Genomic DNA, 144179 nt, shown 5'->3' on the forward strand with positions numbered 1-144179 from the left:
GCATCCACCTGTCCAAAGGTAGGTTTTAAACTTAAATAACATTTCATGTTCCGGAATGGACTGGCGGTTTATAGGGAACCGAAATGGTTATTTTACTCTTCCACAATATATACAGAACAAGACCAACCTGACGAAATCGACCAAACGTGATATGATTCCACCTGTAAACCCTTTTTGTTTTCATGTGCATTTTTTCGTCAGTAGGATTAATAAGGGAGATATCATGAATGGTCACCTTTGCATGTTAAGTCCAGCGCACATAGCCCGAAGGGTGTTTTACATGGAGCAGATTCCTTATCTATATAAATCAAATCGTAACGACTATGTGTCTCTACACTGACTATTTTGGCGAAATTTTCGTACAGCTTTCCGTTTAAGGGGTAATAATGATCATCTCCATAATTTTTGGTTTAGTTACCTGGAAGTCCTAATATTTACCCGCCTCGCCCAAAATCCAGATTGTGGCATAATCTGCCAGAAGAAAAAGAAGATAATTGAAATTTGACAAAATTATACGTTTTAGCCTGTAACGAACGGAAAACATCCTAGATCATTAAATTTTTCACTTTTTATCCCCGAAGAATATCGAAATATGCAGGCAATTTTAATGATGGTGCAGACCTTCGGAAATTCCTATCACATAACGGATTGAACAATCTCCGTTCAATTTGGAATGATCTACAACCTTGGTCTTATGACTTTTTGCCGTATCTCTATCCCTTTTACGTTTGATTTTTCTCTGTTAATCGATGTTAAGTCAATTTGGAATTTTCACATGCATAATTCATTCTTTCAATTACTTATATCAAATACAGAATCATCAAACTCTTGGCCCACTCAGTAGCCATATGTGAGCCAAATGCTATGTATGTAGCTGTCACATAATTATCCGAAAAGTAATGTAATGTGAGATAATCTTACAAAACCTTTACCCTGTTCCACGTTTCTAACTCAATCTTACCCAAGAATAGATGACATATCATAGGACCAGCCATTTAGGCCACTACATCCGGCGTGTCTTATGGTATAATCCTTTGTCGATATGACGTACGTTTAGTAGCAGTTAATCTGTAAATGAAGGTCTTCAATATTGTAAACACGCATATACCTACTTTCGTATGTCGATCTATTCACTGATGTCGATTTGTAGCGATCGAGAAAGGGTGGGTCTGCTATTGTAATCAGTACTCCCCACACCGACTTTGACTGGCAGTAGGAAAGGGTTCCTTCTCCAACTCCTGTGTAAGGAAGGCCTACAATTGTAATGAATAATTCCCTTCTCGATGTGACTTGCAGAAGGCAAGTGAGCATGCAGTTTTGTTTAAAACTCCTTTACCCGATTGTGTTTGGCAGTAGGCAAGGGTGCCCGCCATTATAAATAAATGTCCTCATCTAAAATGTGACTGGCATTAAGCATAGTGGCCTGCTATTTTGATGGAAACTCACCAACTTGGCGTGACTGGCAGTAAGCTGGCTGGCAGTAGGAAAATGGGCCTGGCATTATAATGATAACTGCACAACTCAATTTCTAGTGATAGTAGGGTAATTGCCTGCCATTATAATAGAAACTCCTCAACTGTAATCTGTCTGGAAGTAGGAAAGGGGGGCTGCCATTTTAACGGAAACTCCCCAAATCGATTCTGTCCGCGTAGTAGGCAATGGGGCCTGCAATTATAATGTAAACTTCCCAACTCGATTGTGAATGGCAGTAGGCAAGTGAGCCTGCCGTTATATCACAAATCCGTAACAAACACTTTGCATTGGAAACAACGTACGGGGTCCTCCCCATACTCTTTCTCGGATAACGCTAAGAGACATGCAATTTTGAAACAATCTTATTTACTGCATGTACACTATTTACTTCGATATTCGAATACAATGTAGAATACCGTAGCGAAGCACGGGTACATTCGCTAGTAATAAATAATTAACATTAAACAATAAATAGCGTTACTCACGGGGATGTAATACGATCATGTTGAGGTGTAACCTAGCCTAGGTCCCGTTTGTTTTAAAGGATTTCGGTCGTAAATACTCATTTATGTCCGCGGTTTTTATTGCAATTTACGGTTAATCACAGCAGCCAAGCCGGGCACCTCCCATGTTGTGATTTCTTGGCCTTTTCGAATGTCACTGTTTGAGAATTCTCCTTATACCCTCACAGATCCTAATTCGTAACACCGATTAGCTGATCGTGATGTTGGCTTCACGCTGCGACATGCACTCTGTGTATTAATGCTCTAAGAGAAGCATTGAAGTGTAATTGTAGGTGATTCGTTGCTGATTGAAGTTTAACAAAAATACTGCCCTGTCTACAATAGATCTCTCTTTTATTAGAAATGTCTAATAATGTTCCATTTAAAATAGCCTTTACTAAAAGGTATCAATATAGCGTTTTTGGTATAACATGCAGCTAAGGCATTCTTCTTCGAACGAATATTTGGAGGTTATTAGTAGCAATGACTTGATAGTCTTTCATTAATGCTGTAACACTTATGTGCAAGTAATAGTAATCATTATAATGTGCCTTGTGATTTATGAAGATTGAGATTATTACCTGTTGCAAGTATATTCGTAATTCCTTTTGTCTCATGGCTAGATATCATGTGATGTGTAGCAACGGCGCAATCTATGTCTTATGCCTGATGGTCACCTGAAATTAACAGCCGTTGATGTTTAGCTGCACTGTGCTTGGAAAGAAACGCAGATTTTTTCAAAGATTATCACATCAATTGAACTTGGTCATGACCTCTCCGTTTGAGGAAGCTATTATTTTCTAATTCCTTAAGCGTATTACAACTCTTTTAATTGTTTAAAATCATTTTTTTTAGTTTTCTACGTTCTTACGAGTAACAAACAGTACTTCTTATCACATACTGTACTGCATTGCATTACGTACCGCCTTTCCCTTTTTGCTCACCGGCATGATCAATCTGTTGTCAGTCTGCTGATCTACATGGAGAATTTATTCACGTCAGAGTTGTAGGTGCAAATAAGATAATGCAATGTAGGTTTATTGTGACGCCACAGAGGTTTCCACTTCTAATATACGTTAAAGTACTTTTCTGGGCCTTTTCAGGCCTGATTTTGTGTCCATTACGTATGGCCCGATTACAGAACAATGCCGGTCCAGAATTGAGTTCTAGTACGGTCTGCGAGATGTTACAACGGTCAGAGTGCTCGTGAACCTCCAGATAGACGGTATAAATACAGTTACTGGAAGGCTGCTGATAATAACTATCTATATAAATAAAATTGCAGGTGGCCCTTTCCTGTAATTTCGTTTAATTTGTCAATTTTTGAGATATGTTTCCGTTTTAGATATATAAAAGACCTCATCAATCATTACTTTCGTGTCTGTTTGTCTGTTCTTCTGTTTGTTGTACTATGGTGGCGAAACTGCCGGATACATCTCGACCGAACTTCATATTTAGAGTCTACTCATCCAGGAACAGGTTTTGATATTTATGTGATTTGCAAATCACTTAATTGACTGGGGGTTTGTACGAAGGCCAGAGAATGATTCTTTTACCGATTAAGTTGGCCGTGCGGTTAGGGGCGCGCGGCTGTGAGTTTGCATCCGGGAGATAGTGGGTTCAAATCCGTCTGTCGGCAGCCCTGAAGATGGTTATCCGTGGTTTACCATTTCACACCAGGCAAATGCTGGGACTGTACCTTAATTAAAGACACGGCCGCTACCTTCCAACTCCTAGACCTTTCCTATACCCTTGTCGCCGAAAGACCTGTGTCGATGAGACGTAAAGCCACTAGCAAAAAAGCAAAAAAGGGGAATATTTTTTTCCAATTTTCTCTAAATCTTTTATATCCTACAAAATCTGCAGATTATATGTGAAATGTCCGTTCAATTCAAAGATGGATACAGTACTTTTGTGTCTATCTCTTGGAACAGGCCGGAGTAAAGTGTAGCTTTCATCGAAGTCCCAGTCTCATCCATGGCTGTGACAATATGGAAGCTGCTGGGGTATGGGTGGTGCTGAGTAATGACATTCAGAGCACGACTAGTGCATCTGAGTGTTAGGAAAGGTGTTGCTCATAGGGTCAGTCGTACTGCGATGGCACTTTCTGACCCAGTGAGGAAATCAATGGCAAACTACCTCACTCCTCATCTTGCCTAGTACGCCTCATTTTGGTACTGCCATTGGTTTTTGCGGTTTCCTTATAACCGCATAACCTTTCGTGGTGCTATTTGAGGATCCAACCAGCCTCTGGGCTGATGACCTAACAGAGAGACATAATTTCGCTTCCTTTTGGAATGAAATAGAAACTTACGTTTTTCTGCTGGCTTCGTGCTCTGCAGCCAGTGACGGAGGCTCTAGCAGATCGACAGCGAATCTGCTCTTTGCGATATCCAGCAGGTAACCTGCACTACACCAACGTTCTGTGTCCTGCTCCTTGCAATATCCAACAGGCAAACTGCACTACACCAACTTTCTGTATCCTGCTCCTTACAATAGCCATCAGACAACGTGCACTGCAGCAACGTTCTGTGTCCAGCTCCTTGCGATATCCGGCAGGCAACGTGCGCTGCACCAACGTTCTGTGTCCTGCTCCTTGCGATATCCGGCAGGCAACGTGCGCTGCACCAACTTTCTGTGTCCTGCTCCTTGCGATATCCGGCAGGCAACGTGTGGTGCACCAACGTTCTGTGTCCTGCTCCTTGCGATATATAGCAGACAACCTGCACTATACCAACGTTCTGTGTCCTGCTTCTTGCGATATCCAGCAGGCAGCCTGCACTACACCAGCGTACTGTGTCCTGCTCCTTGCGATATCCAGCAGGCAGCCTGCACTACACCAGCGTACTCTGTTCTGCTCCTTGCGACATCCAGCAGGCAACGTGCACTGCACCAACGTTCTGTGTCCTGCTCCTTGCGATATATAGCAGACAACCTGCACTATACCAACGTTCTGTGCCCTGCTCCTTGCGACATCCAGCAGATAACGTGCACTACACCAACGTTCTGTATCCTGCTCCTTGCGATATCCAGCAGGCAACGTGCACTGCACCAACGTTCTGTGTCCTGCTCCTTGCAATATCCAGCAGACAACCTGCACTGCACCAACGTCCTGTGTCCTGCTCCTTGCGATATCCAGCAGGCAACGTGCACTGCACCAACGTCCTGTGTCCTGCTCCTTGCGATATCCAACAGGCAACGTGCACTACACCAACGTTCTGTGTCCTGCTTCTTGCGATATCCAGCAGGCAGCCTGCACTACACCAGCGTACTGTGTCCTGCTCCTTGCGATATCCAGCAGGCAGCCTGCACTACACCAGCGTACTCTGTTCTGCTCCTTGCGACATCCAGCAGGCAACGTGCACTGCACCAACGTTCTGTGTCCTGCTCCTTGCGATATCCAGCAGGCAACGTGCACTGCACCAACGTCCTGTGTCCTGCTCCTTGGCATATCCAGTAAGCAACGTACACTACACCAGCGTACTGTGTCCTGCTCCTTGCAGTATCCAGCAGGCAGCCTGCACTACACCAGCCTACTCTGGTCTGCTCCTTGCGATATCCAGCAGGCAGCCTGCACTACACCATCGTACTGTGTCCTACTCCAAGCGATATCCAGCAGGCAGCCTGCACTACACCAGCGTACTGTATCCTGCTCCTTGCGATATCCAGCAGGCAAAGTGTAAAAGACCAACGTCCTCTGTATTGCTGTTTGGCTGAATGCTCACCGTTGTGGCATTGGTACTCGGGGAATAGGCACTTCTCTCGAGTATAGTGTGATATAGTGACAGGGGGCTGGCCCGCCTGAATGTCTGAAGGTGAAATGCTAAGACGGATAATATCAGGAGTTTGAAACATTTGAAGAGGATACTCGCTTGCATTCCAAGAACGCTACGATTAGGCATGATGACCATGACTGCCTGGTCATGTGATGTCAGCAATATCCTTGAACGCAGCTGCCAGTAATACAAGCCTGGTGAGGAAGATTATTATTACATTGCATGCCGTTACAATTAACAAGAATGACATCTCCCACCCGATCGGGCTTCGACTCAATGTATTGTGGACTTCGAACACAACAGAATCGTTCGGCACAAAGGGGTCTATAGCTGAGTCTAGCATTACCACCACTTATCCCCATCTCCAATATTCCCTTATTAACCATCTCTGAATTTGTAAATAGTTTGTTCAATTCCCGGCTGGGGAACTTCTAACTCGAGGGCTGGGGTGTTGGAGAAGATGGCTACCGCGCGTAACTGAACTTTCCTCTGGGACCTTACAATAGATCGTAAAAGGGATGAATTACTTTGGAATCGAACACAAAGTCAGTGCCAGAAACAACAGCCTGAAAAAGCTGAGAGGTGCAAAGCCACATGTGCTTAGAACCACTGCAATGGCTCTGTATTACTCTGCTGCATCCCCTGTGTGCTATAGATCATCCCACGCCAAGACTGTGGACTCTGCCCTGAATGTAGATTAACACTAGGATTCCCACACATTCTTTCTACCTACTTTTACCGAAGGGGTCATTTTGACCGATAGTGGCAGGTATTCGTTTCTTGGGGATATTGATGCCTGAAAAAGGTTCGAATTTGAACGTCATAGACCATAATTTAATTATTACCATGCACGACTTGTAGACACTATTATAAATAAATAAATAAATAAATAAATAAATAAATAAATAAATAAATAAATAAATAAATAAATAAATAAATAAATAAATAAATAAATAAATAAATAAATAAATAAATAAATAAATAAATAAATAAATAAATAAATAAATAAATAAATAAATAAATAAATAAATAAATAAATAAATAAACAAATAAACAAATAAATAAAGAAATACATACATACATACATACATGCATACATACATACATACATACATACATACATACATACATACATACATACATACATACATACATACATACATAAATAAATAAATAAATAAACTAACTAACTTTGCTTGGCCACCTTTGAAGTGAACTTAACAACAGATCAGGTTTTTATTTTTTTATTTTTTACAGATTGCACACCGTTCAATTGTCTTGTTCCCTTTGCACACTTCTTCCGTGATTGATGAAAAACTTAACAAGACGCAATACCACGTGTTCACTTAGGGTCTGATAGGTGGGTCGCGTTTCATCTTTTCCAAGATAGAAAACCCGTTTACAACATACTAGTCTTCCACCTCCACAGCTAACCAAAATTTCATACCAGACTTTTCTGGTTTATTGGCCATATACTGCATAAATGGGCATCTAGCTTTCGATGGAAAGAGCTGTTCATCCACGGTAATGTTCTCACTTGGCCTGAAGCAAATGAATTTGTCCCGCACAACAGGTACAAGCACTAATCTATCAATTTTCAGGTGATCCCTGATGGTAGATTTGTCATCGAATCGAAGAAACCTCATGATATCCAAGAAACGGTTTCGTGCCACAGTTTGGGAGAAAATTCCAGGACCTCACTTCTGTGACCACAGATCGAGAACGTTCGTGTCAGCTCCACAAGGTCCGCGTGCGTATAAAATACCAATGACAGCGTCCAATATTCTTCCAAAGAAAGTGTCCGTTCAAGAATGTTCAGAACTTCGAGGGCTCCAACCTCAGTATATCATTCGATGTGGCGCAGCTTGGATTCCTCAATAAAGTACGACTCCATGACTAAATGGTTAGCGTGCTGGCCTTTGGTCACAGGGGTCCTGGGTTCGATTCCCGGCAGGGTCGGGAATTTTAACCTTAATTCGTTAATTTGGCTGGCACGGGGGCTGGGTGTGTGTATCGTGTCTCATCACGACGCGCCCTGCATCTGGCGAGCCGAACTTGTCCTCGGACACTCCCGGCCATTTCATTTTTACTCAATAAAAAGACGACGAGCTGTAGCAGCACAAGTTCCTTCAATGTGGCCTTTTTGCATGTCCTGTGGGAACTTGGACTTCCCTCAGTATATTTTACTGTCCTTAACTGCCTGGCAGGCTTTGTAGATCGACAAGAGTCCGCACTTTTCCATCCAAAGCGACTTCGTCCTTGCCGACCATCATGTGCTGACCACACCCATATATTGACATACTACAGCGTATGCTCGGCCTTTTGTAGTTGATATCGTGCTCCTTGCTAGTAATTTAATTATCTTACTTAGTGTTTTCATCACCTGAAAAATGTAATACCAAACCTACTTATACTGTGCACAAAATTACGTAAATACAAAATGACAGACTTCAAATAGTCTTACCTTTGTCATCAGCTGCTTTGCTAGTGTGCGTGCATCGCCATCTGGCGGGTAGTTCCCTAACCTTTGAGGTCGAAGGCTGCTGTGTGATTTCATGTTCACATGGAAATTCTGCAGGCTCGACGCAACTAGAATCACTATCCGAACTATTTCCGTTTGTCAAGTTATACACGTCTTCGCAATTATCGAGGTGTAAATCAGTCCCAGCTTCATCGCTTGATTGTGATGGGGAAATTATATGCTTATGCTTCAGAATTTCGGCATTCGTTTGCAGACTACGCGAGAACATGTTCCTTCGGGGGAATTACGATCGGGAAATCTTGTTCGAATATTTGTAATGCTTGAACACGACAATTGACTGCTCGTTACGAATGCTCACCTTTCATTACTGAACAAATACTGACTATATTTTCCTGCCAGTGTATTTTATATTTATTAAATGAAAAGCGCACAATGTGCAAAAACAGTTTTTGTACAGATGGTCAACTATGCTAATGCCATTCTTATTATTGAGGTTGTCCTCATTTTGCAGTTTTGTGCATGGTATCTTTCACAATGATCGTTGTACAGGTTACATATACAGTCTTCGTTCGGCTGGTGGAAGTTTTTGGTTTGGCAGAATCTGTGGTGAAATCCATGAGTGGCGTAACGTGTAATTACGTGCCATAGCTCGTAATTTGCTTGCTTCCATTCTTCCGTCATTATAGCGTCCGTGGAATAGAAGTCGGACCAAATAGCATTCCCTTTCTCGTTTAAAATTTGGCGTGCATTCTCGTAGGGCTTGGTGTTTGGTAGACAAAACTGTGTTTTGATATCGTCAATGAAGTAGTCCTCCTTGGTTAGAACATACGTTAACCTTGAAGGGGCTGACTTCCCAATGCCTAGTATTCTCTTGGGATATCGGGCCTTTACTTTTTCTATTGTCATCAGGTCGCTGAGTGTGAGTTTTTCCCAGGTGATGCTAATCCCATAGGTTGCTATTAGTGATATGGCTGTCCTGAACAGTAGCATTGCTGTACCCAATGATATTTGTTGAGGTTGTTGAATGTTGTAGATGGCTTTTATTGCTGCGGCTGCTCCTTCTTTGACGTGGATATTGTAGGATGTTAGAGTAGTTTGGAGGGTGACTACAAGGTACTTGAATTTCGGCACTACTTCCTGAGGTTTGTTGTGCATGGTTATTGTATTTTTAGGTGCATGTTTTCCTCCTTTCCTAAAGGTCATTTGTTTAGTTTTGTTGTGGTTTATTTGCAAACCGTTTCTTTCTGCCCATGATGTGAGCCTATGGAGGACCTCTTGGAGTTCTTCTATGTTTTATGAGCCTATTGCCATATCATCTGCGTAAAGTATAAGCAATGCTGAGGTATCTGTGATTATTTCTGTGATGTCTGCTGTCATGATGTTGAATAAAATTGGGCTGATTGGGTCACCTTGTAGGACTCCGTTTGTTTGGGTTACGTTTTTGGATAGGGTTATGTTGTCTGATATTTGGACATAGTTATATTTGAGGATATTCGAGATTATGATTGCTATCGGATGTGTAGCTCCTATTAGGTAATTGAGTTTCCGGATGAGTGTTGCTCTATCAACAAGGTCAAAAGCCTTACGATAGTCCACGAAGACTACAAAATATTTCTTTCCTGGATGCCTCAATGTATCTTGGACCTGTTCTATTAGATATTTTACGGCATGTAGTGTGCTTCTTCCCTTTCGGAAGCCGAATTGATTTTCTGGTATCTGGGAGTCTATTTCTTCTGCAAGACTGATTGTTAAGATTTTCATGAAGATTTTGAATGATGTATTTTCGAGGGCTATACCTCGATATGAATCAGGAATGCCAGTTTCTCCTTTCTTAAACATCATTTTCATTGTTGACATTCTCCATTGCTCTGGAATTTCCCCAGTGTGCATGCATGTATTGAATAGTTCTACCCAGTAGTCTAGCATGACAGGTAGAGAGTCTTTGAGGTGTTCTGTGCAAATGCTGCCTTTCCATTTTTTGATGCTGTTATTGTATTATATATTTCCTGCCTCGTTATGGGGATGTGATTTCCCGTCATTGTTACTGGAGTTAATTCAAAAGCTGTTGATCGGTGTTGGAGGTTGAGAATGCTTTTGAAGTGGTTTTCCCATGACTCCATTGAGATATTATTTGTTACTGAAGCTTTTGGTTTCCTAAGCACTAGGAATGGGTCATTTTGGGCGTTTGCAGCACGTCTCCTGGAGTCTTCCTCAATGTAATCCGTTCTTGTTTTCTTGATTAGTGATTTATATTTCCTTCTTTGTTCAGCTGGGCCAGGTGACTCGGGTTCGATGTGTTCTTCGCTCGATGTAGTGCCAGGAGGGTCTTTTTCCGTTCATTGTAATAGTCTTTATTGAACCATGGTTGTGATCTCCTTACTTTCGTGTGAGTTTGGCATGATTGAAGGGTTCTTGTACACATTTCCACTGCTTCAGTTAGTTCGTGTCGTTGAACTAATTGCCTTCCTTTATCTATCTCATCACCGATATGTCTTAGTTTCTCTGGGTCTAATTTTCTGGATATTTTCTTACTTGGTTGTATTGGCAATTGATCTTTATGAGTAATTTCAAAGACTGTCGAGATTGGTATATGTTTCCTAATCGGAGCTATGGCTGAAGTCCATAATGCTTTTTGACTGAATATTTTAATGTCTGCACCTCTGTAAAAGACTAAATCTATGGCGCTGCTTCCATTCGAGGCTATGTACGTTTTCATGTAGGGGCTGTTAACAAGGACATAGCCGGCTTCTTCCAGTGCCTCTTTAATCAATTCTCTTCTGACGGTTGGTTTGTCTATTCTTGCATTTAGGTCGCCTGCGAAGATTACTCTATCATCTGTTTGCTTTTGTGACAAGGCCTCTGTTATTCTTTCGATTGTGTCCTCTGTTGACATATGTGGTTGAACATACATGCCAATGATTGATAGTAGGCTGGTCTTTACGGTAATTGTGTTTTCTTCTTTTATTATTTGTTTTATTTTCCCTAAGTTTGGTTTGAGAAAGATGGAGACCCCTCCTGATGGTCTTCCTGTGGTCTGACGAGCGAATGAATGAATTCCGTAATATCCTTGAATGTTGAAATCCTGCGTTAAGAATGTTTCTGTCAGTATAATGGCGTTGTAGTTGCTTAATGTCTCTATTGGAAAGAGAGGCAGAGCGTTTTTTATGCCTTCAATGTTCCATAGGGGCATATGTGTATGTTTATTGTAGTTCTCCTCCTTCAGCACGGTTTGCTTTCCGAAAACGAAATCTTCTTACGATTGTTCTATTTGGCCAGAATTCCGGTCGTACAGCATCTTCAAGGAATTTGAAAGGGAAACCTATTTTGAAGGCCTTGTTTTCACTTCGTGTGTGAAGTTCTTCGCAATGGATATTATCTTTAATTCCATTTTTCTCTAGGTACTTCTTAACCTTCCCTTCTGTTGCGTTTCCTTTCAGATTGCCTAGGTAAAGCCATGCCATTTTGTCAGCAGCTTGTAGATCATCTTCTTGAACCGTTGTCCCTCTGATGGTTTGTGTGTTTCTTTTATTTATTACAGTTGTCCATTCTGTTTCTCCTCTATAGTTATGATCGTTATCCCTTCCGTCTGTTTTGTTATTGAGTACTTCATTATCCTTGTGAGTAAGGACTGCATTCCTATTCAGGGTCTGCGTAACTTTTTCTTCAATAATTATATTTATTTTATTCGTTATGAAGTCCATCATATATCTTACGGTTCCTTTTAAATCCGCTAGATCCGTAGTTTCATTGTTCACGGCTTTCTTTTGCTGAATGAGCTGGGTTGTCCGTTCAAGTAAATGCGAGCTTTGCATTCCGCCGTCAGATGGTTGAAGTTGCTTGTTGTTGCTGTTTGTAGGTTCTTGGTTGTGGCCGGGAGATGAAGCTATTTGTTCCGAGGTCGAGCTACCTTTTCCTGCTTGGGTGTGGCCGCTAGATGGACGTAGCTGCCAGTTGTAGTTACTTGCAGGTTCTTGGTTGTGGTCATCAGATGGCGCTAGTTGTCTCGGAATCAAACTGTCTTTTCCCTCTGATACGTCTTCTCTCTGGTATTCCATAACCTCGCTTTCAGAAACGATCATTTCGTTGTTCTTGTCTTTCACTACATTAGTTAATATATCAAAGCAGTTTCTCAGATCACTTACCGCTTTTAGTAATCTCTTCTTTCTTCTCATTCTTAAGGTAACCACCTGTTTCTGTAATATTAACTATCGTTTTGAGAGCGTTCTCAATCCGTGTTTTCATCTGTCCCATTGCAGCTCAACAATAAGTTCTATCCTATACTACGATAAAAAACAAGTACACTGTAACAGCTTGTTAGAGTGATATCCCGTTCTAAATTAATGCCACGAAAGTCTGATGGGGTAGCTACTGCAATACCGGTCAAAATGACCGCCCAGTAAAGGTAGGTATATGACCTCATAGCGCTAACTAGAAGGGTGTTACGGATTTTTGAAGCTATGTGCCGAAAAGTACACTAAATATCGTTAAAAGCCACCGAAGGGTTTGTATATTCTAACCGTATAACGAGAGTGATAGAGAAAACAAAGCTGAAAACGGTCATTTAGACCGCTGCGGTAAACCTTCCGTTCTGCACCTGGGTAAGGGAAAAGAGTTGCGGGAAGGAACATGAACTGGTAGCAACTGGAGTAAATATGGACAGTCAAGGAAATTAGTGATACATTTGTGTATGAAACATGCCTAGTTCTAAGAGACTAAATACACATGTTTGTACAAAGCAGATCATAATCTGTCGATGAAAGCTTGATACCCAAACACTTTTTACTGACCCATTTCCAGAATCTCATCTGTACACGCCCCAAGGCATTAAATATGTATTGCTGTGAGGCGATCCACACTTCAGAGCAGTATTCCACACTAGATCGTATAAGCGAGAAATGCAGGTCTTTCAATGATAAAATAGATTTAAAACTCTTGCAATTTATTTTGAGGAGGCCTAACTTTTTAAATGCCTTGTTAAGGATATTTAACACATGCTCATTGAAAGATCACCAAAGATCACTAAAAATAATACCAGGATCGTTAATTTTATTAACACGCTTCACTTCGTGATCCTTTATATGATAATTGAATACATTATCTTGCGATTTTCTCGTGAAGGATATTGCATTACACTTTGAAGTATTTAGGGTTAAATGCCACTTTTTGCACCATTCACTAATTGTATTTATATCAGACTGTAACAATTCACAGTCACTCATCTTTTCAATTACAGTGTAGAGTTTAAGGCCATCAGCATAGAGCTGGTAGTTGCTCGAATGGATTTGTGATGGAAGATCATTAACAAATAGAAGGAAACACAAAGGTCCCAGTAGTGAACCTTTTGGAACGCAAGACATAGGCTGATAAGGACGAGAAATGATACCCTCGTATTTTACTGAATACATCTTGTCGTAATTAAAGCATTTAAACCATTTAAGCAAGCTTTCATGAATGCCATATGCTGACAACTTAGTCAGAAGAGCATTTTGCTGCACAGAGTAGAAAGCCTTGGAAAAGTCCGTGTACACGGCAACAAACTGCTTGCAATTGTCCAGTGGGAGTACACTGTAAGATTGGTGTTAGTTGAGCGTTTCTGGACAAAACCCTGCTGGTTAATATTAAATAAACCACTGACTGCACTGTACAAAGCTTTGTACACGACTCTTTCCGCTACTTTGGAAATGAGTGAAAGAAGATCTACTGGTCTGTAATTGACAAATAAAGATCTGTCACCATTCTTAAAGACTGTAATAACATATCGTTTCTTCCATTCGGATGGGAAATTGCCTGTACGAAGGGACCAGTTGATTATCGTGGCTAGTGGGGTTGCCAGCTCCTTAGCACTCTCACGTAACACAATTCCTGGAAAGTGATCTGGACCACTGAAGTTTTCGTATCCATAGACTTTAAGAAGTTGGAGATTTCCGATGAAATTAATGATATTAACTGTAACAGGGGTAAACAAGTACCCATACTACGTGGCCTTTGATAAAAGCAAAAGGTTAAAGTTACTGGTCAAAAATCAAAATGTCGATGAGGCGAAAACTTACACTTCTTGAAATGTACATGAAATTCTTAAAACCCTATTTTGGGCTCACGGCCCGACGTTACAGAGGCTAAGCCTATACTACGGAGGTGACTAGGTGGAGAGAAATATTCAGGTTAAAAAAATACTAGATGTATTTTAACGGTTACAAAATCATAGTCACCTCAATATCAAGTTGAGAGGAAATACGGGAGGGTTACTCACTCTCTATTCCTTGACTTGGATAAGTTTTTTGACTTGTTTGAAATTTACATTTGAGAAAATAAAAGTTACATTACTAAAGATTTGAAACATCCCCTCGAGCTTGCTCTCAAAGGCCTTAAGTTGGCGGGAAGAGATAGGAGTATTGAGAAATTTTGAAAATCAAAAACAAACACTAAATATTGCAGTTTAGGAAAACTTAACAAACAAAATTGATTCGAATTTCAATAGTTCATCCTCACCCCAGAGGGCGCAACGTAAGTCTATAGTAGTGGCATCTGTCGGCAAATGTTCACACTATTTCCAAATGAGGTTAAGATTTCATGATCTAGATATCCTTCTACAAGGCGCTAGTTTTAAATGCATGGGGCGGGTGTACCTCCGGTACAGTTAACGCGGCATGGATCTGTTACGTTCTACCTCACCAGTGGGTGCGAGATGTGTCGCACATGTGGATTTGACTCTGTTTTACGAACTGATGCTCTTCCCGGCGCCAAGCCTACGTGATAGGATGTAATCGTTATTGCGTGTTGGTTGTGTTGGAACAAACACAAACACCCAGTCCCCGAGAGTGAACCAAGACCAATTACAATATTATCAGACCTGAATTCATACAGTGGCGGCTCGTGATCAATTCTGCCAGTGGGGCCCGATATAGAGATTTTGGCCATGAATATTTGATTGAGGCAGGCATTTTTAAAACATGGGCTTCTATACTGTAAGGTAGCACAAAAACTCCAAAGGAGAGTACATATGGCAAAATATATCGGCCTAAATATACACACTAAATAGTTAATAATGGAGAAATAGACGTGAACTCACCAAATGGCACATTACTTATACAGCGGTTGAGCACGCCTGTTCTTCTGACTGGCAAACATTTCAATGACTCTGTTATTGAAGTTGGGCATTTCACCAGTTTCCTCCTTGTGAACTGAACAAACAGTGAGTGAATTCAGTCTGTTTTGACTCATATTATTCATTATTGACTCTTCTTAATGTGCTGAGACTTCGCTCTGCTTTCGCTGCTGAAACTGGGGTAGTTAGTGAAATTTGTAGAGCTCTGTGTACCTCAGAGAACGATTCTTCGGAGGAATGCTTCATGGAGAATGTGTACAAATCACAGACAGGAGAAATATATTTAAGTTATCATTGCGATAAATCTCTCAAAGTTCATTTCTCAATTTCTCTTGGTAAATAAATCGACTGAAACTTAATGAAAAATTATTGGCTAAATCCTTGGGAAAATTTCTCTCAACGTAGGAAACATTTTGGAACAAAATTTCGAAACTACTAAATATATGAGACTGTTGGAATCGCTCTTTCATTTGGTTGATCACTTTATCCCACACTTCTTTTGCATCTACAATCAGATTTACGCCAGAACTGTATTTACAGCTTTTTGTTTCTGGAGTAGAACATTCATCTTCATCTACCTGATACCTTTCCTTATTCTCTCTTATTTCAGAAACAGCTGATTCAGAACGTTGTAATCCTTTGGATATGATAACTGCATTGGCACTCTGCGTCGAAAACGTGTTATACAAAATATTATGTTTCATCATCTCATAGAAGACTTCCATAAAAACCAAAAATTCTGAATTGTTAAATAATTTTTAAAACCAAAACATTCCCTAATTGTTACATCATCCCATCCATCTTCGTTCTCACTCTTCTCAGAACACTCCAATAAGTGTGATTTCTTTTAAGCCCATACGGAATGTAGTTAAATTGAAATAGTCCAAAAGGTGTGATTGCGGCTGAGTTTTCTTTATCTTCATCTGCTAAGCATATCTGGCAGAAGGCTTGTCACATGTCTAATTTAAAAAGCACTGTTCTACTTTGAAGAATGTAACTGAAGTCATCAGTGTGATGTATGGTACACTCGCTGAGTCTGTGATAGTTACCACACACACACACACACACACACACACACACACACACACACACACACACACACACCAGGTTAACCCATCAAAGCCCAAACGCAATGTACGAATACATCTATGTATTTCCTTTTGGATTACGTTAGCTACATTACGAAAAAAATACAAAACAAAAATGCTTTTTTTTGCTATTTTCTTTACGTCGCACCGACACAGATTGGTCTTATGGCGACGATGGGACAGGAAAGGGCTAGGAGTGGGAAGGAAGCGGCCGTGGCCTTAATTAAGGTACAGCCCTGGTGTGAAAATGGGAAACCACGGGAAACCATTTTCAGGGCTGCCGACAGTGGGGTTCGAACCTACTGTCTCCCGAATACTGTATACTGGCCGCACTTAATCGACTGCAGCTATCGAGCTCGGTAAAAAAATGTATAGGAAAAGTGTTCCACAAAAAATACAGGGGTGCCACCTGTAGGTGACGTTGGTCAGTATAGTTAGAGTATGCAGCCTGCTGGTAGCCTACTTTCAAGTGCGAAGAAAACTGCTGCTCCTAACGCATATTGGACTGTCGCGGATGCTGGGCCGATTTAGATCCTTGGTACGGCTCAAAGGTTACGAGGTAACCAGATCATGCAGGAATTGTCCAAAGTTTAAGGCCGAAACGTAGAGGTTTCCCCATGCTTGGTGCTGTGACGGCTGTAATAGGAAGCCATTGCTTCATCCACTGCAAGATCACGTAAACACATTTCCTCAAATTACTGCCCACAGTTTTGATTTAGAATTTTAAAGTATTTTTGTACCATGCCAAGTTCGTTATTGAGGGGGAGATTTATATTTTCTGAATGAAACGAATACTGATGAATTTCTGTAAGTGTATTTCTTCTCATGCTGTTAGAAACTAAGTTATTGCAAACATCTGATTTTATTCCAAATACATTCTTATGTTTTCTAGATCGTGTTGCCAGTCAACAATAGTACAGTGATATAAACCCTTATGTCGTCTGAATTTATGTGTAACATGTGGTTCCTGTGCACAACATATAACTTTGACATTTTCACAATGAGAGTTTTCTTCTTCAATGAACAGTTACTCAAAATACTGAACTGCAGACAGTTGCGCTCCGCCTAATTCAGAAGGTTCCTAATGCACGTCACCTCACCCAATCGGAAAACGAAATTCTCCTCTGTAGCTGCTCACAGTTTATTGTATTTTTTTTAGAAAATGCTGGTTTATTTATCCCACAAAAACAATTTGCCTGCTGCATTTCATTCAAGGTACCGGCGTACCATCATCTGCTGATATCACACTGTCAACCTCAACATTCTACCGGGAAGGGGATTAAAGTCGTCAGAATTAGTTGTATCATCGCACTTTCCTCATCCGTAAAATATCTGTCATTTGGTAGAAACCTTTCAATATCATCTATAGATCTATATATCTTCCAAAATTCCCAGTACCTCATCCAATGTCAGACTGAAAAGGGAGAGAAAACATGACATGAAGATAAGATACTATTCATAATTGAAACTGGGCAAAAAGGCCTACTTTATCTGACCAATGTCAGCTACAGGTGGCATCGTACATTTTCATGTCAATAACACATGCTTAAATTATAATATTATGCTTAAGAATGTATCACCTTCATTTCTGACACTTTATGCAATATACAAGCATAAACTGCAAAATACAATTACTTTTCATCACGCGCTTTCCACGCCATAATAACGCGCAGTTGCTTCTTCACTTCAATCCAGTCTGTTTTCTCTTTTACTTTAGCGTGAGTTGACTGACCAGTGCAGGCTGCGAATTAAAAAATGGTTCATTTCAAATTATAAAACCTTCCTTTGAGTACTTCCAACAGGCAGAGAAGTTCAAGCAGGAAATTTGATTAATATTAGGTGTCACCTGTAGGTGACATTTGGCTTTTACAGGTTAACCCTAGAACACTAACCCTTCGTAAATTTTACAACGCTACCGTTAGCAGAATGGCATAGTTTATTGCCTTCTGCGCATGCGTGCGTGCCGCTATTTTGTGTAGCTGATTTTTTCGAGCAGTTATTGGCTGTGGCATGTGCGATTGTTGATATCTTTGCTCATTCTTGTAATAATTGGGTGGGTGTCGTCATATTGACGGACGGTTAGTGATAGTGTGAACTTATAAGTATAATGTTTCTTCATGCCTTTTTTACATTTATATTTATTTTCTAGGTACTTTTGGTTTCTTTGCGATGTAAATAACCCACATTCATAATTTTAAGGGTTTATTTGAATGTGTTGTGTTATAAAATTCATTTCTTATAAAACGTGTTCATTACTTTTTGTGCGTCAAGTTTTCTATATTTAATAAATAATCACATAAAATTATTTAATATCTACGTATTTTGATTCATGTTAAGTTTACGACACTATAGGAACTCTAAATAACCAAAGTCTTGCCAAATATAAGCTGTTACGTAGAAAATATTACAATTATAAAATGCAGTAGTCAAATTTACGAAGGGTTAGTAATAGTGTGTGGCGAAATAGGGTTAGTGTTCTAGGGTTAAGAAAGGATTTCAGCTTTGTCATTCCACAAAGAGAAATGCCTCTTCCTGAATGTATTTGTTGATAGCTCATTGAGATCTTGCTACATAATTTGTTACTCTAAATGCAATATAGTGAAATAGACAGCCTCAAGCTTGATACGCAGTGTAGCTTTTTTCTTAACGTTTGAAGGGAATTTGATGATGCAGACTTTATGGTCAACGGGATGGGTATTAGACGGTGATAAGAATTATGAAATAAGAAATCGTGACTGAAGACTCAAACAACAACAATAGCAACAATAAATATAGAATGGCATGGCACTCTTGTTGGCACATACGTTGAAAGATAAAGGTGAACATTTTCAGAAATTATGGAGGACTCCAGCCGAATGGTTTTGTGACTACCAGGACCCAACTTATCCAGCTCTAACAGTATATTACGTCATTGAAGTTATGTTTGATTTTTCCAGAGACAACAAAATTGATCCAGTTAGTTTTAACTATTCCTGCCACAAGTGCCTCTGCAGAAAGCTCATTTTCATGCATTACGGGAATAAAAAATTTTGTTCGTAACTCACAAGGTCAAGGTAGGCTTTCTGCTCTTGCGCTGATGAAAAATAAAATGGACTCCTATAAAGACTGCGATCAATCCCCAGTTTCAGGAACAGGCGATAGAAGTGTTTATCAGGAAAACTAGAAGAACTGATCTACAATTCAAGAAATAAGGTATGATAGAATTACATAATATGATGATGTTAATATACGTTGTTTTTCAACATTTGAATTTATAAATGTGTTTATTTAGTTAATAAATAGTTATAAGGTGCTTTTTTCTTTAATCGGCCTGTTTGCGCTGATATTTGCAATTTTTTCGGTTAAATCCCCTAAACCAAATTCAGGAGTCGCCACTTCAATTCAGTAAAAGTGGTTGTTAACATACTGAATTTGCGTTCTCAGTAAAAATATTAAAATCATAGGATCATTTTTCATGCATCATTCCAAAATTTATATTAAATTATTGTGAATTCTGAAAGTAGATTCAGTTTATTCAGAACGGTAGTTTGGAAAAAAATATTCCTTGATCTTGCGTGTATGCTTGATTTTATTTGTAAACATTGTTTTCAGAGTGCGTTCTCACAATTTCTGATGCTTATTCTGAAGGTATAATGGAGGTGGTTTCATAAAAAATAATAGAGCGCTGTCAATGTTGATGATTCTGCCTGTAAGCAAAGCATAGTATTTTATATATGGCTAAGGTTGTGTGTAATTTGTTCTGCAAGATCCGACGACCAAATGATAATTTTTGTACAAGAAATTTAGGTCCACTCTTTTGGAATTTTAATATGTAGTGTATAATAATTGTGAATTTTTATACTATGTTTAGACTGTTTTCAGCTCAGTTCAATACAAGCTCTACCTCAAACGTCCATAAAGAGGATTCTAAACATGCCCGTTCATTTAAGTGACCTTAACATGAATTTTTATCCCCGTCAGGAGGTTGAATAAGGTCTTGCATAGGAGGAGAAACTAAGGCTTATCCTTTGCACAATTCCGCATTGTCAATACGAATTTTGAAGTTTATACAGTTTAGCTCAGAATATTTTGAAATATTTACAGTAGAGACTCAAGATAATGTAGTTTACGTTAATTAATTTTGTATTCACGTTTTAGTTTAGTAATAGAGAAGGAAACTTCCACATTTGTACGGAATGAAAGTGACCTAGTATTTGCAGTGAAAACTAGGGCAATCGTTCTCTTGGGTCTTTGAGTGGAAAATCCGCCAACAATACTTCAAATATTTATTTAGCACAAATCCCAAGGTAATGGGTCGATTAGTTCATGAGAATGAGGACCTATATTTTGGCGTGTTTTGTCATCCATTTCTTGGCCGTGCGCACCATTCCCTCCCATTTCTTATGTTAATACGCCCATTCTCGCTTCACTCAGTTTAGCCTGGTGTATTTCTGTTATCGTCTGATTTATTAAAACTTAATTACTTCTCCTTCAAACTTCACTGTGCCATCCTTCTGTGCCACACAATGTCATATTTCAAACTGACACGAAGTCACTTCATTGCGATTACAAGTAATCAGCTCGTATTGGTCCTTAATGACTTTGTATTTGATTGGGTGGCTAATCTATATTTTTTCTCAAGTAATTACGAGTCCTAGGAGATGTCAAGGCGTTGAAATAATTGTAGGAATTCTCGCCAGATGGTGTCAACATTCATATCAGTGAAGAGATGGCAATTAACACTATCCATCTACATGAGGAAATATCCCATAATGAAACGTACATCTGCTAGAATGCAGCAAAAATGTAAGCCTACGTGCTCTCAAGCGGAATGTGGTCAGAATATTTGAAGCACTTCATAGAGAAAAACATAAATACTGATTTTGACTGATTCATACATACAAGGAATGTAGGGATATTTATCATTTCCATCTCGACAACATTTATTATTTTAGAAGCTACAACAAAATGAAGTTAGGGCTGCAGCGGTCTATACCACGCATGGAGATCGGCGGCTTGTAAAAGAAAGGAGTCCTTTATGATGTCAAGTGGTTAATGTGGGGCTGTTGTCAGTTGCCTCAACAGGGGAGATTAAGGTACAGTAATTGAGGTACAAGAGTGCAGGAAGTGTGACTTACCTGTTGTTCTAGTTCACATAATGAACTGATTATGATTTTCATTTAATTTCTGTAGCTATTAAACATAACCTTTCCTGAAATGTCACAAATGTAACTGAAATAAGGAAATGGGTATAAACCCATGTACAGTAAATTTTTGTGACGTACATGGTAAGACTTTAGAACTCAACTCAATAAAACTCGTACAAAAATAAAAATTCTTTAAGTTTATTAAGTTACTCTTGCCACCTCCTGGTCTGTAAATTCACTGCCACAACGAGGACTGGTCATGAAAGTATGTAATATTTATGTTACATATCGTACCTCCTTTGGCAAAATAACGAATGTGCAAATTGTCAAAAAATTAGGAGAGCTGAAGGAAGTAGTGATTACTCATGTCAAATAAATGTTTATATTTAATGATTGGTTTCATGTGGTGGCCATACAGAATGAGCTGCAGATGTTAGACTTTGTCAGAGGGTAGGGATTACATAAATAATATACAGCCTGGACCGAAACTTTTAGAACTACAGTTTCCCTGCTTCGTCACTTTTCCTAGTTTGCCATAGTGGCGATGATATATCAGCCAAATATTCTCCTTGTCCATATCGTGCTAATGTTATGTATTATTTACTTGTGAGCATAGTTAGTATTTTTATGTTCCGGTTTATATCTAAACACTCTCCCTTAAGCATAACTGGTGCAAGTGTGCATCATTCATAATGATAATTGTAGAGATTTTGTCAAGAAGTTACGCTTGTTATGAAGTGAAATGAGTCTCCCCAATAGCTGGAAATAGTTGCCCTATACAATACAGCTTACATGGGAAAACAAATGGCGCACTGTGGATCACAGTTACCCATGGGCCCTTATCTCTCCATGCCTCCTAATGTCCCGTAAGAATCACATGATTTCATTGGTACAAATTGAAGCCTACAATGCTCAGCCTTTCCCTGGCATGGAGTAGCCGGTATGAGTGCAATCGCTGCTGCTGTATGAAGATTGACAGCAACGCTGAGATGCATGGTAATTAGCAAAATGGAGTTGAGATCCTCGCTACGAGAGCTTTCCATTAAAGACATGCAGAGAATTGTAAAAACGCCCTTAAATGTTCCTTTGGTAACTGGCTGATGTCACCTTCGCTTATTCCGTTTCCTCATATGTTTGCGTAGGCAGTGTGTAATGTGTTCATTTTGAAGCACTGGCACGAACTGGTATGCACTTTGCTGTGCAAGTCTGTCAAAAGTGTGGCCTAATGCGTCATGCATTGATCATAAGATTCCTGTAGATTGTCAAACATATTTGTGAATACTGGCTGCAGCAGACAGTTTTCTCTAATAATTCATGTTAATTTCTAGATAGAGTCGTCTTGACTGGAAAATAAATTATTTCAGTATGCCCCACACCATCTATAGGTGTGACGTCCGGAGAACTGAACAATCTCCAAGGGTGCATAGATATGTGACTCCGTGGTCACCTTTCATGTCACAGTGACGAATCTTGATGTTCATAGCTTGTTTGTAATTTCAGTATTGTTTATTTTACCCAAGATTCTATATGTTATTTTTTTCCTGATCTGTGCAGACCATCGTTTCTGGGTAGATGGTGGCTGTACGGTAAGGCGTATTACAAAACAGATAGCACAATCGCCGTTCAATTTGGAGAGATCTAGAACTTTGATCAGATGATTTATTGTCATGTCTCGATTATTTGTACGTTAGCGTTAAGCATTAATGCCGACACAATTCCGTTACTCCACTGACTGTTCGCGTCTACCCTCCTTTTATGTCCTGGTCTTCGGGACTGGGCTAGTGATGGGCCATTCTCGTTGCACCTTCGGGAAGGCGCACGGACAAACCAGATGAACAGAACAATAGAGAAGAGGCTGCGGCATGTCCTCGGGTCAGCTGGAAGGTCACCGGCCTGGCTTAGTCACCCCTTATAGGAAACCCCGAACGGGCTACGACAGGGCTGTCACGTAACAGTACGTTTACTCTCTTCACAGGGTCTGCCTTACTAGAACTGCAATAACTACACAAGGCTATTATTATTATTATTATTCTTTAAATACGAGTAGTGTGGCCGGCATATTCTACGGACATGAACTTCTCTCCAACTCGATTGTGACTGGCATTAGGGAAAAAGGTCTGTCTTTATAATGAAAACTCTCCTTCTCTACTGTGAAAGGCAGTTTCCAACTGAGCCTGTCATTATAGTTTATTTATTTAATTAATAGATACAGCATGTGTAGGGCCATTTTACACTAATAATAATAATAATAATAAGTTTAAACACGTATAAATGATAACAAAGGTATAAACAACAATATTAAGTAACAACAATAAATTAACAATTTTAACAGTAACAATGTAACAACAATGACAACGGTACCTGGCAAATGTCGGTTACTGAAATTAGGAAGAAGAAAGGTCGAGGGTTGGAGGGACGAAAGAAAGTGAAAACCTGGGGAGGACTTAGAGGAATCTTTTAATTTTTTGTTTGAAGGATGCGAAATGTGTGAATATGTCAATATCGGGTAGTGAGTTACCAAGAGTAGGGAGACGGTGGAAGATATAGTGTTGTTGTAAAGTTAGGCGCGGATGGGACACATGATGAGTGCGCCGGTTGCGTGTAGGGCGGGGAGGAGCGTGTATAGGGAAGTACGCCGGAAGAGAATTACATTTGGTGTAGCCATTGATTATTTTGTGAAGGTAACATAGATCAGAGAACTGTAAACGGCTTCTCAGGTCAAGTATACCCAGGTAGATCATAATGTCAGATTTAGTTTTGTTCTTAAAAACAGGATTGCGAGTCTTAACAATGAAAGTGAAAAAGTTAAAGATACTATTTATTTGAGATACGTTTGTGATAGCAGATGAGGACCAAATAGGGGAACAAAAGTCAATAATGGGGAGAACATACGAGACAAAGTATAATTTTAAGGCGTTAATATAATTAATTTCAGTAAACCTGTAAAGAAAGCCTAGAGTACGCATAGCACGGGATTTTATAGAGTGAATGTTAGCAGAAAAGGTTAGTTTACAGTCTATTATAACACCTAGGTCTCTTACCTGAGAAGTTCAGACATAGCACGTGAGGGAGCATGGCAACGTTTCGTCCTTTCACTCGAAGAGACAGGGTCATGGCGAAGCACAGGGAGATCAGAGACGAACAAAGCAGAGAAAATATAATACCGTTCAGCGAAGCACCATTGGAGTACTGAATCACACGACACTTGACTTGCTTCAGGGATGGTTGTAGATATGAAAACACTTCTATACACAAGAAAGACTAAGAAAAGAAACGCGCCCGTTCCCAGTTACCGCCATCTTGAAACTACCGAACTCGATTGTGATTGGCAGTAGGAAATGTGCCCTGCCATTATCAACAAAACTTCCCCAATTTCTACCTCACATCTGAAGCAACGTATTGAACCGTTGCCATGCACCAAACATAAATATGCCAGGCTAAGCCGGTGAGCGCGTGGTACGTTCGGTCAAAAATGGGCGTAAAACCAAACTAACTTCCTAAGAAGCAAATACCAATGGTATATGAATGGTAAATAGTATTATTTAGTGTGAATAAGAGCAAATGCCGGAGTAAAATAGATTTATTAACTAAGCACATGATAGAAATTAAACGAAATCAAATACATAAAATAATAAAAATGTGACTCAAATTGACATTCAAAATAACGAATTGCAAATTACAAATTACAAAATTAAAAATTACAAATTACGAAATCACAAGCATATGCCGAGCACATCAGAAATAATTACAAGTCATTACACAAAAGTTTATCGGAACAAATGCCGAACAAATGAAAAACTCATGAATAAAATTTAAATCTTGGCATGATCTGCACCTTTCATTAGACCGACGCCGTTAAGTGAGAATGCCGATATCCCCTAAGGGGTTGTAATTACGATCGTCCAATAAGCTGTTCCTAGGCAAAAGGAAATCACGCCAGTTTCAATCCATTATATACACATATTTACACATACAATAAATTAATTACAAACGGTCCATCTATTATATACACATATTTATATATACAATTAATTACAAATGGTACATCTAGTGGTACTAATCTTATATACTACACTGCATCTAATTACAGACCGTTCTGTCGCAAGTGGATCAGCACTAAGGCTGGCTTCCCTTGAAAATATTAACTTCGGGGTAAATTTAAAATACAAATCATTTACTAAACGCTGGCCTAACACATGGACAACAAGCAAGAACATAACACATGACAAAATAAAACAAACAATAATTCTTAAAAATTATATAGACAAAATCACAGGATCGCTGTAAATAAAGCATACAGGGTAAACAATTCTTTATAATGGAAGTCACGAAATGCATGACTTAGTCCAGGCTTTTGCTGCATAAATATCTGTATTGAGAATGTTCTCGTCTAGTGAAATGGTACATTTCTCCCAATTAGCCTTCCTAAAATGATATCTTCTTCGAAAAGGAACTCAGATTCTAACGATTTAAAATAAGGCGTACAGAACTGAAAAGAGGCCACAGAACTAGTTGCAAATAGAGGATTGTGTTGGCGGTTAGTAAATTCACAGAGGGTCACAGACTGAATAGTGAAAGGCATAAAAGTCTGTAATGAAAATGTATGTATTAAAAGGAACTGTTTGCCGTCAGATTGCTGCATATATCTGGCATTTAACAGAACGATGAGGGATTGCTTACCCCACTAATTTCGCTAATAACTGCGATATGTCTCAGATACTGTAAGGTAATATCTGGATTGTATCCATGCCTCCATTTCACACTGTTGAATTATGCTGGAAGTTTGTTATCATCCAGTAGAATTAGATCACACGAATATGCCCATTCTACCCTAACCTCTCCGCTTTTGTCGGTACCTGGGTAGCCCCATGTGGTATTATGACTGTTGAAATTACCAAACACAAAGTTCACATATTTATGCTGGAAGACTCCACAAATCTAAATACAGTACTTGGTGGCTTATTAATTGAGCTCTACTCTGAGAGTGTCAATATCATCACAGGAGAGGATCTCGATGTCAGATGGCACTGAGGGTGTTCAACCACTAAACGCATGCCCTTGATTTTTGAACGGCGAAGATTCTAGTCTCGGTGAGTTCCCTGAATGCATATTAATAGAGTGTGGAGAAAATTGCGGAGGTATTTCATTTAGGTTCTCTTTCAGATTCTTAGAGTTAAGTCTCTAACAGAAATAAAATAATAACAATGCAAAATATTATGCAAACTTACGTAAAATAAACCAGTAAATCCATACAAACGGAGGACGACGATGAGCAGAAAATGGGAGTTGATAAGATTAAAATAAGATCCGTGTATTTCACTAACTTCTACAACGTAGTCCGGTGTATTATGCTATGTGTACGGCTGAATTGACTTTTTATTATTTTAGTAGAAATTTATCACAGCTTCAACTACTAAAGTTTGTGCTGAGAAGACATGAGCCGAAATTTTACGATGCTTGCGAGTGTTACATGTGTCACTGTGTTATAACAGAAGTTTCGTCATCTTTTTCTTGAGGATGGGTGGTTAAATTTAGTGCAATTCTCATCTAATTTGTTCAGACGTAATGAAGAATACGTTTGTAGTAGAGCAGTGAAATTTAGAGGAACTGTAAATACGTCAATATGAATGTCAATAATTATAATATTATTTATTTATTTATTTATTTATTTGGCGTATGGCTACATCACGAAAAACAATTAATATTTAAAATAATTATCTCATACTAATAACAATAATAATAACAATAATAACTGAATCCATCATGCTAGTAAACTGAAGACAGGGGAGAGTTCGATTTAATCTCTCTCTGCAGTATAACTAACGTATTTAGCATTAAAGATTGCCTCAAGACATTTTCTGACAAGCCAGTTATTGATGAAATTCATATAAAATATTTGGCTTTCGCATATGGTCTAGTTATTCTATCCAACAATAGGCAAGAATGAATTCAGTCCCTGGAAAAACTCAATACTCAATCACTTTGGCAAAATTCCTCGGGTAATTAATTTCAAATACCGTATTTACGCGAATAATCCCCACCGTCGTATAATACTCGCACCCCAATTTTGGGAAGGATCATTTTGATAAAAATGAAGTGAAATAAAGTTCTTTCATCAAACCGGTAACGTAGACATAAACAAACATTTCGTATCACTCCTTAAATTTAACCTGGTTGTTACGTAAATATGAACATGACGGATAGTAGCTACTTTGCCTGAACATACTTGAGATGATAAACATGCATTATCCATGTTATAAAATATATTTGACATGGCAATTAGCAAGTAGGCTTTTTTATGTGACAGGTATTTCATTAATCTGAACTTGCAATAGGCTCGATTCGCTGTAGATCGAAGATTCTTTTTCTCTTGCATCACTAGAATCCTCTCCAAAATAACTTAAAAGTACCTCACACTCCACGTCAAAAACACTTCTCACACGCGCATTCCTTTTAGTCCGACAGTAACACGACCAGTGGGAGATACTTCTTTTCGTGCTGTGTGAACACTAGATACAGACACCGAATTCGTTTGCTACTTTTGCGATACAGTAAAACATCGTTGATTCGAAGTCGTAGGGACGCAAACATGTTACTTCGAATTACGTGACTTCGAATTAACCGCTAACTCGTAATTCAGAAATGCCAACACTTGCCGCGTCACAAAGTATTTTAAAACCCGTTACTGCAAGCAATTAACAATGATTTACAGTTTAAAACTTTCAAATGCCATGGAAAAACTATTTCCAAAATGAATCCAACAAGTCGCATTTACAGTATTCAAATAATCCACTTGGAAAACTCAATGGTAAACATAACCTCGTGGCACGAAGGAAAAAATATTCAAGGACGAGAAGAAATCTACGCTGGCTCACCTCCGCCCTCAGTATGTGCTTTATTCTTTGGATTACTGTACTGAGGACCTTTTTGATGCCCTGTACTTGCACGGAAAGTACCCGATGCCCTTAAAACATCATGGCATATCGAACATACCTATGCCGACGGGAGGAAGTAGGAAGCATCTCGTTTCCGTCTGCATTGCAACACAGGACAGTGACTCTCTGTCCTTGTACGATTTCCCGCCATGGCACTTCTGTCGTAATGTCAACACTTTCCGCGTCACAAAGTATTCTATGACCCATTAATGAATGCAATCACCTTCATTCACAGTTTGAACCTCTTAAATGCCATGAAAAGAGCTATTTCCGAAAAGTATCCAACGAAGTGCTTTTACATTATTCAAGTAAAGGACTTGGATAAATCACTGGCAAACATAATCACATACAACGAAAAAAACTGAAAGACGAGGACAAAATTATACTGATACCCTGTGCAAATGCCTTATTTTTTGGATAACAGTACTGTTTGCATTGTAGATGTGTGTTACTTGCACGAAAACATCGTGAGGAAGTCTCTCCCTTCCGTACGCATTGCAATACAATACAGTGACCCCATCTCGTTTAAAACCGTAAGTCCGTTTGATCTCGGCATTTAAAAAGTGCAGTTTTATCGGCATTGACAATATTGTTCGGTGCGTTCGAATTGATTATAATTATGAGCCACGCTTTTTCGCCAACTGTCGGCATCGCTAGTCTTCGCAGATTCTGTATCTCTGCACACTGCCTGTTACATGATATTGTAGGCGTTCCTAAAACGCTGAATACAAACGAATTACATTTTCACTCAAACCTAGCAACTATGAAACACACTACAGACACACTGAAGCGAGTCAATGTGCGGTAAGCCACCTTAACACGTTTCGTAAGACGTCCTATCGTGACGACAACGAGAAAATTTCAATTTAAATTACGATACATAGGAAAATACTACTTTAAAACTATAAAGGCAGTTTTAAATTAAATGTCTGAATGTTTTCTATTTAAATATACGGACAGTTTTCTTCCATCTGCGGTTACAAAAAGCATAACGACACCCAACATTACGTGAACAGGAGCGTTTTGCCAACCTTGACGCAAATAAAACCCATACCCCAATTTCGTGCAATATTTTAAAAAATTTGTAAGGATTATTCGCGTAAATACGGTACTTGGAGAAATAATCCAACCATCTGCATTAAACAGAGGGAGATTTCTACATTAAATGTAGGCCATAGAATCACGTGGATAATGTAAAACAATAAATCAATATCCCGGGATGATAAATTAAAATATAACAGCGTAATTAAGCGTGAAGCATTACACACGTCAGAAATCATGATCATTAGAGAAAGATCACTGTCTAAAATAATCGAAAAATAAGAAAGAGAAATCCTCAGGGAAATCTTTGGCCCAGTATGCATAGGAGTGTGGATGAATTGGAGGTCTCCGGAATTATAGTAACATACTGAGAAAATATCAGATACAATTGGAAAATGGCGATTGAAATTTAATGGCTATATTTAAAATGGATGATGAAAGACTCACTAAAAAGGTATTTAAGTACGCCTCCTCACTAAAAGTCGAGAATAACTGGATAATCTAAAATGAAATGTCCTTCAAGAAATCAGCATACCAGATGACATTATATGGGACACGCCTAGCTTTAGAACGTTGGTGAACAAACAATTTTGTTAAACACCCAAGATGAGAACACCTCTGCATGGACGGAAGAACGGATGAAAAACACAGCGAGGGAAGAGAAGATAGCACACTCATCTGCAAAATAGGTACAGTCGCGCTCCTTAGTTGGGCTCAACATTTTGAAATAATAACAATAAGTGATGGAATGAGTAATAGTTACTATCGGTGTTGTATGCTTTGTTTGGAGGTGATAGCACGGGGTTCGGAATAGTGAGGTTTGGGGTCGATGTTGAAGTCGGTGTCACATGTGTCTGGAGTATTGTATTTCCAAGTGAAGTGAGAAAATTCGTAACTGTCCACAACTGTCGGTGGTTGATATGTTCTATTTGTCCATGTAGCTATGAAACCATGCGACTCAGTTAGTGAGACATGTTCCTAGTAGATACTCCGAGAAAATAGTGTATAATGACGAGATTTCTTTGTAAAGAAAGGCCCGAGGGGAAAATCGCCAGGACTGAATGTTTTTAAATATGGCAAGATCCATGGTTTCAACATTGAATAGGATCCTATATCCGGAGGGATCCTTTGTTCACCTAATAACTCCATTAATACCAGTGAAACACATATCACATTCCACAGATCCCTTTAGATTTGAATTCATTCGTGATGGCAATAATGTTGATCGATAAATTGTCTGATAATACAAGGATCTGGACGAAAATCTGTGCTGTAGTAAAATGCCATCCGTGGCGAGAGTTGTTTGCTCACTTGTATTTCAGTGGAGAGCAGCAGGTATAAACGTTTTTGACGAGATAACAGGTGTTCACCTTTATATGGGGGGACCCGGTTCAGAAATAGGACGTGTTACAATATTATTGATGTTAAATGGGGAGTTATATGAATTTCAATACTATTAAACAGGCAAATAATAGAGTACATTCTCAGTAACAGTTCCGGGCATTTGACTTTGTATTCCAGTTTCGATATTTCCATAACACAAGTCATATTTCATATTCCCACTGAGCATTTAAATAATTATTTTGGTATCAGAAGAATATCCTCGGATTTTTAGGATTTCCATTTCTTGATATATTCGTAATGCAGTTAGGTGTTAAGGATTGCCGATTGCGTGTCCTCCAGTGGAACGTAGGATGGTGGTTAAAGTGCATGGAAGGGATACTTGTCATTCCTGGGTCATGTTAGGACTATTAAAGGATGTAGCTTGCCAACTGCTCCTAGATGAGAGGCGAATATTCTAGTTTAACACAAAGAGTTGGTACCACATGGTACACCATAAGTTCTAGTAGCACTTTGCAATTAGTCATTGGGCTACCAATGATTTATGGCCATCTTGTTCATAAAGGAGCTGTAACATTTTGTGTGTTTATATTTTAGTAGGACTACATAAGTGGATGTGGTTGAACTCCGTGACCAATAATATTTCAGGGTTATCCATGAGTCGAGTTATTTTTGAGTTTGACTGAACGTTATAATAATATGAAAACAGGATTTGTTTTCACAGCTTTTCATGGATTTATTCCAATCACAGACTTCAACCTGTTGTCTTCGTTTGTGAAATAACTTCATGTATTTAATATAAATAATACTATTTTATGTTGTGTAATATTACGCTATTCATTCACTGGCACTTGAAGTCCTTTTGTTTTGGATTGTCACTTTGGTCATGAGACACGTTTCCTTAACCTTAAACATGAATTTTATTGGATGACCATGATAGCTCAGTGATGTTAGTAGGAGGTTACTCAGATTCAATTGAGGGTCCAGGTAACTCGTCCTATGCCGATGGTCAGATAGTGAACAGCCTAAATTAAGAAAGGACTGGAGATCACTTACTCATATTTAGACGTTCGAGAAATCGGAACCGTAACGCACAGTTGATTTATGGAGCAAAGCAGTTTTCTAGTTAACCACAAAATGGTTTTCTATTAATAGTCCTTCAGGCATTCTTATGTGGTGGATATTAGTTTCATCCTGAAATTCGGTCAGCCACAACGTTATATTAATGTCACTGACCGCAGACCACTGTTTATGGCCATATTTGTAAACACACTAGCCATCATATTTCATGGTTTTCAATTGAATTATCATAGTCGGATTATGTAAGCTTTTAACTTAAGTAAGCAGGCCTTCCCTGATACACGACAGTCATATCTGGAAGTGAAGAAGAGCCGTTACTAGCTCCTGAGACACAAGAGCTAACAATTCATGCTGAGGACCTGGCAAAGCCAAATATCATTTTGACATGACGAAAAGGATTCAGTACTCACTATGTCTTTTCAACACTTGCAACGTTGCGATATAGGAGATGTTTAGTGAATTATTTGAGGTTTCATTAGAGAAGAGCGAGTTGCCAATTCTCTGCCACCCGGTAAATAAAAACGGAGAAACTTTAGCACGAGTATACCGCAGCTCTCGACATACGATTCCTTACCTACAGACGCCTCCTCGAGAACTACGTGATCTTCATGAATAGCAACGGGCACTGAAGTTGAACTTTCAATTTGCATTCAGAACAGGTTGACAGACGCAATATTACCGTACATGAACTGAGGGAGCAGGTACAGTTTTGAGCTACTGATCTACTCATAATTAAAGGAACACACTAGTGACATCTAGGAAGGAGAGTACAGGTATGCTCAGCCTTCAGCAGCAATTTCTTCAATTACATACCCTATAACTTCATTTGGCACTTATTTATTCCCTTGAATTGTATATTCAAACGTTTGAATATTATTTTCCTAATCTTCCAGTCTTTTACCACTTGTCTCTGTCACATGATTCTTCTGTGTTCATACCGATTCCTTCTTCTCGTACCACTTGTCTTTGTCATATGATTCTTCTGTGTTCATCCGGATTACTTCTCCTATCATCTGGACGGCTCCACAATGAGTGTTATTGAGCACACTTCTTCCGAAGGTCCGAAAACAGAAAAAGGACGTCTATGGCAGAGAGCAAGTGGGTGCCGTATATAAGTAATTGACGAGGAGATAACTAATGAAATGTCCTTTACTCCTTTCGCACATGGACCTGGCATTATGTTACCTGAAGTCTGTATATCAGCGAAAATGGCACAATGGGATGGAGCGCTCTCTGATGTACATCATAAGGTGCGCCGAGAAAGTGCCGTTCTGGCTGAAGAACTTATTACTTCTCCGCTGTGTGCGAACGCATGTGCCTGGCTATATCTCCAGAATTGGAGAGGGACTTGTAGAACACTCGTGCAGTAGTTAGTGGGCCGTAAAGCAAACTAACATTATTATTAGATCTCTTGGGGCTTCATACCGGCGTGGCGTGAAGCCCGTGTGCCAAAACACGCAGCAGTGCACCATATCTCTAGTGTGGTTCGCATGTTCATGGTTAAGTTAGACGATTCTCTGAACACTTTATCGCGTTACTGCGAGTGTGCGTTAACTCCCGTGTTCATTCGGATATGAAATTTTTGATAAAGTTTTTGGCTGATGATTTGCCACCGGCATTTCACCAGTGTGGCTTCTTGTCTTTATGCGTTTGCATCCGTATGGAGAGTGCAGTTCTCCCGAAGAAGGGCTTAATACAAATACTGCATTTATGTGGCTTCTTGCCCGTGTGAGTGCGCATGTGACCTGCTAGGTATCCTTTCAGATTGAAGGATAAGCCGGAGACACTGCAACAGTTCTGCTTGTGGCCCGTGTGAGTCCGCATGTGACGTGTTTGGTGGGATTAACTGCTGAGTGACTTGTCACAGAAATTTCACCACGAATCTTATCTCCCGTGAGAGATCGCATGTGATCTGTTAGCACTTTCGGGCTGATGAATTCGCCACAGACAATACCGTAATGCGGCTTGGCGCACCTGTGAGTCCACATGTGATGTGCTAGGTGAAAATTCCTAGTGAATGAGTTGCCACAGACATTGAAGCTGCACGGCGTCTCCCTGTGTGAGTCCGCATGTGAGCGGCTATGCTGCACCTCTGGCTGAAGGATTTGCCGCAGACATTGCAAGAATATTGCTTCCTGTCTGTGTGAGTCGACATATGTTTCGAGAGCGTACTTTTATCGGTGAAACACTTATTACATATATTGCAACAGAATGGCCTCTCGCCAGTGTGAATCCGCATATGACTTGTTAGAATGTCTTTCCTATTAAAGGATACGCCACAGACATTACACACATGTGGTCTGGTGTCTGTGTGGATAGGCAAATGTTTCGAGAGGGTACTTCTGTCGCTGAAACTCCTACCACAGATGATACAGCTGAAAGGCTTCTCGCCAGTGTGAGTCCGCATGTGATTACTTAAAATACCATTCCGCCTGAAAAATTTTCCACAGACATAACAGCAGTATGGCTTCTCGCCTGTGTGAGTTCTAATGTGCTTACAGAGTGCACCTTTTTCAATGAAAAGCTTACCACAGTTATTGCAACAGAAATTCTTCTCGCTAGTATGAATGCACATATGATTTGTTAGACTGACTTTAACGCTGAAGGATTTGCCACAAACATTGCACCAGTATGGTTTCTCGCCTGTGTGAGAACGCAAATGAACTGCTAGTATAGCTTTGGTGCTTAAGGACTTGCCACAGATGTTGCAATAGTAGTGCTCAGTCAGCATTTTCCTCTTTGTAAAGCACTTATGGCAAAATTCGCACACTATGGGCAGGTGTTCCGACAAGCTGCTTCCGCTGTCGACGAGCTTTCCACAGTGATCGCAATTGAAGGGACGATCACCTTTGTGTCTCTTCAGATGTCGCAGGAGGCCCAACTTCCCAGCCTGGACTTCACTGCACACATTGGACTTAAAACAACGGGCTCCGCCTTCTGGAGATAGATGATCTGCGGTGCTCACCTCGGGTCTCAATCTACAGTGACAAATGAAATCCATGTTACCAAAATTTCAACAGCCAACTCCAGTACATCCTTCACACAAGGGAATTGCTACTGTACATTCCATTCACTGATATCCCATTCGGAGAGGTTGTTACTCATGAACATCACATTTCTGAGGTTAATCACCATCTGAGGTCAAATTCGGAGGGTAGTCTAAAACGTCAGAAGCCCTTTTCTCTCGAATCACGATATCACGCGCAAAAAACTTCTGATGATTTAAAAATGTACAAGCTCATAGACAACCTCATTTAAAGAATGCATGAGAAGTGGTCCAGCCTAAAAGGAGAAATACAAGCTCTTTAATGCGGCACACATTTATCTATTGAAATCCGCATTATCTGATCTCCTACATAAAAGAAGGCATATACTTTGGAGTTTTGATCTTGTTCAACCACTCTGCGCTTTGTGGCAGACACGTAACAATTTTTGGAAAAGCCCTTGTTATTGAAGTTGCTTGAGAGAGTCTCAGTGTTGTCGCTAATAATAAAGTTGAGAACACTGTTTGCCGACAGTCAGCAAAATCGGCTGAACTGTGGCTGATCTTTTGTTAATTTTATTTACTTCGCTGCATACATATTGTATTTGTACATTGTTGTCATATCAGTGTAGCATTCTCTTACATCACAGTGTGGTTATTTCTAATTACATAGCTTTGTTGCGCAGTCAGACAGAGCTGATCTGCATAAAGGACCGTAGTTTTATACAAGGAACTCCATACTTACTACCATGTATTATATCACTCTATGTCTCAATTCCTGTCTTTAACAGAGGCCATATGCAACATGGAAACCACTAATCCTGATCAAATCCTTGAAAGGCAGGAATATAACAAGTAGATTATGGCTCATTCCCGAATAATGACACTTTCTTTTCTGCTCCAGATACTGCTGTCATAGACAATATGAAAGGGGCAAAGGATATGGCTTTGGTAGTGTTTTATTACAATGTTCCGATATCCTGAATTTGAACCCAAATGCAAGCTACTATGTATTTGAATATTCTTACAAGTGTTCACCTAACACTACAGCAAGAAGGAGCATCAAAATCAAGGCATGAGCCAAAATTCGAGACGACAGGACATTCAATTTCACTGTAGTGAATATTGTTGCTATGTAAAAGCAGGAATAAGATTCGTTTTGTTTTAGAAGATTATGGACAAAGTGATTATTTTTAGTGGAATGATAACATCGTTGGATACCATCCAAGTCTGTGCCTGTCTCTCCACCGCAGAGTAGTACTACATATTCTAGGAAATAAGAGCGAGAACTAAAAATATCTTGGTTAAAGTTGAGATACGCTTACAACAGGCACATGCGAAAAGTCGATCACGCAGGCCAAATTACATCGCAACATGAAGTGGCACCTCCCAATTCATGCTGCATGCACTGAATTCATATGGCCCAGTCGAATGCATGACTTCCTCACAAGCAATGTAGTGGGCGGCTGCAGCACGTGTTTCTTCTGCACGCTTAGGAGAAAATAACTGGACAAATAAAAGGGCGACAATGATTCCGGATACGACAGACTAAACCTCTTGATCATCACACAAGATACTGATGTTGACACTACTGGACAACAGGAGGGGGGGGGCAGAAAATACGACACTGGATTGTATGTCATACGTTTTGTGGCATATCACGCCAAGCAAATGGTGCAAAATTCCGCGACCATTATTCTTTACGTGATTACATGATTTTTGAGACAAAATATTTATCAGGTTCACAATTAGTATTTCTGAAAAATGGTATTTCATTTTTCACTGATAAATATTCTCCACGAACCAGCTACATTGCTGTAAGATGCGGCACGTCCCAGGTAACAGATACCAGTTCCCCACTAGCCTGCTGGCAGACTTGAGCGAAACATAATAGCTCCCGCGGACCATATAACTACAGTCATTAATGACAATTTTTGCGGAGATGGAGACGTTCGGTACGGAGCAGTTGGCAGAAGAGGTACTCTACCTTTCTGGAAGTTAATGCAGAAAGGAGCGTAGCGTTTTTTCACTAGATGAGCGGCTGCAAATATCGTCTGTTCCCCACGTTCGGAGCGGCAAAACTACTTGCTGTGATTAGTTCTAAGATGCTTCAAGACAAGCAGGCTGTAAAATAACACCGTCACATGGTTGCGGAAATACGTTCCATGGAAACGGAACCAAGGTTAGGTTGTCCTCCGGAAGGGATGCGCGTTGCCAGGGCATAATTTGCATGAAAAGTATGCAAGGTTTAATATCGCACGGGCTGCGACTGCTAAGCAACACTGAACTATTTCTGGATGAAGTAGCAAATTAGCCACAACAACTGAGAGATGGCATATAGGCATCTGTGAGGTGCAGCACAAAGATGGAGTGGAGAAAAGTTATGCGGAATGGAGTGCGGTTACTGACTTATGTACAACGTAAGCCGATGGTGTTGGTACTGTTATGTAAGAAAAATATGACGGTTCACACTCCGAGGTGCAAAAGTACGTATGAAAATCGCTTGATGTAAGTCGTGTACATTGGGAGGAAAAGGAAATTCTAATTTTTCAGTGGAACGCTCTACAAACTGGCCAGGGCACGGAAACCAAAGTTGCCTACTGGGCACTGCCTGATAAGAAGACCGCTGACTATCTTACTATTGTCGGTGATCTGAATGGACGTGTCGGACGGAGGACAGAACACACAGTTCATAGCGTTCATGGATATGGACAGAAGAACGACGATGGCCAAAAAATTCCCGATTATGCAGAAAATGATCATCGCGAAAACACGGTTCAAAAAGCGTGATATTCAACTAGTCATGTACTACAGTGGCTCCCATCCAACTCGCATTGTCTACGTCCTTGTAAGACGAAGGAATCTCAAAGATGGTCTAGAAACAACAGTTGTTCCTTACAAAACCACTGCGATGCAACGTCGAACAGTCATCTGTAAGCTGCGGATAAAGTCACAGAAAGAACTCAATAATTTTCAGGAAATGGACCAAAAGGAGTCAAATGGTGGCGACCGAAGGAGTCCAAGGTTGAAAAAGTTACAGTGCCACACAAATCACCATAGTTGAAGTGAGCCGGACTAAACTGAAAGACGCCGCACGCTCCATTCTTCTATTATTGCTGAAGGAAATGAAACCAGGTAAAGCCACCTGTCCTGATTATCTTCCGACAGAGTTTTGTTTCTCTCAATGGGGGGATGCAGCAGTGTGGCTAAAGCTAGGTTTTCAACAACTTCATCCAAGAGGGTCAAAAACCAAGAAATTGGCGACGGGGTATCCATTCAAAAATAAGGAAGGCCCTACCGATTTTTTCTAATTACCGCCGGATCATACTTCAGAGCAACAGAATGACAGATTTCGAACAAATCTTCGAAAAAGGAATAGCGAGTTAGCCAACCATACAACAAGCTGGATATGAGCAAACTTGTGGCGCAAACAAAGCAACCCACCCTGCAGGGCTGTTACTGTGAGAGGCACAGTGAAAAGAATAAGAGGGTTCATCACGACTTTCTGGACCCTGGAAAGGACTTCCATCGGGTAACTTATAACCTAATCAGTCAGCGCAACAAGAACATGGCATTCCAGAGCACCATGTTATGAGGGTACAATTGCTCTACGAAGAACCAAGGAGTTATGTTCAAGCTGCCGCAGAACCGTCTGATGAATTCCGCATATCTGTAGGAGTCCACCAAGGCCCTGCCTTATCACCACTGCTGTTCATTTTTGTGATGGACACCGTTACATCAGACCTGCACAATCCAATTTCATGGACACCTATCTATGCAAATGACGTCATTTTGGCTGCAGAGAATAAGCTTGATTTCCAGCGTCAAACAGAAGTCTGGAACAATCGACTAGCGCATTATGTCCTCCGCCTCAACAAAAGAAGGCAGAATACATGACATTACAACGTTGAGAGGTTGGAAGGATGCATGTTGGCGGTGAAGATTTAGCACGAGCAGAGAACTATAAGTATCTTGTTTCCACAATCTCCGATGATGGCCGACTTACTGATGAAGTCAACTTAAGGATATACAACGCCTGACTGAAGTGAAGAGCGACAACGGGCGCCCTTGCGACCATCGGATGAAGGCCCATCTGAAATATAAGATCTACCGAAGTGTTATCAGTCCTGTCGTTTTCTACGGCAACGAATGCTGGCCAGCTAAACTAAGCAGCATGGATACGAAGATGCTCAGGTGGAAGGCTGGCATAACAAGAGTGGATCACATTTCAAATGATGTTACAGTAAACCTTATGACGGAACTAACATAAATACGCTCCCTTCATAAACATTTTTGAACCTGGATTTCATTCAGGTAGAAACACTTTTTCGCATACCTTTCATCAAGACGTGGACTAATGTTATTTTCAATGAGGTTTAAAATCACGAAATAATCTCATTTTCTACATTTGATTTCGTGGTGCTGCTCATCTGAATCTTACATATGCGCCAGCTATAAAGTATGTTTGCCGGGCTGAGTGGCTCAGACGGTTAAGGCGCTGGCCTTCTAACCCCAACTTGGCAGGTTCGATCCTGGCTCAGTCCGGTGGTATTTGAAGGTGCTCAAATACGACAGCTCCGTGTCGGTAGATTTACTGGCACGTAAAAGAACTCCTGCGGGACTAAATTCCGGCACCTCGGCGTCTCCGAAGACCTTAAAATTGTAGTTAGTGGGACGTAAAGCAAATAACATTATTATTATTATTATTATTATTATTATTATTATTATTATTATTATTATTATTATTATTATTATAAAGTATGTTTTGGCTGAGAGCCTCTGTCTGCCGCTACCCTCTCTCGAAGGAAACTTGAAACTCCCTGCTTTTCCCCAACCTATTGCGCAGACCACTAGCGCACCTACCTGGCGTGATTAGCCAGCTTGTTCTGGTTGAAGCGAGCGGTGTGTTGAGTCGACTACCAGCATGCAGGCCTCATGGACGCATTATTCACGCCTCGTCGTCACTCTATCTGACCCCATGGATCCGGGTTGAAGATCAATATTTCTGCGGGGTTATACCCAAAGGAGTCTCCTCAAGTTTTTTCTGGCTTGGTAGTTCTGAAACACCTTTGCCTGCCCTTTTTTAATTGTATGGAGTGAGTATCTTCGGTTGTGGTGGTAGTTGGTTTCGTACTGGTTGATGACTTACATTTGAAAGAGTTCAATTTGATATTATTATTATTATTATTATTATTATTATTATTATTATTATCATTAATTTTAATATTATAAATTCGCTTCTGTAATATATATATATGTAAATCGACGTTCCCGCTGGTGTAATTGCCTTGTTGGGCGACTAACTCTTCTATGTTGGTATGTTAACCATTTTAATATCATTACGGTGATTGTAAATAGTCTAGCCCTGTTGGGTAGGGCTATATACGGGTATTTGAAATCTTTTGATCGCGGCAGTTTTCACAAGATTTAAGCTTTAAAGTGTCATTCCCCTCCTTGTTATATTGTGAGTTATTAACTCAGCTGAACTTTCACTTTCATATTTTTGGGACTTGCGTTTGTGTTTTCCATTTGTCCCTAAACTTACATTGTTGCGTCCCTAGTTGGGATTGGCACAACTCCTTCCGAGGTGGGCGTGTTTGTTGCGCTTGCTATAGTGTTGATTATCATTAATGTTGTGGTGGTAGTTGGTTTCGTACTGGTTGATGACCTTGTCTATTAATTTGAAAGTGTTCAATTTGATTGCGCCCAATCGCAGTTGCTTTCTGCATATTTTACTGCTATCATACGTTTTATTCCTATTCCAAATAATTGATTAATTTTATTGACTTCATACTACAGGGAAATGTGTGTCTAGGACTTTAAATTTCTGTTCAAAAGATATTCTTTAGAATACGAAACTATTATATTACACCAAAATCTCGAGGAAGAAGCTTATCTAAAACTGGTGTTAGGACTAAATTAGTAGAAATCTGAGGTACCAAGGTTACATGCTATGTGATTTTTGTTTAACCTCACTAAACTGTATCTATAGGTTAAGTGAATTAATGGCGATTAATAGGAATTGTTAATTCGGATGGATCCGTCGTTTTTTACAGTTAGTTTGCTTTATATTTTATTCCTTTCATTTTCTGAAGGTGTTATGCTTTTATCATCCAAAGACTATTTTAAATTAAATTAAAATTTTTAAAAATTTCAAATCAAAGGTGTCTTTCTTGTTAAGATTTTAAAATCCATACAGTGACAAGTTTTTTTTTCTCTCCACGGTTATTAGCCACTTGCTCTATTCGAGGTAAGTAATTTCTGTTTTCCATGTCTGTTGTGTTTTGTAAGGGTGACGTTGGCTCTCAGTTGTTTCTTTTTCTTGTGAGATTAATTTTGTTGTTGCTACCAGTGTGCGCATTTGGGGATGGTGTCGCCCTGTGCAAGTACATTATACATTGAATTACTGCAGTGTATGCATTTTAGATGTCCTGTACTTGCACGGGAAATGCGTACCCGATATACTCAAAACATCACGGCTTATCGAACTTTCCTATGACGAGGGGAGAACGTCTCTCGCTTCAGTCTGCATTACAAGTTTACAACACAGTACAGTGACTCTATCCTTGTACGATTCACCACTATGGAACTTCCCTCGAAATTCTTCTCGTAATGGACGCGTCACAAAGTATTCTAAGACCCATTAATGAATGCAATGACCTTGATTTACAGTTTAAACCTTTCAAAAGCCATGGAAAAAGCCATTTCCAAGAAGTATCCAACCAGGTGGATTTACATTATTCAAATAATGCACTTGGATAAATCACTGGCGAACATAACCTCACAAAACGAAAGAAAAACACATACGATTCAAAGACGAGGAAAAATTATGCTGGCATCGATGTGCAAATGCTTTCTTTTTTAGTTTGCTGTACTGTTTGCATTTTTAGATGCATGTACTGGCACGGAAAATGCCAGACACCCTTAACATCGTCGCTTATCGAACTTTGCTATGACGAGGAAAGAAAGTCTCTCGCTTCCACGTGCGTTAATGAACCCATCCATGTACGATTTCCCGGCCGGCACTCTCTTCTTTAAAACCAAGTCCGCCTTGGCTCGGCATTAAATAATGCAGTTTCATTTGCATTTACAATATTGTTCGGTGCGTACGAACTGATTATATGCACATTTTTTCGCCAACCGTCAGCATCGGCAGTGTTCGCAAATACTACTTCTCCGCACACTGCCGTCTACGTGATGCTCTGGCGTTCCTGAAAACGCTGAATACAAATGAATTACGATTTTAATCGAACTTAGCAAGTATGAAGCACACTGTAGACGCAACGAAGTGAGTGAAAGTACGGAAAACTACCACCGCAAGTTCCGAAAGACACATTCCATCATGACCCGGATAAATTCGGAATTTAAATTACTCTGAAAAATTGTAACTTTATAAAATATTGAAGCAGTTTTGAATTAAAAGTCAGAATTTTGGTAATAGGGACCAACACTGTTCTTCGAATTACGAATTATCCGTATTTCGAATTAAACATTTTAAATAACATGCAAAACCGTACCTCATGTTTCCGGGAACGGGAGCTGCTTCGAATTAAGCGGGATTTTGAATTAATCGATTTCGGCTTATCGAGGTTCTACTGTATTAGAAAACGTGTTTGGCATTGCACCAGCGACGAACAAGACAGCATAGGACAGATAAAGTGCACAACGACCTGAAAGCTGTGAGACTACATAGACATTGCCCGAGACCGAACTGGAGACCATGAATCACAACACCGGACCCTGCCACCAGGGAGGACTAACACTAAAGAAGCAGAATAACAAGAAGCAGATTGATGAATATTCTGTTATAAAAATGGGATACAGTGAATATTTTACACATCATATCATTGAACTTCGTATGTTCGAATTCCCTCCCCTAAAGCCTATGTCCAATACCTAAAAAAGACTTATTTTCACAAAATAGTGTTTGAATGACAGAATGCTTCTAGATTTCGTGCTTAAGTGACTCCTATAAATGCATCATAACGAAAAATATATTACTCAACAAAATAAACATTTCAGGATTATCTGTGTTAATCGGTACTAACAGTTTGAATATCCGGTGAAATTTTATGAGCACCAGCAAGAGGACAGTCCGTCGGTGTATTCAAGCCGGAATGGAATTTTGCACCTCATATTTCTGCTTACATCCAGTATATATAGCAGATGATCAGAATTATCAATTTGTTATTTAAACCCCAATCAAGTCTACAAATATGAAGACCATTGAGGAGTGGCACAAAGTTAGCCTCATCACTAATTATTTAGCTCAGGGTGGTGTGTCTCTCCACAAATGGAAGGGAATCTCATCACTGATTGGTAAGCAAAGAAATATGTGTCTTTCTACAAGTCAGCAATTAAGAAATCTTATGAACCTTAAAACCTGTTCTTATATAACTCAGTACAAAACCGACAAGACAAATCTCTTAGACATATTAGAAGAAGTCATTTAAATTGCTGCATGATAACTGTAGACTGCTGAAATGAAAGTCAAGATAACATAGCACCTGAGGTGAGATATAAAACAAAGTGGGAAGCAGTAGATAATACCCAGTCGACTGAATCCTTCAGAAGAATCTAAAATCAAAGATATACAATGGACAAAGCTACATAGAGAATGAACTGTCCTCTGCCTTATATACCAAGGAAAAAGAAAACACACAAAGGCTTGTTGCTTTGCCGGTTCCAGAGTGCCTCTGCACACGATATGTTTAGGAAGAAGAAAGCTAATTTAAACTCAATCCAAAAAAAGAAATATGGATTTTGTGTGCGAAAAGTATTCATAAGCAATATTTTTATTCGTGGTCTTAATACAAGATAGTTCTCTGACATAGCCTATTGTACCGTGTTACACAAGAATTTTTGAACCTCAAAGTGTTGACGTATTTGGGCAATCTTCAGTTGTGTGCATGGTTCTACTCTGACTGATGAGAGAGTGTAAGCTGGTACAGGGCAGTTCTGAGGACTAAAATGAATACTTCTTACCAATAGTTGTGAATGTACAACAGGAATAAGTCAATGCGTCACATAACAGTCGAGAAGACTCTAACCACCCACAAAATCAAAGATGCCTTTCAGAATTTGTAGTTTCCATCACTAATCTGGTTGAAGTCAAACCCTAGGCTAACTAACCATTGCGTGGCCTGCTGATACAAGGAATCGGTTGAGAGCACCGATTCGAGATTATACAATCATTTCCCAGTGATTATTAAAGATCGTTTCACACAGTAACCAACAAAGGTATGACAACATTTAATGTTTGAGAACAGGATATACACTTGTGCTAATTTGTAATGTCAGGGACAAAAATTACAATTTTGAAATAATATTATATCATTACATTATTACATACATACTTTTATGAGATATTAATTGACTTACTTGAAGAATTCTAAGAATTTTTTAAGGCAACCTGAACAAATTTAAAACTTCACTTGTAGCAGTCCACTTAATTAGTTAATCCTAATTGTGTAAATGTGTTTGCAATCAACACGCTACAAGCACTTAACTGACAATGAGCACTAAAATGAATAGTGGGAATTAGCAACAATCAGCAAGTGTGACCACAACACTGGAACAAACATAAATTCAATACCACAATATTTTTTAATGCTTACAAAAATGTGGAACATTTATTTGAAAACTATGATATGTAAGATGTAGCACTACTGATCTGAACATATCATTTCTACAACACATTATCTGCTTTGGCGTCCACAAATGGAGGAATCTGACTTAACACACATAAGAACAGAAAAGATACTTAAGAAAAAAAAAAAGAATCTAACCAAATAAATAATTTAAATATGACATTCTTTGAGTTATCACACTATTGAACTCAGCCATTATTATACTGATCAGTGAACCTAATTATGTTAGTTTGAAATTATTATATTGTTTACAATGTACATAATACCTAACATTTTTGTATTTGTAGATTTAGTATATAATATATATACACGGCTTTTTCTGTGTGTCACTGTTGGTATGAACATACAAAATTACTGAGAATATCTGGAGTTAATATTTGCAGACAGCATTTCAGATGATAATAATGTGATGAACAAATGATGCAGTGACAGTGAAAGAAAGAACAAATTTTAATGGTTGCTTAAAGGTATTGTAAACCAATACACTTCAAAAATATCTAGCTTTACCAAAGATTCTTTTTGCAGATATATATTTAATAAAACTACATGATGGAACATTAAATATGAACTTCAAGTTCCTGAATATTTTAGATAATTTTACCCATAGAATTTTAAGATATTAATCTTCCTTGTAAAAAAGGATTAAACTGATTAATATGGCCACTTTTTGGAGATAAACCAACCACCAATGAACACTACTATGAATAGGTACAACTTATTCCATACTGTATAGGATTTGTTGTGTACGTACTTTGTTTCTTCTTTGATGTATGGCAACAGCTGATCAAGAGTATGTTCTTCTATGAATATTTCCTCCTTAATATCTTCAGAAGGCTATAAGTCAGAATAAAGAAGGGAATAAAAATATATAGGCCTAAACATGAAACAGTTGAGTATAATTAATTTATCTCCCATTTTAAAAATATAATAATGGAAAGAAACAATCAAATCAAAATTACTTTAAATGCAAAGGAGGTGTATACCTTGGTGGCAAATGGCACACAAAAATACATTATTATCAAGCACAAAATAGTAAATGAACAGAGAAGATGACAATTTCCCAAAATAGAGTATTAAACAATAAACACTAATGTTTTTCTACAAAACACACAGCTCATTCTTTATGAATTTATATTATTTACAAAATTCTACTCATAATATCTTCTGTATTTACAAACATAATCAACTCATATACAACATGCGGAATTACTTCAAATAATATTATATAATTGCTATTAGATTAAAATTTGCATTGCATTTTTAATTATATTTTTACCCTTTTTGGAACCTAACTTGTATAATGATCTGCTGCATCTTAACACGAGTCCCTTTACCCACTGCTTTTCAGACAACTGATAACAGAGATAAGAATGTGAAAAGGAACACACTGTAGGATAGCAGTAGACAAGGTAACAATAGAAAAGGAGGAACCTTTGTAAATATGAAAACTAAAAATTGCCTACATATTTGTGAATATTCAGCAGAGTATATGTACACATACATACACATGTATGTGTACATGTACAATTGAAAGAAAATAAATAATAATAAACAGTATCTCCAAATATTACCCAATACTATTCCTTGCTTTTGTTTCTCTTTCTGTGATCCCTATTTCCACAAAGACTAGCTATTTTCTTCATCCTCTTATATTCACATTCCCCTGTTGCCATCTTTCTATACATGTCTTGATTTGTCACCTCTTTGCTCATTTCCATTTTCCTATATGCTTTCTTTCCCAAAACACTTCAAAGTAATATCAAATAATCCCACATTATTCCTAGCACCTTCCCAAAAAGTAGAAAATGTTTATATCATTGACCACAGAAATACCGATCATCCCTCTCTGTACATCACATTAAGACCAAAAAAACATAAATCAATCAACGTCTTAATGAATGAATGAATGAATGAATGAATGAATGAATGAATGAATCAATCAATCAATCAATCAATCAATCAAACAACAGCATTTAGGTCTGTCGGTTGTTTATGGTGAAAAGGATTGTGGAAATGTATCAAACAACTCCCTTGGCAAATTATTTCAATCACTAAATCATCTTTGAATAAGTGAATATTTACCAAAATTTTTCCCCTTGAATTCCAACTTATCTTCATGTTGTGAACATTCCAACATTGAATACAGAACATGACGTAAATTTATTCATCAACTATTGTCATTCCAAGCCATCTCTCCAATGACATCACAGAATATACTGCTTAATCGAACAGCTTGTCTCCTTTCTCCAAGTCTTCCCAGGCGAAACTTTGCAACATCTCTATAACACAACTTTTTCGTCTTTCCTGTTCTCTAATCAAGTAATACTGGTGACGGTCTCATATTCTCATTGTGGCCTTGCTGGATATTTATATGCCCTCTCCTTTACAACACGTAAATAACCTCATAATCATATTAAGAGATCTGAAACTTTTATTTTCAATCCTGTTTATGTGATTACCACAGTGAAGATCTATCCTTATTATGAGTACCTAGATACTTATAGAGATCCGCATGTGGAACATTCACCCCATCAACACGATAATTAAACTAAAGAGGACTCTTCCTATTTGTGAAAGACACAACCTGGCTTTTCACCCCGTTTACCATCAAAACATTGCCTGATATCCATATTACAATATTGTCAAGGTCTTTTTGCAGTCACTCACAATCCTGAAACTTATTTTTTACAAAGAGCCTTATCTCTGATTGCAGTTCATTATTCATACACACTATGTGATCAAAAGTATCCGGACACCTGGTTGAACATGGCGTACAAGTTCGTTGCGCCGTCCATCGGTAATGCTGGAATTCAATAAGGTGTTGGCCCACTCTTAGCCTTAATGACAGCTTCCACTCTCGCAGGCATATGTTCAATCAGGTGCTGGAAGATTGCTTGGGGAATGGCAGCCCATTCTTCACGGAGCGCTGCAGTGAAGAGAGGTAGCGATGTCGGTCGGTGAGGCCTGGCACGAAGTCTTCGTTCCAAACCATCCCAAAGGTGTTCTATAGGATTCAGATCGTGAATTTGTGCAGGCCAGTCCATGACAGGGATGTGGATGTTATTGTCGTGTAACCACTCCGCCACAGGCCGTGCATTATGAACAGGTGCTCGAACGTGTTGAAAGATGCAATCGGGATCCCTGAAGTGCTCTTCAAAAGTGGGAAGCAAGAAGGTGCTTAAAACATCAATGTAGGCCTGTGCTGTGATAGTGCCACGCAAAACAACAAGGGGTGCAAGCCCTCTCCATGAAAAGCACGACCACACCATAACATCACCGCCTCCGAATTTTACTGCTGGTACTACACATCCCTGCAGATGGCGTTCACCGGGCATTCGCCATACCCACACCCTGCCATCGGATCGCCACATTGTGTACCGTGATTCGCCACTCCACACAACGTTTTTCCACTGTTTAATTGTACAATGTTTACGCTCCTTACACCAACCGAGGCGTCGTTTGGCACTGACCTACGTGATGTGTGGCTTATGGGCAGCCGCTCGACTATGATCTAAGTTTTCGCACCTCTCGCCGAACTGTCATAGTACTTGGAGTGGATCCTGATGCAGTTTGGAACTCCTGCGTAAGGGTCTGGATAGATGCCTGCCTATTACACTTTACGACCCTCTTCAACTCTTGGCGGTCTCTGTCAGTCAACAGATGAGGTCGGCCTGTACGCTTTCGTGCTGTACGTGCCCCTTCACGTTTCCACTTCACTATCACATCAGAAACAGTGGACCTAGGGATGTTTAGGAGTGTGGAAATCTCGCGTACAGACTTCTGACACAAGTGACACGTTCCAAGTTCGTGAGTTCCGCGGAGCGCCCTATTCTGCTCTCTCACGATGTCTAATGGCTACTGAGGTCGCTGCTATGGAGTACCTGGCAGTAGGTGGGAGCACAATGCACCTAAGATGAAAAAGTATAGTTTTGGGAATGTCCGGATACTTTTCAATACATAGTGTATATCAGAAAATAAAGGTCTTATAATACTGTCCACTTGGACCCAATCCATAATTGTTACAGTATCAAGTAAAGTTTCAACTCCTCTAATGCTCTGAGTTCTATTTTCTAGAAATATACCAGATGTGGAAAAATTAGGGTAAAAAATATATTTCTCCCTTTATGTAAATTATCGACCTTTACAGCCTAATCCTTCAACATGTTTGGTCGTAAAGTTACCCCGTGGGATATCCCTGTCCTGACTAATGTATTTTTCACAATGTAATTTCATTATTCAGATGTTTTTTTCGTGTCATTTTTGTTAGTGCTCATGTTCTGTTGTGTACTGTCTATATCTGCATATTGTTGCTGTATGGAAGTAAATAATGTGACGTATTGTTAAGACTGTGCATTCTGTAACTTACATGCATTATTGATACTATTTAGAAGTTCAGGTGATATTTTTTAAGAGTGGTTCTAGAGAACTGTCAAATTTTGATGTTACGGGGAGACGAAAGGCCTTTCCGCCAGAGAGCTACTTGTTGAGAAATGTTATTCCCAGCAAGAGATAATAGATTGCAAATATCACAGCAGTCTGTTAGTAGAATTTAAAAAATGTGAAGACAAGAGGAGGACAAACTGTCAACAACGTGTTGTAAGCTGTGGGCAAAAGAAGAAACTAACCCCAAGTAGTAAGCAAAAACTGATTAATTTGTCAGTAAATAATCGCAAGGCTACTAATTTGGATGTACGTAAGAAATTAGAAGAGTATTGGTCAATCGTATCAGCCAGGACTGTGAGACGAGGGCTGTATAGTGCTGGAATGAAAGCAAGGCAACCTTGAATAAAAGCAAAGATTATTCCTGCTATGGCTGCAAAGAGGTTTCAGTGGGCCAAGAATCTCCAGAATCGGTCATCTGGTGACTGGAAAAAGGCAAGTGCATGACAAGAATGTTAATTCATAAATTATCATTCATTAATCCATTTTAACCCAATCTAACTGATGAAACCATACAGTATGATATAAGTACAATTTTATTTCTTTGAAACTCTACAGCTTATTGCTTATAATGCAGGGCTTATTTCTTTTATTTATTTCAGGCTTGTGTTGGTGACGAATCGGTATTTACTGTCGCAGAAGAGACAAGTCAATATGTAAGAAGAATAGAAGGAGAAGCATTCCATCCAGATTGTGTGAAGCAGAGAGTGAAGCATCCAACAATATACTGTCGAAGGAATTATGAAACGTGAACAGTATAGTATTAAGAACCCGTCTGCTACCTCAGGTGCAACAGTGGTTTGGCCAAAGTGAATTCATTTTGTCACAAAGGAAAAAAGTAATGGAATGTTTAAAGGATAACTATGGCCTAGTAACAGTCCCGTCATGAACCCCATATAATATACTTGGACGACAGCAAATAAAAAAACAAATATAACGACAAAATTTGGCTTGATTGAGAACCTCGTTCAGATCTGGTTTCATGATGACGATTTTAAGAGTCAGTGTAGAATACGAATCAAGTCACTCATGAAAGCTAAGGGGATGCATACCAAGTACTAAAGTCATAAACTTAAAAATTGTTAACATATTGTGTTCCATTCTCAATTTCTTAGAGTTTAGTCTAATAATTTGGCCGCAACTTTATAGCCAGTCATCTAGTCGCTATTTTATCTAGCCCAACTGCACAAAATTTTGTCAGTAGTAATCGTGATACATTTGACCTCCTGAATCTAATATATCTGCTATATCTTGCTGGAATCTACAAGATGAGCTTCAGTGGAATAATGATTCCTAAAACTGAACTACCTTCTATCAAACCAGTTGGTAATTTCGTATGTGTGTGTAATATAATCAGAAAGAATGTATTCCAAGAGCTGGCATGCAACACCAGTCAAGATGTCTAGTGTGTAATTATTGGCTTTATGTTTATCACATTTTCTTTCTACACAGGGTGCTAGTTCACTAATCCTTCATTCATCTGCTATAGCTGCTTCATACATACACTAATCAATTAAGCACTACAGATCTGGTTCTATATCTCAACGAATTGACTTTCGTATATGCCCAAAAATTTTACCAATCCCAGCAGCATTTCTAGTTTTAAATTTTTATATCTTATTTTCAATGTCTATTTTTTATTGTAGGTACATGTGGATATTGCGAAATACTCGTAATTTCAAAAGATTAGGTGAAACTGTCAACTGCGTCAGGTACTGCAGAAGGACATGACCATACCATTTGTGACATACCTTATGCCTCATGAGTGATGGGTGCGATGCTCATTTGCTTGTGAACCGTGTCTTCCTTATGTGATGCAGGACTGCGATGCCCATCGACTAAGGGAGTATACACATTCCCATGTTGTATAATTGCTACTCCATACATTTCTTAGTCTGTCAACATTCAACACCGTACACAGCAACAACACATAATACCATGCCGTATATTCTGGACTTCAGATGTAGTGTTATACTTCAGTCACAGAGTGTGCCTGTGAATTCCCTTCATCTCATCCTCGCTGCTATTATCATATTTCGCACTTCAACAACTACCCCACTGTCAGTCTGTGGGCAAGATCCTAGATACCTGAATCAACGTGGATGGAGCCATTAGATGGTTCGGATGACTCCAGGTATTCACTCTTCTCTTTGTTCCTGCTAAGGTTGTATTGTGAGAAACAGGTATACCAATCTTCATTTTGATGCCGCATCCCATTCTTGGTCTATCAGCAACTGCAACATCATCTGCATATAAGAAAATCTTAGGAACACTCCTTTGCAGGTCCCATGTGGTGGTATCCATGCTGAGGACAGAGGGCAATGGGGACAGAGTGGAACATTGGTGTACACGGGAACTTTCACTGAGAAGCTCTCCGAGGTGTTGACAACGCAACATGCACAACTTCTGCTGTTCGTGCATAACCTTGATCAAAATTATAAGCATTTCTGATACGCCATGGTCATGAGTGGTCGAATGACATTTCAACATCAAGGAAGGCAATGTACACTGCCTGCTGGTGCTCTCAGTCCTTTTCAGTTAGCATTCTGGCTCAATGAAGATGCACTTGTTAGCAATAATGCCGACGATTTCACCCGGTCAATAATGAAGGATACTTTCAAAGATCTTCTCATGTACAATTGGGGGCAAATTGGACGGTAATTTGTACATTCTTCTGGATCGTCATTTTGCTTAAAATAGGCACAAAGGTGTTTGTAGCCCAATGACTGGGAACAGACCCAGAGTCTACTTTGGCACTGAACAAGCTTGTCAGCCAGTTGATAGTGAGCTCTTTAAATTGCTATAATTTCCAGAAGTTTGTTGGAAGGTCATCTGGTCCTGTCGCTTTTTGGTTCTTCATACAAATAGTGGCACCGTCGACTTCCCTTGATGTGTTGCATGAGATGGGACTTACCATCTGGAATAGGGTGATAAGGGAATTCAATGCAGGAAATATCTACAAATTTATATTGCCAATGTTAGAGAATTTCTTGTTCGTCCTGTAATCACTGGTCATCTTTGTCTCTAATGCACACAGAGTGCTCAATACTTAAGTCAAGTTTGGTCAGTTAGAAAATAGTTATTTTCTCCTTCCTTTGAGTTCAGTGGTGAACAGTGTTTATCAGAACTATACCGACAAAAACAAGTTTGCTCTTCGTATTATGTTAAGAACAATGGTTCAATCAGACTGGAGGGAAAAATTGTTCTTTTTGAGAAAATAAGGTTAAATTGTTACTTGCGGGTGCGCGATTCAAATGAGCTGCTGCCGTGTTTCAGAGAAGACAAGTGTAGGGAGGAGTTGTGGAGTGCATGATGCAGTTTTCTCATACGACTTCGATAGAATTGTCTCTGACAGTATATTTGTTTTTTGCTAGTTGCTTTATGTCGCACCGACATAGGTAGGTCTTATAGCGACGATGGGACACGAAAGGGCTAGGAGTGGGAGGGAAGCGGCCGTGGCCTTCATTAAGGTACAGTCCCAGCATTTGCCTGGTGTGTAAATGGGAAACCACGGAAAACCATTTTCAGGGCTGCCGACAGTGCGTCTCGAACCTACTATCTCCCGAATACTGGATACTGGCCGCACTTAAGCGACTATAGCTATCGAGCTCGGTCTCTAACAGGCAATATCCACAGTCCATTTATTAAATAGCCGTAACTGCACACACAGTCAAAGAACACACTGTATTTAGGACACACTTGTCAGTCAAGGAACGCACCAGATTGTTTCTCTTCTCATCTGTTTGTCGCAGTAATATTCTATATTAATTAACATGCTCGAAGATGCAACAATGACGCGTCGCGATTGTGTATTCCTTCACTCACAACATTTTCTTTAAATAATGATATTTTTTGTGGCGCCGACCTCTAGTGATCTTTTGCCACTACTTGCACCATATGATATGAACCTGCGTGTAATTGGAATCGCGGAACTGTAGAGTGTTGAATGTGAGGAAAGAAACGTTCAGGACGACACAAACACCCAGTCCTCAGGCCTGGGTTATTAATCATGTACAATTAAAAATTCCTGAACCAGCCGGGAATCGAACGCGGGGCCGCCGGGTGACAGGCGGACGCGTTGCACCCTACAGCGCAGGCCCGGTCTTCACTCACAACATTGTAAATTCAATGAAATACTGAACGAAGGAATGAATACGCCCAGTGGTTTGATTACAGCAGATGTTCAATACGGCCCCCTCCTACTTTGGTGCATAGTTCACAGTGGTGTAGTAGTGAGTGACTTTGGACTCTGTCCAGGACGTGTAATGTGTGGCGAACGGCTTGGAAAGCTGCCTGTGTTCTTGGTACAAGTATGCCTTCTCTTCCTATGGGGTTCACATAATAGTCAATTTGCGTAGAACAAACTGTACACTCCCACCGGAGCCCGGAAGCGACTATGTGAAATGAACGTGTGCATTTGAATCGAACATTACCTCTGCCTCCCACTTTTCATTTCCCCTCCCTTCCCTCTTCTGACGCACACCGGCTGGCTCTCTGGCATAGGAAATCAGGGCGTGCAGATCAAATTGACGAACTTGCTGTAACAAGGTCACTTCATTTCCCTAAAAAAAAAAACATTTCCTCGGCAATCTGACTGCACCATCATTCTCAACATCACACGAAGAGCATGTTTGATTCCTTGTCAGTATAGTTCTGATACATCTAGTACGCAGGTCATTACAGTGAGTGCGCCTCGATTCAACGACAGATTTCTTAGCCACATGTTCGGCAAAGACAATTCATTCCCTGTTTTCTGGAGTCTTTTGTTAAACCCAGTTTATATACCGTATGTCTTTATCTTTTCCTACACCTTTTCTTGGTCTGGAATCATCCATAGAAAGTTTGAATTTCAATACAGTAATAACTAGATTATGTCGTACCCAAGTTTATTGTGAAGGTTGCAGTGAATGATATGTAGAATGTGACCACATGTTGTCAATTGCATTCAGGTCAACGATAGGAAAATTTATGCTGTCCGCTACGGTCTTCTTTTAGTATTTAAACTTCCACCACTTGATATTCTCGGGGGCATTTTTCCCCTCCACCTCTATGATACATTCAATCCGCTATGACTACCTTATGCTGAGGTGGTATTCAGTCATATGATATGACATTCACATGCTTTCTTAGTCGGAGATCACGGTGCCGAACGATAAGGTCAATTTAGTTGCTGCAGTCACCACAAGTGTAGGTGATGAGGTGATTTATGCACTTTTGAAGAACGTATTACCAGAAACCAAGTCATTTGCTTCGGTAAAATCTAAAAATAAGAGTTCCATCATCATATCAGATACCGTAGGTATTACCACCATGGCAGCTATAACAATTTTTAATGTGACTAACATGCGCATTAATATCACCACAAAGAAATGGGAACTCATCCTTAGGACACGCTGAAACGTGATCTCCTAGCTCCTGCCAATGCTGTTCCTTATCTACGTCATCACAGCTAGACTGTTACTGAGAAAACACACCTTCGAGAGTATGCAATGTCGACTGTAATTGACATAAGGCTGTCTGAATAGCGCTGAACCTCAGCAACTCAATCTTGCAGACTTGTGCAAACAATTAATTCAACACCATTCCTGCTGGATGTACCCTGGTAGCTAAATTCATAGACATCTCTGATGTCATGAGATTTCTGTCCTTTCCAAAGCAAGCAACTTACTATCTAATTTACATAGCTACTCTTCAAATCTAAACCGCACTTACATTATCCTAATTACAATAGGTTAAATGAAACAATACAATCTTTTGTGAGAACAAAATATCTAGGGAGATATCTCCCCTACAATTAAAAGATTATGTAATAATAAATCAAGCATAACATTTACTAATAAAATAATTACACAACAATAATTCTAAGCCACATTTAGATGTAACCAAATTACAATAGTTTAACTGTAACAACAAATATTCTTAAACTAAGAATCTATGTAACTTATGGGCCTGTAAATTTTCATTGACTATGAACATAACATTTAGTTTCCTTCGATTATGAAAGAGACAAAAGGTGAAAAGTATGAATGCAATTATCAGCCAAAGAACAGCGGCTTTACGCTTTACTAACGAAAGTTAATTAAACATAACCTACGACATATTTTTTATGAATTTTGCTATTTCTCTTTCACCAAAGAACTGTTGTTTACTATTGTTTTACATCACACCGACATAGATATGTCGTATGGTGATGATGAGCAAAAAATGGCTAGGAGTGGGAAAGAAGCAACTGTGGCTTTTATTAATGGACAGCCCCACCATTTGCTTGGTGTGAAAATATGAAACCATGGAAAACATGCACTTCAGGGCTGTCGACGGTGGGTTCGAACCCAGCATCTCCCAAATGCAGGTTGATAGCTACACGGCCAGTCCTTCAGTACCATAAAAAAGCAATTGCTTGAATTCCTCCTCTTCCAATACTTACTGTTAAAGTATCTTAATACGTAATTTCAGACAAGATGTTCAGAAGTAAGTTTTTAATTTAACCCTTTGTTCCTGAATAGTGAAAACTAATAAGTATACTTGATTTTTTCGCCTTATTCCAATGGAATATGTTCAAATAGTAAATGGTAATACTTTCAAATCATAATTTTAATTTTTGGTACGTTTTTGTAGCCTGGTACTTTTAAGTACCGTCAGGCATATAGGAGGCTTCATATTCGGGTAGATACGAATGTTCACATTTTGGAATTATATCGCATTTATTGTGTCAAAATATTAGTAGAACATGTTTTTCATACGTAAAACTATTATAAAAATGTAAAAGTAAAATTCAAAGCAAATATGTGTAATAAGAGTGAAGTTTCATAATATTATTGTTCATATGTAGAACGGTCTTTTACAAAAACAACAAAATGATTTCCACGATTACTTAGTCTGACATCACTGGGCACAGAATATTCTGTTTTCCTCCTTTTTGGTAGACAAGTTTGCTCTGGTGACTTTGGTGATCTCATATCACGTGAAAGTTTTCCTGGAAGAGGAATTTCTTTCTGGTTCATTACGCCGGAATGCCATTAGAGGGACTTTATCATGCAGATTACAGTATATGATGTAGGCATTGACAAATGCTATCTCAATCAATCCCCAAAATAATCTATGCCACCATTTTTTGGATCGACGGTCTAAACCATACACGCCTCGAAGTCTGTCAGCATTGTCCACTCCACCTATGTGTGCATTGTAGTCTTGCACAACAACCGGGCAATCAACAGTAACATCACTTCCATCCTTCTGTTTCCTACAAACAGTTGTGGCTTCCGTTCCATGGAAATTAGATGCTAAGCATACACCTTTACTGTCTTAACACTGATGTCCATCGGAGAAATTCTATCGTCAGAACACCCCTTTTTCATTTCTTTTTCAGGAATAAAATTCTGTGGGATTCCCTTTCTAGTCATTCTAATGGTTCCACATGCTAGATTATTTTCCTCTTTCAACCTTTCAAGAAGTGGGAGAGAAGTAAAATAGTTATCACAGTACAATATTCTGTGTTGTCCCCAGAATGGCTTTTATAGGCTCAGCACAACTCTTTCCCCAAGCCCATAATTCTAGAATTCTTGTTTTCGGGACTGATTCTTCCCTTGATTGATGTCAAATTTCAGAATATACCCCCTCTGATCTGCAATGCACCACAGTTTATAACCCCTTTCTATTGGTTCCATAGGATTGTACTGCTTGATACTACTCCTTCCCTTGAACAAAATCATTGACTCATCGATGATCTCATCATCAGTCAACCTGGCTGCTTCGTCACACATATTGTAAACCTGTAATGTAATAGATGCTAGTACTTTTATTTGAGATGCGGTATGTCTTAATATTTGGAGAAATATTCTTAAATTATTGAAGAAAACTTCATAAATGCTGAATATTTTACATCAGTAGAGCATTACTTTCGGTTTTGGGTATGACTAACATGAGACCCTCCATATGGCCTGACGGTACTTCTAAGTACCTCGCCATTTACTAGATATATATCCACAACAATTGCAAATTTCATCAATTTGAGTATTTTACTCCATTACAGAAGCATACTTGCATGCACTAAGATCACTTGCAGGTCGAATGTAACAAAAGGAGCTAAGAAATAATCAAAATGTCATGTGTTTACAGTGGAAACACTATGACTACACTCCTAAGAATAAAACGATCTCCCGCGTTTTTCATCAATACCAACCTCAAAAATGAAATATCTCTGTTTCAAGAATTAGTTACATGAAAGTACCATGAGGAAAATACAAGGGTAGGGTTTACTGAATAATTCCAAAGCCATGAAATATGAGGTGGTACTTTAAAGTACCGTCAGGCAACAAAGGGTTAAAAATTCAGCGTTCACACTTACCCAGATTTAAATGCACCTTTGACATAGGTTTTCATATACATGTCCAAAATTTTACGATGCATGGGGTTACTTTGGAAAAGTAAAGAGTAAAATAGAACTCCAAATGCACATCATTCAAAATTGCATGCAGAGCATGCTTTCCTCCCTTGAAGTCAACATGGGCTGCCTACCTATGCTCTTCGGTTCTAGGATCGAGGTAGCCCTTCCTTCTTCGCAGCTTCTCCGTATGTCTTTCACCAAGAATCCTTTTAAGAGATTTATGCTTTTTTGCTAGTTGCTTTACGTCGCACCGACACAGATACGTCTTATGGCGATGATGGGACAGGAAAGGACTTGGAGTGGGAAGGAAGCGTACGTGGCTTTAATTAAGGTACAACCCCAGTATTTGCTTGGCGTGTAAATGGGAAACCACGGAAAACCATCTTCAGGGCTGCCGACAGAGGGGTTCGAATCCACTATCTCCGGAATGCTGGATACTGGCCGCACTTAAGCAACTGCAGCTATCGAGCTCAGTTAGGGATTTATCAAGCATATCGGCATTGCAATTACGATAGACCAAGCTTCAAAGTTTATAATTATATTCTTGCAGCACAGTCTGAAGTAACCGCATGAAAGCACCCCACTCAGAAAAACTGCCAATACATGACTCTGGAGGTGATCAAGCTGACGCAAGTTGATCCTAACAGAACTTCCGTTGGTGTAAAACACTAAAATATAATTCACTCCAACTAACATTTGTTGACAATGTGAATATTCAGTACCTCATGATACAGCAAACAAATTGTCCCACTGAGGGAAAGGGAAAAAGAGACAACAATCAATAAATAGGCTTATCAAATAGTTCTGTGAACTTTGACTGTCCTATATCAACGCAGATCTATCCATATTAAGAAACAAAGTGTACACTTGTTTGAAGATAAACCGACGTCCAGAATTATCCCATAGAATATTGGGAAGCCGCTCAGTGAAATGTAAGAAAACACTAGCAAATTGCAGGGTATATGCTGTAAAAAGGGAATCGTGGATCAAAGGTGTCTGGGCACAGAGAAGCGCTCATGGGTCTGTTTATCTCCAAAGGGAAGAGACTGGGTTGGATCAAACACATTTCAATGACACTTGGGTGAATTATCAATTAACAAAGAGTAAATTTAATGATTGTAATTTTTTACCATAAAACCAATTATAGTATTAAAATTAACAGCTATAAGATAGCTGGTCATCTCAGAAAAGCTAAATGATATTTTCACACCACACACAAGATTTCTACAAACTCATTTTACTAATACAATAACACATCAGATATAACTTATTTGTGTGATCTATTTGACATTTCTTAATCCAGTTTTAAAGTTGCCTTATTTGTATATTTTCCCTGACACTTTCTAGTTAGATGTTACTGTTGCCACTGAATTTGTTTATGCACCAGTTGGTCGTCGTAAGATTAATAAAACCTTATAAAAGTTACATGTTCATTCACTTCAATTTATTAAACTTAAGAAAGCAAGATAATGGAAAAATTACTTCGTCCGGAACGTTTAAGCATTGATCAAGAATCCAGTAACGCTCAACAAGAATGGAAACATTGGTACAGCACGCTCAAGAACTTCATTTTGGCGTATCAAGTAAGTGATGCTGACAAATTACGCATATTGATCAACCATGTTTCACCTACCGTTTACGAATATATGTAGGAAGCAGAAACTTATAATGACGTATCTTGGTTAGTATTTTTTCCAAACCTGTGAACGAGATATTTGCCCGAAACAAATTGGCAACTAGGAAGCTATCTGGCAAAACTGTATCGATATATATACAACCTTTAAAGCTTCTGAGTACAATCCTTTAAAGCTGTGATGGCGGAAGTGAAGAGGGACGATTGTATTCGGTATGCTTTTATTTCCGGCCTGATCTTACTATCGAGGAGGCTTTGATTAAAGAAAGGCTTTAGAGTCGGCACTGGGACAATCTATTCAACACCAAGGACCTGCTTTAGTCAATACCGCCCGGGAGCATGGTTTCTCTAGTTCATCTCACTCAATCGGCGAAAGACATTAATGTAGCTCGGCGGGTAGTGAAATATCAGGTGAGGCTGTCGCTGCAACAACAAAGAAATGTTACTTCTGTGGACTTAATTACACTAGCCAACATGATTTTGCGGTAAAATAGAAAATATGTAATTCTTATGGAAATCGCTGCCCTGATTCCGAAAATGATGATATTTTTTCCTATCACGTCTATTTCTGACGCAATTCTGTTTTTTTTAGAATCTGCATGAATTCGTAAGATGTAATGCTGAGAGATGTTCTCGCACAACTATTTTTAGAAAACAATTATGTGATTTGATTTGTTATTGTTTGCATTTTATTACAGGTTTATTGCTGTCTAAATTTCATTTTGTAGTTTGGGGGTTTTCTGGTAAATTCATAGCAAACTCCCCCAGATACGCAATAGACCGCGAGGTATGTAGGATTGAAAATAAGACAGTTGAGAGTTTGTCTTTCATCTTAGACCCCTTGAATAAACAGACGTGTTAAAAGCCCCAGCCCTTACGCAATGTTTATGATGGACTGATAAAGCAGTTCCTTTCAAAGATAACAGCCCGAAAGTATTATACTCAAGAAGATGAACTTGTACTTTGTACGGATGTTTCAAATCATCTACGTCAATTGGGAGAGAAAGAGTATGATCCTAGTAACTGGCGTGTTTTTATTGACTCTTCCAGAATAAGTTTAGAGGCTGTTTTGCTTCATAATACAAATGTTCTGGCATCCGTCCACTTGCACACCCCACAAAAATATCTGAACCATGCGAGACCTTAAAGTTGGTGCTAGAGAAATTTACATATGAGCATGGGTGGCAAATTTGCGGTGATTTGAAGATCATTGGATTGTTGCTAGGACAACAAAAAGGCTACACAAAATTTCTCTGTTTCCTATGCGAATGGGAGAACAGGGCACGGGATAAACATTGGGATACAGTGAATTGCCCAGAAAGGAAACAACTACAACAGGACCCAAAAATGTCTTGAATGTAAGTCTTATTGAACGTGAAAAAATTCTACTTCAGCCCTTGCACATCAAACTAGGGTTGACAAGGCATTAGATAAAAGTAGCCTATGCTTCCAATATTTATCCACTAAATCTCCCCCATTATCAGATGAAAAAATCAAAGATTCGTAAACTGATGAAGGATAAAAATTTCGCAGACACGATGACCAGAATTGAGAAAGAGGCATGGAACGCATTCAAAGATGTTGTGACTAAATTCCTTGGCAACATTAAGGACCCTCAAAACAGAGAAATTGTAAGGAAAATGTTGGTAAATTTTAAGGAACTCGGTTGTAATATGAACCTTAAGCTTCATTTCTTAGCTTCGCATCTGGATTATTTTCCTCCAAATTTAGGAACTGTCAGTGAAGATAAAGGTGAATGGTTTCACCGGGAACTCAAAGATGCAGAACGACGCTATCAGGGACGTTGGGATGTGAATATGATGGCCGATTACTGCTGGTCGATTGCACGAGACGACCCTTCTAGAGATCATTCAAGAACTTCAAAAACCCGGAAATTCCACGGAAAACGGGAAAATATGAAGGTGTGAATCTAACCTGCATATAATGTAAGTAACAAAACTATGTATGATTAACCATGTAATTTTTATTCAAGGTAAGGTTATATTAATTTAAAAGCAACTGTACAGCCGAAACTAAATAGGCGTTTTATGCTTTAGTTTCACGAATTTCAATATACATTAAAATGTAATACAAACCATCTAGTTGCTTACAAAGCAGCATTTATGTGTATTCAAAGCATGCAAAATATTACTACGTTTTGCTAGCTGAAATTTATATTAATACATCAAATTTAATCAATACTAAGCATCAACAATTTTACGTAAGAACAAAATAATATTTAGTAAAATTGCCACTAAACCAGACGTGATACGCCAAAAATAATTTTTCTCTCGAATTCTGCGTTATGAAATTCATAAAACCCACCTATTTTCGTTTTTACCGCACAAAAAAAGTTTCATTGCAGGCTAGTGTTATCACAACAGGAACTCTTGTCCAGCAAGGAAGACCACTTACCGTGCCTGCTCAAAAATCGGCCACTACGCAAAAGATGTTTAAGAGCTCAAAATCTTCAAGCTCTACCAAATCTTGCCACTGCCATACTTTTAACTTCTATTCCTCCAAAGGTTTGTTTATCTAAAGCTATAATACCCATCCGTTTGAATGGAATGAAGACCAACGCTCTTGTTGATACGGACAGTTCAACAAGTTTTATTTCTGAGAAGCTGGTCCGAAAGCTCAAAGTACCTATTTCTCCTAGTGCCCTCACTGTCACTATGGCTTCCACGTCGCTTAGCTCTTTAGTGAAAGGAACCTGTTCCGTAGATATAAAAATTAAACTATATTTACAAAGATGTTGAACTAAACATCTTGACAGACCTTTGCTCTGACGTCATTTTAGGACATGATACCCTTGGCCGTCATTCATCTGTAGAGATTAAGTTTGGGGGTCGAGAGAACCTCTGTGTATCTGCAGACTGACAGTCGCGAAGGTCGAACCTGTTCGACTTTTCCGAAATATACCTCCAGGTTGCAAGCCAATCGCCATAAATCCCCGATGCCACACAACTGATACAAAATTCACTGAACAAGAAGCTCAGCGAGTTTTGAATGAGGATGTTATAGAAGAAAGCTTCTCTCCATGGCGCGCACAGGTTCTTGTTACCCAATCAGAAAGCCACAAGCGCCGTATGGTAGTTGACTATTCACGAACAATAAATCAGTATACCGAGCTAGATGCTTACCCACTCCCACCTATCGAATATATAGTCAACAAGGTAGCAAATTATGCAGTGTTCAGTTCAGTTGGTTTTAAATACGCCTACCACCAGATCCCCATCTGTGAGGAGGATCGCCCTTACACAGCATTCGAGGCATGCGGTAAACTTATGCAGTACACACGGATTCCATTTGGCCCCACAAATGGAGTACCTTGTTTCCAAAGAATAAATACGATCATCAAAAATGAAAGACTTAATGGGGTTACCCCTTACCTAGACGATATCACTGTTGGTGGGAAGAACAAGGAAGAACATGGCTTCAATTTGAAGAAGATCGTGAAAGCCATGGTAAAGTATGAATTCACGATAAACGAGGAGAAGAGTGTTTATCCGGTCAAAAAATAAAGCTACTGGGTTATGTCATCTCCAATCATGAAATTCGCCCAGATCCCGACCGACTGACACCTTTACAAGAGCTCCCATTATCAACTGACACTGCTTCTCTTCGAAGATCGATGGGCATTCGCTCATTTTGCCAACTTCATCCCAAGATTCTCCCAGAAAATACACAACCTTTCAAGTGGTAGTTTTCCATTAAATGACAAAGCTATTGAAGCATTCAAAGCGCTGAACGATGATATGAAAAATGCACTAGTTTCAGCTATAGATGATAAAGCTATGTTTACTGTAGAGACTGATGCTTCAGAACACACCACTGGAGCAACACTATCACAAAATGGACGCCCCATTGCTTTCTTCTCTCGCACACTCAATCGACATTCATCTGTGGTGAATGAAGCGCAGGCTATCATTGAATCCGTGAAAGGATGGAGACATTATCTGATAGGAAGATATTTTCGACTCATCACTGACCAGAAGTCAGTAGCCTTTATGTTTGATGCTAGACATCTTGATAAGGTGAAGAATGAGAAGATACTGCGCTGGAGACTTGAACTCTCGTGTTTTGATTATGAAATAGTTTACAGACCAGGATAATATAATTAAGCTGTAGATGCCTTCTCCAGCATCTGGCTATTCAGTGTTGCGGTCCTAAACTGAAGATCCTCCATGAAGCATTAAGTCACCCCGGTATAACACGGCTTAATCACTTTATTAAGTCGAAGAACTTGCCTTATTCACTAGAAGATATGTAAAGAAGGTCATATCAGTTTGTAAAATTTGTGCTGAATTGAAACCTAGGTTCATAAGGCATGAGGATAATCTCGTCAAAGCTATCCGTCTCTTTGAGCGCATCAGCATGGAATTCAAGCGACCTCTACCATCCAAATCTAGAAACCGTTATCTCCTCATATTAGTTGATGAATATTCCAGATTTCCCTTCGCCCTTACTTGTCCATATGTCACCTCGCCCACTGTATTTCTAAACTTAAGCAACTTTTCTCCAAATTTGGATTACCTTCAAATGTTCACTCCGATCGAGGCTCAGAACTGAAGACATTCTTCATAGCTTCTGGTGTGGCGACGAGCAGGACGGCTCCATACAATCCAAGAGGCAATGGACACGCAGAAAAATATGTTGGAGTTGTGTGGAAAAATATACAACTCACGTAGAAAACAAGGGGAATGGATATCCAACAATGGGAGGAAGTTGTACATGATGCCCTCCATGCCATCAGATCACTGCTATGTACTACTACTAATGAAACTCCTAAGGAAGTATGTCAGGCAATCTAAGTAGGGCTCACTCGTGGAAGTAGTTACTCTTCTTGAAGCAAATCCCGAGTATGCTCATGTACAACACCAAGATGAAAGGGAAACTACTGTTTCGACTAGAAACCGGGCACCATTGCCTTCTCCTTCTGAAATAGACATTTATGAAGAAAGGGGGGAAGAAGATGCCGGAGAAGTAATAGATGGACAACATTCCCATGGAAGCCCAGAACATTGCCACACGCTGCTTCATCGCCCAGATCTTCAGATCCAGTTCCATGCGAGACGGAATCCCCTGAATCATCAAGGTCAGAACAGAGGGTTCCAACCGCCTCTCCCACTCCAGACAGGGCTACCGAGACGGAGCACAAGAATCCGTCGCCGTCCTGCCCACGTTAAAGACTATTATCTAGGTGGGGGTGAATGATATAACTCATTTGTGTGATCCAGATTTCTTAATCCAGTTTTAAAGTTGCCTTATTTGTATATTTTCCCTGACACTGTCTTGTCGGATGTTAATGTTGCCACTGAATTTGTTTATGCATCAGTTGGTCATCTTAAGTTTAATAAAACCTTACAAAAGGTAATTACATGTTCATTCACTTCAACAACAATATATCCAAATATTACATTTTTAATACTTCTGTATCATTCATACAGTAGTGTATACTCTTGAAAGATATCTATCATCTACAACACATTGTACCTGTACATTTTGGCATAATTGGAGCTAAAATTGAGATTGCCTCAAAGCAAAGACTAATTTAATTCGGTCAGTGGGTCATTTATAGCAGCTGTGATGAAATCCAGGATCAGATAACCTTAGAGCAAGTCGCCTTTAAGCTCATAGCTGCATGGCCATGTGGGAATCTGTTCCTTTTCTCTTATTCGTCAGGAGCCTAGCATGCGACAGATTTGAATAGTTAATATTTTCAAGGCTAGCACCGCCTGGCAAGTTTTCACAACTCTTCACAAGACCTGTTTCGAACCATGATATTTTAAGACGTAAAGAAAATTTATGATTGGTTTCCAAATAATCACACCTTCTAGGCTGAGAACTGATAAAGGCAGTGTGTAATCGACGCTCCACTTACTCAGCTCTTAATCTACTGCTTTCATACTGCTCTACTTTAGAGCACAACTTCACTTCGCTTTCCCACTAAAATTCTACAAGATATTCTACGCCAAGCGACGTTTATTTGCCGTAATGTGTTACAAAGGGAACACTTTATTTTGTCTTCCGCAAGACATAACCACTACAGTATTAATTCCAGAACACGTGTGGTATGCATAAATCATCTCAAGACGCAAGTTAAGTGTCGACTGACATTTAAATAGGCATGGTTGGTGCACATATTAATGTGCAGTTTTAGTTTCAGTGTGTGTGTGTGGGTGTGTGTGTGAGAGAGAGAGAGAGAGAGAGACAGAGGAAGCCTACAGTTACAAGAAGCCTGCAAGACAAGGAACCAGGGGAACCATTATGCTGCTTGCAAGAGGAATCTTAACTTTCATCATGGTGCACCTTGCACAGGATATTCCTTCCGGAATGGGCTACTAAAAGGGGAGAACCCACCACACCCTAAAAGGGTTCTAAAGGAACCAATCGTGAGACATTGCCAGCTAGGCCTTTTTCAACTTCCATCTTAAAAATGGTAAGTACTTTTTTTAAATATTAATTTCCTTTTCAGAAGGAAAATTAATTAAAATATTCATGCACTAATATTTTATATTATTTTGTGTTGTTACAGATTATTATGCATTCTGATCTACTTATTGATATAACGCCCCCTTGGTGAATCGATGATATCATATATTATGATTCACCATAAAACAGAACTTCATACATAACCCTATAATAGCATAACTGAACACATAATTTACTGTAATAATGATATATACGTTGCGTCTACTGCATTGTATTCGCACACACGAAATACAATTTGTCCAAACAATAATAATAATAATAATATGGCTATATACACACAACTCTGATTGTTTCATATAGCATTAAACACAATCCCTTCTTGCTACTGTACACATACATTAAAATTGATAATATATACATCCAAGGTGCAGATCCTATCTCTTATATCTGCGAAGGCTATAGATATTAAATGTTCCAAGGACCTTATTTTCAGCGGTTCGGAGCCTATAAGCACACTTGCCTATTCTACTGTCCACAGTATACGGACCCTAATATAAATGAAAAAACTATACATAAACTTAACATTGGCATCGGTAGACGAGAAATGCGTACCGCAATAAAATCTAACTACGTCTAGAATCCACTCTATCTCACACACAAGCATTCATCCCATCCAGTCACACAAGAATCATACAAACTTTAATTCGGAACATTCATAAAAAGGAAATCCCTCTTTCTGAAATGCGCAGGAATCTCACAACGTTTACTCTTCCACCAAACCATAATTAATGCAAGCAAACAGATCACACACTTATTCACACATTCCACATCGCTATCACTCAGCACGTCATTCAAATCATTCACACAAGTCTCAGCCTTAAATAAAACATAACACACTCGCTTGGATAGACTTTCCTTCATCTCACGCACACTTCCATTCTCACTCACGCTCACTCTATTATTGTAATTCTTACCATAATTCACTATAATGTTGCTATCATTACCACTTAATGACCCAACAATTAAATCATCTTCACCACATTCCATATCAGCTCCTACTCGCACCACTTTCATGCCAAAAACACTGCTACTGTCGACTCTCCTATCAGAAGTTTCATTAATCTTAAAGTCACCATTTTCACACATAATGGACCTAACTTTACTCTCCTCACGTACACTTAAATCAACAAAAACATCCTCATGATGTATACTCCGTAAACACTCTTCACTCACAAAACAACCTTCATCAACTTCACAAAAAACTTCACTTTCAATTTCAGAAACTTCCACAAGATTATCGATCGCAACATGGCTATTACCATCACCACTAGCACAAAGTAAGACATCCGACACATCTTTCTTACCTTCATCACGCCCCCTATTCTCAAAATCTCCCTGAACACAAAACACATGGTCATACAATAATTCCTTTTTCACGTCTACCTCGTAACTTACCTGTTTCATCGCGTGAATAGGAATTTCGGTATCGGACTGCCTATCTGACCCAACTAAGAAGTCCGATTCCGGTTTAAATTACTTGACGTGGACTGTTCACTATTATCATGTCTCTGCACTTGATCTGGAGGTCTTTGATCCGTACGCCCCCTACTTTCTGATTCCCCTTGATTAGGTCTTCTGCCATAATATTCCTGGTGATTACCTCCTTGGTTAGAGTGTCTGTTTCCCCTTCCGGAATTACCACCCTGATTCCCTTGCCTAGAATGACTGAAATTCTGATTATTCCTATCTCCCGCTACCTGATTACCTTGTCTCCCATTATCCCCGTAATTTCTACCTTCACTTTGCCTAGTCCTCCCCTGCCCTTCCAAAGCATCAAACCTCTCTAACAGCTGCTCTAATTCCTTAATCGTAATAATATTCTGCATACATGCAGCTAATCCGACCTTCTCAGGAAAATGCCTCAACATCTGGCGGACTGTATCTCTCTCCGATGCTAGACCTTCAATATTCTGGCTGATCAGAACATGCGCCAAGAAATATTCCGTCATAGACACACCTTCCTGAGGTCTATATTTGCCAAATAGCACGCGATCTCTTTCCCTTCCCTGAATAGCATCACTCCAAAATTTAGAACTAAATTTCTCTCTAAATTCCTCCAAACTCGAAATACACTGTCTATAAACTTGAAACCAGGATCTCGCTTCTCCATCAAATGCAATATCCAACATCTCATCAACCATACTCCACTCGATCAAACTATCGTCAAGATTCTTGGAAAACCGTTTCTCCACCGTTTTCAAGAATTCCATCGGATTAAACTGCCGACCATTAAACTTTGGTAATTCAGAGTCCTTCGTACAAGATACGTACCTATTATATATGCTGCTACCTAATTTAATTTGACTGATCTCCTGCCTTAATTTCACATGACATGATTTAATTCCTTCTTCCACTACCATTCTGGCATTTCCTTCTACTGACTTGAGGTCATCTTTCACCGACTTAAGGTCTTTCTCCAATTTCTCATCCTTCTCATCTATACGCTTCGCTAAAACGTTCTAATTGGATTTAATTCTATCTATTTCTTCGACTTTATCTTCCACTATTTTTATTCTCTTATCATATTCCTTGCTGTTTTCAACAAATTCTTTCCTAACTACATTAAATCGGCATTCAATTTTCTCAGTCAATTCCAAGCATTGAGCTTCTACCTTATTACTGACTTCCTGAATTTCCCTGCTTTGATGATCAAATTTCTGGTTCAATTCATCTATTCTACCATTCACAGCACTACTTAAACTATCAATTTTACTAGACAATTCAAACTCACTAAATTTAACTCCTTACTTTGATCCTCAATCTTACTGGACAATTCCGTACTAACTGAATTTAATTCACTATTAATACTGTATATTTCATTACTTAAAAAACTCAATTCACTCTTCAACTCTTTACTCTGACTATCAATTTTACTGGACAATTCAATATTATTATTATCGATTTTACTGGACAGCTCAACATTATTATTATCGATTTTACTGGACAATACATCACTTTTAATGTTAACAACATTTAATTCAAGAGTCACTGAATTTAATTCCTTACTCTGACTATCAATCTTACTGGACAATTCATTAAATAGTGATTTAATCATACTAAACGTTAAAGCCTCCCCTTGATCCCCTACATTCTGAATTTGAGACGGGTTACTCGGTTCCTCACCCATCGTTGTCAATAGATCCTTCCTACTATCAGCCATTTTGCTACTCTTACTTAAATTAGATAAACTCAATGTGGTGGAATTCTTTTGCCTTCTCTTCTCCTGATTCATAGTACCAGCAACTTTAAAAACCTCTCTATTTCTTAATTTTATAATACTCGACTCGCTACAACATTTCTTCATACTCCAACATACATATCACGTACATATAAAACACTTCACTGACATAGTTTGCATAATTCCAACCACACCTGACAAGTGCACCTACGCTTATAAGCCTAACAGATGTACCAACCATTCAGCCACACGTTGGGAAGCCAATTGTAACTTTTTTTGATGATAATAAATAAATAAAATCATAAATAATAAAATCATGAATAAAAATATATAAATAAAATTACTCAAAAACTTAATAAAATTAATAAGCATAATTAACCGAAATGTCCGTAGTATGGGCGCCAGAGTTCACCAGAATGGATCCCTCGAATTTAGATAAGAGCATGATAGACTTTATATCCCAGGGCGTGTACATAATGCTGCGTACTGGTACATCTGCTGCAGGCCTTACCTAACCTCCTGAAAACGACAAATTAGGTAGGAACTGCACCTAGGTTCATCAATAACACTGATTCTAAAACAGCTACCTATATTCTTAACAAATTCCGTGCATGAGCACCTCATCAACATACAACATTATACATATAATACACACATAAAATATTGCTGGAAGACTCCATATTTACAACAACAATAATAATAATGAAAACAGTCGGAAAACGAAAGCGAGAACTAAGTTAGCATTTGTAAATAGTCCGATGAACAATGTACATGTATGAAGATAAATACCCTTCACTGTCTCTATATCAATTCGACTTACCGATTCTCATAATCGGCAGTTATCACATCACACAGATACTGTACCTTGTACTACTGTGTTCACATATTTTAACACTTGTAAAGATATATACACACGTCTGTCGATCCTCAACATAAATTATGGAAAGTCTGAGATAGCTTTCACCAACATATAATGCTAGGCCGCCACAAGTGCTACAATACTCCATGCGCAAGCACTCTCCACAATCAGCCACTTTCCACGAACATAACTCGACTACGCTCCACGAACGTATGAAGTCCAGTCCATTGCAGCTGTGTCACTCCAGTACCGTGTATCAGCACCACTTCCTTCCCGTACAGTGCGTCAGTTGTAGTTGTAGTTATCTTCCTTCTCCTTCCTTTACAATCACCTCTACAATCACCTTTACAATGTCCCTTACAATGTCCCTCGTTGCCGCCGTATCATCAACCTTTATAGACATCAACATCCCCCTCCTCTCAGATGATACGTCTGGATTGGTGCTTGCCAGCCAATCATGAGTGAACCTCTTCTTTCTCCCAAGGTATAAACAAACACTTGGGAGTTTTACATGAATCATCAAATTTCCCTGGTACAACAACAAGCTCATCTCATCAGGCTGGGATATATACATGACTAATGGAATTTCCTGACACAAGTACATCACAACAGACACTGGGGTAGCCATATGACTCATTCAAATTACCAGAGTTATTACAGCAATGTTTTCCCACTCGTGCAAAACAAATTACTCATACCTACATATGTGGATATCTTCCAGCTTACCAATATAAATGGCAAAGTATACAAATGAAATAATAATAATAATAATAATAAAAATAGAATACTGACAATAATATCTCTAACTTCTACATATAATTCTGGGGTGTGATATATGTACTATCACAGTGTTGGTAAATTTTATGAATGATTGAAATACACTCACGTCCATAAAATCCAGAACACCTTGAAAGACTAGGAATAGGAAGTTCATATTCACAGGACATGTGCACTAGTATGTTCTGAAGAAATGATTAGCATTTTAACCATGTCGACCCTCAGGTTCAAGGTCCACATTAATATCTCTGCGCACAACCACCGACTGTTATTTTGTGCCTGCAGCTCTCGTTGTCACTATTAACCGAAGGTAATGGATCAGTGTGACTTGAGCAGACATGCAGGGTGCCTTGCAGATGTGTGCAAGAAAAGTACTGTCAAATGAGTGAGTTTGAAAGAGGGCGCATTATTGGCATGAGAGAACGTGAGCCGGGCTGAGTGGCTCAGAAGGTTAAGGCGCTGGCCTTCTAACCCCAACTTGGCAGGTTCGATCCTGGCTCAGTCAGGTGGTATTTGAAGGTGCTCAAATACGACAGCCCCGTGTCGGTAGATTTACCGGAACGTAAAAGAACTCCTGCGGGACTAAATTCCGGCACCTCGGCGTCTCCGAAGACCTTAAAAAGTAGTTAGTGGGACGTAAAACAAATAACATTATTATTATTATTATTATTATTATTATTATTATTATTATTATTGAGAGAACGTGATACATCTATCCGGGAAATTGCTGCTCGTGTGCGGGGAAGTGTGTCGGCAGTTCAACGGGTATGTACAGAACGCTCACAGACGGCCGCAGAACACGACGAGATGGGTCTGGTCCATTGAACTCTAGGTAATACGGGAATGCTGACTGCAGTGGTAGCTCTCGCAGCAAACTGCTTCCTGTTCCTTGGCTAGTCACGCCCCCTTGTGTACGGTAGAGCTGACAAGGTACAGAGCCTCGAAGTTAGCTAATGTGTTGTGCTTGATGGACTCTTTTGGTAATATCTGACCGTACGTCAAATTTGTGATACAATCAAGATGCCTAATTCTTGTGTAGCATACGGTTGCGCTAACAGGCAGCAGTAGAAAACAGATGTGAACTCACAAACGCTTCATTTCCACAGGTAAACAGTCTAAGCACTATCTCACTGCAAACTTATAAATATGGTATTTTAAAACAATAATTACTATTTTCTTCCGGTTTGGCTCTTGTCATGAAGTATTCTATGTTTATGAAGATATCTTACATGTTATTTTGGCATATTAAATGCCGTACGTTACGTGTTATAGGTTATAGTCAGAATGATATTGTTACAGAATGTATAACTTTAATTGCAGATTTCCGTGGAAACGTCCGGAAATATTAAAAATGTGGGTCATAACTGTGAGAAGGTAACACTGGAGCCAAACAAAATGGAAGATGTTTGATACATTTTCAAATTCTTTGAAATCATTTCAGAAAAGACTAAAGAAACAACTGATAGGGAATCTGCCACCTGAGTTGGTGCCCTAGATGCAGATCAATGGCGACTGATTATTTTGTAAAATGTATATATATTTTGTTTATTAACTGTGAAGTTGTGTATGTATATATACACGCATACGTATGCTTCCTTTGTCCTGATAATAAATATGGTTCAAAAACTGATTACAATCTATTTTCAATTAACCATCATTAGCAGATATTTCCCATCTAAACTCACCAGGCTATAATTTGTTATGCACATGTTTCGTTGGTATGACGTCTATTTTATTGCCATTCTAGTGTAGGTATCGGTCTCGAAAGCCAAGAATAACGGCCGAGAGGATTCGTCGTGCTGACCACACGCCACCTCATAATCTGCAGGCCCTCGGGCCTGCAGCGGTCGCTTGGTAGGCCCTGGTCCTTCGAGGCTGTTACGCCATGGGCTTTGGTACTTTTTGCTAGTGTAGGTTTACGCGTTTACTGTCTTGTGATCTCTTAAAGAAAACATGTTTGAGAATAATCAGGCCTATAATACATTTTCATTTTATCCAATATTCCTAACCATTTTCAGTTTCTAATTGCTATTAATCCTCTGAATTATATAAATTTCAGCGTAAATCAAGTGAAATTTGCAAGAGACATTCCGCCTAAATGTTTAAAATTCGCTAAGATACCTGTGTTTAGTCGCATGTACGGATACGTCAGTCATGCCTCCATGCCGTACAGCTAGTCGCCCCGGAAGCCGCACTTCGCTCCCACACAGTCAGCCTTCCAGTATTACCTACAGTTCAATGGTCTGGTCGCACCACCCAGACCACACCCCCCGAGTAGTTTGACACCTCACCCGAATGGCATTGCAGGACAGATCTGCGTCCTCCTTGGCTCTGGTACAACAGTAGAACAGAGTAACACATCGTACACTATCAGGAATGACAGTCCGTCCCTGTTTATTACGATCTGCGTTACCGGCGCGTCGTCCACTTCTCCGCCTACCTTTGACTAATGTGCATAAACGTGCTAGACTGCAATGGTGTACGGAACGACATTACTGGGGACTGGGGACACGAATGGCAGCAGATAATGTTTTCGGACGAATCCAGGTTCTGTTTGTTTGAAAAAGATGGCCGCATTTTGGTTTGCCGCAGCGAGGGGAGAGGCATCACACTGACTGCATTCGCACAAGACATACAGCACCTACTCAAGGCTTTATGGTGTGGAGTGCTATTGGGTACAACCACAAACCACAGTTGGTGAATATCCAGGTCACTGTTTCCAGTATGATGCATGTAAATGACAACCTGCGACCAGTAACCATACCCTTTCTGCACGAAATCCCAGACGCCATACTTCATCAGAACAATGCGCGACACCATGTTGCTGCACGAATACATGCCTTCTTGCTGTCACATGATGTCAGACTGTTGCCCTGCCCCACCTGATCACCCGACATGTAGCCAATTGAAAATGTGTGGGTTATGGTGAAAGGACGGGTGCGGCGCTGTGACACAATGACAACCACCAAAGATGAACTGTGGAACCAGGTGAATGCAGCATGGATGGCTATACCCCAGGACACCACTCGCGCCTTATACTTGTCGATGCCATCACACATGGAATAAGTTATCAGTGCCCCTGGAAGACCCAGTGCCTACTAGACAATAGGGCACATGCCGAACCTGGTTAACTGAAATTCTAATCGTTTCTGCAGAACATAGCCTACTAATGAACATGACTTGTGAATATGAACTTCCTATCTCTAGTCTTCCAAGGTGTTCTCTTTTAATGAATATGAGTGTAGTTCTATAGGTTGAAATGTGTTCATATTGTAAGTCTTCAATTATTGGAAATTCGTTAACAGCGTAGTTTACTAACAATCATGTGTTTAAAACCACAGACCAATTTATTTAACTTCGAACCTAAAATAATATAACTGGGATGGATACGGTGCATTCTCTTGTGAATTTTCATAGAATATAACACCTCATCTTGCTTAATTTCATCAATGAAGTATAAACTGTCACCTAAATGTTATTCATGTACATTAGGGACTACACTTATTATATAAAAATAGCTTATATTAAAAGTAGTGAACGTCGATGTAAATGATTGACTGTTAATAATAGGTTTTAATGATCTAGGGTGCTCTATGTAAGAAGGCAGATAGCGCTCAATGGAAACAGCCTAGCCTTGTTAAGTGACAGAATGGGATGAAAGTTCATATTTATGAACACTGAGGAAGTAGCAACGAATATTGCATTATGGAGAGTATAGTACCGAGCACATGAGGCGACCAGTTCAGTTTAAGATAATAATCACTCTCTGTGCTCACTCGACAGCCCCAAGCTTGTCTAATTAAAGAAACGTACCTAATTGATGGAAATTTTACACCATTATTAGTCGGTCTTCTATAATGTGCGAAGATAGAATGACAAATCTTCTTAATGTCCTAAAGTGATCATTATTTTAGTTATTCGATCATGATTCTTATTGGGGGGATTTGAAAAGTAGGGACTGGCCATGAGTGCAAGCTTAACCTAACAGGCATGGATTCGACTCGAGACCTATCATCACAGGCCCTGGATTCAACCCTAGACATAACCTTACAAGGTCATTAGCTTTACAGACTCATGTTTGACATCCAAAAGTGCTGGCTTAAGCTGACAGGCACAGATTTGTTGCCCAGCTCAACCTTACAAGGGCATTACACACTCGAGTTTGAGATTCGATCCCAGGCTTAACCTAACTAGACAATCAAGTTTAAGAACTTCATTTTAAATCCGTATTGAACCGATAATAAAATGGGAACAAAATAGTAGGGTCCACCTATTCAATACAACACAATGTTATAAGATTAACTACAGTATTTTATTATTATTAATGAGACCGGTTTCGATGCATGTATGCATAATCTTCAGCCATGAACTTGAAAAGAGACAATAACCTACTTAAAGTCACAAAACAATGCGTAATGAATATGAGAGTACACTAACCTTATGGATAATTGGTAGAAATTGATGTGATTAAAACATGATCCTGAAACAATGTCTTATAACACTACCTTAAAAGTTTTCTTTGCAGAAAATATAACACCATTTCCTTATACAAAGTGAAAGTACTCTTGATGAAAGTTCACCGAGTCTTGAAATGAGGGGTAAAACTGTTAGGAGCATCAATCCAAAACCTCTTTCAAAGCACTGAGTGGAATACTGGCCATTGAAATTATATGTGATGTTCTTTCTTAAATGAACTCTTAAATTATGTAGCAAGTTTTTAAATCTTTCTAGATTTCTAACTATTGACAGCAATATTATAAACAACTGTAAATCCTTAGAGTTCTAATTGTTAGAATGTAAAATTTAGAGTTCCAAACACTGAAAACAAACAGCATGTTATGCTTCAGCTCATGTGCTAGCGTCTGTGACTCTGCAACCGCTCGGCTTCTCAAGACCTTGAAGTAGCTTTATACAGGTATTCCCCTATGAATAATGCACATATATTAAACCCTTCACCATCTCCCTAGCCCCATAACACCACCTTGCTTCAAGTTTAGCTCTGAGCCCTACATCATAGCTCATTCCATTTAGCCCTCCTGCCCTTAAGCCATTTAGCCCTTTTGTCCTACAGCCATTTAATCCTTTTGCCCTTTAGTCCTTTGGCCTCTTTGGCAATTTCTCAGCTCCATGACCTAAGGCCACCTTTTAAAGTTATGGCCCTATGAATAAAGCAGATGTATTAAGCATTCTACCATTTCCCTAGTCCTATTAAAACAATGTGTGTAGCCGCTATCTTGTTCCAAGAACAGATCCAAAAGCCCCTGGGCCATGTCTCATCTTGTCTAGTTAGCTTATGCCTGAAATTGAATCTGAAACTCGAGTCTGTAATGCCTTTGTAAGGTTAAGCTGGACATCAAATTCGTGCTTGCTAGCTTAAGCTAGCACCCATGTCCCTGATCACATTGGCAGTTGGGTTCAGCTAGCACTCTTGGCATCAAACTTGAGTCTGTAAAGAAAACACCCTTGTAAGGTAATGCTTACAGTTGAATCCAGTGCCTGTGAGGATAGGCCTAAAGTCGAATCTGTGCCTGTTAGGTTAAGCTTTAACTCTTTGCCAAGCCCTATGTTTCAAATCTCCATCCAGGTAAGGTTGTGAGTTTAAGTATGCACTCTTATACAGCGCATTCCGTGTGGTGGAGGCCTTTCCCAGGGACATGTGGTAACAGTGGACGGCAAACATGTGAATAGCACCTACTAATATCTTCTTCTTTCAGTGTTACTTAAACCACGTTCCATACCTTCCACGGACAGTGAAGAATATCTTCAAAGGTATTAAATACTTATACTGCAGAAATTTGTGAGTGTTGATTTTCAATTCAAAAAGACTTTAATATTGCACAACATCAGGAAGACTTAATTTTTGTAATTCTTGTGATTTTTGAGCAGTTACGTTTTAAAATAAATGTAGTCTCCTGTTGTACATTGTTTCATTTGCTGGACGTGTTCCAAGTCCCACCACATCTAAAAATGCCTGAAATATTTAAGCGTTGCCAAGACAAATGGTCCACCTCTGGATTCCCTGTGTTCAGCAATTGGGTGCAGAGTAGTTTGGGGGCAATATATAAACATGCAAGCTATTAAGATAACATTTCATTACTACAAATAACACAAGTAGTGTTCAAAATCTTTCATTTTGTGCTGCTGTGGACAATGCAACAATTACAGGAGTTAGGTGATATCTTGATGTGTCCACTGAGTATGTTACCAAGTTTTAATACAATCAGTATCTTTGATACTCCAGGTTACAGTTAAAAGTCATTCATATTAAGTACTTCCAGGATTACTCTCTTCAGTGATAATCCTAACAGTTTCCATTGCATTCGGTCTGGTACAACCCAAGCAGTTCCTTGTCAGATGACCACATGATAGGGAAGTCCGCGTATGTACTGAGTAGTACAAGGAATTTTATATAGTGAAGATTACTCCCTCAATTTATAACAGCAAAGCCAGAAAGAACAACTTGTACAAAATTCACACTACTGTCCTAACAACAAGCCACTGTTTGAAATGGATAATTCCTGCAATATACTGCAAGTAACAATGATACCAACTGCCACAGGATGTATATTGCAAAGAATTTTGGAAGAGTATCAGCTGTTGTAAGGCCTTGGAACAAAGCCAGATGTCACACAACACCTAGCAGTGCATTACAGTACTCTGTGGAAGACATAGGAACTACCTGAATAAAATGAGAATATTCGTATAACAACTACAACATTTCTAAGGAACTTCAGACTTAATGCTTTAAAATAAGGGGTGTGGTAGTAGTAGTGAATGATTTTAAAGAGGAAGTACAACTACAAAAGCACCCTCTAAAAGAAGGCGTGTCTCACTGACATTGACATGACTATATTAAAAATGCTCTGAAGATCTTTAAGACTTACTGGAAGAAAAAATGGTAACCTCCATAAATCCAGTACCTAATAATAAAGGAACTGAAGCAGAGAATTATTTAAATCAACAGCATAAGTGAATATGACAAAGGTCTGGCTTCCAAAAATGAAATTATCAAGTTTCGATGGAGACATAATGTTGTGACTATATTTCAAGGGCTCTTTTGAAAATATGATCACTAAAATTTAAGGTCTAATTGGAATAAAAAATTTCAATATATCACTTTGTCCCTGAAAGTTTAGACAAAGAAAACCATACAAACACATTGCTACAATCAAACCCAATGTCACCATACTATACAACTTAATTCATAACTGCTACCACTGCCCTAAGCTAATTGCATCGGAGTATGTGAAGCATATCCTTGAATCCACAAATGAGCTGTGCTCCACCTGTAGTCAGGAAATATTATCTTCATCTGGACATGTTCACTAGGGTTTGTCTCTGCCCCGTTTACCCCTTCTACACATAATGGGCTAATCGGCCCAGATTTAATTTTCAATTGCTTTAACTGATAAAATATGGATGTATATGCCCAAAACCTTGTGTATTTGTTCATCTCATTTAGTAGTTACTGACAAGATTTAAAAATATTTTTTGCTTGCTGACTACCTGCACAATAAATTACATATATGATGAATGTGTCGAATTTCAATGTTGCCCTACCTGCCAGTCATTAAAGAAACAATGTTCAGCTACCTCCATGACTAGGGAGTGCTGCAGTAAGGAATGTAATAATTTGTTCATTATTTCCATGTTCAAATATTGCTGGTCATTAGCAGTTATGTGAGAAACCTATACGAAATACATTGTATGAAATTAGTGAGAGTGAACATAATAGGCAGCTGATGACACATTAACTGACCCTTATTTTGTGTTTCCCAAAAAATCTGATGACGAGGATCATGCTTCTCTGTATAGAAAGGAAAACGACAAGCTCTAACTACAAGTAACAACTCTCATTATTGTTCCATGTTGAAGATGACGTTAGGCATAGATATCAAGGATAATTTAATAAAAAACCACCTATTCAATACTTTCCACGTTTAATGTGGTTATTATCTACATGATTTTATGTAGACTTATTTGGTCAGGTACATGTTTCACCCATTATTTTGGGCATCTTCAGCCTGTAAACAACCTTTAGGTCAAGGTTTGGGACCTTTTTAACCAATATAAACATACCAATATATACAACATATACATTATATACAATATATACAAACATAAGTCAATACAGTTAAGTTTTTTGGTCCTAATCTATCTAATATGGAAAATGTCCAAAACTAAAATGGATCTTCTTTTCGGTGAAGAGGATTGCATATCGGGGTTTATGTGACCCCTATATCATATTAAGTTCTTGACGTATCGTGTCTGGTGACAGGATGTGTTGTCAACAATAAGTGGAGATTTGAACTGATTGTAGGTTGGTCAAGATTGAAAATATAAATTTAAATTAAATGTGTTTTAACTTGGCAGTTCTATTCTGGTTAACTTAAAATGTTCAAAACTAAAAATAAAATGAAACGGATCTTCTTATTTCTTGAGAAGGGGTGATTTAAAACTGGAGTTTGTTTGACCCACGATTTTCATTTTCATGTTCTTGACGTAACTAATATTTAAATGTGTTGTCAGCACAGGTGGAGATTTGAAAGCCGATTGTTGTAGGTAGACTGGTCAAAAACGTTGTGAATGAAACTGTTAGCGTCTTGACTTTGGGTCTCATGTAACGTCAAGGAATTGACAAGAGTACAATATTTAGCTGTTTCATAGTTTTAGGCTGCTGCTTAATTGGGAAGAAACATCCTAGACACTTGATACAGTCTTGTGTGAAAATTGTTCCCGTTGATGTGTTGCTTGGTCTTTGGGAGGGATCTTAAGAATATCTGTAATGAAGTAGAAAATAATTTTGAATTAAAAATTTTGAGCACGCGTTGTGATAAAATGTATTAAATTAACACCTCTTAACTGTAAAATGACTTACTTGTTCAGGTAATACTAGTGGACCTGTCTGCTCCAGCAGCGCCTGTCTTATCACCATTTCTACTCCTGGTGTTGTACTGGTGCGGTAATGGAGGGGCGGGGCATGGAGGGAGAGTGGGGGTAGGCTGGTCTACGGGCGTGTGTGCTGTTGCTGGAGGGGAGTTTCTAGGAGCAATATGGGCGGGTTTAACTTTTGGCATGATGGATGAAGCATTTGAGTGTGGAGATTTAAATAATTGAGGGATTTTGTTTTGATCTGAATTCACGATATTAATTAATCTAGGTGTTAATTCGTACAAAGGATTTTTAATTTCATTGACGTCGTTGAGATTTTTATTTTTATTGTAGGTTTGGTCTAAAAAGATGTGTAGGTTTTCCAGTTCATTCATTAATTTCCCTTTACCTATGCTTCTAATGATGGTAAGATCTTTCTCTATGGATGTAAAGTGATGGCCCGTTTCTCTCATATGCTGGCTCATCGCTGAGTACTTATTGTGTTTTTGAGCGTTATAATGTTCCAGTGTCTCGTGTTAAAGCTGCGGCCAGTCTGTCCGATATAAGAAAAATCACATTGTGTACATGTTAGTTTATATATGCCGGACCTTGAATAATGGTTGCTATTGTGATTGACCTTGTTGTGGTTAAAAAATATGTTTCGATTAGTGATAACTGTCCTGAAGGCTATATTGATATTGTGCTTCTTTAAAGTATTTGCGATCTGATGGACGGCTGGGTTGTTATATGTAAATGTGGCGAAACTAGTTTTTTTAGGTTTTTCTGGGATGAGGTTAGTGGACAATTTAATTTTGATTTTATTAATCAAACGGTTGACCATATCTATTTTAAACCCGTTGAGTTGAGCAAGATTCCTTATGTACTTCAGTTCAATTTTTAAATTGTTGGGAGAAAGAGGAATTTTTAAAGCTCTATAAATTAAATTATAGAAAGAGGCTTGTTTTTGGGACTTGGGGTGTACGGATGTAGTATTAACTGAACAAGTAAGTCATTTTACAGTTAAGAGGTGTTAATTTAATACATTTTATCACAACGCGTGCTCAAAATTTTTAATTCAAATTTATTTTCTACTTCATTACAGATATTCTTAAGATCCCTCCCAAAGACCAAGCAACACATCAACGGGAACAATTTTCACACAAGACTGTATCAAGTGTCTAGGATGTTTCTTCCCAATTAAGCAGCAGCCTAAAACTATGAAACAGCTAAATATTGTACTCTTGTCAATTCCTTGACGTTACATGAGACCCGAAGTCAAGACGCTAACAGTTTCATTCACAACGTTTTTGACCAGTCTACCTACAACAATCGCCTTTCAAATCTCCACCTGTGCTGACAACACATTTAAATATTAGTTACGTCAAGAACATGAAAATGAAAATCGTGGGTCAAACAAACTCCAGTTTTAAATCACCCCTTCTCAAGAAATAAGAAGATCCGTTTCATTTTATTTTTAGTTTTGAACATTTTAAGTTAACCAGAATAGAACTGCCAAGTTAAAACACATTTAATTTAAATTTATATTTTCAATCTTGACCAACCTACAATCAGTTCAAATCTCCACTTATTGTTGACAACACATCCTGTCACCAGACACGATACGTCAAGAACTTAATATGATATAGGGGTCACATAAACCCCGATATGCAATCCTCTTCACCGAAAAGAAGATCCATTTTAGTTTTGGACATTTTCCATATTAGATAGATTAGGACCAAAAAACTTAACTGTATTGACTTATGTTTGTATATATTGTATATAATGTATATGTTGTATATATTGGTATGTTTATATTGGTTAAAAAGGTCCCAAACCTTGACCTAAAGGTTGTTTACAGGCTGAAGATGCCCAAAATAATGGGTGAAACATGTACCTGACCAAATAAGTCTACATAAAATCATGTAGATAATAACCACATTAAACGTGGAAAATATTGAATAGGTGGTTTTTTATTAAATTATCCTTGATATCTATGCCTAAGCTCTAACTATCCGATAATGAACTACACGATGAGATATTCTCTGTACAATAAGAAGTGTACATATCTCCAAATGGAAGGAATGGAGAAAACAACCCTACTGACAATCACATGTAAGGTATGTTCAACATAAACAGTAGAACTCGTATGTAACGTTTTTACAGGGACCTGATTTTTTAACCTCAAATGAGGATTTACTCGAAATCGAGGTTTCAGTAGAAAGCACACACTTTCCAGAGATCCTTGCCTGTATTAACATAAAATGTACCATCATAAATTACTTACACAATGACAGCAATAAGAGAAGAAGATATCTACCCCACACACTCTACCATAGTCAGAGTTTTGTTCTTCATTTTGACATATTTATGACAGTGAATGCAAACCACTTCAGTTTAAGGTTTTGCTTATAATGTTTTACATGATTTTCCATAAAAGTCGGGAAAAATAACAAACTTACACAAAAACACTTTTCAAATTGGTATTTCTGCAGATGTTTTCCAAAAAAATTGCCTTTTTCATTAGAACTATTTTTGAATTCCTCTAATCTGAAAATGCATATTCCGTTTCATTCTGAAGAACTATAAAAGCATCAATTCAGAGGATTGTGGCAAATATTTCTATTTTCTTATTTCAAACGGCGTCTCCTAACCTAGGTTTATGCGCACGTATTATGAAAACATATTTCAAGCTCCCTATAGAATAATGATAATTTTACCATAAATGTACACGGGAACAGCCTTTCCATAGTTTAACAAAACGTCAAAGTACATAACCTAACCTCTGAAATTAGTTATGCACACCACTGTATTTTGAAAGGGAGAAGTATCACATTCCTATTTCAGTACATAGTATTAACATTAAGCAATCATTTACTTCAGCTTTTATTTCTAAGTAGTTAACAACTGCTGTCTTTGCACTTATTGCAAAAACATGTTATTCAAATGTTTAGTACACCAGTCAGAGTTGTGAGAAGACCTCAGGCTAGCTCAACATTGATACGCTTGTGCATAGCGAGGAATCGATACCTACGATGATAGATCGCATTCAATATAAATGCTGAAGTAGTGTATGAATAGTTTCTACAGATAAAAACTATCATAACACCAATATAAATGGTCCATTATTGGACATAAATTTTCCAACTAATTCATTCCTGGTTGCCAGCCTTTCGCCCCCGTGCTCATCAGTTGGTACCTAGCACACCTACCAAGACACATCCTGTGGAAATCAATTGTGTTTGATCTTCAGGTTCTCAGGTTTTGAAATTTAAAATTGCCAAGCATGAAAGAGTTGTTGGCTTACTGACAGTACTGTTTAAACCTCCGTACGGGAGGAAGAAATCTTCAAAAACTGTTTATGTTTTTAACTTTTCAGCGAGATGTGTCTTCGTACTAAATGTTATTTCTGTTTCAGATCAAGAAAAAGGTTTAAGTGTTGAGAACATTATTTTAATGATATGTTATTAATAATGGATGTCACAGTATTGATAATGTAAAGTCATCCACTAAAAAACTTGAGACCATGAGATTTTCTCCGGGAATTGGAATCCCTTTATTCCTTTAAATTTTCTTTCTCCGATTTTTCTTTTCCGTAATGTAATTTTTTCTTCTTTTATGCTCTTGTACATGTCTCCATGGCAAACATCGTCCATGGGGATGACTGTTTGGATTATTGAAAAAATTCTTAGTTGACTTGGGCGTGCCCTTAAGTTTTGAGCTAATTTGCTCTTACTTCTCCGTGTTTATTAACTGATTTGAAGTGGGCGTGGCCTTTGTGATTGCAGTGCATTTGCTCTGTATTATTGATATATAATTGATCTGAAGTGGGCATGGCCCTTGTGTTTGAGTGGATATACTCCTAAATCTTGGTGTTTGATGATTAATTTGTGTGGGCTTGTCCCCTATGTTTTGAGCTGCTTGGTTCTTTTAGTGAAGTGTTGTGAATTTTTGGGTCGTGTTGGTGACGTATTTCATGTTAACCATATGTCCCATTTCTGCTTTTGGACTGGTGTTCGGTCTAAGTTAACTTCCTGTAGTCACCTCTCAGATCTGGTTCCGTCGAAAGAATCTCATGGCTTATCATTACTAAATTTTGTAATCAACTAAAAGAAGGAAATCCTGCAAAAAATTTTGCACTTAATTATCATTTCAGGTGTAACTATCTGCAGGAAGAACTGTTAATTAGTGGGCCTTCAGCCAGTGTTAATTTATTAATTCATTAATTTTTATTGTCATTTTCATTTGGAGGATGTCCCTCATTTCAGTGGAAACTGTTTCTGACTTTATTTCTTAATTTATTAAATTTATTATTTTCTTAGTTTATTTAATTTTCCTTAAAAGGTGCACCATAGGTTTTTAAAAATAGTAGGTTCTTCTGCCAATCAAATGTAACGTTCTTTCAAATGAATTATTAATTAAATTATTATAGGTTTAAAGGAGATATACTTGTGTTGTTCATTCAAAACTTCAGTTTATTTCTTACTGTGCCAAAACATTTCTTTCGATCCAAGTTCTCTCCAGATTGTGCCCAGTGCGTTTCACAAGTTTGGTGAGTATTTTGCTATTAATTTTTTCATGATTTTTAAGGGTATTTGCTATCTCTTGTTAATGTGTTACTTGTACCAGAAATCGATTGTATGGCTGGTACAGTAGAAAAATATGTACAACTAAGTAGTATTGTAGTGTAGTAGTAGCTTATATTAATTACCTTGTTGTTTTGTGATTTTTGTGAACTATCCTTGACAATATTCCTCTCCTTTCATTTGTATACACAATATTCTTCCCTTTCATTTTTATTTTGCACAGAATAAGTTATTTTATTTTTCCTCTTCTTCTCATTATTCTGTAAATAATGGGTAAGGAGTGCAAGTGTAGGAACTGTGGGTATGGCCAGGCATTAAGGGGTATGAGTGAGGAGTTGGAGAGTTTGAGGGAGATAATTAGGATTCTCTCACAGGACAGGAAGGAAAGTAGGCCTCCCTCAAAAAATGTACAGGATACAGTAGGTGTAAAAGAGGGACAGGAAGGAAAAGGGGGAATTGTAGAAGACAGGTGGACTAATGTTTTAAAGGAAAGGAGACTGCAGGCTAAGGGCTCTATTCAGGATCAGAATTCAGGACAGGTGTCTGTGAGAAATCGGTATAAGTCACTGCAGGTAGAACAACCGAGGGAAGATGAGGAACAGGGAACTGCTGCCGAGAAGTATGGCAGTAGCAGGAAGGGAAAAGGTAGGAAAGGAAAAGTGGAGAGGAAAAGACAGGTGGAGCAGGTTCATGAGAGGGAGAAAAGGGAGGAGGCAGTAGCTTCTGAAGCAGTGAGAGAAGATAGTGCTGACTGGGAGGGGAGGGGATCAAATGAGATGGGTAGGGTTGAGGCTCTGGTCATGGGGGACAGCATGGTTAGACATGTGGGGAAAGTGTGTGGAGGAAAGGGAACCAGGATAGAGCATTATGCAGAAATTAGGTTGAAGCAGATGTTGAGGAAAGTAGAAGAGAAGGAAAAGGGAAAGGAGGTACTAACAACGTAAGATAAGCAGGTGTAAGTACCAACATAGTTGGGGATGTGTGGAATCTGGTACATGCAGCATGGGTGAAGTTAAAGGGAGCAGAGATTGTTATCAGTGGAATACTGTGTATGAGGGATACAGACTGAAAGGTGACTGGGGATTTAAATGAGACTATGGAGAAGGGTAAATGGGAAATTGGGAGTGATATTTCTAAATCCTAATGGGTGGGTAGGAGGTAGGGATCTGCACTCAGGTGGCCTTCACTTAAATCACAGTGGTACATATAAGTTAGGAAATTTGTTTAGAAGTGCTATAGACAGGTACATTCAGGGAAATGGGTTGGCCTAGGGAGCGGTGATAAGGGTACAGGAAAAGGGATGTGCAGTAGGGATGACAAAAAGTGTTAGTGATCAACTGTAGAAGTATTTAAACATAAAATTTTTATAGTGTTCCATATTGAACTGCATCACAATTAAATTGAAAAAAGAAATGAAGTGGTTCAACCACACAAGAACGAACCCTGCAGCTCATACCCATGATACCCACAGCCACAGAACATGAACGGCAGCAGATAGCCGGGTATCTGTCTTGGTTGGCATATGTAATGAAATTGCCATATTTTTTACTGAAGCATGCACTCTCAGATGAGAACTTTTGGATACGGCGACTGCTGACTCCAGAATTCATTGCAATGCCACGTACAATGGCACATCCACTGTATTCCATCGTCATTTACTCCGATGCAAATCCCAACTCCATTGCAGCGGTAGCACCAGCCTACCAGATGGGGTGGGCCCAGGCCTTCGAATGTCCAGGCCCAATCCACACGGCGGAGACTTCAGCAGCAGTAATGGCAGCAACCTGGGCAGTGCACGACATCCCTCATGGACCCAACCATGTTGACATCTATACAGACAGCTCCGTGGTGTTATGGACATTAAGATCAGGCCGGGGCCCTGTGCTCCACCGCTTTTTGTATTTATTGACAATGTACATACAACTAATAAAGATAGCAACTGAGAGGCATATTACCCTCTCGTGATGTCCCATCTCCTCTGCAGCCAACCCTGCTGATGCCCCCTCCAGGGACGTGCTTCAACATATAAACACACACCCGGACCTACTATAAAGGCCGGGGCGACCCTGGAGGGGACGTCAGTATGAAGAGAGCAGCAGAGGTGATGGGACATCACAACTAACGAGGTGTGTAGCTTTCGTCCAACACACCGTCGCTGTCCGTGGTTCAACCGATTCAATACAGGTAAATAAGAAAAGTAGTGTTACATTCTTATTTGGTTAAAAGCGGTACCGGTTTCGACCACCAATCTGGGTCATCATCAGCCGATTAAAAATACAAAAACAATGCATAGGAAAACAAAAAATTAAAGGATAAGCCTTTCATAAAAGCAGCTCAAGAAGCAATATAAGACAATAGGGATTAGCACTGCACGATTTTAAATAATAAAAACAACAAGAATTCAAAGATCAGTCACTTATATGTAGCAAGGCGCATCTCCCTAAAGAGTAGCACAACACAAGCATGTCCAGCACTGTGCCTTAAAATGTTTACTAGAAGAGGTGAACAGTTCTTTGAACAAACCCGCAAACACTGCCAGGCGTGAAGTCACAACATGACTTAATAAAGTTAAGTCCCAAAATTGTGTAGAAGTCGAAGACAAGTCGCTTAAATAAAGTAAGATGCTAGCTCCTGAAGATCAGTGCAACATATGCAGTGTCCGGCACTGTGCTTATTAATGCCGACGAAACACAGTGAATAGCTTAAAGAACAAGCCTGTAAAAGCTTCAGTCGTGAAAATATACAATACAAGTTAATATAATTGAAGTGTATATGAATGTTAATAAGATCTTGTAGATTCATTAGAGATGCAGAAAAGTTGACATAACAATTGTTTTTTACTTTGTAATTTAGGAAGAGACAAAGAATCTTCCAATCTACAGCAAATTAACCCCATTGCAAGTTCAGATTAATTAAATACTTGTCACATAAGAAGCCCTACATGCTAATTTTCATGACATATACATTTTATAGCAGTGATTATGCATTTTTATCACCTGTAATATGTTCAGGCAAAGTAGTTACAACCGTCATGTTCATATTTGCACAAAGACCATGTGGAACTCGAGGAGTGATATAAAATTTTGTTTTTGCCTATGTTACTCTTTCAATCCAAGGAATTTTAGTTCATTTAATTTTTTCAAAATGATTCTTCCTAAAGTTAGGGTGCAGGGATTTTTGCATAAATATGGTATGTTCGTTACCTGACAATGGGTTATCACATTATGCACATTACCTCAAGAGAGCTTTCCTGTGTTGGCCCTGGCTCTGTTAACACTGATTTGGCTTCTTTCTTCAGAGCTATCACTCCTGATACATGTTCAATATTTTCCTGTTGAAAGTTAGATGTATTAGGTATGCACATAACAGACATCTACAAATCTAGTCACCAACAAATGAGTATGATAAAGTATTACCTGACAGTTACTTTCTAAATTTCAGTAATGTTTAAGGAAGGTTTTTACCAGCAAAGGATTGTTAAAACCAAGGGCTGTACTGAGAATGGTGTTATTATCCTTGATCACTCCTTATGTCAGAAAAAAGGATGAGACAGAGAACCAAATATAAAATGAGAAACATTTCCTAGCCATACCAGAAGATATCCTACTGGCCATGGAATTGAGGCCATCTTGCACAGAATTTGGAGGTAAGCTGCCACAGACATAAACACTAAATCGTATGAACTGTTGTCATATGTCCAATCATATCAATCAAATCTTAGAGGTTGTGTGAACCACTTCCACGTGTTAAAACTGTTCTAAATCATTTTTTCTTCTCAGCATTGAGTCTGTTTACATAAAGATTTTAAAAATCTGAAATTTTTCAATCACATTCTCTACTCTGGTTTTGCCGACCTCACACGGGCTACACAAAGCATTGAGACAGTTCTGTTTCAAACAGCACATTTCAATGCTTCCAAGTGTACAAAGAAGAAAACAAACATGAAAGAAGCAAGCTTATCACAGTCATATACCAGGGAAAGATGTAGCCCAAGCTCAATGCATCTACTAATAAAATGTTGTACTACTAAGGGGATGGTATGTTGTGCTCCGTGATGAACTGTGGGGATGAGAACACCATCAGTAGAGAGTCAGCAATGTTGGAGTGTACTTCTGCAGTTTCAGGAGCTCTTTCATGATCTACAATGAGACCTTGAAATTTCTCACTTAGATTCATCAAACCTCGTCGGCAATAAAGGTGTGGGTGAGGGACTGTGATCAAAAGCTTATGTTCTTATATAAGTTCATTTACAAATTGAATCAAAGTAAGTTACGCAATTCTAGAATATACCAACTTAACCCATTCAATATAGAAGAAAGAGAACAGGAGCTCAACTAAGGAAAGGAAGAAAAATGATGCACAAAATGACAAAATGAAATAATGACAAAGAGGAGAGAATAGTTAATTTTTTATGTGTGTTACGTCCTCAAAGTGTTAGAGCCCCCTAAGAAGAGGCATATTAAAGAAAATTTTCTCAAAAAATCATGTATTCTAGAGTTATGCAGCGTTCTATAAGTAACATAGACACAGACCTGTATGTGAGAAATAAAATAAGCAAATCCCTATTCCGCCTTTCTAAATGAATTCAAAGTCTGAAGAAAATACTTATTATCAGGGAAAATACATTCAGATTTTCAGCTATTTTATCTCTCATATGCCATAGGCAAATCTGCTCTTTCCTTAACACACATATCTTAGCAAATTGTGGATGTGGGAGTAACCTAGAGTAATTACTCCTGTGTTGACATTCTGTTTAAGAGACTGGTTTCATGATGATGATGATGATGCTTGTTGTTTAAAGGTCATCTAGGTCATCGGCCCCTAATGGTACGAAATGAGACGAAATGAAATTATAATTTAAAAGTACAATAATCACCCACTGACCAGAATTCAAAACGTAATGATGAACGAATGGATGAATATGAATTTAAAACAACCAGTGGATCCGACCCGCAATGCCTCATCTTCCCATAAACTATATTACCGACCAAGGGACTGCTTTCAAAGCACAATCCTGAAACAATGATGCTTGTTGTCTAAAGGGGTTCTATATCCAGGTCAACAGTCCCACATAATGGCATTTAATGCTAGTAAAGTAGAACCATGGCATTTCTCAAGTTGCAGTGCTAATCGAAGGTAGCTTAAACTCACGGTCTTCCAAAGAATTACGGTACTACTTACAAGTAATGTACATCGTACAGGTAAAATAGAAGCACGGTGTTTCTCACATAATGGCGCCACTCATAGGCAAGGCAAACCCATGGTGCACCTCACATAGGTGTACTAATCACAGGGACTAGTACTATCCTGTGGTGTTCCTCAAATAATGGGTACAAATCACAGCAATGTTGACCAAGGGTGATGCTCATAAAGTGGTACTAATCATAGGCGATGCCCAGACCCGCGGTGTTTCCCACATAATGCTACAAATCACAGGCAACGTAAGCCTGTTATGTTTCGCATATAGTGGTACTAATCACAGGCACTGGAAACCCACAGTGAACTGCTCTCTGCTACTAATCACAAACCTACTGTGTACCTAACATAGTGGTAGTAATTGCAAGTAAAGGAGACCCATGGCTTTCCCCAGGTGATGGTACTAATCACAAGTAGTTTCATGGTTCTGATTCAATCATCCCTTGGTTGCCCCTTTTAGTCACCTCTTACGACATGCAGGGGATACCGTGGATGTATTCTCCATCTGCGTCCCAACCCAAAGGTGATAGAGAGAGAAAAAGAAGAACTCAACAAGCACACATTTATTCTGAGAGCAACGTGCATTAATTGCAGAATTTTAGCTTTAAGCAACTCTTGGGCAATATCTCAACTATAAATTAACAGTTCACACTGTTTGCAATAGATTATTACTGTCAAGTCACAGTTATTCACTGAACATCTCTCTTCCAACATTCAAGGTTTTCAAAGACTCTGAGGTGTCACAATGATGTGCAGGAATTCACTTTCATGCCAATATAACTACATACACGTGCTGGGATAATTCAACTTCTTCAAATACCTCTAGACCGAACGCGAATCACACTCACCAACATGAAATTAGTATGCATCAGTTAACCCTCAGAACTATCAGATGAAGAGCCACTGAACTGAAAGTCACACACTCAGAAGATTGCAATGGACTGAGATTAGAGTAGCAACAGACTGAGCAAGAAAAGATGATGAAAAATCATGCTTCTTCTCAAAAAATTTCACTGCATCTCCTCCTTCATCAGGGTGTCTGCTTTCGACAAGCTATACTGACAGTAATCTGCCAAGGCAGAATTTTAATACGTGCTCACCCGACATTAGTGACAATATAAAGAAGTTTAAATGATGCAAGTCTTACCTGGAATTCCTTTTGGAGTAAAAATATGTTCACCATGAGAGCCATGGACCTAATGGCCATAACCTAATTCAATCTAGCACCCACCATTTTCCATCACTTCAGCAACTACTAGCACAGCAAATGGCTAACATATGATAGGAAATTATGTCAATCCCAGAAAGATTCCATTACCAAACCAAGCAGAATAAAGACATCACCACACACCCTCCATAAATCCATTTAAATAACCAACAGAGGTAATCAGTTTACAATAGACAGTCAGTCAAAGGGTACTTAACACATGAAATACTAGATGGACATAACCATGGTTCCTTCACTATCAAGCCCACAAAATTAATTCAGCTTTATGCCACTATTAAACATAGAGTGCACTGCCATCTCCCTAGTAAATGCTAGAGGCCAATTGTCCACTCGGCAGCCCTTTTCTGGGAACTTATGCCACCAGAAGCCCTTTCCTTCTCTCACGAACAATGCTTTTGTAGCTAGGTGGAGCCATAGATGTACATCAATACTGTTGTTTCTAGTTCCTACGAGTTGGCAGCATTGTGTAGCACACTGTGGCATACTCTCAGACAAAGAAACAAAACAGAGACATACCAAGCTTAGATGCCCAAGCAGCAAAACGTGACTGCTGGTGTTAATATTGGGGAAGCACATAGTAAATTATGCCCCTGACAAACTTATTCAGCTGGGAAGGGTTAAATTCTGACCTCTATAAAGTTATGAGGAATGAGACTTACAAGTGATGCATTTGTTGTTCCTTCAAGCCAGGCTGGTTCCTCCTTGATCTTTATTTGCAGGTCCATTTCACACTGCAACTGAAGTAGTTAGAAGGTACTGGGGTTTATGATTACTTCCGATGTTGTTACACTGAAACACAGGCCAGAAAAATGTATTACCTTAATGTTACTTAGGTTATTTGTCAACAGACTAAGCAACAAGCTTGTAATTTTTCATGAATGTCAATATTATGATCATACCGAACGGCCCCAAAATTTAACATGCGTGTGGACTTCGTTAACATACCTATAGGACCTCAAGTTTTCTATGACTGATACTATGATTATACCTACGGACCTCCAGTTTTACATGATGTCAAATACAGTGATCACTTCCATAGGAAATATAAGTTAACATAGCTGTCAATATCGAGATCATAGCCAAAGGATCCCTAATTTTACATGACACCTTATATCGTATTCATAGCTATATAACATGCAGTTTTATATGGAACTGAAACCACAGCGAGATGGGTTTTCTTGTTAAAAATCGTACGTACAATGATTGTGATCAAAATGCACAAAACTTCTTCAAAATTCAGTGACTATTCAATTTGCATATCACTCTGATCACCTGGGTCCATATCTTGGAATATTCCTACCATTGTTATCTTCTTCACTTCACTTCAAAACTAACTGAACAAGATCAGAGTGCCTTGAGATCTGTTCTATCAAAATTTTCCTTCTTAGGACCAAATTCTCCCAAACCGTTCTCCTCTCATCAAGCTGATTCACTATCTTTTTATTCCTAACATGTTCTATTCATATGATTTTCAATAACTTCTGATAACACGGCATTTGAAAGGCTTCAACTCTGTTTTTCTCGGCACCAGTTATTATCCATGTTTCAATTCCATAGAGTGCCTTACTCGACACTCAGTGTAACATCAGTTTTAAGTTCTTCAATGCATTGAATCTAAAGAACATGATAGAGAAAAGATGGGAGTTTAGGTAGGATTTAGTGATGACATTTATAGACATTGAGAAGGCATATGACAGTGTACCAGGGCAAGCAGTCTTCAATAGATTGATAAAAAAGAAGGGAGGGAGAGGAGGAGAATCAATTATAAAAGCCATACACGAAAAGTGAGTAAGTAGTATGAAGACTATGATAGGACAAACAAACTGGTTCGAAGTAGAAACAGGACTTCAACAAGGATGTGTATCATCCCCTCTACTCTACATTACAACCATGGATGAAATCCGCAAGAGTATAGGCTACAACAAAAAATGGAAAGCAAAGGGACAAAGGCCGTACTCTTTGCAGATGACATTGTAGTATGGAGAGAAGATGAAATGGAAGTACAAGAACAAGATATAGTATAGAATTAGGAGCTAGAGGTATATGGAATGCACACAAGTGTGGAGAGGTATATAACAGCAGTAGTGATGAGAGATAAAAGAAAAGGAAGTGGAAATACTGAAGTAAATGGAGGACCGTTAGAAGTTGTGGAAAGCTTCAAGTATTTTGGGAGAGTAATTGCAGAAGATGGGAAAATAAATTAAGAAATTGGAAAAAGAATTGAACAAGCCAATGAGTTCTATCAATGTGTGAGATCTATAGTCTGGAACTGGGACGTCCCAAAGGAATGAAAGAATATTTTGCACCCAATGTATTATACACCGATTTTGACATATGCATCAGGCACATGGACAACTGCAAACTATGATGAAAGCTGAATCCAAGAGGCCAAGATGAAATTCTTAGAGAAATAATAGGGAGGATATGAAGGGATAAAGTCAGAAACATAGAAATCAGGGAAAGAATTGGATTCCCTAAACTGCAAGACAAGATGGAGACCAATAAGCTGAAATGGTATGGACACATGATGAGAATGGGACAGGGTACAGTTCCAGAGAGTGATAACAGAGAAAATAATAGGAGAAAGACACAGGGGAATGCCCAGAAAGAGGTGGGTGGATACGGGGAAAGAGAGTACACAGAAGAGAGGGGTAAAAGTAGAAAAACATATTGGAAGAAAGAAGGGAGTTGTGGAGAGATAGAAAACTGAGAAGGTCCTTAATTCACAACTTGACCCAAAAGACTGGAAATGGAAAATGAAGAAGAATCTGTTGAACTGAAGACAAAAATTTATTCAACACTTCTACCAGCTCATTTCATAGAACCCTTAATTAAGTGCACTTTCTTTATTTGTCTGTGCATGTCATGTCTTATGACACAACCGAGGGTTGCTTAACACAGCACCCCTTGAAGGGAGTTCTGTGTCAAACAACTGGTTTAAATGTTTAGCAGTTTATTCCCCACATGGTACGAAACTAGTCTGAGTTGAATACGTTGAGTGGTACGTAACTGAATTCATTTCAGCCAATAACAGTGCTTGTTATTCACTTTGTGATATTTTACTGTGAAAGTAAACATAATGTACACATGTAACACGAGCTCTGTTCCTGTGGCCAATTGCGTTGATTCTTACTCATTGCCAGGTAACAGATTTCTATGGAAACACATATCTATTCAGGAAACTATGATCAATTGTATTTTGTATATTGCAACGTAGGGGACACTAGGCCTACTTGTTTTGGCCTTCACTGGTTATTCTATTAATATATTCTTGATTTCACTTTCAAGTAACTACCTTTTACAGTTTTCAGAGCCACAATATATTCTTGAAGATTTTTCTTCCATTCCTGCTACTGGTTTAATATTGCCGTAACAAGTCGAAGCGAAAGTGGGATTAAGAAGGTAGCGGCGTTAATTAAGGTTAATTAACGAGAACATGGGGAAACCACGGAAAAGATTTTCAGGGCTGCCTATCCTGGGATTCGAACCCATGCAAACTCACCGCCACACGCCCATGAAAAAAAACTTTTACACAGCAATAAATAAGGAAATATCTTACGAAAGAGAGGCATACTACTGTTAACTAAAACATCAGGAGTAAATACCGGATATAGCTGTTGTGGGGTAAGGATGGGATACAGAAGAATCTCCATAAGAACACTGATATACCAAGAAATCTACATATGCAGATATTTTCACAGATATCCTACATGGTACAACTCTCAAGATTTCGAACACTACCGGTACTAAAACCATTCGCAGCCTACAATGTAAGAACAACCAAACATTCATAACGTCAATTTTAAATCGCACACAGAGGCAAATAACACATCAACACAATAATTAAAATTATACCTACACACTATCTCGTAACTTCTTTCTGAAACTAATATCCGCAATTCTTCACCTCATTCCTCATTCCAATAAATTTAGATATCCGATATATTGCTACAACACACGAATTGCCGGTACTTGTAACGCAAAGGCCAGGAGGTTTCAAAAAGAAAGCTAGTTATATGCTTACACATTTTTAATGCTTAAGCAAAAATAAAATTAAGAAAATTAAAAATATGTAGAATGCCGAAACTGAGAAACATTAGCATTGACCTTTTACGGTTCTCAATTGAGATCTATAAGTATGGAAAAAGTAAATTACTTAAACTTGAACATTACCGACAATATGTGTAAAGTGATAGAAGTCACAATTCCTCAATGAAGAAATTCTGAAACACAATAAGCGGCATAAGCTGTACAACTGGTTAATACGCGCCTGATACAACAACTTACCTCACACTTCGAGACAAAACCTGACATTTTAATGTAGTCTACAGTTTGTCTGTTAGGTCATTAGCATAGAGGCTGGTTAGATCCTCAAATAGCACTACCAAAAGCTATGCAGTTATAGGGAAACCACAAAAACCAATGGCAGAGCCTAAATGAGGCGTACTAGGCAGGATGAGGAGTGAGATAGTTCGCCATTGCTAATCACTTAGAACAAACTCTTGAAGAATGGATTTGATTTGTATCAGTCAGTAGAAGAGGCTGAATTTAGGAAAGGATGTATTACCAGTGACAACTCCAGAGTATATGACACCTATTGAAAAGTTCACTGTGCGCCATAGAGAATGAGTATGAGGCCACTCTGAACGTCATTTTTCACTTCTGTACGCAACGGCTGCCACAAAGATTGCTGGGAATTGCACGCTAGCGCCTCTGACCGTCGTAGGCTTGAACTAAAATTACAGTGGGTGGGGGGGGTGGGGGGGCGATTTAAATCGTTTAGCGCGCCAGGTCACCAGGATCTCATTCTCCCCCCTTCCCTTAAATATATTCATTTCTTTCATATCGTTTTCCTTTTCTTTCTTTTTGTTACCATTTTCTGAAATACTTTATTCTGAACATTAATACACCTTGAGGATTGCCTGTGCGTCATTATTATTTTACTGCAGAAAAGAAGTTTACCAGCCTGTGCTGCTTATTATAATTTTACTTTTACTAATTTACAAAGCCATGAAGGAAGGGCGTGACCGGTCTGGCCTGTGCAGCTCTTCTTTGTGCTGAGGGAAAAAGAAGCTAACTCACAAAGGGAGGAAGGAAGAAAAGAAGTGACCAGAAGGTGAATGGGATTGGCAATCCTTATCTCAATCAATCAATCAATACTTATCTGCATTTAGGGCAGTCGCCCAGGTGGCAGACTCCCTATCTGTTGTCTTCCCAGCTTTTTCCTAAATGATTTCAAAGAAATTGGAAATTTATTGAACGTCTCCCATGGTAAGTTATTCCAATCCCTAACTCCATTTCCTATAAATGAATATTTGCCCCAGTTTGTCCTCTTGAATTCCAACTTTAACTTCATATTTTGATCTTTCCTACTTTTATAAACGTCACTCAAACTTATTTGTCTACTAATGTCATTCCACGCCATCTCTCCGCTGACAGCTCGGAACATACCACTTAGTCGAGTCGTCTTCTTTCTCTCAATTCCTCCCTATCCAAACTTTGCAACATCCATGTAACGCTACTCTTTTGTCGGAAATCACCCAGAACAAATCGAGCTGCTTTTTTTTAAAAAAAATTTTCGAGTTCTTGAATCAGGTAATCCCAGCGAGGGTCCCATACATGGAACCATACTCTAGTTGGGGTCTTACGAGAGACTTATATGCCCTCTCCTTTACAACCTTACTACAACCCCTAAACCCGCTCATAACCATGTGCAGAGATTTGTACCCTTTATATACAATCCCATTTATGTGATTACCCCAATGAAGATCTTTCCTTATATTAACACCTAGATACTTACAATGATCCCCAAAAGGAACTTTCACCCCATCAACATTTTCGAGGTCATGTTGCAGTTGCTCACAGTCTTGTAACTTATTTATCACTCTGTAGAGAATAACATCATCTGAAAAAAGCCTTACATCCGATTCCACTCCTTTACTCAAATCATTTATACATATAAGAATACATAAAGATCCGATAATACTGCCTTGAGGAATTCCCCTCTTAATTATTACAGGGTCAGTTGAAGCTTCACTTACTCTAATTCTCTGAGATCTACTTTCTACAAATATAGCAACCCATTCAGTCACACTTTTGTCTAGTCCAATTGCACTCATTTTTGCCAGTAGTCTCCCATGATCCACCCTATAAAGTGCTTTAAAAAGGTCAACCGCGATACAGTCCATTTGACCTCCAGAATTCAAGATGTCTGCTATATCTTGCTGGAATCCAACAATTTGCGCTTCAGTGGAATAACCTTTCCTAAAACCGAACTGCCTTCTATCGAACCAGTTATTAATTTCACAAACATGTCTAATATAATCAGAAAGAATGCCTTCCCAAAGCTTACATACAATGCATGTCAAACTTACTGACCTGTAATTTTCAGCTTTATGTCTATCACACTTTCCTTTATACACAGGGGCTACGATACCAACTCTCCATTCATCTGGTAGAGCTCCTCCGACGAAATAATAATCAGATAAGTACTTCAGATATGTTACTATATCCCAACCCATTGTCTTTAGTATATCCCCAGAAATCTGATCAATTGCAGCTGCTTTCCTAGTTTTCAACTTTTGTATCTTATTGTAAATGTCATTGTTATCATATGTAAATTTTAATACTTCTTTGGCCTTAGTCTCCTCCTCTATCTCGACATTATCCTTGTAACCAACGATCTTTACATAGAGCTGACTGAATACTTCTGCCTTTTGAAGGTCCTCACATACACACTCCCCTTGTTCATTAATTATTACTAAAATTTCCTTCTTGGAACCTGTTTCTGCCTTAAAATACCTATATAAATACCCTTCCATTTTTCACTAAAATTTGTATGACTGCCAATTATGCTTGCCATTATATTATCCTCATCTGCCTTCTTTGCTAGATTCAATTTTTTAGTAAGTTCCTTAAATTTCTCCTTACTTCCTAGGCCATTTTTAACTCTATTTCATTCCACCCTGCACCTCCTTCTTAGTCTCTTTATTTCTCTATTATAATAAGTTGGATCTTTACCATTCCTTACCACCCTTAAAGGTAAAAACCTGTTTTCGCATTCCTCAACAATTTCTTTAAACCCATCACAGAGTCTGTTTACATTTTTATTTACCGTTTTCCACCGATCATAGTTACTTTCTAGAAACTGTCTCATGCCTTCTTTATCAGCCATATGGTATTGCCTAATAGTCCTACTTTTAAGACCTTCCTTTCTATCACATTTATTTTTAACTACGACAAAAACAGCTTCATGATCACTAATACAATCTATTACTTCATTTTCCTATAGAAATTATCTGGTTTTATCAGCACCACATCCAGGATATTTTTCCCTCTGGTTGGTTCCATCACATTCTGAATCAGCTGTCCTTCCCATATTAACTTATTTGCCATTTGCTGATCATGCTTCCTGTCGTTGGCATTTCCTTCCCAATTGACATCTGGCAAATTCACATCTCCCGCTACAATCACATTTCTTTCCATGTCGTTTCCCACATAGCCGACTATCCTATCAAATAATTCCGAATCCGCGTCAGTGCTACGTTTTCCCGGTCTGTACACTCCAAATATATCAAGTTGCCTATAATCTTTAGAAATGATCCTTTCACCTAGAATTTCACGTGTATCATCTTTAAATTTTTCGTAGCTTACAAATTCTGCTTTCACCAGAATGAATGCTCCCCCTCTCGCTATTCCTATCCTATCTCTACGATACACACTCCAGTGTTGTGAGAAAATTTCTGCATCCATTATATCATTTCTCAGCCATGATTCAACTCCTATTACAATATCTGGTAAATATATATCTATTAAGTTACTTAATTATATTCCTTTCTTTACAATACTTCTACAATTCAACACTAACAATTTTATGTCATCCCTACTTGATTTCCAGTTTCCTGTTCCCTTATCACCGATCCCTAGGCCACCCCGTTTCCCAGAATGTACCTCCCTATTACCCTTCCAAACAAATTTCCTAACTTATACGTACCACTGCGGTTTAAATGAAGGCCTCTTAGCACAGATCCCTATCTCCTACCCACCCATTAGGATCTAGAAATTTCACTCCCAGTTTCCCACATACCCACTCCATAGTCTCATTTAAATCCCCAATCACCCTCCAGTCAGTATCTCTCCTACACAGTATTCCACTAATAACTATCTCCGCTTTCTTACACTTCACCCGTGCTGCATTTACCTGATCCCACACATCTCCAACTATGTTGGTACTTATATCAGCTTGTCTTACGTTGTTGGTACCAACGTAAAACACTACCACCTTCTCCTTCCCCTCCTACCTCTCTTCTACTTTCCTCAACATCAGCCTCAACCTATTTCCTGGATAACATTCTACCCTGGTTCCCTTTCCTTCACACACTTTCCCGACGTGTCTAACGATGGAATCCCCCATGACCAGAGCCTCAACCCTCCCCTCAGGTCAGCCCTATCTTTCCTGATAGCTGCAGAAGCTACTTCCTCCTCCCTTTTCTCCTTCCCATGACCCTGTTCCACCTGTCTTTTCCTATCCACTGCTCCATAATTTCCTTTCCTACCTTTTCCCTTCCTGCTACTGCCATACTTCTCAGCAGCAGTTCCCTGTTCCTCATCTTCCCTCGGTTGTTCTACCTGCAGTGACTTGTACCGATTTCTCACAGACATCTGTCCTGAATTCTGATCCTGAATAGATCCCTTAGCCTGCAATCTCCATCCCCTTAGAACATTACACCACCTGTCTTCTACAACTCCCCCCTTTCCTTCCACTCCCTCTTGTACACCTACTGTAACCTGTACATTGTTTGAGGGAGTCCTATCTTCCTTCCTGTCTTCTGTGAGAATCCTAATTATCTCCCTCAAAACATTCCAACTCCTCCCTCATACCCCTCAATGCCTCGCCACAACCACAGTTCGTACACTCCCGCTCCTTAGTCATTCTTTACGGAAAAAATGAAAATAAGAATAAAATAACTTATTTGCAAAAATAAATGAATGGAGGGATATATTGTCTGGGATAGTACTCAAAGATCACACAACAACAAGGTAATTAATATACGACTACACTACAATACTACTTAGTCGTACAAACCCTACAACCCCTAACAGGATAAAAACTGCTGTTAAATTACTGTATATCGAAAGTAATACACAAGAACTACACAATTCCAAATTGCAATTAAGCCTGCAATTAAGCCTATCCTAATTACAACAACAGAATTTTAGTGAGAGTTTCTACGGATATCTCTACTACACCAGTCCTACACAAATATTTTACAATAATAAAATAAGCACACTAATTTCTAATAAAATATTACTCGTATACTATTGTACAGTACACTACAGTAATTTTTAAACTACTTTCAGTCGTATCCTAATTACGACACCGGTACCGTATGTCATTACTAAGTACAAACAGAAATGAAATTTGCAAGAACTACTGCACTCAAAGATTACCAACAAAGCTAAATGCTTAGACAAATTATTATTAGTACTACGCTCTAATAGATACACACGAAAGATAACACACGAATACATCGGGCAAGATACGGCACTATCTAAATGTACTGTATCTATACTACAATGTATCTACACTACAATTTTCAGCTGAAGTGTGGTTATATGAACTTTTACGGCTGGTGGATTAGTATTATTTTCCCTACTACGCGGGACGGAGAATAAAAGTGTCCTTAAATTCTGAGAATAAGAGGTTGTCTACTATAATTTCTGTCAAAACCACGCCAGGGGCTTGAAGTGCAATATTATTGGGATATAGGAATTTGATTATTAGCTTTTACTCGATGAATAAACGAAGTGGAAAGTACAAAGTATGCAGGGAACTAAGACTACAAATTATCGGAATAATGAATCAGCTAACTATGTATTTATTTACACTACTATCATGTGCATGTAGCAACAATCGTCAACAATCCAAAAAACTGTTAAGTACCGTAATTATTCAGTGAAATTACCGTGAATTCTCTTTAACATCTCTTTAAATCGATGTTTACAGGCTTATGGTGTTATTTAATGTAATAAATTATTACCTTTGTGATTGTGTGAACGGATATCTGTACGAAATATCGTAAAAGTAGCGGTGGAAATTACAATGAGTTACAACTCCTTATGAAAATCTGCCTTTGTAAGTATAATATCAACGAACCTACAGATATTTAAAAATATTGTTTTAAAAGTTAATATTATTATCTAAAGTATTTTCTAAACCTAAATTCGAAACAAAGTACACCTAGTTAGCCTACTTAACCTAGAAAACGTAATCTACTGAACACCAAATGAATTACTTGTTATAAAATTCTAATAAATAACATTACTTCCAATTTCTACCAACAAGCACTAAACACCAATATACAAATAGCACTAAATGGAACGCACACACACAAAATTTAAATAATTTAAATAGGTCTTAACTACTTTTTCACTACAATAATGCAAGAGCTCTCTCAACAGCCAACAGTACACAAACGCATCCAACGCGGATTAAGAACTACGACAGAAATAGACACTAACATCATCTAGTACGTCAGTCCTCTTAACACTATCCAAGCCAACCTCAACAGTCAATAGTATCAACATATGCCACTTATGCAGGAAATAAAATTTAAATACAATGTTAGAAAGAATGCCACACACAGGAACCAAAATGATCAAAGGAAAGTCATATGCTAAGGAGGAAGTTTGTAGGATTCAAACGTAAACAGAAATGGTGCATGATCGTGTGATTAATGGAGCTATATTCTACCTACTATTCACAGTATTATATGTATAAAAATTGTGTAGAAATTTCCACAAAGGTTTTAGTGATCATGGTATATCATAATTCCATGACATTACATTCAGTAGTATTAATCATTAATTAATAATCATCAGCCAGAAAACAATGCAATACAAATACAAAATCATTCATTTATGAAAGAAAGAGAGGAACTGACAAGTAGCAACATAATACTTTCCTCTCTTTTTGCAGTCTAACGTTGCACTGACACGTCAAAAGTTTTCAGCAACACCATTTGTATTTTCTCAAGGAACTTACTATACGATACATCTTTCAGTCTGTCATATCAGACACCTAGGGCCACACACTGAGAAATATGGAGATTTGTACTTCTTTTGTATCTGCTAGAGGATGGCAAGTCTCTGGCAGAGTATTGTTTGAAGAAACCAAGGCATGGTAGCACGTTCCCTGTTCCTACATATTGCACCAAAACACAACATATCATTCAATCAATCATCTGCATTTAGATGATAAATAATGTCAAGCTACAAATTGTATGCATCCCTTGTATTTATTGTTCTGCACTATTTACAGTATTTAAAAATGTTTTATTTCACGTGACAGCAGGATATATCTAAATTTCTCTGCTAGACGGAAAAGGATAGAATTATGAATATGTTTATGGGCTTAAAATACAATAGAACGATTACAGATTCTGTGATTGGTCCCTGTTACAACATGCAGGAGGTACAAATAATGTTTCCTTTCAGTCCATCCGCAGGAGAGGAGTCCCAATAAATGGAAAGAAATACGTAGCATCACGATCGACGTACTACTATATGGCAGCTGATCCAGCACAAAAAATTCCCATGGCACATTACAAGATAGCCCCATGTATTATGATCTTCATCCAAGGAATTGGTCGCTAATTTATGTACAGTATTATGGCGTTGAAATAAGACTCCCTAGGCCTCCATACCTAATACAGTCGGGGTTAGAAAAGAACAGGTGGTGACCGAGGTAGATCGGATAGGATAGATGAAATCTAAACGCAAATCAGTACTGATTGATTGATTGATTGATTGATTGATTGATTGATTGATTGATTGATTGATTGATTGATTGATTGATTGATTGATTGATTGTGTTGAAATGAAAAAAGTTGCCACCTAGTCACGATGAGGGATGGTGTATATGAAATCGGGCATCGTGCATGATGGGGACTCATTGTGCGAATGTGGAGAGGAACAGAATTTTAGGCATCTCTTACACTGTCGTCTATGTTCAATGAATTTCCAATTTCTTTGAAATCATTTAGGAAAACGCCAGGAAAACAACAGATAGGGAATCTGCCACCTGGCCGACTGCCCTAAATGCAGATCAGTATTTATTGATTGAGGAGCCTGGCACAAGTAAGCGGAAGCAATGCCAGGATTCACCCAAGCTCCTAAGTTCAGAGCCCCATGGGACCCTTTTTAGTCACCTCTTACATCAGGCAGTGTATGTCTTGGGTGTTATTGTACTGACCCCACCCACAGAGGGACAACTATTATCAGGAAAGTTTGTACAACTGTTACCATCACATCAAATGTATCAGTTACCAACAACACAAAATTAACAAATATTAATTTAGTTACTTGGACATTGAATACATGCCAGTACATACTTCTGTAGAGGAGGATGTGCATACAAATTGGAAATAAGAGAGGAGAGAGCTTAAAATATTTCCTGTGTTCTGATGAGAAATTGTTTCCAAAATACACGATTTTCAGTGAAACCTCTTTGGTAGAAATGGATGCTTAACCAAAACTATGACTTATTAACAAAATTCATCCACACAATATCACATGACACTTCCACTTCAGTATTTGTTTTTTATCACACAATTCTACAGAAATGATGAGCTCATACAAAGGAACAGACTATGAGGACACCAAACCACATGTTTGAAAGGTTCACTCTTCCGGAAAATAACTCCACATTTCAATTTTCACTTCCCATTCAGCTGATATGCTTAATGCTGAAATTAATCTCCTTATAATAATAATAATAATAATAATAATAATAATAATAATAATAATAATAATAATAATAATAATAATAATAATAATGTAATAATAAATAATTTAATTAATAATATTTTTATTATTATTATTATTATCATTATCATCATCATTATTATTATTATTATTATTATTATTATTATTATACAACTGTACGGCAGGAATTTATAAAAGTCATTACGAATGCAATTAAGACAAATGGAGTCTGCAACATGCATATGTTTGGCATATTTTGAATTACAATACTGAACATGAACTGAACACACTTGTTTTCCACCTTTATGGACAATTATAATGATATTATATGCTTTATAATGTCTCATTTTTTGGCTATGAGTTTTATATAGCACCGATTTATGGCAACGATGGAATGGGCCTGAGAAGGAAGCAACTGTGAGCTTAAGAGGCGGCGGAGTCAAGTCTAGATCCACCTTTTATTTAAAAATATCGCCACTAGACTCGTTCCAGTCGACAGCTAACTCCACTGATAGATACATCGCGGGTGCATAGATGGCAGTGAGAAAGGCCAAGGCCGAGCGAGCGATTCCCTTCTCAACCTCCAGCGTCAAATAGTGCGTCACCAGGAAGTTGTGATACAGTACTTGCACGGAGCTGATGGTGTTGACATTTGTACGGAATGCGAAACATTCCAGGAAATTATTGAGCATGGGTTAGTGCTGAGCAAAACAGTCAAAATAAGGCACTGTTTCCGACAAAAATAAATGAAATGGCGTATGGCTTTTAGTGCCGGGAGTGTCGGAAGACAAGTTCGGCTCGCCAGATGCAGGTCCTCTGATTTGACACCCGTAGGCGACCTGCGCGTCGTGATCAGGATGAAATGATGATGGAGACGACACATACACCCAGCCCCCGTTCAAGAGAAATTAGCCAATTATGGCCAGCACACCGGACACAGTTTTCAAATGAAGTAGTGCATCAACCCCGACCCCGCCTCACGTCTTTCCCTGTACCGGCCAGTCAGTGATACATATTATAATTATTCTATCCAATGAAAATACAAACTGATACAAAATAAGTGAATTCATTTACGCATTTTTTAGTCACACAGTGATACATTGGACATATTTTAAAGATTGTAACGCGACCAAGAAAGGTATTTTCCAACAACCTCGAGTAAGAAGAAGCCTTAACTTACAAATTTATAACAGTTTTTTCCTTGGAAACGAAGAGTTCTGAAATATGTAAACAATGTATAAAACATCCCATTGCATATTGTGTTAAAATTTGGATTCGATCAAATAACGTGTTTTCGGAGACGCAGAGGTGCCGGAATGTTGTCCCGCAAGAGTTCGTTAACGTGTCGACACGATGCTGACATATTGAGCACTGCACTGAGCCAGGATCGAACCTGCCAAGGGACAGAAGGCCTGTATTCCATCCTTCAAGCCGTTGTGAGAGTCTCTTTGTCTTTACAAAGACGGATTTGAAGTCGTATGTTTTCGTATAAGTTTTAAATAATAAATGTTACAGCATCTAAAGATCCATTAGTGCGTTATTTCATGACTTGAGTGGAACGTAATTAGAGTAACTACTAAGGTCAAAAAAATACCACTTCATTCTCGCTCTCGGTGACGTCAGGCGCTTTAGCCAATAGCAGTGCTGCTCTATGAGTTATTGTAGTTACGTTGGTAAACCCCATTTCCAAGAAATAGAAGGATTGTAAACGACGGTTTTGTATAGCCTACCTACCCGTTATGAAACTCTGAAACGGTGCTGAGGGGCACTGCAACTTTCCTCTGTACTGGAGGTAGTAGAATAACATCCACAGTATCCCCTGCCTGTCGTAAGAGGCGACTAAAGGGGGCTCCATGTGTTCTGAACTTGGGAGTCTGGGTTGGCGAACACGGAGCCCTTAGCTGAGTCCTAGCTTTATTGCCACTTACTTGTGCCGGGCTCCTCACTTTCATCTATCCTTCTTCAAGTGTCATCTCCTTTTTTTTTTTTTTTTTTGCTAGTTGCTTTACGTCGCACCGACACAGATAGATCTTATGACGACGATGGGACAGGAAAAGGCTAGGAGTGGGAAGGAAGCGGCCATGGCCTTAATGAATGTACAGCCCCAGCATTTGCTTGGTGTGAAATTGGGAAACCACGGAAAGCCATTTTCAGGGCTGCCGACAGTGGGGTTCGAACCTACTATCTCCCGAATATTGGATACTGGCCGCACTTAAGCGACTGGAGCTATCGAGCTCGGTGCATCTCCTTTCAGAAGATCGGCTACCATCATAGAGATTCTTGCTTTTCATGTTGCTCAGTAGTGGAACAGTTGAACCATGTTAACAAATTACCAATCCAAGAAATGCGCTTTCTTCCTGGTCTTCTTTTGCCTTGTACCTTCTCTTGAATAACCAGCTGCAGTAGACGATATTCTCTTCTCTCATCTACCCTATCCGACCACATTTGGTCAACTCTTGTTCTTTTCCGACCCCGATGGTATTACGGTACGTAAGGAGGCCTATGGAGTCTTTCATTTTCACGCCCTTCGTGGCCCTTGTCTTTCCTTGGCCGATACCTTCATTTTTCGAAGTGTCGGATCCCTTCCATTTTTTCTCTCTGATTAGACTTATATAGAGGATGGTTGCCTAGTTGTACTTCGTATTAAAACAATAATCACCACCACCACCACTGCACTGCAACTGAAAAACGGTTATATTCTTGTAACTGTTTCATTCAACAACAGCCTGCAGACCTTGTTTCGCGAGCAAGGGAAGCAGTGCAGCGGTGAGATACCGTGCACACTAGTAACAAACGTATATTTAAACCCATACCCAGAGGCGATTCTAGCCCTGGTGGGGTTGGGCTCAGTTTTAGTGAAATAATTATTTTAAAATTCCCTGATTAATAAAGAAATTGATAATTTAAAAATATAATGTATTTGAAATAAACATGTTCATGGTTGTGCTAATGTTCCCCGTTGTATTTTCATAAACATGGTTACTTTTATTTTGAATTCTGTTACCAAGACTTTCAATTCAAAACAGCCCCCCTCCCGCCGCAGTTTTAAGTATCTAGAACCGCCACTGCCCATATTGTAATAGGCTACAACTGAAAGAGGAACCACACATATTTATAGCAATTAATTCCATTTTTATTCCTATTCTACTAAACCTTAAAATAGTTTTGTAAATGTATACACCAGAGATAACACAGAAACATTAGTAGCAACTACAGTACTATTCAGTATGCGGATTCTCAACCATTACTGCATCTCTTTCTGTAACGTTACGTCATTTAGCCATTCTTTTAGTGAGATACACGACACGTAGTTCGCCTACAGGCGTCAAATAGAAAGACATGCACCTGGCGAGCCGAACCCTTCCTGCGATATCCCGGCACTAAAAAACCCATACGACATAACATTAGCGAGATATGTTGTACCTTATTCGAAATTACGATTCACCTCCGACCTACAATTAAAAATAAAAATAAATTAATTGTCAGTAGTATAATAGGATAGTTCTGCCGCCTCCTCCTCCTCCGGGCTCCCAGAGGCCTTCTCCGCCTCCCGCGGGAAATTTGAATTGGTAAACAAAGCCACGTGCTTTTTGACAGCTGTCATCGACAACAACGCATCGCTAACCTCACTGCTGCCATCTTGACGGGCCTAAACCTCTGTGGTACCAACTTAACCTAACTAGCGCGAGATTTGAATAGGTAAACAAATCCACGTGTTTTTTGACAGTCACGTGCTTTTTGACAGACAACAACGCATCGCTAACCTCAGTACTGCCATCTTGACGGGCCTAAACCTCAGTAGTACCAATTTAACCTAACTAGCGCGAGATAAACAAATCCACGTGTTTTTTGACAGCCGCGTGCTTTTTTGACAGCTGTCATCCGCCATCTTTAAACTACAGAGCACCGAGCTGCCCTGTTTATCGCAGTAGCTGCAAATTCGTCACCTGTGATGGCAGTGCTGCCATCTTGGCGGGCCTAAACCTTAGTGCTACCAACTTAACCTCACTAGCGCGAGGTTTGAATCGGTAAACAAATCCACGTGCTTTTTTGAGAGCTGCCATCCGCCATCTTTAATCCATAGAGCACAGTGCTGCCCTCTTTAGGTACTTACCTTTGAAATGTATTGGCGGATAATTTGAAAAATGCTTTTTTTGACAGCAGCCATCTTTAATCCAGAGAGCACCGTGCTGCCCTCTTCAGCTAGATACCAGTGGTGGCAGGCAATTCCACGTGACAGCAGCCATCTTTAATCAAGAGAGCACCGTGCTGCCCTCTTTGTGGTGGTGGCAAATTCCACGCGCTATTGTTTGGAAACAAACTCACGTGCTTTATTCTGACAGCTGTCATCCGCCATCTTGCATCACAAACCTCAGTGCTGCACTCTTTAGCTAGTTACCTTTGAAATGTGGTGGCGGCAATTTGAAAAATTCTATGTGCTCTTGTTTGGAAACAAAGCCATGTGCTTTTTGACAGCTGTCATCCACCATCTTTAATCAATAGAGCACTGTGCTGCTATCATGCGGACAATTTCGTCAGCTGTCATCCGCCATCTTTAATCTACAGAGCACCATGCTGCCCTCTTTATGACATGTAGTAGCGGGCATTTGAAAAGTTCTGTTAGCTGTCATCCGCCATCTTTAATCAAGAGAGCACCGTGCTGCCATCTTTAGCTAGATACCTCTGAAATGTGGTGGCGGCAATTTGAAAAATTCTATGTGCTCTTGTTTAGTAAACAAAGCCACGTGCTTTTTTGACAGCTGTCATCCACCATCTTTAATCAATAGAGCACTGTGCTCCTATCATGCGGGCAATTTCGTCAGCTGTCATCCGCCATCTTTAATCCACAGAGCGCCGTGCTGCCCTCTTTATGACATGTAGTAGCGGGCAATTTGAAAAGTTCTGTTAGCTGTCATCCGCCATCTTTAATCAAGAGAGCACCGTGCTGCCATCTTTAGCTAGATACCTTTGGAATGTGGTGGCGGCAAATTGAAAAATTCCACGTGCTCTTGTTTAGTAAACAAACTCACGCGCTTTTTTTGTCAGCTGTCATCCGCCATCTTACATCGCAAACCTCAGTGCTACACTCTTTAGGTACATACTTTTGAAATATGGTGGCGGATAATTTAAAAAGAAAAATTCTACAGCAGCCATCTCTCGACGCTAATTGCACAAGATGGTTGCTATACATGACTCCATAAAGGTGCTTATGCAAGATGGCCGCTATACGTAGGTTCTTATGAGACTCCCTTGGGATGCTTGCGCAAGATGGCGGTTATACAAGGCTCCTTATGAGACTCCCTAGGGATGCTTGCGCAAGATGGCGGTTGCTCTTATGAGGCGGCTTAAGGGTCCTTGCACAAGATGGCTAGAGACACCCTAAGGATGCTTGCGCAAGATGGCGGACGCAAGATGGCGGCTATACACGATTCCTTATGAGACGCATTAAGGGTGCTTGCGCAAGATGTTTGCTGCTCTTATGAAGAAAGCTAGCTTAGAGGCTAACAGGTCGTGCTAGTTCGATTCATTAAATTTGGGGCTTAAATGCAAAATGTTAAATATCTCGAAAACGGTGCATTGTAGAGCAAAACGGGTAAAATTCTTCTACCCAATACCTCGGTTCGCAGTATGAGGAACATGATAGCATAAGAAAAACATAGTCTAATAATGAGATCAACGGTTCGGTTCCTACTTCGGCCCTTTGGCATTCGCTCTGTTTTAGCTTGTATTGAAGCAAGTCTTCGTAACATGATCAGGTCTAGCTATGGTAGAGAGTATAACGTGCCGTGCAGGTTCGATTCATTATATTTGGGGGCTTAAATGCAAAATGTTAAATATCTCGAAAACGGTGCATCGTAGAGCAAAACGGATAAAATTTTTCCACCGGATAAGTAGGTTTGCAGTATCAGGAACATGATAGAATAAGAAAAACATAGTCTAATGATGAGATCAACGGTTCGATTCCTACTTAGGCCCTTTGGCATTGGCAGCTATCTAATTCTACAAGATGGCGGCTAGACGTAGCTTCTTATGAGACAGCTTAAGAGCGCTTGCACAAGATGGCTGCTGCTCTTATGAGACTCCCTAGGGGTACTTGTGCAAGGTAGCAGCGACAAGACGGTGACTATACACAGCTCCTTATGATACGGCCTAGAGGTGCTCACTCAAGATTGTGGCTGCTCTAATGAAGAAAGCTAGCTTTGCATCGTGCAGGTATCTTTACAGCACTAAACCTCATACCTTTGAAATGTGGTGACGGGTAATTTGAAAAATTCTACGTGTTTTCTCTTAACAGCAGCTATCTTTAAACAATAGCGGCTATACATAAGCTGTTAAGGCCTCCTCTTATGTCAAGGCATAGCTCTATCGGACAAGTTTAAACCTGCATCGGGATAGCTAGAGTAAGCACGTGCTGCAGTGATGACGTCATTATGCATGTTTAGACTTGCAAATCACTAAAGAAACATAACAAGACTAGAATCGAACAATGCACTCTATGCCGTTAATTTTATCATGTGATCGGAACATTGATTGAAGTGTTTAGAACACTAAATAAGTGATCAAGACTAAAATAGAACACTGTACTCGATACAACATGTGTTTAGAACATGTCAGGGGATACCTTTGTTCAAAGAAGATTAGGTTACCGCACATTCCCTGTAGGGCTAATAGGCTAAAGGGCTAATGGGCAAAAGGGCTAAAGGGGTAATGGGCTAAAGGGCTAATGGGCTAAAGGGCTAGGGTGTCTCTCCTCTCTTTATCCGGGCTTGAGACCGGCTCTACAACTAGAGGCGGAGTTAACACCCTAAGGAAGGAAGAATGTTGGGAGATAATCTATACGAATATAGCTACTCGATCGACTATATACTACAGATGGATGACTTAGGTGAGGTTAAGCGCTTACTTAATAATACCTATACGACGCAATTCATGCTCTATTTCAAAAATATCTTCTTTGTACTCTGTGTAACCAGCATCATGATAGGATCTTAGCAGTTGTAAACGTTTTACGAGTACGTTGGGGTCTTTACAGTATCTTATATCTATATAGGGTAACAGACGCTTGTTGTGATCTTTGAGGCTATATGCAGACAGTTGATGTGTAGGGACTTGTTTTGATGTAATACGTGCTTCAGCAGTAGCGTTTCTAGGTACAAACTTGACTTGTTTCGATAGCGATGAAGGGTTAAAATTTCCTTCTTCTTTACCTTGCATCTCTTCTTGAGATGTTTGCACTGCGACAGAACGTGTAGTAGGCTTAGGAAATGAAGTAAAATCATCAAGCTGTAATGGCAATGAAACATTAAGATTTTCTTCTTCTTCTACTTTCCCTTTACTACTGTTTTGATCAACATCATTATCTTTAAATCATAATCATGATCTTGCCTCTCTTTATCTTGAAGTTTGTTCTTAGTAACAGAACGTGCAGCAGGTCTAGACAACAAGGAAGAATTAAAAATCTCCCGCAGAGGTGTGCTTTTTGAACATAAATCAGTGTTCACTGGAATATGGTTGAGCTCTTTGTATTTTGTTCCCGATGAAGCTACATTACACGCGGCTTTATGACGTTGAGCGTTGTATGCGTTCTTGAACTCTCCTCTACAATGTTTGCACAGAAAAATTGTCCTACATGATATCTCATGACGTCTCCTATGGTAGCTTCGGGAAAATGCTTTTCCACACTCTTCGCAAATATACCTAGAAATAGGTTTTTCCATGACGGACTTTTATCTTCTGCTAACTGATTCTTCTTTAAATCTACTTGACATTTCTTACTCTCTACTTCGATAATGCGAACAGCTTAGCGATTAACAGTAAACTAACACAAAAGCGTATAACCAAGATAGCAACAGTAAGGTTTCAGCCCATCAAGATGGATTTTAAATTCCGCGCTATAACATGCATAAGGTGGCAGCCTTGAGGTCTACCGCCGTAAAGATGGCAGCAGTGAGGTTAGCGACGCTCTATTGTCCTTCAATGTGAGGTTAGGGTCCGTCAAGAAGACAGCTGTCAAAAAAGCACGTGGCTTGGTTTACTAAACAAGTGCACGTGGCAGTGACGTCACGGTCACGTAATCAATCCTTAGCTCGACGTCGTTAAGAGCAGCATTAGGATTAGCTATGTTTAAAAATCTTGGGAACAGAGCAGCAGTATGAATAGGCATCTTTCAAAGCGTGTACACATCATCTATCGATTTTACATGCATCGACCCTCGTACTAAACTTCTTCCGCTACATCGTGCTGCTATCTTAGCATAACCTATACGTATGAACTTACAGTACAATGAATAGCCATGTTTCAAGGCGTGTACACATCACCTATCGATTTTACATGCATCGACCCTCGTACTAAACTTCTTCCGCTAGATCGTGCTCATATCTTAGCATAACCTATACGCATGACCTTAAAGTACAAAGAATAGCCATGTTTCAAAGCGTGTACACATTACCTATCGATTTTGCATGCATCGACTCAGGTACTAAACTTTTTCCGCTAGATTGTGCCGCTATCTTAGCATAATTTTATACACATGAACTTACAGTACAAAGAATATCCATGTTTCAAAGCGTGTACACATTACCTATCGATTTCACATGCATCAAATATCGCACTAAACTTCATCCGCTATATTCTGCTGCTATCCTAGCATAACTTATACGCATGAACTTAAAGTACAAAGAATAGCCATGTTTCAAAGCGTGTACACATTACTTATTGATTTTGCATGCATTGAATCTCGTACTAAACTTCTTCCGCTAGATTGTGCTGCTATCTTAGCATAACCTATACCCATAAATTTAAAGTGCAAAGAATAGCCATGTTTCAAAGCGTGTACACATCACCTATCGATTTCGCATGCATCGACTCTCGTACTAAAACCTCTTCCGCTAGATTATGCTGCTATCTTAGCATAACCTATGTGTATGAACTTAAAATGCAAAGAATAGCCATGTTTCAAAGCATGTACACATCACCCTGAACTTCTTCCGCTAGATTGCAATGCTATCTTAGCATAACCTATACGCGCGAACTTAAAGCATAACAAATAACGATGTTTAACAGCGTGTACACATCACCTATTGATTTTGCATGCATCGACTATATTTACCGCCGGAGTGTACAACGATCGCATATGTGTATTGTTAACGTATGTGTATAAAGCTAAAGCACAAAGAATAGCTATATTACAAAGCGCGTACACATCACCTATCGATTTTGCATACATCGACTATCGTACTAAACTTCTGCCGCTAGAGTGTACAACGTTCGCAATTGTGTGCTGCTACCTATGTGCGTGAACTTAAAGAATAAAGAATAGCGTGTAGACATCACGTATTGATGATGCATGCGTCGACTATCGTACTAGGCTCCTTCCGCTAGAGCATGTAGCAATCGCTTTTGTGTATCCCTATCCCATGTGCAGTAACTTAAAGTACAAGGAAGAGCTATGTTCCAAAGCGTGTACACATCACCCATCGATGATGTATGCATCGACTATCATACTAAACTTCTTCCACAACAGCGTGCGATCATCGCTTGTGTGTGCTGCAATCTTAACATAACCTATGTGCACGAAGTTAAAGCACAAAGAATATCCAAGTTCAAAGCGTGTACATATCACCTATCGATTTTGCATGCATCGACTTTCGTATTAAACTTCTTCCACTAGAGTGTGCGACAACCTTATAAGTATGCTGCTAACTTAGTATAACTTATACACATGAACTTAAAGCATAAAGAATAGTGATGTATAAAAATCTTGTGAACATAGCAGCAGCAGTAAGAATAGCCATGTTTTAAAAGCGTATACGCATTGCCTATCGATTGTACATGCATCAACTAGAGTACAAAACTTCTCCCGCTAGAGTGTGCTGCTATCTTAGCATAACCTATGTGCACGGATTTAAAGCACGAAGAATAGTTAAGTTTCAAAAGTGTGTACACAAAACCTATCGATTTTGCATGCATCAACTATCGCACTAAACAACCTCTACGCGAGCGTGCGACCATCGCTTGTACTTGTGCTGCTATCTTAATATAACCTATGTGCAGGAACTTAAAGCATAAAGAATAGTTATGTGTAAAAATCTTGTGAACATACCAGAGTGTTAACTACGTAGGTGTAGACATTGAACTATGCATGCTGAAGCAGCATACTACGTGACCGTGACGTCACTGCCACGTGCTCTTGTTTAGTAAACCAAGCCACGTAATTTTTTGACAGCTGTCTCCTTGACGGACCCTAACCTCACAATGAAGGACAATAGAGCGTCGCTAACATCACTGTTGCCATCTTTACGGCGGTAAACATCAAGGCTGCCACCTTATGCATGTTATAGCGCGGAATTTAAAATCCAACAACAGAACGTCGCTAAACTCACTCTTGCCATCTTGATGGGCTTAAACCTTACTGTTGCTACCTTGGTTATACGATTTTGTGTTAGTTTACTGTTAATCGCTAAGCTGTTCGCATCATCGAAGTAGAGAGTAACAAATGTCAAGTAGATTTAAAGAAGAATCTGTTAGCAGAAGATAAAAGTCCGTCATAGGAAAACCTATTTCTAGGTATATTTGCGAAGAGTGTGGAAAAGCATTTTCCCGAAGCTATCACAGGAGACGTCATGAGATATAATGTAGGACAATTTTTCAATGCAAACATTGTAGAAGAGAGTTCAAGAACGCATACAACGCTCAACGTCATGAAGCCGCGTGTAATGTAGCTTCATCGGGAACAAAATACAAAGAGCTCAAACATATTCCAGTGAACACTGATTTATGTTTAAGAGGCACACCTCTGCGAGAGATTTTTAATTCTCCCTTGTTGTCTAGACCTGCTGCAAGTTCTGTTACTAAGCACAAACTTCAAGATAAAGAGAGGCAAGATCATGATTATGATAATAAGGATAATGATGTTGATCAAAACAGTAGTAAAGGGAAAGTAGAAGAAGAAGAAAATCTTAATGTTTCATTGCCATTACAGCTTGATGATTTTACTTCATTTCCTAAGCCTACTACACGTTCTGTCGCAGTGCAAACATCTCAAGAAGAGATGCAAGGTAAAGAAGAAGGAAATTTCAACGCTTCATCGCTATCGAAACAAGTTAAGTTTGTACCTAGAAACGCTACTGCTGAAACACGTATTACATCAAAACAAGTCCCTACACATCAACTGTCTGCATATAGACTCAAAGATCACAACAAGCGTCTGTTACCCTATGTAGATATAAGATACTGTAAAGACCCCAACGTACTCGTAAAACGTTTACAACTGCTAAGAGCCTATCATGATGCTGGTTACACAGAGTACAAAGAAGATATTTTTGAAATAGGGCACGAATTACGTCGTATAGGTATTATTAAGTAAGCGCTTACCCTCACCTAAGTCATCCATCTGTAGTATATAGTCGATCGAGTAGCTATATTCGTATAGATTATCTCCCAACATTCTTCCTTCCTTAGGGTGTTAACTCCGCCTCTAGTTGTAGAGCCGGTCTCAAGCCCGGATAAAGAGAGGAGAGACACCCTAGCCCTTTAGCCCTCTAGCCCATTAGCCCTATAGCCCATTAGCCCTTTAGCCCTTTTGCCCATTAGCCCTTTAGCCTATTAGCCCTACAAGGAATATGCGGTAACCTAATCTTCTTAGAACAAAGGTATCCCCTGACATGTTCTAAACACATGTTGTATCGAGTACAGTGTTCGGTTCTACTTATTTAGTGTTCTAAACACTTCAATCAATATTCCGATCACATGATAAAGTTAACGGCATAGAGTGCAGTGTTCGATTCTAGTCTTGTTATGTTTCTTTAGTGATTTGCAAGTCTAAACATGCATAATGACGTCATCACTGCAGCACGTGCTTAATCTAGCTATCCCGATGGAGGTTTAAACTCGTTCGATAGAGCTATGCCTTGATATAAGAGGAGGCCTTAACAGCTTATGTATAGCCGCTATTGTTTAAAGATAGCTGCTGTTAAGAGAAAAGCACGTAGAATTTTTCAAATTACCCGCAACCATATTTCAAAGATATGAGGTTTAGTGTTGTAAAGATACCTGCACGATGCAAAGCTAGCTTTCTTCATCAGAGCAGCACGGTACGTTATGCTCTCTACCATAGCTAGACCTGATCATGTTACGAAGACTTGCTTCAATACAAGCTAAAACAGAGCGAATGCCAAAGGGCCTAAGTAGGAACCGAACCGTTGATCTCATCATTAGACTATGTTTTTCTTATGCTATCATGTTCCTCATACTGCGAACCGAGGTATTAGGCAGAAACATTTTACCCGTTTTGCTCTACGATGCACCGTTTTCGAGATATTTAACATTTTGCATTTAAGCCCCAAATTTAATGAATCGAACTAGCACGACGTGTTAGCCTCTAAGCTAGCTTTCTTCATAAGAGCAGCAAACATCTTGCGCAAGCACCCTTAAGATGTCTCATAAGGCATCGTGTATAGCCGACATCTTGCGTCCGCCATCTTGCGCAAGCATCCTTAGGGTGTCTCTAGCCATCTTGTGCAAGGACCCTTAAGCCGCCTCATAAGAGCAACCGCCGTCTTGCGCAAGCATCCCTAGGGAGTCTCATAAGGAGCCGTGTATAACCGCCATCTTGCACAAGCATCCCAAGGGCGTCTCATAAGAAACTATGTATAGCGGCCATCTTGCATAAGCACCTTTAAGGAGTCATGTATAGCCACCATCTTGTGCAATTAGCGTCGAGAGATGGCTGCTGTAGAATTTTTCTTTTTAAATTATCCGCCACCATATTTCAAAGGTATGTACCTAAAGAGTGTAGCACTGAGGTTTGCGATGTAAGATGGCGGATGACAGCTGACAAAAAGCGCGTGAGTTTGTTTACTAAACAGAGCACGTGGAATGTTTCAATTTGCCGCCACCACATTTCAAAGGTATCTAGCTAAAGATAGCAGCACGGTGCTCTCTTGATTAAAGATGGCGGATGACAGCTAACAGAACTTTTCAAATTGCCCGCTACTACAAAGAGCAGCACGGTGCTCTGTGGATTAATGATGGCGGATGACAGCTGACGAAATTGCCCGCATGATAGCAGCACAGTGCTCTATTGATTAGAGATGGTGGATGACAGCTGTCAAAAAAGCACGTGGCTTTGTTTTCTAAACAAGAGCACATAGAATTTTTTAATTGCCGCCACCACATTTCAAAGGTATCTAGCTAAAGATGGCAGCACGGTGCTCTCTTGATTAAAGATGGCGGATGACAGCTAACAGAACTTTTCAAATTGCCCACTACTACATGTCATAAAGAGGGCAGCACGGTGCTCTGTAGATTAAAGATGGCGGTTGACAGCTGACGAAATTGTCCGCATGATAGCAGCACAGTGCTCTATTGATTAAAGATGGTGGATGACAGCTGTCAAAAAGCACATGGCTTTGTTTCCAAACAAGAGCACATAGAATTTTTCAAATTGCCGCCACCACATTTCAAAGGTAACTAGCTAAAGAGTGCAGCACTGAGGTTTGTGATGCAAGATGGCGGATGACAGCTGTCAGAATAAAGCACGTGAGTTTGTTTCCAAACAACAGCGCGTGGAATTTGCCACCACCACAAAGAGGGCAGCACGGTGCTCTCTTGATTAAAGATGGCTGCTGTCACGTGGAATTGCCTGCCACCACTGGTATCTAGCTGAAGAGGGCAGCACGGTGCTCTCTGGATTAAAGATGGCTGCTGTCAAAAAAAGCATTTTTCAAATTATCCGCCAATACATTTCAAAGGTAAGTACCTAAAGAGGGCAGCACTGTGCTCTATGGATTAAAGATGGCGGATGGCAGCTCTCAAAAAAGCACGTGGATTTGTTTACCGATTCAAACCTCGCGCTAGTGAGGTTAAGTTGGTAGCACTAAGGTTTAGGCCCGCCAAGATGGCAGCACTGCCATCACAGGTGACGAATTTGCAGCTACTGCGATAAACAGGGCAGCTCGGTGCTCTGTAGTTTAAAGATGGCGGATGACAGCTGTCAAAAAAGCACGCGGCTGTCAAAAAACACGTGGATTTTTTTATCTCGCGCTAGTTAGGTTAAGTTGGTACTACTGAGGTTTAGGCCCGTCGAGATGGCAGTACTGAGGTTAGCGATGCGTTGTTGTCTGTCAAAAGCACGTGGCTGTCAAAAAACACGTGGCTTTGTTTACCGATTCAAATCTCGCGCTTGTGAGGTTAAGTTGGTACCACTGAGATTTAGGCCCGTCAAGATGGCAGTACTGAGGTTAGCGATGCGTTATTGTCGATGACAGCTGTCAAAAAGCACGTGGCTATGTTTACCAATTCAAATTTCCCGCGGGAGGCGGAGGAGGCCTCTGGGAAGGCCCCTCGGGAGGCGGAGGCGGAGGAGGCCTCTGGGAGGGCCACCCGTGAGGCGGTGGCGGAGGGGGCTTCTGGGAGCCCTGAGGCGGGGCGGCCGCAGAACCATCGAATTATACTACTATTGTCTTAGTTTGAATAGTAAGCATCCTTGCGTCACTAACATAACAAAGAAAATTCAATAAAGTTGGATAACACCTACCTCAGATAAGGCAGCTGTTTTAAGTTCATTCGTAATTTCATGGTGTTCTTCACCAACATATTTGTGTTTTAAAGAATAATGTCGATGAATGTTAATTTATTTTTGCTAGTGTTTTACGTCGCACCGACACAGATAGGTCTTATGGAGACGATGGGATAAGAAAGGCCTAGAAGTTGGAAGGAAGCGGCCGCGGCCTTAATTAAGGTACAGCCCCATCATTTGCCTAGTGTGAAAATGGGAAACCACGGAAAACCATCTTCAGGGCTGGCGCCAGTGGATTAACAAATCCACTAATCATAGTACCACGTTATAATAAAACACGACAAAATATAACGTGCTATTGAAATGCCACACCACAACTAGCGAGTAACAAAGTATTGTCAGCGTGTCCACTGCCGCTTGTTATGAAGCAAGGGTGAAGAAGCGACCGATAGCAGCTGAAGATCTCTCTCACCACATCCCTGCATGGGTAAGAGCTAATCTGTCATCATCCCTCTTCAAGGACAAGGCTTTGTGACGCTGCGGCATCTGACGGAAACTGGCTAAACTACCAGCACTAGAATTCGGCCGACAATCGTAAGTCAATAAGCAGTGCTTTATTAAAATCACAATTAAATATATAAAGAATCCCTAATTTTAAAGTGTGTTAAAGTAGTCCATTAGAGAAAAATATAAACTTCCCTACGGTATAGTTTGCTTCTAATTTGAACACCATCTTGACTTAAAATAAGTTTAGGAAAACCGTGGAGCAGAGCTCTGTTTTATGTGGAGATTTGTTATTTTAACTACGGTACCGCTTTGTAACTATATATTTGCATTTCTTTTTGAAATGCTTTTACACTAATGGGAAGTGTATCACAGACTACCGTGCATTATAAAAACAAAATAATTTTACCTTGTTCCGTTTCCTGACAAAAAAACTTTTACGAACAATTGACCCATGTTACAACAACTACTGAGCTCCGGCCGCCTCTTAACTCGCTCAGAAATACTTGAAAACTAGATGAAGCTGCACGGCGGGACAAACAACAATGCCGGGTTGGTGGACCGGTCGGATTTGCTGGTTCATGTGTCAAACCGCCAAAACGGACCCAACCACGAGCTGATCAGAGCGACCTTTAGTGACGCTGTATGAGGAAAGAATTCTTCTTGAAACACAGATATACTAGAGGATGTCCTGGATGGTGCAATGAACTTATAGCCTGATAACCGATATAGAAACGAAGAATAACGGCCGAGAGTACTCATCGCGCTGACTACACGCACCTCGAAATCTGCAGGCCTTCGGACTGAGCAGCGGTCGCTTAGTAGGCCAAGTCCCAACGGGGCTCTTGCGCCGTGGGGTTTGGTTTAGCCTGATAAAATTTTAAGAGCCTGCATGTAAATTAGAAATGCATTCAAATCTCTTGTTACACTGTAATCGGTTTCTTCAGAAATCTTACTACAAATTGGTCATGCAATACGTTTAGCTTCTCAGAATTATCTACCCGAGACTAACCTTTGGATAAAACTGCCTATCAAAGTAACTAACTGATTCTTATCCTTTTAGATAACTTACTACAAACATAGTTAAAATAATGAAGTGCTCTACTCATTCAAAAGAGCGTTCCTAAAAATAACTTCATTACTAGCGAGTATGATTTCATTAGATATCACTCCAACGTTCACATGAACCTCTCACTATTTATTCTAATACTACTACTAACCTTGGGTGCAGAAGTAATATCTAATTAAACAATATACAAACACTTTCAGTGCTACGTACAAACCACTCCGGCGAATGAACATTCAATTTAAAGTGTCGAGAGGAAACAATTATATTTCCCTTTTCATTCCTCTTTTTCTCATCTTCTCTTGCAATTTTCTGCCGCTTTTCTGGTTCTCTTCTTCTGTCTTCCGAGAATTTCCTTACTTTAAGGAGGATAAGCCTGGCACTGTACTTAAAACGGGGGCTTCATTGCCGTCCTTATTTACCTACATTTGTCTGGTAATAAAGTCTGTACCATTAAAATGGATTTTTAAAAACAATCAAGCTGTCACTTGGTTTTCAGTTGGCTCTTGGAATAGGGCAAATCGATTCTTCTCGACGTGCTACAATTTCATGAAATTTGAAGGACCCCAAGTAGACTTCTACTTCATTGCTCTTACAAGCTGTAATGCAGCACGATCTCGTAGTTACTCCGTTGAAGGGAATGGCGCGAGAATGCGGGAACCGCGCCACGCCTTCACTGGTTGTACTTTGTTGTGCTGTGCTGCACAATCTTCCACACATTACCTGAGAGCGAATTCCTGAAATAAACAATCAGTCACATCAGATTTACTCTTATCTCCATCGCGGCCTCCAAATTGGTAATTTAGGTGGAAACTGGAACAGGAGTTGTTTCGTAATCCTTCTTCACTACAGGGAATAGAAAATAAATCATTGTCATGACATTGTCGACAAAAATTATATTTAGCTCGCCTTTTAGTAGGATAATATAAAAGCTCAGCACATTTAATATATATTTGAGACGCAAGGCATTTGGTCACCCCAGGTGAATACATGTTATTCGAGCTTAAAACAAGCAGACTCTGATATTTCCGTTTTTGAAATTTGTGGGAATAATTTATAAAATGAATCCCTAACTTTACACTTCTATATATACAAGTGTCTTGTCTGTACATTGCTCAGAATTTGAAAAGAATGGTATTTCTGTATCGATCATGGCCACAGTAAGAAGAAAATGCTGTTTTTACTTTTCCGTAATTCCTGTCTGTCTGTCTGTCTGTCTGTCTGTCTGTCTGTCTGTCTGTCTGTCTGTCTGTCTGTCTGTCTGTCTGTCTGTCTGTCTGTCTGTCTGTCTGTCTGTCTGTCTGTCTGTAAGTATATACACGCATCACGAGAAAATGGCTGAAGAGAATTTAATAAAAATCGGTATGTAGAGTCGGAGGGTGAGCCGATACAATCTAGGCTATAAATTATTTTATTCACGCTGAGTGAAATGGTAGTTTAGGGGAAGGACTAAAATTCAATTCTCAAATATTTATATCATTAGTGGTCATATCGATAAATACTACATAACTAAACTAACGTTATGTAGAATTAAGTTGCGGATCATTTACGTCTTATGAATTTTTACCGTACCGCCTATGATAACAGAGATATTAATGAATTCGGATTTTTGTCCATAACAACGCTGAGCCCCGACAAAATGGGTAAACAGAATTTAATGAAAATCGGTATGTAGAGTCGGGGAATAAGAAACTACAGTTCAAGCTATATACAATGTTATTCACCCTGGGCGAAATGGTAATTTAGGGGAAGGCATCTAAAATTTAATTTTTAAATACCTATGTTCTTGGTCCTACGGAAAAGTACTACATAACAAAAGTTATAGAGAATATAATTTCTGACCATTTATGTTTTATTCAGTTTTACCGTACCGACTATGATAAGAACGGTATTTCAGAACCAGAAGACAATTAATAATGTGACGGCCTACAATATCGAAAGCAGGTAACATAGATGAACAATAACATTACACTGACCGTTGTCTGTTGTAATGTTCTTTGTCTCTTATGCTGGCATTCAACTCCGATAGATGGGATTACTTCTGCGTACCGAGTATGACAGTCTAACTGAATATTGGCGGGAAATAGCTGAGGAGTTATATAACTTTCTTCTTTAGCATGCCAATCCTCTGGTTCAGATATTTTCTGATACTGCTGGTACGTAACACACTGGTTCATCATAGTATGTCCGACTCGTTGGCTGAACGGTCAGCGTACTGGCCTTCGGTTCAGAGGGTCCCGGGTTCGATTCCCGGCCGGGTCGGGGATTTTAACCTTCATTGGTTAACTCCAATGGCACGGGGGCTGGGTGTATGTGTTGTCTTCATCATCATTTCATCCTCATCACGACGCGCAGGTCGCCTACGGGAGTCAAATAGAAAGACCTGCACCTGGCGAGCCGAACCCGTCCTGGGATTTCCCTGCACTAAAAGCCATACGACATTTCATTTCATCATAGTATGCCAGGTATTCGATACATACTCTGACGCGCTGCTTTGAATGAGCAGTGTCTGCACTTAAGTCAGAGGCTCAGTTAGTAGTAGTATGAGTAGTAGTATGAACTGGTCTGGAGTTACAATTTAGCTCTATTCCAAATTATAGTACCAGAATTCGCTAAATAACTCAAAATTCAACCTTGAAAAGAACCTTTTCTTAGGAAAAGCTTCTTCCTCTTCACTTTCATTAAATCTACATTAATTTTATTCCTAATTAGCAGCGAATATGTGGTTTCTTCTCTGGCTTGGAGGAAAAATTGCGTCCACGTCAGATAGTTCTTTCCCCCGTCAGTGTAGTGAATTGAGATTTTCCGACTCATCGGGTACTCTTAGGAAGCCGATAAGTAAACGGGCATAGTTTTTGCCCTGGAACTAACAGTCCAAAGCTACAGAGCTGGAATGACCAAGACGCAGACATCCGTGATCAATCGTCGTCCTTTTATTAGAATGGCGGGGGAGGGGGGGTTGTGTGTTCAAGTAGTGGATAGTTCGTTAAAAGTGAAAAATGTGTGGTTTTTCATTTGATCGAGTATTTCATATGAAGGCATTGCTTTTAATCGCGCCATTCCTACCGTCGTCATTGTAATGACCCATGTTCATTTCAGTTGGGAAAACCACTAAGAGAGTCTTTCTGAGAGTCTATAAAGGCAGGTGGAGAGTGTCTGGCATTATAATGAAAACTCCCCAACCTGACTGCGACTGACGGTAGGCAAGCTGGCCTACCATTACAATGAAAATTGCCTAACCCAATCTTGATATGAGAAAAGACGTTGGTGACTTGCCCGTCGTGCTTCTAGGGCAACGTTAAGAGCTATGCAATTTAATACAATCTTGCTCACAAGATTTACACTACCTAACCTAGAATTCTATATAAAATTTAGAATTCCGTAGCGAAGCACGGGTACATCAGCTAGTATTAAAATATAACTCCTCCTGAGGACGTTACAACTCTCCTAATCATTAGTACGAGTAGGTCTGCCGCTACTGAAGGAAGTGACTGGTGCTACTGGATATTTGGAGTTGAAGTTAGGTTATGAACCAGGGACAAGTTGTTTAACGCCATCATTTCTTTCTCTGAAAACTGTCTGGAGCAATACTACTGGCTAGGGTGGTAGCATGTAGTAAAACTAGGAGTACTACAGTATGGTTGGTAACAGTGGCTTGCAGTCATTTTTAAAAAGCAAGTATGGCCAATAGAAAATGGTAAATAAAATTGTAAACAACTTTTGGGATGGGTTTAAAGCAATGGTTGAGAAGTGTGAAAACGGATATGTCTTTTAAAATTGGTCAGGGCCCATTACATTATAACAGGGAAGTAAAGAGTTTAGGAAGGAGGTGCACGTTAGAAGAAATGAAGTTAGGAATTGCTTCGGGAGTAAGGAGAGATTCAAGGAGCTTGAATTTAGCAAAAATACAGCTCTTAGGTTAGGTTAGGTTAGGTTAGGTTAGGTCAGGTCGGGTTAGGTTAGGTTAGGTTAGGTCAGGTTAGGTCAGGTCAGGTTAGGTCAGGTCAGGTTAGGTTAGGTTAGATTACGTTAGGTTACGTTAGGTTAGGTTACGTTAGGTTAGGTAAGGTTAGGTTAGGCTAGGTTAGGTTAGGTTAGGTTAGGCAGCCAAATGAATTCCAGAGAGAAATGTCCACCAGCACCAGTCCTGCTCGCTGTTACTTCTTTCAGTAGCGGCAGATCTACTCGTACTAATGATTAGAAGAGTTTTAATGTCCTCGGGAGGAGTTGCAATTCTTTTAAATATAAAGTTAGGGATTCATTTTATAAATTATTACCACAAAGTTCAAACAGGATATGTAAATATACTCTAAGTCAGAAACAGGTACCTGAAAGGACATTCCAGGGATCATTAAGGGACACGGGGTGAAAATGCGAGGATTTATAGATCATTTAAAGATAATGTCCAGATAGAAGGGGCGACTCATACTGGCGAACTACCTAATTTTCCTACGATAATAATGACATTTACAAAAAGTTGCATAAGTAGAAAGTAGAAAAGTAGAAAGCTAGAAAGGCAGCTGAGATAGATAATTTTTGGGGGATATATTAAATGTTGGAATATAGCGATGCAAGGCCAGACAAACCACCTTTTATTGGCGAAGGCAGCGAAACAAGTCCAAATACAACCCACGAGGAAGTAGTGTATGCAATCAAATTCCAGAAGAATGGAGAAGCTGTAGGTCCGGACAAGATTCGTTCAGAAACTCTCAAACTCATTGCTGAAGGCCATGACAGAGGAGTAGAGCTGCTAACTACATTATTCAACGCAACTGGTTAAGATCTACTTTTTTCACCATACCTAAAAAGGCTAGTGCATAACATTGTGATGATTATCATATGATCAGCCTAATGTCCCATGTGCTAAAGGTATTTCTGCGTATCATCCACACTCCAATCTACCTCAAATGCGAACGCCAAGTTGGACATACTCAGTTTGGCTTTAGGAACGGAACGGGTACGCGCGAGGCTCTTTCTTCCTTGAATATATTGACCCAGAGACGCCTAGATCTGAATGTAGATGTGCATGCTTGCTCCATCGACTCCCGAAAAGCTTCCGATTGCGTATCTCATGCAAAATTTGTTAAGATTTTAAAATCTACTGGTGTAGATGTTGGTGATCTTCGTATCATTACCCATTTGTACTCGAATCAAATGGCAGAGGTCTTAATAGAAGGAACTACTATTGAGGAAATGGCTATACGAAGAGGCGTCCGCCAGGGATGTGTCTTATCCCCACTCCTTTTCAACCTCTACTCTGAAACTGTGTTCAGAGAGGCTATGGAAGATGTTAATCTAAATATCAAAATCAATGGCAATGTCATTAATAACATCCGATTTTCCGATGATACGATTGTGTTAGCCAGCAGCCCTTGTGCTCTTCAAATCATTATAAACAACATCGTGAGGACCAGTGAAACCTACGGTTCATCCTTGAATATTAACAAGACCAAGCTGATTGTATTCTCGAAAACACCAAAACAGGCATCCCTGTAAATCAACAACAACATCGTCGAACAAGTATCTTCCATCAAATATCTTGGAACTCTAGTGAACCAGCGTTGTGATTCGAAAGGTGAAATCTTATCCAGGATTGGACAAGCACAAAATATGTTCAATAAAATGAGGACCTTATTCACCAGCCGAGAACTCAACTTCCAGCTCAGAGTTCAAAGGGTGGACGCTCAGCCCTTTATAGCGAAAGCGGACTCAATCTTTTGAAATGTACTTATACAGAAGAATTCTCGGAATATCTTGGGTAGAAAAGAATTCAAATGAAAAAGTCCTCAGCATCTTGAACAAGAAGAAAGAGCTTGCATAACCATCAAGGAGCGTAAGCTCAGCTATCCGGGGCGCATCATGAGAGGTGAACGATATGAACTTCTCCGACTGATCATTCAAGGGAAGATTGATGAGAAAAGATCTGCAGGAAGACGGAGAAATTCCTGGCTGAAAGACTTGCGGCGGTGGCATACGTCGATAGAAATCTTTCGTGCTGCCGTGTCGCGCGTAATCATAATAAATTGGATCGCCAACCTTCGGAGGGAGACGGCGTCATAAGAAGAAAAAGATCTGATATACTTATTTGATTACTGTTTGCGTGAAGGAGCGATACCGAATGAATGGAGAGTTGCAATAATAGCTCCATGGTACAAGGGAAAGCTTGACATGTGTTGTTTGTAAGCTCTTTCCTTCTGAATATGTCAGACACGTGGGCGTGGACAGTTCGGGTTTAGGAAAGGTTATTCCAGTGAAGTTCAACTTGTAGGAAGGCAGAGCACATATTTTAGATATCGAAGGTCAAATCGACTGTATCGCCAACGACAAATCGAAGGTTTCTGAAAGGGTAGATAATGGGAGATAACTGACGAAAATGAGGGCTATTGGACTAGACAAAAAGTGGTTGAATTGGTCGCTAAACGTCTAGAGAATTGGAGTAGGTGAAGTGTTATCTGATCCTGTAATGATTACGATGGAGATCCCACAGAGAAGTATTATACGACATTTATTTTTATTATAAATATAAAATATATCAGTAAAGTACTGCAATAACAGATAGGGCTACTTGTGGATGAAGTTGTACTTTATAGAGTAGTAAATGTGTTACAGGATTGTGAGCGAATGCAGGGAACGTCAACGTGAGAGGGACAGCGGTTAATTGTTTGGTGGTAAATGGGACGAAAAATCAAGCTCCAAGTTTGACGAAGAGGAAGAGTCCTCTCAGCTGTAATTATTGCGTTCATCTGTTGGTAGTACCTTATGGGGAACACTCTAAATAAGTAGTTGTTAATAAAATGAATGATCTTCATTTGAGTAATCATATTAACGAGGTTGTTAGGAAAGGTTACAGATCTCTTCACATATTTATGGTAGTATTTAGGGACTGTAGTAAGTATGTAAAGGAGAGGGTACATACGTCTCTGGTAAGACCGCAGTTACAGTATGGTTCCAGTGCACACCACGACTACTCGACACGAGAACTGGAAAGCAGCACGATTTGTTGGCAGTGATTTCCGACAAAGGAGTAGTGTTACAAATATTTTGCAAACGTAGGGCTGGGAACACCAGGGAGTAAGGAGGCGAGATGCTCGACTATGTGGCATGTTTTGGGCTGTCAGTGGAGAAATGGCGTGGAATGACATTAGTAGGCTGATATGCTTGAGTGGAGCTGTTAAAAGCTGGAAAGTTCACAATATCAAGATATAGTTGAAATTCAAATTGGGAAAATGTTCGTTTATAGGAAGAGGAGTAAGCGATTGGGATGTTTGAATACGTTCAAGAATCTGCCACCTGGACGACAGCGTGCGAGGTCACATATCCTCGATATCTCGACTCACCTCGGGAGCTAAATTTTGTTTCGAGTTATCGAAATTTCGAGATATAGAGAACACCGCTGCTACACTAACAAACTCTTATTATAAGGCGGCACCGTAATTATAGAGAGAATACAGCAGTGAAACAAGAAACACCTTTCGTTAGTCCCTTCTGTGTTAACCATCTTTTCTTCCACGTACATTTCAACAACATTTATTGCTCTGAGAAACACTGTCACTGACTCTGAATGTAGGTTCGAAACCTGCCAAAGGAGCTTGTCGTCCACGACTTCCGGGGCTGCTTTCTATCGTGACCGGTAATGAATTCACACCCGAATAACAACGAAGCTTCGCCGATTTTCCGATCACTAGAAGTTTGTTTTTCGATTCCCGTCATATTGGCTTATTTATTGTGAACTGTTCCTCGCAAACTACAAATGCTGTATTGCACAGTCAGTGTTGTACAAAATCCGAGTTACAGAGTATTTTTCGCTTCAAGGCAGGAATCGTTTGGTTCGAGAAATCGAGATATTCGTGTAACCGAATTTCGAGTAACAGGGAAATGAGTGCATTTGAGGAATAGGACAAACGGCCGGGAAATTGAAGTCACTTCGAGATACTGAAAATTCGAGTATTCGAGGTTCGAGATATCGAGGTTTGACTGTATATACATATCGTTTGATGTCTTTATCCCCTGCGTAGACACTTTTGAGCGCCAGGAAGCGATGAGCCGTGTTATGGGCGTGCACTTAATCGCAGCTGCGAGTGTCTTGAGAGGATTAGGGTGCTATCTCAGAAATGCAACAAGAACCAAACAACACGTTGTGCAGCAAATCAAGGCCACTGTGGGAAGGCTGGAGAAGGGAAAGGGAAAGAGAAAGTGGGGTGATCTGTAATTAGTGAAGCAATTTTGCCGATTTGCCTATTTTATTCCAGTGTTCAAAATTGTAAGATTTTAAGGTATAATTAAATGCAATAGCCTCATTATGGCAGCGTTATTAGTTTTTGCGTGTTTCCTCTAATCTTTGGTGGTGCTATCTGGTGATCCAACCAGCCTGTGGGCTGAAAAATTTATAAACGTAGGCTGTGGAGGCGATTAGTTCATTTACAAAGGCTTGCAAAGAAGTCTAAAATGTAGAAATAATGATGATAATAATAATAATTTAAATACAAGTCTTTCAAAGAAGTTTAAACAGAAATCATTTCTGAACATTATGTTGTGAAAAAACATTGCTTTCCGGTAAGTTGAAGTTGTGGTTCACAAGACGTCGCTCAAAATATTAAAACATCGACGACTGTAGACATGTGGGAATTTTGCTCACTGCAGGAGCATGCACCGTAGTTTATTAGATAATGCCCGTTGGAGTTAATATTAAGCCAGATAATCACTTACCAGCCTGGTGATGAACAAATCCGAAATACTCACTTACACAATTTTGCTCAAAATATTTCCAAGACTAAATATTATAGTCAATTGCAGGCACTCGGAGTCACACATGAAGGTACATTTCAAATTCGCACACAAGTCGTAATAAAAACACTACCAAATAAACAAATTTTAAGTATAAGACTATTTATACAGACCCACGCCTTCCTTTCACTCTCACCTTACGGTGGTTTCAGATCATTCTCGCCTGCCAAAGCAAATGACAGCAAGACGTGCATTTTTTTAAAATTTATTTATTTATTTATTTATTTTAATTTTTTTTATATCACACCTGGAACAAAAGTCCGGTTTTGAATTTCGGCCGCTATGGAGCCCCGTGCAGAACTCTTGAAAGTCGAGCGACGAATTTAACCAATTGCAAGTTCGTAGACAATAATGATATAGGCAGATTGGTGACCGTCCCAGAAACAGTAGTAATTGTGTAGCCTACATATCCATGGCATGTAATTCACATATCACTTATATTTATTTCAGAAGATCAGCCGATTCCCACAAAACTCAGGCAGCAACAAGAACAAAGTTTAATTAACGCAAAACTAATCTAAAGTAAAACTTAAAATTAAACGCAAAAGAATGACTAAAACTTCAAATAGTTTGTAAAATTTCAATGTAATCCACATGAAGTTAGAGCAGGTAGTTTAATATGATACTTGGGAACTGGTCGGGCCTCTACAATACATATAACTTCAATGTCAACATTGCGTACAATGCTTTCCTTCTTCGATCACGACCTCGCTCCGGTAATATTCAGTCGACATGGTAGAATACTAGGTAACATTTTGCTGTGTCTGTGACACTTTTAACTGAATCCATTTCCCTTCAGGTATTTCTTAAAGTGGCCAGTGCCTCTAAAAGGGCTCCGTGTAAATCGACTATTGGGAGAGCTGTTTGTTAATTTGTGGTGTTATTGTTTGTCGCAGACCCGGTGCGAACTATGTGGGGCATCCCTTGGGTCACTGGCGGAACAGGTGTACATGAGGGAGTTGGAGCTGAGAGAAACCACCAGAGTGCTGTAAGAATTAGAGCGAAGTCTAAATGAAAGGGAGAAAAACCTGAGGATATGGGAAGAAGTACTGAAAGAGAGAGAGATGGTGATTGAACAACGGGAGGAGGCGTTGGACAAAAAAGTAAAGGAGATAGAGAAAGCTCGCAAGGACAGAAATGAGAGGAGGTGGAGACGGAATGTAAGTTTAGAGCTGCGAGAGCTGGCGTGTGAGAAGAGGGAGTACATTTCTCGGCAAATAGAGGTGAAATCAGGTGCCCAAATTCCGGACATTTCAGTTAATTATATTTATTATTTATTTTGTTTAATATTTCTCATTTATATTTAATGATATTACTAATGACGCCCAAGAGAGGGCGGCAGCAACTGCTTTTCCCAGTACGATCCAGGTCAAGTGACCTTTGAGCAGACTCTAAATTGGGCAGTTGTAGAGGATATATCAAAGTGGTGAGTTTCCTTCTTGCGAGAAATCCATGTGTGGAGTCGAAGCGCACCGCATTGAAACATTCTGCAGAGAGGGGGCTGCTGCACGTCGCGAACGCTCTGGTGGAAGAGGAGAAAAATCAGGGTGCTGAGCAGTGCTTTTAATCAGCTGCTCAGTGGGGTCAGCTCAATTTTGTGAGGTACCTGGTGGGGGAGGGCGGTTTGAGTGGGGAATTACTGAGCAGAGGTCTTTGTACCAGATGCTCAGTGGGGTGAACTTGAAGCAGTAAAGCACGCCACCGCCCTACAACCCACTAGTCTCAATGTTAAGGGTACTGATTGTTACACTCCACTATAATAAGCTGCATAGTTCGGTCACCTTGAGGTTTGAAGCACCTCACCAGACTAGACCATTCTATAGTCAATATCAATATTCAAATCAACTGTCAGTGCTCTCGTCTTGCTAAAGTGTGTGGTCAACACGAGGTGGTACACTTCTCGGAACAGTGCTCAACAAAGAAGTAAGTTACTTGGAACACTCGAAGCTACTCACGACAACAGTAAACTAGTGTGTCTCCCTCCGTCTGCAGTACAGTTGCCGCCTAGTCCTCGGAGGGGATGTACGTCCTTTTCCTCTCTCTTCATGATCAGTGCTACAACGGCGAGGAATCCTGCTAAATAATGGCGCCCGTAACAAGTTCAGGGTTACACAGAATTATTTTATTCAGGTACTGCATTGATACTTCCAGAAGTGTCTGAATTACTTTTTAAGTCGTGGTGAAAGTTCAGATGGAAGCAAGTGGGTGTCTGTGCTAATGTTTGTACCTATGCAAATAAATTATTGTAAGGTAATAAAACTGCTAAATGTGAGTTTGTACAGGTGCCAGCCCCCAACTCACTATCTGCTTTACTCTTGGGGAGTGCGAACCGCATGGTGATTTCTGATGCACTAGGAGTCGAGTACTGTAACTGGTATCCATAGTGACTTAGTACAGCACAGTATCGTATACGTGACGTGGCTTAAGCCGCTCTAATGGAAGTAGTCATTACAAGATGAAGATAGTGTGGATAGTCAGAACTGTAGAACATCATCCAGGTAAGTAGATGTCATAAAATTTATGTAAAATACGTACCCTGTTTGTCGCCCAGTATTCATCCAAGAAAAGGCCTTGAGAGCCTCTGAACACACTTCAAATTTGTAAGTTATCTAGAACTCTCATGATGAGGCACAGTGAAAGAAAGTTGAAATACTGTACTTAAGTTGTCCATCACACTGAGGGTACTCAGAAATTCAATCTTCTTTTTGTAATTTGCATGTTTTGCCACCTCACCTCTACATTCACACATTGAGCTGGTATTATAAATATTCCTCTATTTAAGAAAAGAGTGAATCTCGTTCATAAACTGGGGGAAGCTCAAGGTTACAAAGAACTATTTCATCTCGTCTATTTTATTGAGGTCCTGCACTGATACTTCCAAAAGTACTGAATTAATTTTCAAGTCGGGGTGAAAGTTCAGATGGAAGAAAGAGTCTGTGTTACCAGTGGATGAGACAAATAGAAACCCACTTGTCCCAGCGTGTGACATGTGATTATACCAGAGTATAAAGTTAGTCTTCAAATGAAAACAATATTTAGAGATTAATCATGTAGTATTTATAAAAATATTTAATGACGTCAATAATCTTTGCAGTAAATATTCGGCATGTATGGCTTGAGTTGCTTCACCCTGCAGCAGCTCTATTCAAGCACAACTCCATTTTATCCACAAACCAGCTCTTAAATTTTTGGCAGTACCGGGATACGCACCTGGGTTCTCGAGGGCGGCAGATAATAGTGTTAATCCTTACGATACCGTAGTTTCAGTGAAAGCGCGGATGAAATCATAACTTGCTGACTTCTTCTCCATTGAGGAGTCCCTTTACATGTCGACGTGTCACTTGAAGCCTTTCGAAATGCCGTCTGAATGTTAATATCTTGACATGACCATGTAACCTTCAGTTCTACGTGCAATCAGAACCAGGGACGTATTTGCACGTGGGCCAATGTACAGTATGTATATCTTTCCATTTTTACGTCGCACCGAAACGGACAGGTCTTGTGACGATAATAATAATAATAATAATAATAATAATAATAATAATAATAATAATAATAATAATAATAATAATAATATGTTTTATTTATTTTGGGAAGGTTAGGGATGTGCTCCCTTTCTTACACTTAACCAGTCTTAACCTAAAACACTTAATAATAACTACTGATGATCATAATATGATAATGTTAACAATAGAAACAGTAATAGTATTAATAAAAGTAACCACACTTAATAAAAAAAAAGAAAATTCATATCATAAATATAATACACATCGTTCGTAGAGTACATTAAAAATATATGGATAATGAGTAGTACACTGACTGACAGAGCAAATGCAACACCAAGAAGGAGTGGTCAGAACTTTATGCCAATTGCAGGGTAGACTGACGTCACTGAGGTATGCTCATGATGTGAAATGCGCCGCTGTGCTGCGCACGTAGCGAACGATAAATGGGACACGGCGTTGGCGAATGGCCCACTTCGTACCGTGATTTCTCAGCCGACAGTCATTGTAGAACGTGTTGTAGTGTGCCACAGGACACGTGTATAGCTAAGAATGCCAGGCCGCCGTCAACGGAGGCATTTCCAGCAGACAGACGACTTTACGAGGGGTATGGTGATCGGGCTGAGAAGGGCAGGTTGGTCGCTTCGTCAAATCGCAGCCGATACCCATAGGGATGTGTCCACGGTGCAGCGCCTGTGACGAAGATGGTTGGCGCAGGGACATGTGGCACGTGCGAGGGGTCCAGGCGCAGCCCGAGTGACGTCAGCACGCGAGGATCGGCGCATCCGCCGCCAAGCGGTGGCAGCCCCGCACGCCACGTCAACCGCCATTCTTCAGCATGTGCAAGACACCCTGGCTGTTCCAATATCGACCAGAACAATTTCCCGTCGATTGGTTGAAGGAGGCCTGCACTCCCGGCGTCCGCTCAGAAGACTACCATTGACTCCACAGCATAGACGTGCACGCCTGGCATGGTGCCGGGCTAGAGCGACTTGGATGAGGGAATGGCGGAACGTCGTGTTCTCCGATGAGTCACGCTTCTGTTCTGTCAGTGATAGTCACCGCAGACGAGTGTGGCGTCGGCGTGGAGAAAGGTCAAACCCGGCAGTAACTGTGGAGCGCCCTACCGCTAGACAACGCGGCATCATGGTTTGGGGCGCTATTGCGTATGATTCCACGTCACCTCTAGTGTGTATTCAAGGCACGTTAAATGCCCACCGCTACATGCAGCATGTGCTGCGGCCGGTGGCACTCCCGTACCTTCAGGGGCTGCCCAATGCTCTGTTTCAGCAGGATAATGCCCGCCCACACACTGCTCGCATTTCCCAACAGGCTCTACGAGGTGTACAGATGCTTCCGTGGCCAGCGTACTCTCCGGATCTCTCACCAATCGAACACGTGTGGGATCTCATTGGACGCCGTTTGCAAACTCTGCCCCAGCCTCGTACGGACGACCAACTGTGGCAAATGGTTGACAGAGAATGGAGAACCATCCCTCAGGACACCATCCGCACTCTTATTGACTCTGTACCTCGACGTGTTTCTGCGTGCATCGTCGCTCGCGGTGGTCCTACATCCTACTGAGTCGATGCCGTGCGCATTGTGTAACCTGCATATCGGTTTGAAATAAACATGAATTATTCATCCGTGCCGTCTCTGTTTTTCCCCAACTTTCATCCCTTTCGAAGGACTCCTCCTTGGTGTTGCATTGTCACTGTCAGTCAGTGTATAACTACTACTTAAAAGGAAGATTAGAAAATGTATACATTTCTACAGTACACCGAAATATCGCCTTCAATGAGAGGTGACGAGAAGGCTTAGTGAGAAATAGAAGAAGAAGAGGGAAAAGAAGAAGAATATCTGTGAAAGGAGGAGGGAAATAATAATGAAGAGGCGGTAGGAGGAGGTGTTTGCAGGACATAATTTGATGATTCATGCATGTTTACCTAGTATTTCGACACAGGCATGTTTAAAAGCTGAGCTGCTGACGTCTACAGGTAAGAGGTTCCATTGTCGGGCTGCGGTAACGGTGAATGACTTCATGTAGTTTGCTGTTCTGTGTACAGCAAGGATAAACACATGGTGCTGCAGGATCGGGTATTTTTGTTATGGTCTGAGGAGAAGAGCTTGATGCGATCTCGGAGATAGGCTGGTTGAGAAGTTTTAAGGATATTAAGCAAAAAGCAAAGAGAATGAAGTGTTCTTGCAGACGAAGCCAACCGAGCCGTATGTAAGACGGTGTGACATGGTCAGCGTAACGAAGTCCACAGATAAATCTTACACAAGCATTCTGAGCACACTGTAATTTCCTTCCCCATTCTACTCCTAGGTTGTTGTAAACTATATCGCAATAATCAAAATGAGGTAATGCGAGTGATTCCACAAGAATTTTCTTTAGTTTAAAAGGGAAAGTGAATTTGAATTTACTGAGACAGTGTGGCGTTCCGTATATTTTTCTACACACAGATATAGTTTGGGCAGACCAGGACAGATGTTCGTCAAATATTATACCAAAGTTTCTTACATTTTTGCTATACTGTATGGGAGTACCACTTATGGACAACTGTGGTAACGGTGTTCGATTGAGTTTGCAAAGTAATTTAGGGCAACCAATAATTATTGCCTGAGATTTTGATGGGTTTAATTTTAATCCGCGATTTTGACCTATATATCTATGGTCATCAAGTCTTCATTCAGATGAAGTGTTTTTGAATGTAGATTTTCTGGTTTGCTGTATATATATCTGTAAGTCATCTGCGTATAAGTGGCATTTACAGTGTTTTAAACCGGAAGCTATGCCATACAGAAAAATAGGGGGGCCATTACAGATCCTTGTTGTATACCTACGTCAACCGTACGCCAATTTGAATATTCATTGTTGTTATTAAGTACACACTGGAGTGCATTTGCGGAGAAATATAAACTATTTAATTTGGCTATAAGTATGTCTGTGTCAACAGTGTCGAAAGTTTTACTAAGGACCAATAACGCTAGAACTGTCAGTTGTTTGTTGACCATAGCTTGCCTTATGTCATCCGTCACATGTGTTAATGCACTGCAAGTGCTCTGCCGCGGTCTAAAGCCGGACTGGTTGATGTCGAGAAGATTGTGTTGAGTAAGATAGTTGGTAATCTGCTTGTGAACTATGAATTCTAAAGATTCTGACAATAAGCATAAGGTGCTAATCGGCCGATAGTCACTGACGTCCTTTGCCAGTCGTATTTTCGGAAGCGGGCGAACTATGACCATCTTCCATATTTCCGGATATATAATTTCCATTTATTTTGGAAAGACCTCCTGTATTTACAGTCTACCGCTCAGAACAAGCTAAAACATATCAATTTTATGTACATATGTATTAATAAAAGAATTATTAATGATATTCACCAGTGGATAAATGATGCGGTGGAGAATTTTCATGAGCATTTCGTGACCTATATTAATTACGCCCCTAGCCTTGGTCTTGATGCGTTTTATTGAGTCAATCACTTCTTGCGGTGTGACGTGACTGAAGTAAAATTGATCTCTTTGTGGAGATGGCGTATTATCATATGTATTAATAGTTTTCTCCTTTACGACCGGATTAATTCCTGTTGGCGAGATGAGATGATCGTATAATTCGTCTACGTTAACATTTAGTTCTACGTCATTAATTACTGGTTATTGATGTAAAATATGTCATATATTTCCGCATCGTCGCAGGGCGTACGTCAGGTCTAATCAAGTTATGGGCTTAACGTAATCTAGCGCTTCGAATTTTAGAGGTCGTTTTATTACGCAGTGTTTTATAAGTCTGGTGGTTCACTTCCGTTGGGTATTGCTTGTCTCGTCTACGAGCAGCGTCTCGTTTAGCCATTAAGTGGCGAATTTCGTCATCTATCCACGGTTTAGGAGTTCTGAAGCCTTTTCCCGTAAACACTGGGGCGTCCCGATCGTACAGTTGCGTTACTAGGTTATTAAATGTTGAGACCATTTCCTCTACATTATTGGCGCGGTTTATCTCCATCCACGGCAAAGAAAGAGCATCTGAAGTTCCCGAATTATAATATTTTCGTCCTTGGTTTCAGGCTTTGTAATTGGTAGGACAGGTAGATTACGTCATGTCCAGATAGTTCCGGGGCTGATGTTTGTCCATGTTGCAGGACTTTCCCTGAATTGTTCATTATTATTAGATCGAGAAGGGTGTGATTGCAATTAGTGTGTTGGGTTGGTCTGAGGGGTAAAATTGTCACGTTATATGCTTCGAAAATATTACGAAACTGTCGATTTGAAGCTGCAGTACTGTCTAACAAATTTGTGTTGAAGTCTCATATTATAATAACGTGTTCATAGTCTGGGAGAAGGTTTAGTATTTCTGTCTCAAGGTCAGTCAAATACCCTACATTCGGAGACTTGTAAACCACTCCTAGCAAGCATTTCGCTCTAAACAGTGTTACCTCTACAAACAAAAACTCCGGTTTATGTTCATACTGTGAAGGTGAATGGCTAATTACTTTAGGGTTGAGGTCTCTGGCAACATAAGCAGCCACCCCTCCACCGCCTGTACCCGCGCGGTCATTTCGTAGAAGGACGTACCCGTCTATGTCAACAGCTGAGTTGGGGCATTTGCTGCTCAGCCACGTTTCAGACATAAGAATTGCATGGAACTGGCGCCAAGAAAACGGGTTATGCATTTCATTCATGCACGTTTAGGGGAGCAAAGACTGCACATTACAGTGACAAACATTAAGAGCTCTTGGAAAGCGTTTCACGGTTTCCTTCAAAATAATAGCGGCTGAAAGAGGACGTGAGTTTGCTCTAGCAACTATGTGTGTGAAGGGAGCGGTTAACGGAACAGGGGGCAAGGGGATGTCGTCAGAAGTATGTCCTTGTTGTGTTAAAAGGTATGCCAACTTCGTAACAGAAAATTAAAACTAAAACAGAACTAACGGGAGGAATACGGTTAAATACAGCTCAAGCAATACTGATTACTGTAGAAATAAAAGGCAATACGAAGCTAATAACAATGACATAGCACACTGCAGACAAATTATACAAGGTAAATCATACAAATGAGTCTAATTCTAAATTAGAGTGTTCAAACTAGCGATGTTATACTAGGTAAACAGATACCTGCTATAGTAAAAGATGATAGGAAGTGTGTTATGGGAGATTGAGTGAATGAGAGGGGAGAGAGAGAGAGAGATTTTTTGCTTTACGTCACACCGACACAGAGAGGAGAAAGAAAAGGTGAAAGTTAACTGTAGTAAATTCCTACTATGAAAGCAAGGGAAGACAATATTTTGGTACTCACATTAAAAGCGAGTGGGTAGTGATGTTTGCAGATTACAGTCTAGGAATATCACACATGCGGTTGATACGACGCCTTGTACCATCTGCCAACTTAATTACGACATTCCTGTGATCAGTCCAAGTGTTCGTCAGCCCATGAACAGTGATGGCTGCCTTCAGAATAGATAGACGAGTTGCAGTCAAGTCTACCCGTATCGTGGTAGGTGTTCCTTTCAGTTGGCGCTTCCGTGTGAAAAACTCTTGCCTGGAGAGGAAGGACGTAAACTTCACAATGATGGGCCGAGGTTTTCCAGGCACTTTCGGTCCCACTCTGTGGCTCCTATCAATGTCAATTTAGGTTACCTTGGCCTCCAGCTTATTGCAGAGGCTCACAACAATATCGTCTGTGTTCTCACCCTCACTTTCAGCAATACCAAACAGACGTAAACTTGACCTCCCTTGGTACTGCTCCGGGGAGTCCCTCTTCGACTCAACTTCTTCTTTGAGATGTTTTATTTCTTTTTCGCGGCACTCGAGTTTTTTTGTTTAGATCATTCACCAATTCGGCATTGAACTGGAGACTACACTCAAGTTCTTTCACCACAATTTCCGTCACCTGTCTCGCCATTGCACTTACAATACTGTCTGCGAAACGTTCGGAGAGCACGGCCTCGTTCAATGCCTTTCTCACCGCCTGTTCGATTTCGTTGGCACGACTGCTGGCACTACCGCTGGTAGATTTATTAGGATGGCGACCCAATTCTGATATACTCGACGATATCGATTAAAACTGGTCTCAACTTGAATACTGGCAATAGTTCCATGGATCTGCACTTTTCCACAACAGACACTGCTTCTGTTCACCTTCAAAATTCACTTCAACGGAGAGCCGATTTACTTGCGTGCTTCAATGAGCAGAGAGTTGCGACTGACCTTAACTTACCTGCTGTGGAAATTGGAAACAACGGAAAATAATATTCAGCTCTGCTGAGGTGGGGTTTTCATCCGACAGCTACTTGTTACTCGCACAGTGGAACATTTTAGTTATGCTGCAAGTAAGCAGTGATGGGAAAAGTGCAAAATAAAAGTAAATTCCTTTCTGAATTGTAGTTAGTAATTTTTCTAATTATCTAATCAGTAGAGTTACAATTATCACAGAACGCGAGTCTTCAGAGAATCAGTGATGTATTTTTCACATGGGCAAGATATGATACCAGAGTCTGCAAGGGAACTACATTACTCCATTTTGTGCTCTTTATCATGGAGACATTAAGTGGCTGTCATCGTTCGGTGCGATTAAACAGACAAAAAATGAAAACGAAGACCAGGTAAGTACAATTGTGACCTTTGATAACGTAGTTTGTGACAAATGGCGAACGCAGCATTTTTAAATTTTGTTTTTTCGTCAAATACTTACGCACAGAATTCAATTAGGATGTCTAAGAAGCACGAAAAATCATCAAGAACTCCTACGAAGAGGAAAGCAACGTTACCTCGTTTAAAAAATTTCAATTCAGACATTGTTACGAGGTATTGAAAAAGGAAGGCGATGAGTTGTCACTTGTAATGATATGGACCTTATGGCAAGAGTTTTAAAATTAGTTGGGGTAAGGGTTAATTTTAATTTTGTTTCTATGTTAAGTTTCTGACAATGGGAATCAGTTGAAATGGAAAAATATTTCGTTATGAGCCTAATATAACCTAACCTAAACATGTCTTGTCTCGACTTTGATACGGTTTCCAGACCTAGCCTTTGTGTATTCTTATTGACTTACGGCGTATGTGTATGCAATATACCTGCTCATGTGTATTATTACAGCGTGGTTTCGTTTAGAATTCTATTGTGTTTACTGGGTAACATCTGTCACCTGGGCGACTGTCCTAAATGCTTCCAGTAATGCTTGGTGGTTTGCACACCATTTCCAGAGGTGAAATCCTCCACTCTCTAGTAAATTACAAGTTTCAGACTGCAACTGAATAGCATTCTGTATATTTTCTCAGCCGCTTGTAGGTATCAGCATAAATTCTCTGAGAACAATTTGTGCGTCTCTGGGGAACCTCGATTCCTCATATTCAGAAAGTTGCTTCTGAGATCTGGAAGCTAGGGGGGCTGCTGCTGCTGTACAATATGTTAGAATTGTCGGTTCATAGTGACAGGGTGGGTCCCTATGTGATTCCCTCTAGATAATCCGCTGAATGTTCCCATCATCTGCATGAACCATGACTTGTCGATGCATTTCAGCAAAATCTGCAGTGATGGCAAAGATATGCATTCTAAATCATAGAATAATATAGTAATGATCCTCTTTCATTGTCGATCCAACCATTAATATACCATTAAATGAAATATTGTTAGAAGTTTTAGCGGGAGCATCAAATACAGCCCTCAGTTTTGTAGTTGAGCTACTAAACTTAAAAACTGGATGATGGGGTAGATAATAGTTTCCCTGACTTGAACCATATGCCCCAATGCCTCATTGTCGTGAAGAAGGTTACAGTAATCATGCTGAAGTGAGTGCTGCCTACTGAAACGCCGTTCTAGTTGCGTAAGTCTTGATGTGGTGTGATTGAAGGAGTTTCCCAGAACCTCAGGTTTCTGCTTGAGGGATAAGCAAACTATAAATCTACCTGTAGCTTCCCTAGTGGTATTCTCTGTAATTGCATTTCTGTGGCTCTCTCTCTTCTCTTGTCATGACTGCTCTTCTATTTCCCAGGACTGCTGTAGCTGGGTGTCTAACCTGTCCTCTGACTTCAAGAAACATGCGATTAGAGTAAGACATTATTCTCTTCCCTCTGATGGTAGCATCTAGCAATAATCCATCCTAGTTCAGTGTCTTGAAGAACAGGATAATCCGATGATCGATTTCTGTGACCAAGTATCAATAATGAAAAGAAATGTTCTGCGCCTGTCAACAACTCAATGTCACCTGGCGGGAAGAACTTGGGGTCAGCAAGCTTCAAGTCAGTGAGCAAGCTCCAAAGTTCGTGCTAACGACTCTACCGCACCAAGTGCCAAAGTTATGAATAGTGGAAGCCTTTACTTTTCACTATTCCAATAGCCCTCATCGCTTGTACGGAGATGACTTTGTTTACTTTTTCTTTTTCAATACGAGTACCCATGTTCATTATGTTTGTTTATTCACACTCCCTGCTTTGTAGGTAATTCAGTGATCATGGAATTGCTCTTGATGTTGTAAATTACCGTATATTTATTTTTTATTTACATTTTTGATGTTGTTATTATTAATATTACATATCCCTTAAAATGTAAATAAACTAATCTATACTAATACTAGCGAATGTACCCGTGCTTCGCTACGGTATTCTACATTGTATTCGAATATCGAAGTAAATAGTGTACATGCAGTAAATAAGATAGTTTTAAAATTGCATGTCTCTTAGCGTTATCCGAGAAAGAGCATGGGGAGGTCCCCGTACGTTTCCAATGTAAAGTGTTTGTTACGGATTTGTGATATAACGGCAGGCTCACTTGCCTACTGGCATTCACAATCAGGTTGGGAAGTTTACATTATAATTGCAGGCCCCATTGCCTACTATGCGGACAGAATCGATTTGGGGAGTTTTCGTTAAAATGGCAGCCCCCCTTTCCTACCTCCAGACAGATTACAGTTTTTATTATAATGGCAGGCAATTACCCTACTATCACTCGAAATTGAGTTGTGCAGTTATCATTATAATGACAGGCCCCTTTTCCTACTGCCAGCCAGCGTACTGCCAGTCACACCAAGTTGGTGAGTTTCCATCAAAATAGCAGGCCACTATGCCTAATGCCAGTCACATTTTAGATGAGTACATTTCTTTATAATGGCGGGCACCCTTGCCTACTGCCAAACACAATCGGGTAGGGGAGTTTTAAACAAAACTGCATGCTCACTTACCTTCTGCAAGTCAAATCGAGAAGGGAACTATTCATTACAATTGTAGGCCTTCCTTACTAATGACAGTTACACAGGAGTTGGAGAAGGAACCCTTTCCTACTGCCAGTCAAAGTCGGTGTGGGGAGTACTGATTACAATAGCAGACCGACCCTTTCTCGATCGCTAAACCGACATCAGTGAATATATATAGATCGACATACGAAAGTATATGCGTGTTTACAATATTGAAGACCTTCATTTACAGATTAACTGCTACTAAACGTACGTCATATCGACAAAGGATTATACCATAAGACACGCCGGATTTAGTGGCCTAAATGGCTGGTCCAATGATATGTCATCTATTCTTGGGTCAGATTTAGAAACGTGGAACAGGGTAAAGGTTTTGTAAGATCATCTCACATTACATTACTTTTCGGATAATAATGTGACAGCTACATACGTAGCATTTGGCTCACATATGGCTACTGAGTGGGCCAATTTTCGTGAAGAGTTTGATGATTCTGTATTTCATATAAGTAATTGAAAGTATGAATAATGCATGTGAAAATTCCAAATTGACTTAACATCGATTAATAGAGAAAAATCAAACGTAAAAGGGATACAGATACGGCATAAAGTCATAAGACCAAGGTTGTAGATCATTCCAAATTGAACGGAGATTGTGCAATCCGTTACGTGATAGGAATTTCCGAAGGTCTGCACCATCATTAAAATTGCCTGCATATTTCGATATTCTTCGGGGATAAAAAATGAAAAATTTAATGATATAGGATTTTTCATTCGTTACAGGCTAAAACGTATAATTTTGTCAAATTTCAATTATCTTCTTATTCTTCTGGCAGATTATGCCACAATGTGGATTTTGGGCGAGGCGGGTAAAAATTAGGACTTTCAGGAAATCAAAAATTATGGAGATTGTTATTATTACCCCTTAAACGGAAAGCTGTACAATAATTTCGCCAAAATAGTCAGTGTAGAGGTACACAGTCGTTACGATTTGATTTATATAGATAAGGAATCTGCTCCATGTAAAACACCTTTTGGGCTATGTCCGCTGGACTTAACCTGCAAAAGTGACCATTCATGATATCTCCCTTATTAATCCTCCTGACGAAAAAATGCACATGAAAAAAAAGGTTTAGAGGTGGAATTCCATCAGGTTTGGTCGATTTCCAGTCAGGTTGGTTTTGTTCTGTATATATTGTGGAAGAGTAAAATCACCATTTCGGTTCCTTATAAACCGCCAGTCCATTCCGGAACATGAAATGTTATTTACGTTTAAAACCTACCTTTGGGCAGGTGGATGCTAAATATAAATTTTGTTTCGAATGTCTTCAGTAGTTTTCAAGTTGTAAGGAATACGCTTTACACGCACCCGCTCGTGAGTTAAGTCCGATGGGACTTGTACAGAAAAACGGTCCTTTAATGATATCTCCCTTATTGATCCTCGTATCGAAATGATGCACATGAGAAAAAAAGGTTTAGACATTAATTTCTACCAAGGTAGGTAGACTTCCATAAACTTTTGTTGTGTATATTTTTTGGAAGTGCAAAATCACTGTTTCGGTTTCGTATAAACCCCCAGTTAGTTCAGGGATTTAGAAACAATATTTGCCCTGAAACCTATCAAGGACAGGTGTATTCTAAATACGAATCTTGGTGGAAATGCATCCAGTAGTTTCTAGCATTCACGTACATACGGCGTAATTAAGGAAGAAAATAATACAGTTAAGAATGTTGAAACTAATAGAAAATGGATTATAACTGAGGACAGCCGGATAACGACAAATAAATAAATGCCGTGAGTTATGGATATAATAAAGCGCTAACAGAGGAGAAATTTAGGTTCAGTGATTCTTAGGTAAACAAATATGAAGATGACTAATGGTGTTATTACTTAATCTATTCGAGGGCGGTTATAACCTCCAACGATATTCCGCCAATATCCCGCAGATGAGCCGATTGATGCCTCTCTTGCCATCTACCCAAGGAACAACCACGAATTTAAAAGCATGATGAGGAAAATGGCAATACGTTACTTCCCTACTGGCATGCAGTCAGAGACGTTGCCATGGTAACCTGTAGGTTCGTTGTCGGTCTGTCGGTCACTAAATGCAGAGCATGATACCAGCAGAAAATTGTAAATTTCTCCGTCATGTGAAGAGTAAGGTAAATTATGAACATAACGAAAGTTGTTTATAATGAAGAGACTTTTCACGTACGGTAAACGAAGTTTACAGAAAATCAATAGTATAAGAGAAAATAGAGGAAAACCACTGTGGTTTTCCTATAAACACCCCGTCTATTCAAAGATTTTAAAATTATATGCATATCGGAACCTTTCCTGGGATGAGTATACTCTAAATATGAAGTTTGGCTGAGATCTATCCAGCCGTTTCGACGTGATGGTGGGAAAACCACTCTGGTTTTCCTATAAACCCCCCGTCTATTCAAGGATTTTAAAATGATATGCATATCTAAACCTTCCCCGGGATTAGTATACTCTAAATACAATGTTTGGTTGAGATCCATCCAGCCGTTTCGACGTGATGGTGGAAAAACCATTCTGATTTTCCTATAAACCCCCATATATTCAAATATTTTAAAATGATATGCATATGGAAAACTTCCCCGCGATGAGTATCCTCTAAATATGAAGTTTGGTTGAGATCTATCCAGCCGTTTCGACGTGATGGTGGAAAAACCATTCTGGTTTTCCTATAAACCCCCTGTCTATTCAAGGATTTTAAAATGATATGCATATCAAAACCTTCTCCGGGATGAGTATACCCTAAATATGAAGTTTGGTTGAGATCTATCCAGCCGTTTCGACGTGATGGTGGAACAGACAAACAGACAGACAAACAGAAACAATTTTATTTATATAGATTTTTACACTCGTTCTTCACCCCCTTTCCATCCCCGCCCAAAGGAGTCCTATGAGTCCCTTACACAACAGTATATTTTTTCCCAGATATTAAGTCTTATTTGTACCTATTTTGGTTGACAGCTATGCCCAAACGTACATGCATAATCTCACTGCTCTAGAATCCTGGAGCTGACGTTGCCATGGTTACGGCAGTTCATTTCTTTATCCGATTCCTAGAGCAGGGGTAGTGTGGTGCCAATATCTCCGTAACGGTTGGTTTTAGGGCCTTAAAACATGGTTTTCGGGCCCGTAGGGCTTACCGAGTTTTGTTCTTTGCGTCAAGAGGATTAAATTGAGCTTTGTCTCGTCCTTATACGACAAATTCGATATTTTGCCTATAATAGTATAAGAGAAAATGGAGGAAAACCGTTTTTCCTATAAAACCCCCGTCTTTTCAAAGATTTTAAAATGATATGCATATCGAAACCTTCCCCGGGGTCAGTATACTCTAAATATGAAGTTTGGTTGAGATCTATCCAGCCGTTTCGACGTGATGGTGGAACAGACAAACAGACAGACAAACAGACAAACAGAAACAATTTTATTTATATAGATTACTAGCGAATGTACCCGTGCTTCGCTACGGTATTCTACACTGTATTCGAATATCGAAGTAAATAGTGTGCATGCAGTCAATAAGATTGTTTTAAAATTGCATGTCTCTTAGCGTTATCCGAGGAAGAGCATGGGGAGGTCTCCGTACGTTGTTTC

At 39.5% G+C, this 144179-nt stretch overlaps 1 protein-coding gene across 1 annotated transcript; it reads right to left on the reverse strand.

Moving 5' to 3' along the window:
• Window positions 1-25408: 25408 nt before the first annotated feature.
• LOC137503310 (uncharacterized) lies at window positions 25409-90985 on the reverse strand. The gene is made up of 4 exons (XM_068230859.1): window positions 90886-90985; window positions 87038-87133; window positions 45335-45417; window positions 25409-25469 (listed from the first exon to the last, which is right to left on the reverse strand). The coding sequence occupies exons 1-4, from the start codon at window positions 90949-90951 to the stop codon at window positions 25409-25411; spliced, it is 306 nt and encodes a 101-aa protein (XP_068086960.1). The 5' UTR covers window positions 90952-90985.
• Between the last annotated feature and the right edge of the window lie 53194 nt (window positions 90986-144179).

The sequence above is a fragment of the Anabrus simplex genome, chromosome X (genome assembly GCF_040414725.1).
Source record: "Anabrus simplex isolate iqAnaSimp1 chromosome X, ASM4041472v1, whole genome shotgun sequence".
In the NCBI taxonomy this organism is placed as follows: domain Eukaryota; kingdom Metazoa; phylum Arthropoda; class Insecta; order Orthoptera; family Tettigoniidae; genus Anabrus; species Anabrus simplex.

What these genes read in the sequence shown, in the direction of transcription:
- LOC137503310 (XM_068230859.1), bottom strand. Translation starts at nt 90,951, where the DNA reads ATGGACCTGCAAATAAAGATCAAGGAGGAACCAGCCTGGCTTGAAGGA. An exon ending in CACAGGAAAGCTCTCTTGAG is followed by an intron (nt 45,418 to 87,037) that starts GTAATGTGCATA and finishes TCTGACTTATAG; the next exon opens with CCTTCTGAAGATATTAAGGA. An exon ending in TACATCAAAGAAGAAACAAA is followed by an intron (nt 25,470 to 45,334) that starts GTACGTACACAA and finishes CCTTTTGCCTAG; the next exon opens with GAACAGCTTATTGGACGATC.